This window comes from Salmo salar, chromosome ssa09, assembly GCF_905237065.1.
Source record: "Salmo salar chromosome ssa09, Ssal_v3.1, whole genome shotgun sequence".
NCBI lineage: Eukaryota > Metazoa > Chordata > Actinopteri > Salmoniformes > Salmonidae > Salmo > Salmo salar.
The window spans coordinates 110,663,390-110,778,844 of record NC_059450.1 but is presented as its reverse complement, the minus strand read 5'-3'; the positions used below and the strand labels follow the sequence as shown (position 1 = coordinate 110,778,844).

Genomic DNA, 115,455 nt, shown 5'->3' with positions numbered 1-115,455 from the left:
AAAATACTTGGTCCGCTCACTACAAAGATACAGGCATCATTCCTAACTCTGTTCCCGCTCAGGGATTTCACCATGAGGCCAATGGTGACTTTAAAACAGTTAGTTTAATGGCTGTGACAGGGAAAAAAACTGAGGTAGATCAAAAACATTGTAGTTTCTGTGAAAAGGAGGAAGCCTGTACAAAATACAAATATTTTACAGTTTTGACTTAAATATGCTTGAAAATCTATGGCAAGACATGAAAATGGTTGTCTAGCAATGATCAACAACCAATTTGACAGAGCTTGAAGGTGTTGAAAGCTATTAGAGACTTACCCAGAAAGACTCACAGCTGTAATTGCTGACAAAGGTGATTCTAACATGTTGACTCGGGCTTAAATACTTATCTAATCAAGATATATTAGTGTTTTATTACATTTTTAATATTTTTTTACTAATGTTGCAATGTTTGTTCCACTTGGACAGAGTATTTTGTGTAGATCGTTGACAAAAAAAGGACAAATTTTAATCCCAGTTTAACACAAAATGTGGAAAAAGTAAAGGCATGTGAATACTTTCTGAAGGCACTATATATTAATGTTTACACTTAAGCAATAAGGCACGAGGGGGTTTGTGGTATGTGGCTAATATACCCCGGCTAAGGTCTGTTCTTATGCACGACGCAATGCGGAGTGCCTGGATACAGCCGTTAGCCGTGGTATATTGGCCATATATCACAAACCCACGAGGTGCCTTATTGCTATTATAAACTGGTTACCAATGTAATTAGAGCAGTAAAAATACATGTTTGGTCATACCCGGCTGATATACCATGGCTTTCAGCCAATCAGCATTCAGGGCTCGAACCACCCAGTTTATAATAAACTATATAATAATCCATCAAATGTGTATGAATTGTAATGCTTATATATCATTCATAAATGGGGGAGGACTCATTAGTAGCCTACCCACTACTTATGAACAATTAATGAATGTGCATTCATGAACGTCAATATGTTAGCAAAGGGATTTTTCTGTCTAATTTAAAAGGAAAAAATGTAAATGTTTAAGCGTGGTTGAGTGTTGTGTAGGCTAAGTCTAATAGTGTGTTACTGACTTTAAAGTAAAACTGTGGGTATAAGCAAAGGCTTCAAGTAAAACTATGTGGGGATAAGTTTGAATGGGTTATAAAGTGTTTGTAGGGAGGGGGTTAACTGGAAAAATGTGTGGAAGGTGGCTGTTTAGAAAAGTTAGCTTGTGCAGTGTTGGTGTGGATGGACAGATGAATAAAGAGATGTGTAATTCAATTCTCATCTTTCAGGGTCCCATGAAAGATCTCCTGTCCAGCTTTTCTTTTCAACTACCCCTTTTTCCTCCTTCCTTCCCTATTTTCTCTCTGCTCCTTCCCAGGGTGGGTGACATCGTCGGATCAGGCCGCCCCAAGTTCCGCAGTCACCTGGAGTGCAGCCAGACCCTGGGCACAGAGCCAAGTCCAGTGAGGGGTGAAAGTTATGAGACTGCCATTCAGGTGCCCTTTATTAAAATGTCTGTTTCTAGAAAGCATTTTTTCCCCCTTTTTTTACCTCATGTGAACCAACGTGGACGTCTTAGGCTACACTCTTTAGGTTTAGGTTTATTTGAACATCTTGATACATACAGACATGTACAGAAAATGTGATATCATACAATATATAAACATAAATAAAAATATATACTTTTAATGCGTTAATAGTTTAGATATGTGTTAAAGAGAAGTAGTTTTACAGCATTTAAAAATGTGTGATATTCTCTGACGGTTCTTTCAGTATTCCTCATCTCTCATTTCTGGTTTTGTGTCAGGGCAATTTTAAGTTAACCGTAGGCCTGCAACTAGCTAACTTTCTCAGTCAAAAAGTGATTAATTGATCATAACTCTTTCGAAAAAAGATTGCAGTCAGAGTGCAGTATAACTGCATTTAGAGTGCAGTATAACTGCAGTATACTGCAAAAACTGCCCAAAATAACTTTTTTTACTGCAATAATTTTGCAGTGTAATTGCAGTTAGAGTGCAGTGTAACTGCAGTTAAGCTGCAGTACACTGCAATTATTCTGCAATTACTGCATCCAAATACCACAGTCAATTGCAGTTACTGCACTTTTACTGCAGTTTCAAAACTGCAATATGTTTTGTAAGGGAATTTATTGGAGGAACGACGGGACAACAAAAGCATTTTCGTTGGGCCTGATCCGTAAATATCATGCAACATAACCTCCAAATTCTTTCTATATGTTCTTAAGAGTCACAGGGGCCTCTTCTATTGAAAACCATAGGCTGTCTCGGGGTCTTCCTTAGGTCTGTCACGTCCTGACCAGCAGAGGGAGCAATTGTATTAATTTTGGTCAGGACGTGGCAGAGTCGTGACAAGGTCAGCCCGAGTGATGGGGATAGGGGGAAACTGTGGACCACTTGGCCAGCCAGACCATGGGCAATGCCAAAAAGTTCCATTGAAAAACATTTTACCTCATTCTGCACAATGGATTTTTTTTTAATGAGAGCACACACTTCACATGCAGTTGAGTTTCGATTTGACACCGTGGGCACTTTCTGAAGGTGACTGAAGGGAGCTAGGGTAGAACAAATCCCTGGTGAAGCCTAAAGCCTGTTCCTGAGCCACAGCATTGCAGATGAGACACATTGCTGTAGCCTAACCAGAATGGGGCATACTGTGGGCTAGTCATGATAGCCTTCCTCTTCAATGGATGATCCATCATTTGCTGAGGAGCTATCACACCTAGATGGGGTTCAGGGAGAGTTGAGATAGGCTAGATGTATGCCTAGCTTTCAATAATTATTTGATAATTACCATTCCAGTGTTTAATTGCTATATTGTAATTACTTCGCCACCGTGACCTATTTATTGCCTTAACTCCCTTATCTTACCTCATTTGCAATCACTGTATATAGACTTTTTTTTTATCCTAGGGGAAAAGCGCAGGATTCTGAATGATATGAGTTTGATGGTGAGGGATAATTTGGAGCTCCATGCACAAATCCCCAATTCTCTGCAGAATTTGGTTTCCACGTTGTGATACGCACCGTGTTCTGGTTCAGAGGAAGGATAGCCTACTCATGCTTTCTGCATGAAAACACCTGAATAAGGTGAACCATGTGCTGAACCATTTAGCTGAACCATGTGCTGTCAACATTGATTGTAGGCTACCATTGACTGTCAATTGTAAAACTACTACAGGTTCCAATGGAGCACAGGAAGCAGACGTTCATGAGTTCGCCCAAGGGCTTCGTGGCTGTGTTCGAGATACGCAGAACTCGTCCAATACTTGTTCTACTAGTGCTGATGTTGGTAGGGTTGGATGGGGTCGGCGGACTCCGGACGTGTAGGAGGAAAACGGTAATTATATATATTATATTTTTTATTTAGGGTGTGTTTGCATTAATTTATTGTGTTTGGTATCGTTTTTAACAGAAGAAATAAGTGTTTTAAGTTGACTACACTTATAAAACAATTCTGTTTTGATCCTAATGTATATTTGTGCATGTTTATTTTTTGATGAGTGATATATATAGCCATCTATACTAATGCATTGATCAGTGTTACAATAGCCTAGAACAGGGGGATAAATGGGGGGAATGAAGAAAAGAAAGGAAGGAGTGGTGGTGGTGGTGTTGGTGGGGAGGGGAGGGCTGGAGGAGTATGCTTCTGTTCACATGTGGGTGACAGATATTTTAGCATGGATAGATGGAGAGGGACTGTCAAGGGATGATAGCAGAGGAGGATTCCACATCTGTGTAGGATTAAGTTGTGATTCGGTTCCTTATTGCACTTGTGCCACATGTGTTTTCCTAGAGGCCAGACATGCTCCCTTTGCCAGGAAGCCTGAAAAATGCAATGATTTGACTCCTTTTTAACTCCTAGTGGAAGAACAACTCTAACAAACTATTTTGAGTTGAAATCCTCTCCCAGTTGCAGATTTTGTCATCATTGAAGTGATTTTAGTCCTGTCTTGTTCCACAGGCTATTGCTAATTTGTTTCAGGCGCTGTACCATTCTCTACTGCAACATACAGACTGTGCCACACACACACACTTTCAGGGGAGAGGAGGGGGATGAATGAGCCAATTGTAAGCTGGGGATGATTAGGTGGCCATGATGGTATGAGGGCCAGATTGGGAATTTATCCAGGACACCATGGTTAACACCCCTACTCTTACAATAAGTGCAATGGGATCTTTAATGACCTCAGAGAGTCAGGACACCCGTTTAACATCCCATCCAAAAAACAGGTGCATCCTGATTCCATTGATCATCCTTGAGCTGTTACTACAACTTGATTGGAGTCCACCTGTGGTAAATTCAATTGATTGGACATGATTTGGAAAGGCATAGACCTGTCTATATAGTTGACAGTGCATGTCAGAGCAAAAACCAAGCCATGAGGTTGAAGGAATTGTCCGTAGAGCCCTGAGACAGGATTGTGTAGAGGCACAGATCTGGGAAGGGTACCAAAACATTTCTGCATCATTGGAGATCCCCAAAGACACAGTGGCCACCATCATTCTTAAATGGAAGAAGTTTGTAACCACCAAGACTCTTCCTAGAGCTGGCCGCCCAGCCAATCGGAGGAGAAGGGCCTTTGTCAGAGAGGTGACCAAGAATCTGATGGTCACTCTGACAGAGCTTTAGAATTACTCTGTGGAGATGGGAGAACCTTCCAGAAGGACAACCATCTCTGCAGCACTCCACAAATCAGGCCTTTATGGTAGAGTGGCCAGACGGAAGCCACTCCTCAGTAAAAGGCACATGACAGCCCGCTTGAAGTTTGCCAAAAGGCCCCTAAAGACTCTCAGACCATGAGAAACAATGATGAAACCAATAACTATTTTGTCTGGAGGAAACCTGGCACCATGCTTCACCGTAGGGTGAAGGGGACGTGGGGATGTTTTTCAGCAGCAGGTCCTGGGAGACTAGTCAGGATTGAGGCATAGATGAACGGAGCAAAGTACAGAGAGATCCTTGATGAAAATCTACTCCAGAGCACCCAGGACCTCAGACTGGGGCGAAGGTACACCTTGCAACAGGACAACAACCCAAAAAACATAGCCAAGACAACGCAGGAGTGGCTTCGGGACAAGTCTCTGAATGTCCTTGAGTGGCTCAGCCAGAGCCTGGACTTGAACCCGAGAGAACATCTCTAGAGAGACCTGAAAATAGCTATGCAGCAATGCACCCCATCCAACCTGACAGAGCTTGAGAGGATTTGCAGAGAAGAATGGGTGAAACTCCCCAAATGCAGGTGTGCCAAGCTTGTAGCGTCATACCCAATGAAACTCGAGGCTGTAATCCCTGCCAAAGGTGCTTCAACAAAGTACTGAGTAACGGTCAGAATACTTATGTCAATGTGTTATTTCAGTTTTGTATTTTTTATACTTTCGCGAAAATAACATAACAAATGTGGAAAAAGTCAAGGGGTCTGAATACTTTCTGAATGCATTGTATAGTGTATCTATAACTGAGCATTTACACACGACCACTCATGCTGTAAACACAGTCCAGTTTAAAGAGAATGGCACAGATCCATATATGTCACTGGTCTATCTGCAGCTCTGATTGGTGCTGAATCGTACTCCGATGCGTTCTGCTTACAACAAAATCTCTTGCATAGTTAATTTTGCATACTAAGTCTTGCATAGTTCATTTTGTTTCAGTATGTTGTGTTGAAAGTGACTAATATTGCGTTGATTTGATCACAATTCCCACAGTAAAGGGAAACGTTAACTAAGGGGAAAAACTGTAGAAAGTTAAGTGAAGTTCAATCTCGTCCTTCTCTGCGTAGGCTGATGGTTCTTCTGCTTGGAAGTGCCGGATCAGCTGCACGCCCATGCGCAGTTTAAAGGGAACATTGTTCACTCCCCTTGACATTTTCATATTTTGTGGTTACAGCCTGAAATTAAAATGAATGAAATTGAGATTTTTGGTCTCTGGCGTAACACACAATACCCCATAATTTCAAGGTGGAATTATGTTTTTAGAATTGTGTTATAAATGAATTAAAATTGAAAAGCTGTAATGTCTTGAGTTAATTCAAACCCTTTGTTTATGCCAAGCCTAAATCATTTCAGGAGCAAACATTTGATTAACAAGTCACATAATAAGTTGCATGGACTCACTCTGTGTGCAATAATAGTGTTTAACATGATTTATTTAATGACACATAATTTCTGTACCCCACAATTCTGTACCCCACAATTATCTGTAAGGTCCCTCAGTCAAGCAGCGAATTTCAAACACAGATTCAACCACAAAGACCAGGGAGGTTTTCCATTGCCCCGCAAAGAAGGGCACCTACTGGTAGATTGGTCAAAATAAAAAAAGCAGACATTGAATATCCCTTTCAATATAATGAGGTTGGTGTATAAATACACCTAGTCACTACAAAGATACAGGCGTCCTTCCTAACTCTGTTGCCGGAGAGGAAGGAAACCGTAATGCTAACATATATGACAGAAGGAAGCCTGTACAGAATACAAATATTCCAAAACATGCATCCTGTTTGCAATAAGGCACTAAAGTAAAACTGCAAAAAATGTGCCAAATAAACTAACTACATGTCATGAATACAAAGCATTATGTTTGGGGCAAATACAAAACATCATTGAGTACTACTCTTCATTTTTTCAAGCATGGTGGTGGCTGCATCATGTTACGGATATGCTTGTCATTGGCAAGGACGAGGGAGTTCTTTAGGCTAAAAAGAAACGGAATAGAGCTAAGCACAGTCAAACTCCGAGCAGGGAAACCTGGTTCAGTCTGCTTTCCAACAGACACTGGGAGACAAATTCCCCTTTCAGCAGGACAACAACCTAACACACAAGGCCAAATATACAATGATCAACAACCAACTTGACAGAGCTTGAAGAATTAAAAAAATAATAATGTGCAAATATTGTACAACCCAGGTGTGCAAAGCTCTTAGAGATTTTCCTAGAAAGATTCACACCTATAATGGCTGCCAGAGGTGATTCTAACATATATTGACTCAGGGGTGTGAATGCTTATGTAAATGTGATACATCTGTATTTAATTTTCACTAAATAGGCACAAAAAACATGTTTTTACTTTGTTATTATGTGTAGATGAGTGAGAACAAAAATACAATCCATTTTGAATTCAGGCTGTAACACAACAAAATATGGAATAAGTTAAGGGGTATGAATACTTTCTTAAGGCACTGTAGATAAGAAATATAGCAGCAATTCCACCTAACCTATCAGTGGGCAAGGTTCCACCATATTACTGACACCTATCCAATCCTCTCAGATGTAGTGTCGAGGGGGAAGTGACTAGGGTTGACTTGGGATTCAGGGAGTGAGAGAGGAAGACGCCAATGGGAAAGAGATGGAAGAGACTGGGAGGTCGGCTTCTGAGTACTGCTTTGAGAATTAGAGCTTCAGAGAATGTTGGGGGATGGCCCACTGGCCAGATATACAAATATTATTTCTGTAATCAAAATTGATAATGTACAGTTATTAATACAACTATTGTTCCCTGAAGGGAAATCAACAACCATTCATATTCCCCTGAAAACTGAAATCACGCCCAACTGGCCAATGGATGCCAAGCCTGCCCTCGGAAGCCGCGCCTTCCTGGCTATAATACCAGGGCATTAGTTTCCTCAATTCAGTAATGCTTTTCAGTGAGCCCAAATCCCCTGCGCAAAATATGTTATACCTCATTACCTCCTTAACCTGTTGGGGGTAGGGGGCAGTATTGACACGGCCGGATAAAAAACGTACCCGATTTAATCTGGTTACTACTCCTGCCCAGTAACTAGAATATGCATATAATTATTGGCTTTGGATAGAAAACACCCTAAAGTTTCTAAAACTGTTTGAATGGTGTCTGTGAGTATAACAGAACTCATATGGCAGGCAAAAACCTGAGAAGATTCCTTACAGGAAGTGCCCTCTCTGACAAGATCTTGTTCTTCTTGTCTCTGTTTATTGAAGACTGAGGATCTTTGCTGTAACGTGACACTTCCTACGGCTCCCATAGGCTCTCAGAGCCCGGGAAAAAGCTGAATGATATCGAGGCAGCCCCAGGCTGAAACTCATTAGCGCATTTGGCAAGTGGCCGATCAGAGGACAATGGGCTTAGGCGCGTGCACGAGTCGACCCTGTGCTTTATTTTATTTAGTCTGTTTACCTAAATGCAGATTCCCGGTCGGAATATTATCGCTTTTTTACGAGAAAAATGGCATAAAAATTGATTTTAAACAGCGGTTGACATGCTTCGAAGTACGGTAATGGAATATTTACAATTTTTTTGTCACGAATTGCGCCATGCGCGCGACCTTTCTTTACCATTTCGGATAGTGTCTGGAACGCACGAACAAAACGCCGCTATTCGGATATAACGATGGATTATTTGGGACCAAACCAACATTTGTTATTGAAGTAGAAGTCCTGGGAGTGCATTCTGACGAAGAACACCAAAGGTAATAACATTTTTCTTATAGTAAATCTGACTTTGGTGAGTGCTAAACTTGCTGGGTGTCTAAATAGCTAGCCCTGTGATGCCGGGCTATCTACTGAGAATATTGCAAAATGTGCTTTTAAAAGCTATTTTAAAATCGGACATATCGAGTGAATAGAGGAGTTCTGTATCTATAATTCTTAAAATAATTGTTATGCTTTTTGTGAACGTTTATCGTGAGTAATTTAGTAATTTTTTAGTAAATTCACCGGAAGTTTGCGGGGGGTATGCTAGTTCTGAACGTCACATGCTAATGTAAAAAGCTAGTTTTTGATATAAATATGAACTTGATTGAACAAAACATGCATGTATTGTATAACATAATGTCCTAGGTGTGTCATCTGATGAAGATCATCAAAGGTTAGTGCTGCATTTAGCTGTCTTCTGGGTTTTTGTGACATTATATGCTAGCTTGAAAAATGGGTGTCTGATTATTTCTGGCTGGGTACTCTGCTGACATAATCTAATGTTTTGCTTTCGTTGTAAAGCCTTTTTGAAATCGGACAGTGTGGTTAGATTAACGAGAGTCTTGTCTTTAAAATGGTGTAAAATAGTCATATGTTTGAGAAATTGAAGTAAAAGCATTTCTAAGGTATTTGAATAACGCGCCATGGGATTCCACTGGCTGTTACGTAGGTGGGACGATTTCGTCCCGCTGACCTTAGAGAGGTTAACTGAACAGTAGTTATTTTCATACATTCCCTTTCAGTCGGTCACTTGGTATAACATACTATGGGGACATACAATCAAGTCCCAAGCTGGCTCATTGGGTACCAAACTAGGAGACGCATGGCAGCCCAAGCATACACACGTTCTATCAGTCAAAACAGGGTCTACAGAAGCCACTTTTTCCCCTAATACTTACCCGAGAAGCCTGAACTGTCAGAGCCTCATGAAGCCTGAACTGTCAGAGCCCCATATAGGGAACCAGAATCTGCTGCAACTTGACACGCTGCCACTGCAGCCCAAGTCCATAGACCCCCTGGTTCCAAGAACAATACTTACCTTATGAGCCTGAAATGTCAGAACTTGTACAAGGAACCGTAAGTCCAAAACAACAGAACACCTGTCGTGACATGGTAAAGCGCACACTCGCGCTGCATAGCATCAACCAGAGTCAATGAATCACGGCAAGGTTACTGTGGTAACCTTGATAATGCACACTTTACGCGCTGCCGCACCCCAAGGCAGCCCATGGCTCAAACCACAGGGAATTGTGGTCAACCGGATAAATGTGCAACCTGTACGCTGCCAACACCCACTCCTGGACCCAACCTTAAGAACACTATGAGCCACACTAGGAGAAGTTACATCCAAGTGTTAAAATCTCACAAGGGTATGTCGGGAACCCTAACTCGCTGAAGCACAGATATCACCAATCATCATGCCCCAGAACAATGCCCAAGCAGCCGCCACACCCCTAGTGGAGCGAGCATGCACACCTATAGGCAACCCTTGTCCTTGTCAAAAGTGAGGGACCTGTAAGACATAGGCATAACCTTCGGAGCAAAAGCTGCATTAGGACGTTACATCATTTTGGAATCGGCAGGTGTGGACTCCAAACAGGAGTGTGTGGAGATCTCCAACATGCTAGGCCGATGCCAAGGCCACGAGCAGGGCAGTCTTGTAGGAAAGGAGCTTCAGGTCCACAGACTCTAATGGTTCAAACGGAGACTCACACTGGCCCGGTCCCTGGTCGGCGTCATGAGTCGACACGCCTTTTAGGAACCACACCACCGGAGGATCAGTCCCCGGGGTGGAGCTGTCCATCCCTACATGACACGCAGAGATGGCTGCCATATAAACCTTCAATGTGGAAAAAGAAAGGTCCTGCTCAAAAAGCTCCTTCAAGAACATCAAAATGTCTACCAAAGAGCTCTGAAATGGAGAAACCCTTTTAACCATCCCTAATGTATACAACCCTCTTGTAGAGGACACACGTACTGACTGTATAGTCGTAATCATGTTCGATGGTAAACCCCTAGCCTTCAAATTCAACCTTTCAGAGGCCAAACCCGCAAATCCCATATCTGCAGTTGTGGGTGCCAAACTCCCGTGTACCTGGGACAATAGATCCCAACGACACAGAACCCAACACGGGTCCCCACCCAACAGGCGGATGATCTCCGGGAACCAGGATTGTCTGGGCCAACAGGAAGCAGCCAGAATCATCAACTGACCCTCCTGACGGACCCTCTCCATGGTGGCCTGAATCAGGTCCACCGGAGGAAATGCACAGAGCAGGATCCTAGGACACTGATGCGCCAAAGCATCTGTTCCCAACGGAGTGCCCAGATCCCTCATTGAGAAGAACAGATGACAACATGTGTTTTCTCACGAAGCGTAAAGATCTACGTAGGCCCTGTCGAACCGGTTCCATATCTGGGCAACCATTGAGGGGTGCAATAGGACCCCCCCCCGGAAAGTAGATCCGCACCCAAGTTGATAGATCCAGGAAGATACATCGCCCTGAGTGACAGGAAATGCGCACTGCTCCATACGAGCAAATAACGGGCCAGGTTTAGGAGAGAGCGAGACCGTGTCCCCCCCTGACTGTTGATGTACGCCACCGCCGTCCTGTTTGTCGGACCTTACCATCACATACTGGCCTTCCAACATTGGAAGGAAACGTCTCAGCACCAGCGAAACAGTCAGTAGCTCTAGGTAATTGATATGCAACTCCCTTTATGCTGTTGACCAAATCCCTCTTTGAGTAGCCCACACACAGTACTCCCCATCTCATAAAGGATGCGTCTGTCATGAGCACCCTGCGGGACATTACCCGGCCCATGAGAACCACCTGCAACAGAGAACCCGCAAAACAGACTCATCAACAGCACTGAAACAGACATATCAACAGAAGTCCTAGAGACACAATAGCTATCATAAAAGAACTGTACCAGAAGAGCTGGAATGCGAACCTACTTTGTTGGGACCAAAACGCATGATTCAGAACTGAGTCCAGGAATTGAACATGCTGAGTCAAACCACTTTTCCTGTGATTCACTCTGAACCCCAGAGACTGAATATGGGAAACCAGTGTGGCAATATGGAGCTCCACCTGTACCCTCGACTCCACTACGACCAGCTAATCGTCCAGATAGGCCAATACTCTGATCCCCTGGCACAGCATCATAGAAAAGGTGCGGGGAGATAAAGTCCAAAAGGCAGGACCAGAAATTCATAGGCTACACCCTCGAAATGAAACCTCCGGAACTTTCTGTGTGGAAGATGTATAGCCACATGAAAGTACGTATCCTTCAGATCTATGGACATGAACCAATCACAGGGATGCGCTGACTGCAATAGCCAGCAAAGTGTGAGCATTTTGAACTTGCAAAACCAATTAATGCCAATAGTGTGCAAAGCTGTCATCAAGGCAAAGGGTGGCTACTTTGAAGAATTTCAAATATAAAATATATTTTGATTTGTCTACATGATTCCATATGTGTTATTTCATAGTATTGATGTCTTCACTATTCTTCTACAATGTAGAAAATAGTAAAAATCAAGAAAAACCCTTGAATGAGTAGGTGTGTCCAAACTTTTGACTGGTACTGTGTTTTATAATTTTTCTTTCATACTTGTTTTCATATCCACCACCCTTAACAACCGTGTGTCTGAATGTGGGGAATGAACTTTGTTTATTATGCCCACATCTGGACGATGCCGTACTCTCGATACCCCTGAACGCAGAGAAACCTTGGGTAGAAACACTGTGCTTTCGTGGTACCGCCATTCTGATACCCAGCCAACACCGGGTTTGGGGTCTTTGGCAACCAGTAACTTGCCCCCATTGACCGAGCCACTTGAAAGCACTGTTGCCATTAGTAAATGTGGAGGAGGGCTCCGAGAGCATGCCCCTCCCCCGGCCTCAAGCTAGGGTCGTGAGGTCTGCTCATTCCCCCACGCCGCGGAAGAATCAGCTTTCGCCCCACTCTCCTTCGACCCAGCACAGCATCTGTGCCAAGACTTCCGCTGCTTCCCAGAAACACCAATACGGTCAAAAACCAACCTCAATGCCAGCCTCTGGCCTGGACTCTTTCCTGGAACTGCAAAGCTGCCCCCACAAAGGATCTTTCGTGGGAAAGGGACCTGTAGAGCTGGGTCCTGTTTTTGTTTCTTCTCGAAACAGGCCTATAAGGACTCCATAGCAGAGCCAAACAACCTTGTTGGCGAAACTGGCTCATCCAAATACTGCCGCCTGTCCCTTTCAAGAACCACACCCTCAGCCTGGTATACTTTGTCCAACTGTTCCGCCTAGAACCGGGACTGTTTATTCAGAATCACTGATTAGCCTCTGGAGCTAAGTAACTCGGCAGCTTTCCATCCATCGGTGGTGTCCAAATGAGCCCCGCCTCCTCCATACTGTACATTCATGTACTCACCATAACCTGGTAGCACCAGCCTGGCAGAATAAGGGGAATCGCAGGTCGCCTCTAGCGCATCAGCGACAGAGTTGAATCTCATAGTCTTCGTGTGCTTGAAAAGTTTGTCATTTGCATTACACGGTCTTCCTTCAGGCGGGCTGAAGAGAGAAGAATTGAGGAAATGGATGTGAGCCCCGGTATTATAGTCAGGAAGGCAGGACTTCTGGGGGTTGGCTTGGCATCCATCGCCCATTGGGCGATTTCAGTTTTTTCAGGTGAATATAGTTGGTCATTGACTCCCCATAATGTTATACTGAGTGACTGACTGAAAGGGAACAGCGCTGTGTTTTTGGGAATCCAAGTTAGTCGCATTGTCTGTCACTTTCCTGTCTGTCTTTCTGTTTACATCTGTATGTCTGTCTGTCTATGTTTGTCTGTTTGTCTGCGTGTCCGTTCACATCTGTCAGGATCGTGAAGTTTCCCAACACGCTGAACAAAGATGACACCCGTCAGGCCATCAACATTGCGTTCTCTAAGTGGAGCGACGTGTCCCCTCTCTACTTCGCCAAAATAAAAAACCCCAACAAGAGTGCTGACATTATCATCGGTGAGACCACATAATTCATTAGAACCACATTGTATCACTATGGGTGAGACCTTAAGATAAGGGTGTGTGTGAGTATCTCAATATTTGTTAAGTCTTTAATACCCTGTTGTGTCTCTAGTATGATTAAATGAGATGACATACTATTTTATCAAATCGAGTACCTAACTTCTTACATCTAGACGTTCCGAAATACAAACTCCTCGAAAATCCGAAAACTTCAATTTTTCAAACATATGACAATTTTACACAATTTTAAAGACAAGACTCTCCTTTATCTAACCACACTGTCCGATTTCAAAAAGGCTTTACAACGAAAGCAAAACATTAGATTATATCAGCAGAGTACCCAGCCAGAAATAATCAGACACCCATTTTTCAAGCTAGCATATAATGTCACAAAAACCAAAACCACAGCTAAATGCAGCACTAACCTTTGATGATCTTCATCAGATGACACTCCTAGGACATTATGTTATACAATACATGCATGTTTTGTTCAATCAAGTACATATTTATATCAAAAACCAGCTTTTTACATTAGCATGTGACGTTCAGAACTAGCATTCCCACCGAACACTTCCGGTGAATTTACTAAATTACTCACGATAAACGTTCACAAAAAACATAACAATTATTTTAAGAATTATAGATACAGAACTCCTTTATGCAATCGCGGTGTCCGATTTTAAAATAGCTTTTCGGTGAAAGCACATTTTGCAATATTCTGAGTAGATAGCTCGCCATCACGGGCTAGCTAATTTGACACCCACCAAGTTTGGTACTCACCAAACTCAGATTTACTATAAGAAAAATTGGATTACCTTTGCTGTTCTTCGTCAGAATGCACTCCCAGGACTTCTACTTCAACAACAAATGTCGAAATATTCCATTACCGTACTTCGAAGCATGTCAAACGCTGTTTAAAATAAATTTTTATGCGATTTTTCTCGTAAAAAAGCGATAATATTCTGACCGGGAGACGTCCTTTCCGTTCAAAGACTCAAAATCTAAAATGGACTCTTCACGTGCACGCGCGCACCCGTGTCATTGTTCTCAGATCGACCACTTACCAAATGCGCTACTGTTTTTCAGCCAGTAACTGCAGAGTCATCATTCAACGTTCTGGCGCCTTCTGAGAGCCTATGGGAGCCTTAGAAAGTGTCACGTTACAGCAGAGATCCTTTGTTTTGGATAGAGATGACAAAGAAGGCCAAGAAATGGTCAGACAGGCTACTTCCTGTACAGGATCTTCTCAGGTTTTGGCCTGCCATTTGAGTTCTGTTACACTCACAGACACCATTCAAACAGTTTTAGAAACTTTGGAGTGTTTTCCATCCAAAGCTAATAATTATATGCATATTCTAGTTTCTGGGCAGTAGTAATAATCAGATTCAATCGGGTACGTTTTTTTTTCGGCCGTGAAAATACTGCCCCCTATCCATAACAGGTTAAGGTACCTAAGGTTTGATTATAAACGTTGTTTGACTTGTTTGGAAAAATGTATTAGTAACGTTTGGGATTCAATTTGTATGCGTTTTGATGCAGGGAAACTGGGTGGATTATTGACTGAAGCGCGCCAGCTAAACTGAGTTTTTATGGATATAAAGAAGGACATTATCGAACAAAAGGACCATGTGTGATGTAACTGGGACCTTTTGGAGTGCCAACAGAAGAAGATCATCAAAGGTAAGGTATTTTTTATATCGCAATTTCTGACTTTCGTGTCGCACCTGCCTGGTTATAATATGTTTTTCATGTGTTTGTATGCGGGGCGCTGTCCTCAGATAATTGCATGGTTTGCTTTCGCTGTAAAGCCTTTTTGAAATCTGACACAGCGGCTGGATTAACAAGAGGTTAAGCTTTATTTTGATGTATTACACTTGTGATATTTTGAAAGTTAAATATTTATAGTACAGTCATTTGAATTTCGCGCTCTGCAATTTCACCGGATGTTGGCCAGGTGGGACGCTACCGTCCCACCTGCCCATAAGAAGTTTTAAATGTCAGGAATTGTTAAATACTGAGTTTAAATGTATTTGGCTAAGGTGTGTGTAAACTTCTGACTTCAACTGTGTGTGTGTGTGTATATATATATATACACACACACACACACACACACACACACACACACACACACACACACACACACACACACACACTACTACCGTTCAAAAGTTTGGGGTCACTTAGAAATGTCCATGTTTTTGAAAGAAAAGCAAAATAAATTGTCCATTAAAATAACATGAAATTTATCAAAAATAAAGTGTAGACATTGTTAATGTTGTAAATGACAGAGGCCTATTAACTGCAACCATCACTCCTGTGTTCCAATGGCACGTTGTGTTAGCTAATCCAAGTTGATCATTTTAAAAAGGCTAATTGATCATTAGAAAATCCTTTTGCAATTACGTTAGCACAGCTGAAAACTTTTCTGATTTAAAGAAGCAATAAAACTGGCCTTCTTTAGACTAGTTGAGTATCTGGAGCATCAGCATTTGTGGGTTCGATTACAGGCTCAAAATGGCCAGAAACAAATACCTTTTTTATGAAACTCGTCAGGCTATTCTTGTTCTGAGAAATGAAGGCTATTTCATACGAGAAATTGCATGGAATAGCCTCCCTTCACACAACAGCACAAACTGGCTCCAACCAGAATAAAAAGAGTGGGAGGCTCCGGTGCACAACTGAGCAAGAGGACATTAGAGTGTACATTAGAGTGTCTAGTTTGAGAAACAGATGCCTCAAGTCCTCAACTGGGAGCATCATTAAATAGTACCCGCAAAACATCAGTCTCCACGTCAACAGTGAAGAGGCGACTCCGGGATGCTGGCATTCTAGGCAGAGTTGCAAAAAAAAAGCCATATCTCAGACTGGCCAATAAAAATAAAAGATTAGGATGGGCAAAACACTGGAAGATTGTAAATAAGTGTTATGGACAGACGAATCTAAGTTTGAGGTGTTCGGATCACAAAGAACATTCGTGAGTCGCAGAAAAAAATGTAAAGATGCTAGAGAAGTGCTTGACGCCATCTGTCAAGCATGGTGGAGGCAATGTGATGGTCTGGGGGGTGCTTTGGGGGTGGTACAGTTGGAGATTTGTACAGGGTAAAAGGGATCTTGAAGAAGGAAGGCTATCACTCCATTTTGCAACGCCATGCCATACCCTGTGGATGGCGCTTAATTGGAACCAATTTCCTTCTACAACAGGACAATGACCCAAAGTACAGCTCCAATCTATGCAAGAACTGTTTAGGGAAGAAGCAGTCAGCTGGTATTCTGTCTATAATGGAGTGGCCAGTACTGTCACCGGATCTCAACCCTATTGAGCTGTTGTGGGAGCAGCTTGACCGTATGGTATGTAAGAAGTGCCCATCAAGCCAATCCAACTTGTGGGAGGTGCCTCAGGAAGCATGGGGTGAAATCTCTTCAGATTACCTCAACAAACTGTCCACTAGAATGCCAAAGGTCTGCAAGGCTGTAATTGCTGCAAATGGAGGATTCTTTGACGAAAGCAAATTTTAAAGGACACAATTATTATTTATAACATTGTCAATGTCTTGACTAGATTTCCTATTCATTTCGCAACTAATTTCATGTATGTTTTCATGGAAAACAAGGGAATTTCTAAGTGACACCAAACCTTTGAACGGTAGTGTATATATATATATATTTTTTTTAACAGGACAAATATGAGGGGGCGTGACGCCTCTGGCATAGATTCTACAAGTGTCTGGAACTCTATTGGAGGGATGCAGCAACATTGTTCCACAAGAAATTCCGTAATTTTGTTGATGTTGGCTGTCAGCCGCCGCTACAGAATCTCCCATAAGTTTTCAAATGGGTTGAAATCTGGTGACTGTGAGATGCGCGTGCACACACACACACTTTAAATCCCCTAAGCTCCTTTGAGACCCCTCTTTTAAAGTCACTGAGATATCTTGTTCTAGCCATGGTATCCAAAATAATGGTTAACTGAGCATTTATATGCATAACCTTAAGCATTACTTTCTTAATTAACTCTGAAAACTACACCTGTGTAGAAGCACCTGCTTTCAATATACTTTGATCCCTCATTTACTCAAATGTTTCCTTTATTTTGGCAGTTACCTGTATATACCAACACACCATTCTAGAATCTACATGTTATCTCAAATCACACACCATATACACAAGACTGATCACATGACTATGTATTCTATCCAGGGATCCCAATCCCCCTTGTTCTTTGATATAATTTGTGCACGTGCCTAATTGGGTCTGTTCCCTTCCCCAGGTGTGTGGTTGAATGACCTGGTACAGGTGGCGGCTCATGAGATTGGGCACGCCCTGGGGCTGTGGCACTCCCGTGACCCCCAGGCCCTGATGCACCCCAATGCCACCTACACGGGCCAGAGGAACATTGCTCAGGACGACATCTGGGAATCCAGCGCCTCTATGGTAAAGGAACACACAGATCAAACATGTTTGTTTTGTTTGTTTATGATGATAAATCAAGACTTTCTATTTTTTTTGTATACATTTATTGTAATGATGTAATTTCTAACATTGTTTTAATATTGTCTAAACATTTGTATTAACATTCTCTGTTCAAATTCACGCTCAACTCATTATGCAATTACAACACGATAGCAATACAATTACTACAGTACTATGTAACATGTTAATACAATGTTATTGCTACACGAGTAATTACAGTTTTATTACACAGGTATGAGACATAACACTAAGAAAGCATTAATACCACAAATGTCTATATATGTGTTGTATTCCAGGATGCATGGACAAGAAGCGCGTGTGTGATCCATGGGCTCGCCTTGGATTCTGCGAAAGGAGGAAGAGCTTCATGAAGAAACACTGTGCCCGACGATGTGATCTCTGCTATGGTCAGACAGTCATATTGTCCACTCTTGATTGGACATGACTTTAACTACACCGCAGTTCACCAGTTGGAATTTAAAGTTGCAATCTCCATATACACTATCTACATGAGATCCGATTAATGGAATGCTTTTAGGACTGTCTTAAGCCAGCAAATGGATCAGGACTTGATAGTTAAATGTGGATCTAGCCTGATTTTGGACGTTTTAACACAAACTGGCTGCCTGGTAGGTGTCTTTCCTATGAATTACCATTGATTATGTCTCCAAATCAGATGTGTAATTATGGACCTGCCTGGATTTGTAAGGCACATTGAATGACAGAATTTGTTAAATGGATAACTAAAATGTTTAACCACGTGCTATGTTGCCAACATTCAGGCTTTAGCTTGCCCAACGATGTGTCCTGTGTCATCCCATCTCCTACTGTACTGATAACACCTCTGTGGCATATGTTTTATCCCCAATAAACTATATTTCAAATCTTTACACGATTCCTCGCATCCTCTCTTCTCCTCTTTCTCAACCATATTGGAGAACGCCCAAGGTCTCTTCCCTCATACCTTCTTCTCCTATTTGTTTTGAGAAGGAGGTGAGGAAAGAGGATGTGAGGAATTGAGGAAAGATTCATTGAGAAAAAGCCATAGAGGAATATCTTGTGGGGGAAGTCTTATGACTATCCTGGTATTTCACTCACTTCCTGTAGAGCCTCTTGAGGCCGTTACCACGCTAAGTCCACCGCCTGCCAACGTCAAGATCAAGATAGTTCCTCGTGGAAAGGTTGTGGGCTTCCGCTGTGGGACGAAGAATCCTAGATCGCCTCCCAAAGTCAGGTGAGAGAATAGTCTAAATACAGTAATGTACAAATGGTATTTTTTTGTGTTTATTGGACAGGATAGAGGTAGATAGGAGGAGAGAGGGTGCTAGAGCAGTGTGTTGGATTCAAACCAATACACGCAATGGCAGTACACAATACATGTGCTCCAAAGGCAGGGGCTTAGACCGCTTGACAACCTTGGACCACTATATACCATAATTACTGGTCGGATTCTCCCATCGTTTTATCAGGTCTTTTTATAGGAGCATTTAAACAGCATGCAGGTCGTTTTTTCTTATTTACTATGACTATGTTTCTGGCAAAGGTTGTTAGACATACATGACATTTGAATTGTTGATTCCTCTCTCCCCGTGCTCTTCCCTGGTATGACCTTTGACCTTGCTCTAGTTGGTACAAGGATGGAGAGCAGCTCGTGATCTCTATCCCTGGCTACATCACCATGAAGGACCGTGACCTCCCGTGTCGTCGCCAACGAGTTTAACGAGGGCACTTATATCTGTCACGTCAATCGTGGCGGCAATGTGGTCTCTGCAAACTCCTGGGTCAGCCGCCTGAACAGCCGAGCTGAATGAAGAGAGTGAGGGAAGAATGAGAGCTGGGAAGGAAAGAATGAGGCATGGAGGAAAAGAGGACGAACCCACCGCAACAATTACAATATTATAGGTGAACTCAGCAATACAACATCCTCATACACAGCATGACGACTTCCTGCTTACTAATATTAAATATGCCAAGACTGCCACATATTGGACCTTATTCACGCAGGGATTGTGAGCTTTCAAAATACAGCTTTGTGTGATAAAAAAAAAAAAAAACTTAAGGTTAACCTTGGAATCAACATATAATTGACCAATGGAAACAACCCTCTATTCTAGAGCCAATAGTGTCAGTCTTACCACATCAAAATTCTGTTGTTGATGTCTGTAAACTGGAAGTTGCCCCGGTTTGAAGGATGTCGTCATATGGCTGAGTCTAACTTCAAGCAGGCTGTGTACTCTGACAGTACCCTCTTGAATCCAGGTCATAAATGGAATAGATCCCAGAACTCAACCTTGTCCTTGATGATGAATGAAATGTCAGACTTTAACATCCAGTCAGGAAAGACTAGCTTTGCTCACCCTTTAAACATGATGACTGTTATTTTTATGCAGTTGTTGTATTGATACATCTCACTTTGTTAAAATGTCTAGGGCAGAGTTGATATTTCTATGTCCTGTGTCACTTAACAGTATAGTAATTTGTTTTGAGATAAAGGGTGTAAATATGATGCAGCTATCACTGTGTGTACAGTGCTTATGGAAAGTATTCTCTCCCCTGTTTTCTATTACTTGCCTTGCATTTAGAGGGGGAAAAAAACATTACATTGGGATTTATTCACAACAACCTTTCAAAAAAGGTATTTATTCGTACCCCAGAATCAATACTTGGTGGAAGCACCTTTAACAGCAGTTTTACCCACTTTTTGAAAAAGTCTCCACCAACTCAATCGGAAGTTACCTTTAAATGTAAATAGTACTGTAACATGGATCTTCAGCACTAGATCAGGACAAATGTTAGAACTGTGTAAAAACAGGGTTTCAGAGACATTGAACATCTTGGCAAGTCACTCCAGTGCAGCATTGGTCTTATTTTGGGTTATTGTCTTGGTGAAATGTCAACGGCTTATCCAGTGTCAGGCATTCAACAGACTGAATATGTTTTACGTGGCCTTTGCACCATTTTTCTTTTGACCCTGCTAGTATTGGAGTGACTGCACTGTTGATCTTTCCCCCCCATCCGAACCAAGAAACTATTTTACAATCACCATGGTCTCACCGTGACATTGCATTATCTTCTTCTGAGCCTGGGTGATGTGATAAATCATTCACAGCTTAATTATTAACTTGACCATGCTTAAAAGGACCCTCCCCTATCTGTACCTGCCTACAAATGTATTAATGAGATGTTCTGAAAGCTCCAGGGTAGCTTTGAGGTTAACTCTTTGCTTGAAATCGATTAACTGAAGGACCTTACAAAGATGGGTATTTATTCTGAAATATTGTAAACAAATATTGTTGCAAAGGGGGTGGATACGTATGCATTCAAGCAGAAGTTCATTTTAGAACTTTCTAGATTTTGTCTCACTTAAAATGTGGTGTAGGATGTGCAGATCAGTGAAAAATGCCAATGTTTTTCATTTTTATATTTAAGGCAACATGTAAAAACTGTGCAATTGAAGTGAATACTATTGCCTGTTTTTCTACCATGTTAAATTGTTTGGTATATATTTTCCCTCCTGTGTAACAAGGAATGGTTGCCAGAACTGTATATGCACAAACACCACTTTAGAAATATGCAACAACACATTGCCAAACAGACAGTATATAAGTGATTTTACTTCAAAATTGAATATTCTTCTTTGTACATATTTATTTTAGTCCTGTTATAACTGATAGTAGTCAACAGGTTGACAGTTCATATGACAAGACAGACATTTCCTTTGCCGATTAAAGGGCAGAGAAACAATGAGGACATTTAAAAACAGGACGGTGCTGTGTTGGCCCTCATTCTCATAAGCCTGCCACTGGAATGCATACATTTTGGTCAAGGTGACCAGCAAAAACACAATGGAAGCAGTCACGAGCTGCTTTTTTCACACACACACAGAAAATATTCAGACCCCTTGACTTTTTCCACTTTGTTACAGCCTTATTCTAAAATTGATTAAATTGTTTTTACTCATCAATTTACACATAATATCCCATAATGACGAAGCAAATAATTATCAATTGATTGGACATGATTTGGAACGACACACACCTGTCTATACAAAAGGTCCCACAGTTGTCAGAGCAAAAACCAAACCATGAGGTAAAAAGAACTGTCCGGAGAGCCCCGAGACAGGATTGTGTCAAGGCACAGATCTGGGGAAGGCTACCAAAAAGATATCTGCATCATTAAAAGTCCCCAAGAACACAGTGGCCTCCATCATTCTTAAATGGAAGAAGTTTGAAACCACCAAGACTCTTCCTAGAGCTGGACGCCCGGCCAAACTGAGCAATCGGGGGAGAAGGGCCTTGGTCAAGGAGGTGACCAAGAACCCGATGGTCACTTTGACAGAGCTCCAGAGTTCCTCTGTGGAGATGGGAAAACCTTCAAGAAGGACAACCATCTCTGCAGCCAGACAGAAGCTACTCCTCAGTAAAAGGCACGACAGCCTAAATGACTCTCTGGTCTAATGAAACCAAGATTGAACTATGTTTGAGAACTTTGAATTATGACATTTTGTGGTTTTAAATTCGGCGCTCGGATTTGTCACTGGCTGTTGAATAGTGTGGGACGATTTCGTCCCACCTCCCCTAGAGAGGTTAATAAATCATGTCTGGGAGGAATGTTACAATGCAGCTCTGATTACACATAGCATCAGCACTCTGGGAAATGTAATAAATCACCCCCCAAAAAATCATGTCTGGGAGGAATGCCACAATGCAGCTCTGATTACACATAGCATCAGCACTTTGGGAAATGTTTAATAAATCACGTCTGGGAGGAATGTTACAATGCAGCACTGATTACACATAGCATCAGCACTCTGGATAAATGTTTAATAAATCACCCCCAAAAAATTATTTGGAATCTATTGGCATAAAGTTGTGGAGATGCACAATGCATTTGGAATTACTGATTAGTGGAATTACTATTTTCTACAACAAAAAAAGAAGAAAAATCAGCAGAAGGTTTTTCCAGGAGGTATACAAAAATGACATCTATACAAGATGAAAGTACATACAGTAGATCGCCTTTAACACAAACCAACACACTTAGTACATATTAAATAAAAGTAAATTACAAAATACGAGGATAAAACAACAACTTTTTTTTGGTGACTAATCTTGTGACCAATGTAGTCAAAAGTCCTCGATCAACCTAATTACAGTTACAGAGTAGGGAGGTTATTAAGTGGAATGGAGTATGGTCAAGTTCCCCCTGATCTTGGGTCAGTTTAGCATTTTCTCCACTAATGGGAGGTGTATTGGGGGAGGAAGCTGATCCTAGATCTGTCCCTAGTGGAACTTCACTCCTGAGCAAGTGGAACAGCCTTAGGCACACCTTTAGGTCAACTGGCCTAGTTCACACTCAGGTTGTACAACGCATTTGATACAACAGGTATTTGTTATGCATTTGTCTGCACAAAAATATTTACCCAACCGCTCTGGAGACACCAAACAACAATATTTTAAACGTTTCAGTTAAAAAAAAATATCCATTGCATCACAACTGTTGAGTCCAATGCATTGTACATCAGTTGTACAGCCTCAGTGTATCCTAGGCCTAAAAGGACTGAATAGGTGTATCCAACACGGTGAAAATGCCACCCTGCCAGAACGCAAAAGCTATCTCATCCTTTCAGATCTACAGGAGTGCCTAGGCCCTAAGGGGTGGTAGGGGGCTATTCGGAATTCTGCACAAGGCTTTCTTTCTACCCAAGTTGTATTTTTCTGTGGAGGCAGTTGAAGAGAATGCATCTACGAGGGGAGGGAGGCTCACTATGTCTTTCATTGATAACAAAAGGCTGCTGTGTTGCTCCTGTAGCGCGATCACTAGAGGGAGGAGGGATGGCATTCTACTACTTCATATTGGAGGAACCCCCCCCACCCCCACCCCCCCCACCCACCCATGTTTGAAACCAGCTTTTGTTATGGGATAAAGAGGCAGACAGCTGGTATGAGGTGCCAGCTTGTTTTAGACTGGGAAACAGTCTTTTTTGCTCACTCCGGTACGATGGTTAACCCCTACTAGATTCAATAGATTCTTACCCATTGTCGTGCTATATCCATGTGAACTATGCTTTCACCAGAGAAGTTTAAAAATCCAGACGACTTAAGCGATTACTTCATGTAACTCCCATAAAGAAAATTCAGAATGAAATCAAATGGGAAAGTAGAAAGTTATTATTTACAGAAAGTACCGGTTATCACTTGTTCAATTTTCTCTGGCGCTACTATGGATTTAGCATGGCAAATACAATTCAGTGTGTGTTCGGAAGAACATGCAAGTCATTTATGAGCGAATGAGTGTCCCATCACTCACGCCCGTATTGGCTGACACATTCCCATGTTCATTAATTCATTTTATACATCATCAATGAAACATTTGAAAATCGATTTTGTGAATAACAACAACACTGTGACCCCAAAGAACAGCCGTTTTACAGAGAGTTATGATTAAACTTGCTATGCAATTGTGTCGTGGTTTGCTTCCAACACCTAAACATGACAAAGGCCTGACTGACACTGGAGGCCTGGTAAAGAGAACCAGTAATGTGAGCGGGAGTGGAAAAAACGCAACATGGCATCCTAATTCAAGCGCATGTGAATAATCAATTCCTTGTGAGCACTTGGGCTGGGGTCAATTCCATTTCAATTCAATCAATTGACTGAATTGAAATGGTATTTACCCTAACCCTGACCATCTCAGCCACAGGGAGAGAAAGGAATGGAGGGAGGCTCCTAATCGTCATCCTCGCTTATGCTGTCTGCTCCACTGAGGTGGTAGGGCGAGGAGGGAGGGGAGGTCTTGGTGAAGAAGGGCAGACGGAAGGAGGGCGGCGGAGAGGGCGAGCGCTCTCTGGTCGGGCTGCTGTTGGGGCTCTGCCTGGGGCTTATGGCTTGCAGCATCCGCCCCTTCCCCTCCTTTAGCATGTGCTTCTATAGAGGGAGAAGAGAAGAAATGAAAGAGAGAAAGATATTGAAAGACAGATCCTGTGTCTCAATATGGGCTACACAAGGATGTTTCCATCATATTTCTTATTCTACCAGTTATTTAGTTTCAAATACATTATTGTGTCTCTAGTATGGTTAAATGAGATGACATGCTATTTTCAAATAGATTATCTAACGTTTAATTATTTGATTCAATTAATCAGGCAATAACTGACTCATTAGGAATCCTGGGCACCACGGAAGTATTCGTTTATATAGAGCGGTTATCTCCTGAATCCACTCTTAAAGATCTGAAGATCTTTTATATCAATAGCAGTCAATTATTAATTATTCTTTACCTTCTATCAGTCTCATCTGAACGTCGTAAAATTCTTGGTTATCTGCACGAACCCTAGCATAAATTATGAATCAGCAATACACAAATTGACTTAGTAAATAAATAATTAACTAACTAAATAATCACAGAAATAATAAACAGTAGATATTGGTTACTAACAATGATGGAAAAGTCCCTAGTGGGCTAAGCCGATATGACAACTTGGTAGAGTGAGAAAGAGCGGGAAAGACAAATGGATTCATTACACAGTCTATAATTATATTAATTGAAATGCTAATCCTTTGCACATGAACGGCCACTCATTCGAGAATAATTGCAATGAATATATATTTACGCCCGTATGTCGTTGTTGTCTTCTCTGTTAGAATCCTCGATCGTCCTGTAGGGTTCATCAGTCTCTGGTTAACTTTCATTGAAGTTAAAGTCTTTCGTGGTTGTAGGTGGTTGGAATGGATACTTCAGAGTACCATTCAGAAATGTTCTCATAGATTAGATACATCGGCGGTTGTCTGTTTTCTCGTCCGAGGTTTACGTAATTTCTAGCTACAGAATAGTAATTATACGTCTAAGATTTGCTCTTATTCTGTAGGGATTGATAGTCTCAGAGTTGAACCATTTCCAGTCGTGTAACCAATGCTCCACGTGGTATAGCCTTGTCCTTTGGTAGAGTTGTAGTTTAAACCACTTCACACACCAGCGTCACCAGGCATGTTTTGGGCCTCATAAATTCAACCATTTGCAACCTTAGCTTACACCGGGGTTTGTGTGGTCTGGTGTGAATTTCATCAGGAGTGGGTTTTATACGTTTCAGTAGAAAAGGGCGGTTCCATGACACCTAATGTGATATCTGGGCTCATGGGGGTGTGGCCACTGACTAGTTCATCTTTATATGAAAATACATGCTCTCATTGAGAAGGTTAACATCACATTACATCTTTTCACAAATAGTTTCATGTTTAATCACATATGTTTCACAAGATTTAAATGTAAACTTGACAGCTGGGAAATGTACACTTTAACAGATACCATTGTGTGTTTCCTGTCCTTCATGAGATCACCAAATGAAACACACTCAACATAACTGTCCCTTAAGAGTCCATGGATCATTCCCACATTCTCAAAAGTAGAAAGACTGTTTAATTCTCCCATTTTGGGGATTTAGGAGTTTGGCTAAGTGAAGTCCATTGTTCTCGCTCTGTCCTCTCCCTCTCCCTTTCTGCATGACCAGGGGGATAACAAAACCTGGGTTTAGGAGAGAGAGTGGGGGGGTGGGGGGGGGGGGTGGCACGATCTACACCCAGAAAGGGGCACGTCATGACAACATGAAGAAAAGTGAACCCATGCACACTTCGGGAGAAAGGATAATGTCAAAAAGGATAGTTCAGAAATTCTGAAACAACAACCCATAGCAACTGACAGAGGGGCTTCACTGAGCTAGCTTGATGCAGAACAGTGGCTAGATCTGATTGGTGTTGGACAAAACAAAGCAATTAGCCTAACCTACTTTCCTGGGAAGAATGGGACCCCTAGCTGCTCATGAATGGGGAGCCAGGAAATTTTGCTGACCAGGAAACATGTGGGGCCCTAGTAACAGCCTATAACTGGGGCCTAGTCACAGGGTCAGGAAAAACTCCTGGGTCATGACCCACACCCTGACATTCTCAAAGGTTCTGTTCCAAGTGTCACCATATTCCCTACACAGTGCGCTACTTTGGACCAGAACATTATGGGTCCTGGTTAAAAGTAGTGCACTACATAGGGAATAGGGTACCATTTAGGACGCATGTAGTGACACTCACCAGTGCTCCCTCTGGGCCAAACATTTGCAGGAAGTTGGCGATGAACTCTCGGGACTTCTCTTCCCACTTCTGGATCAGGTCGATGCTCTTTGTCTCCACCTTCTGCACAAACTCCTTGGATCGCTCCTCCACATCCTTCACCCTCTTCTTCACCTTGTCCACACGCTCCTGCAGGTGGTACTTCTTCTCCTGGAAAGATAGGGGGCAATGTTGAGACGCACACCAAGGTCCGTAACCACAAAGCTGATCTAGGATCAGGTCCCCAACTGTCCATATGATCTTATTCATTATGATCTAAAAGGCTAAACTGATCGTGCTTATTCTGAGGCCCTGTTTGAATACTTAATAAATGCCTCCTTCCTTCGTTCCTCCCTTTCTTTGAGGTAACAAATGATATAAGGTGAGTGATGTACACTACAGTTGAATGACAAATCACAAAGAAAGGAATGAAAGGCGGATGCATTTTCAGAGTATTCGAAGAAGGCCATAGGCTAACTAAATTCAAAAGGAATGCCAGAGGTAAAATGAGGCTTTTCTGATGAAATGTTTTTATTGTTATAGTCCTGTAGATACAGTTGAAGTCGGAAGTTTACATACACTTAGGTTGGAGTCATTAAAACTAGTTTTTCAACCACTCCACAAATTTCTTGTTAACAAACTATAGTTTTGGCAAGTTGGTTTGGACATCTACTTTGTGCATGATACAAGTAATATTTCCAACAATTGTTTACAGACAGATTATTTCACTTAATAATTCACTGTATGACAATTCCAGTGGGTCAGCAGTTTACATACACTAAGTTGCCTTTAAACAGCTTGGAAAATTCCAGAAAATGATGTCATGGCTTTAGAAGCTTCTGATAGACTAATTGACATAATTTAAGTCAATTGGAGGTGTACCTGTGGATGTATTTCAAGGCCTACCTACAAACGCAGTGCCTCTTTGCTTGACATCATGGGAAAATCAAAAGAAATTAGCCAATACCTCAGAAAAAAAATTCTATACCTCCACAAGTCTGGTTCATCCTGGGGAGCAATTTCCAAATGCCTGAAGGTACCACGTTCATCTGCACAAACAATAGTACGCAAGTATAAACACCATGGGACCACGCTGCTGTCATACCGCTCAGGAAGGAGACGCGTTTTGTCTCCTAGAGATTAACGCACTTTGGTGTGAAAAGTGCAAATCAATCACAGAACAACAGCAAAGGACCTTGTGAAGATGCTGGAGGAAACAGGTACAAAAGTATATATATCCACAGTAAAACGAGTCCTATATCGACATAACCTGAAAGGCCGCTCAGCAAGGAAGAAGCCACTGCTCCAAAACCGCCATAAAAAAGCCAGACTACAGTTTGCAACTGCACATGGGGACAAAGATTGTACTTTTTGGAGAAATGTCCTCTGGTCTGATGAAACAAAAATAGAACTGTTTGGCCAAAATGACCATTGTTATGTTCAAGGAAAAAGGGGGAGGCTTGCAAGCCGAAGAACACCATCCCAACCATGAAGCATGGGGGTGGCAGCATCATGTTGTGGGGGTGCTTTGCTGCAGGAGGGACTGGTGCACTTCACAAAATAGATGGCATCATGAGGCAGGAAAATTAAGTGGATATATTGAAGCAACATCTCAAGACATCAGTCAGGAAGTTAAAGCTTGGTCGCAAATTGGTCTGCCAAATGGACAATGACCCCAAGCATACTTCCAAAGTTGTGGCAAAATGGCTTAAGGACAACAAAGTCAAGGTATTAGAGTGGCCATCACAAAGCCCTGACCTCAATCCCAATTTGTGGGCAGAACTGAAAAAGCGTGGGAAGCTTGTGGAAGGCTTATTTTGGGAAGCTTGTGGAAGGCTACCCAAAACGTTTGACCCAAGTTAAACAATTTAAAGGCAATGCTACCAAATACTAATTGAGTGTATGTAAACATCTGACCCACTGGGAATGTGATGAAAGATACAAAAGCTGAAATAAATCACTCTACTATTATTCTGACATTTCACATTCTTAAAATAAAGTGGTGATCCTAACTGACCTAAGACAGGGAATTTTTACTAGGATTAAATGTCAGAAATTGTGAAAAACTGAGTTTAAATGTATTTGGCTAAGGTGTATGTAAACTTCTGACTTCAACTGTACATTTCTGGCCCCAAAATGTACTGTTTAGTGAAACTGTTATTTTTGGCCTGAAATATCAAACTTAGAAACTTTGACTGACAAGGAAGAAGGGGTCATGGTGATTACGATGACTTTATTCATCCAATTGTACACAAGGTCCAACGGATTTGACTTCTGCTTAATCCCAACCCCTCCAAAAGACACAAACAAGGTTGGAGCTGGGGGCTGCTATACTATGGCGGCCATGGAGCAGTTGTTGTGGAGAGTTAAGTGCTTTGCTCAAGGGCACAACGCCAGGCAATGGCATCTAATATTTGATTTCAGCAACCCTCCGCTCACTTCCCGCCAGACCAGGGATTTGGAACTGGCAACCCTCTGGTTTCTGGCTCACCTCTCTAACAGCAAGTCCCTCCAATTATGAATACATTTGAAGTAATGCAAGTTTGATGTACTGCAAATGAAAAATAAATAGAACTAAAGTCAAAGTCAGTGTGTTTTTCTACACTTGTTTAGAATGCAAGCTTCAGTGGGACATTTTTTTTCAAAAGAAAAGTTGGAAAGACATTGACACATGAATGAACCATTGGGATATCCATTCCTATGGTCTAAAATGTATACATCCTTATGAAGTTGACTACATTGCTAGAAAAGGTGAAGAACTCACATTGATGAAGCTGACATTGAGCTCTTTGGCAGTGTAGCCTCTCTGCAGGTTTCTGCGTGCGTACACGTCATAGTCGCGGACAATACGGGTGATGATGTCAGAAGTGGAGATGCCTTCTGTCCGCTGTGTGGGTGCGAACATGCCTGAAGGTGAGGGGAGAAGTCAGCTAAACCCAATGCAGCAAAGCCACACTGGCATCAATATTTTATTTTATTTCACCTTTATTTAACCAGGTAAGCTAGTTGAGAACAAGTTCTCATTTACAACTGCGACCTGGCCAAGATAAAGCAAAGCAGTGCGACAGAAACAACAACACAGAGTTACACATGGAATGAACAAGCGCACAGTCAATAACATAATAGAAAAAAAATTAGGTCTATATACAGTGTGTGCAAATGGCATGAAGGCAATAAAAGGCAATAAATAGGCCATAATAGCAAAGTAATTACAATTTAGCAGATTAACACTGGAGTGATAGATGAGCAGATGATGATGAGCGATGATAGTGTGTAAGTAGTGATACTGGTGTGCAAAAGAGCAGCAAAGTAAATAAAAACAATATGGGGATGAGGTAGGTAGATTGGGTGGGCTATTTACAGAAGGACTATGTACAGCTGCAGCGATCGGGTCGCTGCTCAGACAGCTGATGTTTAAAGTTAGTGAGGGAAATGTAAGTCGCCAGCTTCAGCGATTTTTGCAATTCGTTCCAGTCACTGGCAGCAGAGAACTGGAAGGAAAGGCGGCCAAAGGAGGTGTTGGCTTTGGAGATGACCAGTGAGATACACCTGCTGGAGCGTGTGCTACGGGTGGGTGTTGTTATCGTGACCAGTGAGCTGAGATAAGGCGGAGCTTTACCTAGCATAGACTTATAGATGACCTGGAGCCAGTGGGTCTGGCGACAAATATCGAGCGAGGGCCAGCCGACTAAAGCATACAGGTCGCAGTGGTGGGTGGTATAAGGTGCTTTGGTAACAAAACGGATGGCACTGTGATAGACTACATCCCATTTGCTGAGTAGAGTATTGGAAGCTATTTTGTAGATGACATCGCCGAAGTCGAGGATTGGTAGGATAGTCAGTTTTACTAGGGTAAGTTTGGCGGTGTGAGTGAAGGAGGCTTTGTTGCGGAATAGAAAGCTGATTCTAGATTTGATTTTGGATTGGAGATGTTTGATATGAGTCTGGAAGGAGAGTTTACAGTCTAGCCAGACACCTAGGTATTTGTAGCTGTCCACATATTCTAGGTCTGAACTGTCCAGAGTAGTGATGCTAGTTGGGCGGGCGGGTGCGGGCAGCGAACAGTTGAAAAGCATGCATTTGGTTTTGCTAGCGTTTAAGAGCAGTTGGAGGCCACAGAAGGAGTGTTGTATGGCATTGAAGCTCGTTTGGAGGTTAGTTAACACAGTGTCCAAAGAAGGGCCAGATGTATACAGAATGGTGTCGTCTGCATAGAGGTGGATCAGGAAATCACCCACAGCAAGAGCAACATCGTTGATATATACAGAGAAAAGAGTTGGCGCGAGAATTGAACCTGTGGTACCCCCATAGAGACTGCCAAAGGTCCGGACAACAGGCCCTCTGATTTTACACATTGAACTGTGAAGTAGTTGGTGAACCAGGCGAGGTAGTCATTTGAGAAACCAAGGCTATTGAGTCTGCAGATAAGAATATGGTGATTGACAGAGTCGAAAGCCTTGGCCAGTTCGATGAAGATGGCTGCACAGTACTGTCGATGGCGGTTATGATATCGTTTAGTACCTTGTGCGTGGCTGAGGTGCACCCATGACCAGCTCGGAAACCGGATTGCACAGCGGAGAAGGTACGGTGGGATTCGAAATGGTCAGTGATCTGTTTATTAACTTGGCTTTCAAAGACTTTAGAAAGGCAGGGCAGGATGGATATAGGTCTGTAACAGTTTGGGTCTAGAGTGTCACCCCCTTTGAAGAGGGGGATGTCTGCAGCAGCTTTCCAATCTTTAGGGATCTCGGACAAAACGAAAGAGAGGTTGAACAGACTGGTAATAGGGGTTGCAACAATGGTGCCGGATAATTTTAGAAAGAGAGGGTCCAGATTGTCTAGCCCAGCTGATTTGTACAGGTCCAGGTTTTGCAGCTCTTTCAGAACATCTGCGATCTGGATTTGGGTGAAGGAGAAGCTGGGGAGGCTTGGGCAAGTAGCTGCGAGGGGTGCGGAGCTGTTGGCCGGGGTTGGGGTAGCCAGGAGGAAAGCATGGCCAGCCATAGAGAAATGCTTATTGAAATTATCGATTATCATGGATTTATCGGTGGTGACCGTGTCACCTAGCCTCAGTGCAGTGGGCAGCTGGGAGGAGGTGCTCTTGTTCTCCATGGACTTTACAGTGTCCCAAAACTGTCAGGCGCTGCCCAGAAGCAGCCCCTAACCTAGCCCCTGCACACCCTTGGCACTTCCTCTAAACATTAAAAGGAATAAGAAATATGGCAGTTGCTCCACCTAACCTTCTGATAGGCTTAGTAGAACATTCACCATATTGCTTACACCTATCTGATGCTTTCAACTGCAAGTTCCTAGGGGCTAGGGTTTTTTTCTGGACTGGGCCTAAGTCTTGCCGGTGCAGCCTTTACTAAATGTGGCGACTATACCCACCTGCCGCCTTGATGTGCTTGTAAACATCGTCACTTCCTGCCGAAGAATATGGGTAATCATCATGGGCGACAAAGTCAATCTGTCAAATGTAAGACAAACAAAATGTTAGCAGAACTGATGATAGTGACAGATGGCCAACACACCGCCTGGAGAACTACAGTGCCTTCAGAAAGTATTCACACCCTTTGACTTTTTTCACATTTTGTTGTGTTAAAGCCTGAATTGAAAATATATTTCTTACAAATGAATTTAAAATGAAAAGCTGTCTTTCATTTTAAAGTGTCTTGAGTCAACAAGCCTAAATAAGCTTAACAAGTCACATAAGTTACAGGGATTTCACCAAGAGGCCAATGGTGACTTTAAAACAGTTACAGAGTTTAATGGCTGTGATAGGAGAAAACTGAGGATGGATCAACATTGTACTGTAGTTATTACTCCACAATACAAACCTAAATGACAAGAGTGAAAAAAGATGGACACCTGTACAGAATAAAATCTTGTTTGCAATAAGGCACTAAACATTAACTTTATGTCCTGAATAGAAAGCATTATGTTTGGGGCAAATCACTGAGTACCACTCTTCATATTTTCAAGTACGGCAAGGACTAGGGAGTTTTTTTATGCTAAAAATAAACTGAATATAGCTAGGGACAGGCTAGAGGAAAACCTGGTTCACTTCCATCAGCCACTGGGAGACAAATTCTACTTTCAGCAGGACAATAACCAAAAACAGAAATATACACTGGAGTTGCTTAACAATATGACATTGAATGTTCCTGAGTGGCCTAGTGTGGCCTAATTTGAGTGGCCTAATTGGACTTAAAATTGACTTGAAAATATATGGCAAGACTTGAAAATGGCTGTCTAGCAATTATCAACAACCAACTTGACAGAGCTTGAAGAATTTTTAAAGAATAAGGTGCAAATACTGTACAATCCACGTGTGTAAAGCACTTAGAGACTTACAGCTGTAATCGCTGACTTAAGGGAGTGAATACTTATGTAAATGAGATGTGTTTAAATTTCTATATATTAGCAAAAATGTCAAAAAAATATGCGTTTTAACTTTGTCATCATGGGGCACTGCATGAAATGGGTGAGTTTATTTTTCATACATTTTGAATAAGTCAAGGGGTATGAATGGATAAAATTCAAAATGGATAAAAAAAATTATATAATCTCATCCATTTCAACACAATACCCCCTGATGACAAAGTGAAAACAGGATTTTGGGAAATTTTTGCAAATTCTTCCTGAAGGCACTGTACAGGTGTGCAGGCTTTAACTCCAGCCCTTCTCTAAGACAGAATTATACTCATCAGTTGCTCATTTAGGACCTTGTTTAGCTGAATCAGCTGTTTTCAAGTAGGGCTGTATCAAAAGCATTCATACCCAATAGCTCTAGTAGTTTTAGCCATCCCTAATACAGAGTGCAAAAATCTTGTGAAAAGTTATATTCTTCAGTGCAGACTGAGTGCAAGCGAGTCCTGTCCTCTGACATTTCTCACTCACCCTGTGGTCAGCCAGGAATTCCGGCGTGAGCGTCCACGGTGCGTTCCGTACGATCTCATCAACGTAGCGACAATGACTGACGGTGTCGTAGCGTTCGTCCTCGTTCATTACGGTGAAGCCCTTTAAGTTGTGTGTCAGGTCGTCACTGCATACTGAGGAAAGGGAGGTCACAGGGACTATGGTCACTTGATCTGATCGGTCAGTAAGAGAAGGATTATATAATCCATGAGCCAGATCCCCAAATTTGGGCCATTGTGATTTTGTTGAAGGTAGGGCTGCTGCGGTGACCGTATTACCGCCACACAGGAGGTCACAAGTCATGATGGCAGTCAAATTCCACGTGACCGTTTAGTCACAGTAATTAGGCTTCTCCAAAGCTCTGATGCTGCTGATGGTCATTAGTAGCCTACCAAACTTGCTACCTGCCTGGTACTCAGCACTCATGAGTGCCCATGAGCTCATGTTGCCCAACATTTCTATAGGCTATGCAATTGCGTGAGAAAACAGAGTTTTGATGGACTCTATTAAAAAGAGGATCCCATCAGCTTTCTACAGGCCAGGCCTGCAAAATGTTATTTATCAACTTTCCTAATATTAAGAACATTGACAGGAACATAGCCTACCTGGCTGGTATGAAAGTCAACCATGGGAAAAGCATCCTCTATTCGCTATTTAAGTGCATAGATGGCAAGTATTTTTTCCCCCCTGCTGAGACAGGTGCATGATAATGGTCCCATTCAAAATCTAAACTAATTTCACACATATATTGTGCTGGGCGGGGTCTGTTACCTACGGCAACGGCAGACCTTCCGTGGGGACTACTACACCAAGCAGTACCTAGGGCCTTCAGACATGCAGAAGGCTCCTCCACAGCACGAGCTCCACCCCTCCAAGCCTGCCAATAACGTTTTTGTAGACAAGGACCGCGAGGAGTGGGGTGACCGCGAACGCAACCACGAGCGGGACCGCGAGCGACACCACCTGCATCCAACATCAACAACCATCATGAACAGCCACAACCACAGAGAGCCAGAGCGCCAGCCCAATGGCCGCACGAGGGCGATGAGAAATGGAGAACACCATGACCACGACCACCTGCGTAGCTACCCCAGCCCCCACCAGACTAGCCATGCCAGATACGCTGCCCCACCACACCCGCTGAGCAATGGCTCCCCCCTACTTGTCGGATGACTGCTATGACAGTGGGGCCGAGGGGGACTATGTCTCTCATATGGATGGCTCAGTGATCTCACGCAGGGAGTGGTACGTCTGACCCCACCACCACCAGGCACGCTACTCTGCCAACAGACTCTGCCACCAGAGAGAAGAGAGACAACGCTGCAGAAATCACAGGAGGATTTCATACATTATTCAACAAAAGAGAATACTCACACGTTCTGCCTCTCTCTCAAGCTGTCATACATTTTGGCATCATCTCCTTAGTTCCTTCTCTTTTTCAACATGGTTTGTCATTTCGCAGTTATTTTCACTTGATTTTGATGGTCATCATGGAAGGTGTGTGAATTGCCTAGCCACACTGTGGACATGCCTTCATTCTGCACTAGAGGGCAAATCTGTGTTAACTAGCTAATGTGGGGAGGGAGGGCTTTCCCCAAAGAAAGATTAAGTAGGAAGGGAAGAGAGAAATCAAAAAGTGTAGAGTATTTCTGGCACATACGATATTATTTGGTGCAGTACGTGGATAGCATGGCTACAAATCACACAACATTATACTCATTATGTTCTGTCCCACACGTGTGTGTGTGTGTGTGTGTGTGTGTGTGTGTGTGTGTGTGTGTGTGTGTTTATGAGTACCAGTGCCAACTTCGTCAGTAGATGCTGTCATTGCAGCAGGATGTCATAGGCTAGAACTAAGTCTGCAATGTTATGTATCAGTGTGGTGGTCTGTTTCACTGTCTCAGATAGCAGTACCGTAATGATAACTAATGAGTTAGAACTGGGTTTTAGTTAACCTTTTATATCACCTTTTCATACAGCGATTTTCAGCCCTATATAGAATATAAAAAAAGAAACTGACATGAGGGGGCGGCTGTATATTGTAAGAGGAGTTGCATGCGTTCTGTAAGCTCTCCTTGTCTTTATTTATTTATGCTTTAGTATGCGTTAATATATAATCTGAAATGCCCGTAGTAATAGAATACGATTAGTAGACTGCAGGGTCCCGTGTGGCTCAGTTGGTAGAGCATGGTGCTTACAACGCCAGTGTTGTGGGTTCTATTCCCACGGGGGACCAGTACGAAAAGGTATGCACTCACTACTGTATGTCGCTCTGGATAAGAGCGTCTGCTAAATGACAAAAATGTAATGTAATGATATATTAATTAGTATATCTAAAGACAAGATCAAATTAAGAATAGTCTGATGGGTCACCATATTAGCCTATCACTTCTGAAGGATGTATTATCACTTGTGAATGATGCCCAGCTTGTGCATTAAGGCACGAAACGGAGCATACCATTTTCCCTCCGACTTTTTCAAATCATAGCCGCACACCTCATGTATCCTAGCCCATATGCATATATGTTTTGATAAGGTTTGTATCACACAACTAAATAACCAAATTACTTCTTAAAATTAAGCACATGAATCCGCTTTATAACCAGTGTAGAGCCTAACTGGCATACATAGGCTGTGCGTGAGTTTCAAGTTTGGGGAAGATCATTTTCACCATAAAAATTCACCTTTATAATAAAGCATTAGATGCATAATCACATTTGCCATCACTTTAGAGAACAGTGTTTTCCCACTAATTGATTGCATTTTGGAACATTTGCGCTTATAGCCTAATGCAGTGTGCGCATTGCTGCACTTATAATGTGAAGAAAATAGCCTGATCATTTAGCTTTAAAATGTTGATAAACTATCAGCCTCATTGCTTCTAAAAGTTTATTTTTTTTATGTGAGTGGTTGTATTAATTTGGGATCTATCGCATCCCACAACTGTCCAAGAGTATGTTTGGAATATTTGTTTATTGCACAGAAGGACAAATTGACCAATAGAATTGGTCAACTTCTGTGCTATGGGGATGTTAGATTGACATAGGCTAGTGCTTTTGCTGTTCGTTAGTCCTACTCATCCTGTTGGCTGATGAAAAGTAAGCTAATTGTGGACAGTTCTAACATCAATATGCACCTCGGAATTCGTTAAGAGTGTCTGTCTTCATTCACTTGTAGCCTAATTCTTAGCTGAAATGCCTGTTAGCAGGACCCGATCACATGACGGGCATTGGCTACATCTGAAAGAGCCATGTGAGTGAGAGGTGCTTCGTAGCACGGACAATATTATCAAGTTCTTGTCAAATTGTGAATGAGAGACTGATGAAGTATGTGCAGCTTACAACTTTTTTCTAAATCATCATTAGAGTCCCATCATGGAGCCTTAGAATGTATTAAAAATCTAAACATATAGCTGCATGTGTGCACTTCCTTTGAAATCGTTTCAGAAAATATCCTATTTTATTAGTCTAACGTCAAATGTATTCTTTTGACTATAAAATCATAAAGAAATAATGCCACAGAATTCTAAGCAATCTTGTCTGCTAAATGAACTAGTGTAGCCCACAGCTATATGGCATAGCAATTTCAGGGCCTAACATAAGGACAACTCAGAGTATGCTATTCTGTTCTTCTGAAATAGACTACATATTCTTCATATCATGTTTCTTTAGACCCGTCTAAAATAAATACATGTGTAATACCCTTGGTAGAACCAAGTATTGAGTTGATTTGTTATAATTAATTGGTAATGTACAAGTGAATAGGTTGGTTTACTTTTAAGTCTTGACCAATAAGGTCGCTTGCTAAGCTGTGGCCAATGGGAGTTGACCTGGTTAATGGAAGACCTGGGGGTAAAAAAAGAGGGAGAGACATTGAGAAAAGGATGGACATTACGACCATTGGTGAAGAAAAATGATAAAAGATCACGATAAAAATAGAACAAAACCCATACCTACCGAGTTTTGAATGGAAATACCGATTTTATTTTATAAGAGTTATAATTTTGTTAAGAAAGACTTAGTAAAGACTGAAGCTACCGTCTCATAGTGGAGATATTTGAGAGCCTTGAGGTTAGCCTAGCATCGTGAAACACCAAGAGAGAATTGCTTGGGAAAGATTAACGAATTCATGTTTCTATGAGATATTGGTTACTGCTAGAGAGTACTGTCTGCATTGATAGCTGTGCTTTCTGTGGCTCTTGTGAGGAAACCTGCACGGAACTGCCATACTTCGCTGAGGGAATATCTACGAGTAGTGAGTAACCACAACAGTGGACTGCTTCTGGACTTTATGTGTGTCGTCAATTTTTTTTGGAGCTCCAATGCACGCCAACGGGGTTAAGCAAGCTCGAAATAATTTGGACATGGGTTGTGCACGACTCATTGGGATTTATTATTTTTATTTATTTTGATGTGGTGCATTGAAAATGTAATAATACACATCGTGAACCTTATGTATGTTGCCTTGGTGGAGTAATTTCCTGTTTCAATTTCATTTAATGCATGGGATAGCATATCCTTATACAATTACATCTGAAGTTAATACCCTATTTGTCATCACCCTAGATAGTTTACAATAGGGATTCTTATTGGAGATGTCCTTCTCACCTAATATCCCATGCGGTTGAGATATTCTTTGTAAGGTAATATCGTGAGAGTCAAATTCGAGCCTGGTGAGAGGGTTACACATGTATTTATTGTGATGGTGTAGGCTATATTAAATGGATTTATTAGACTTGTAGGTATTCCAAAGGTCTGCATCAGTAGGCTATGCGTGGAAGCCAGGAGATGCTAAACGTGTTTATGCTAATTGCAAAATTGTCCAATAAGACTCCATTGAGTTGTTTGGTGGCCATATTGGCTTCTGTGGGGTTAATGCGTGAATTCTGTGATGCCACATCTACAAATATTTTAAAAACCATGTTCTAGCTTTGTGTGTGCAATTTGGTGCCTCTATAACCAAAGTTACAATTCAAAAACATAGCTGTCCCAATACATGTATTTCTATGGCTAAGCTTCCAACATTCTAACACCAATGGCACAATATGGGTGATATGGTATTTTTAAACAATAGTTGTAGCTTTGCTTTCAAAGTTGGTTATATTATACCCATATAATTTGAAATATAATTTCATGACCTTTTAGAAGCACTTGTCAAACATAGCTTAAAATGTATCAGGGTGTCCTTTATAAAGCCATTTATACATGTCATTCTGATATGTCCCCTAGAGGACAAAGGTCAAATTTCTGTTGAAATGAACATTCCGAGAATTAGTCTGATGGATTGCTGTGAATCGAAGCTTTCCAATTATATATGATTTAAGAGTATAAGTGAGCAATAACTTGTATACTGACATTGTTTGTCAAAGGGTAAAATCCCTGTGGGAAAAATTTATGGGATGGGGGGGATGAATGAAATAGTTATAAGTTAACAAATGCTGCACCGTTATCACAAATTTTCCAACTCTAGGGACATAGACCTTCAAAAAAATCACAATGAGACATCGTTGACCCAAGAGAGCCTGACTGACCCCCCTGACTCATGGATTAATAGGGCAAGGAGTTGCCTTGGCCATGTGACCTGCCCAGGAAAAACTCTGGGTACCGTAGTTTAACTATGGCATTCATCAATTTAGTGTGACTGACCAGAATGTATAGGAGTGAGGATAATTTGGCAAAAGTGACATTCAGAGATGCCTTGCCCCTTCTGGTGATGAAGAGGTCAAGAGAGAAAATATACAGTACTTATCAACCCTGACCTCCAACAATTAGATGGGTGTTTGGGAAGAGCCCCTTGGCTTGCATCAGTGCTCGGGCGTGGCCGGAATGGAACATGTCAAAGATCCCATCTGCATATACCCGCACTGGACGCTCTTCTGAAAGAGCGAAATGGGGAGTGTGAGGGTGTGCGAGTGAAAAAAGGGAGAAAAAACAGAGAGAGATGGAATGTTAACACCAGGGTTGTGTTCACTAGGCACAAGGCAGTAGTAAACGGTCCTTCTATAGGACGGTCCAAAACTTCCATAGGATGTACTTCCAATACAGAACTTTTCATTGCGGAAAGTTTTGAAACATTCTGCTACAGTGTGCACAAATGAACACAACTCAGAAGTGCAAAACTTTAGCTGGGGCCAGGGGGAGCTCTGATATTTCTCTAAATATGAGTCATAATACCCATAAAACCTAGCGGTCAAACAAGGAAATGGTTCCAATCATTTTTCCACCATTCATTTTTCCCCATAGGTAATTTTAGTAACACTTGAAATAAGGGCTGTGTTTCATGTAGGCTTACCCTGGTGTGATGTTTTGATAACCGTGTAAATCTCCCAAGAACAAGGTAACTTTTATCAATATATTCGCCTGTATTTACCCCCCCCCCCCCCCAAAATGAAATGATAATTAGCTGCTAATGTGGCTATCATAAATAACTAAAAATGTCAAGATGATCTGGACTAGACTGATAAATCGGGGCAAAGGTAAGAATCTCTGGATCTAATGTTAGCTACATTTTGTAAAGAATAAATTGGATACATTTCTTTAAATTGACAATTCTGTGAACTGTCTGTGCTAATTTCTTACTGAAACAATACCTGTTAGCAAAGGTGTCAGCTAGAGATGACGTGCAAGAGTTTGCAGGGATTTGTAATCTTGCGTGATGTCTACCTTGATACTAATTACCATTTTCGAATCAGAGTAAATTTGTATTTATTATGGATCCCCATTAGCTGCTACTCTTCCTGGGGTCCAGCAAAATTAAGGCAGTTATATAAAACAATTTTAAACAATACAATACATTCACAACACATTAAGTGTATGCCCTCAGGCCACTACTCTAATACCACATAGCTACAACAAAAAATCCATGATTACGTGTGTGTATAGTGCGTATGTTATCGTATGTGTATGCATGTGTCTATGCCTATTTGTGTTGCTTCACTGTCCCATAAGGTGTATTTTTATCGTTTTTTTAAAATAACATTTTACTGCTTGCATGAGCTACTTGATGTGGAATAAAGTTCCATGTAGTCATGGCTCTATGTAGTACTGTGCGCCTCCCATAGTCTGTTCTGGACTTGGGTACTGTGAAGAGACCTCTGGTGGCACGTCTTGTGGGGTATGTATTTGTGTCCGAGCCAGGGCTGTGGCGGTCACGAAATTTCGTCAGCCGGTGATTGTCAAGCAAATAACTGTTGGTCTCACGGTAATTGACCGTTAATTATTATGAACACATTTAGCAACTCCTGGCTTCCACACACAGCCTTCAAGCCATTTAGAAAAGTCTAATAAATCCATGTAATATAGCCTACACCTTCACAATAAATCCATTATTTTAGACAGGTCTAAAGAAGCATGATATGAAGAAAATGTAGTCTATTTCAGATGAACAGAATAGCATACTCTGAGTTGTCCTTATGTTGGGTCCTGATCTGGCTATGCCAAATGGCTGTGGGCTACACTAGTTCATTTAGCAGAAAATATTTGCTTATTATTCCGTGCCATTATTTTATAGTATGTAGAATACAATTGAACAAAGCTGAATAAAATAGATATTTCTCCAAAACGATGAGGGAATATTCTGTGTTGAGCAGTTAACAAAGAAACAGGTACACCTATATGCTTAATTTAGAGTTATTAATGTAACTTTAATAGTTCTACAAATGTTGGTCTATATGTTTTAATTTTGAATACATTGTAAGGCTGCATGATGAGACTAATGATGATTTGAAAAAAGTTGCTTGAAAGGCATGAGCTCTGCTTTGTTTTTTTGCGCAGGCTGTACACACTCCAATAGTCTCTCACTCACAATATGACAAGCACTTGATAATGCCTCAAATTTTACGGCGACATCCCCTGGTGGCCATAATGCACCCTAAAAAAAAACATGCCTTTTGCGGCCCAGAATGCTGCGTTGTGCCATTCTCCCAGAGTGTGCTGCACAATCCGAAGTGCCTCTCACTCACATGGCTCTCCGTCACGTGATCGGGTCTTTCTCACAGGCTACAAGTGAAGACAGACACATTGGGGACGCAACTGCGCGCATCCTGATCCAATTCCGAGGTGCATATTGAAGATATTGGAAGAGCTGTCCACATTTACTTCGCCAGCCAACAAGATGAGTAGGCCTAACGAACAGCAAAAGCACTAGCCTATGTCAATCTACTATCCCCCATAGTACAAATGTCAACCTATTCTATTCTGTGCAATAAATAAATATTCCAAACATAGTCTGGGACAGTTGTGGGATGCGATAGATCCCAAATTAATTACAACCACTAGCATCAAAAAAACTTTTTTACGCAATGTGTCTGACGCAACCGATCAGAACGTTTAGCTCAAAATGTTGATCAACTATTAGGCTATTTCTTCACATTATAAGCGCAGCAATGCGCACATAGTAGTAGGCTATAAGCGTCAATGTTCCATTAGCGGGAAAACACCATTCTCAAAAGTGACCGCAAATGCAATTATGCATGTAATGCTTTTATTATTCCTGATTGTACCTGGATTATGTTGGCGGCTTCCATTAAAGAACACCCTCTGATCTGATAGACAGGTAACTCTTTATAATAATATAGTAGGGGGTGTAAAGCCATAACACATATGTTATTCCAGCAGCAGACTGATAGATAATGTCAAAAGCAGCACTGAAGTGTAACAGCCACCAATCTTTTTATCATCAATTTCACTCAGCCAATCATCAGTCATTTGTGTAAGTGCTGTGCTTGTTAAATGTCCTTCCCTATAAGTGTGCTGAAAGTCTGTTGTCAATTTGTTTACTGTAAAATGGCATTGCATCTTGTCAAACACCATTTTTTCCAAAAGTTTATTAACCTGTTGGGGCTAGGGGGCAGTATTTTCACGGCCGGATAAAAAAAACGTACCCGATTTAAACTGGTTACTACTCTTACCCAGAAACGAGAATATGCATATAATTAGTAGATTTGGATAGAAAACACTAAAGTTTCTAAAACTGTTTGAATGGTGTCTGTGAGTATAACAGAACTCATATGGCAGGCCAAAACCTGAGAAGATTCCATGCAGGAAGTGCCCTGTCTGACAATTTGTTGTCCTTCTAGGGCATCTCTATCAAAAATACAGCATCTCTGCTGTAACGTGACATTTTCTAAGGCTTCCATTGGCTCTAAGAAGGCGCCAGAAAGTGGAATGAGAGCTCTGCAGTCTCTGGGCGAAAAACAGCAGGAGTGTTTGTGAGTGGTCAGGCAGGGAACACTGACACTGGAGTGCGCGTGCACGAGAGGACTCCATTTTTTTCTTTCTCTCTTTGAACGAATACAACGTCGCCCGGTTGGAATATTATCGCTATTTTACGAGAAAAATCGCATACAAATTTATTTTAAACAGCGTTTGACATGCTTCGAAGTACGGTAATGGAATATTTAGACATTTTTTGTCACGAAATGCGCCCGCGCGTCACCCTTCGGATACTGACCTCAACGCACGAACAAAACGGAGCTATATCAATATAACTATGGATTATTTCGAACCAAAACAACATTTGTTGTTGAAGTAGAAGTCCTGGGAGTGCATTCTCACGAAGAACAGCAAAGGTAATCCAATTTTTCTAATAGTAAATCTGAGTTTGGTGAGGGCCAAACTTGGTGGGTGTCAAATTAGCTAGCCGTGATGGCCGGGCTATCTACTCAGAATATTGCAAAATGTGCTTTCGCCGAAAAGCTATTTTAAAATCTGACACCGAGATTGCATAAAGGAGTTCTGTATCTATAATTCTTAAAATAATTATGTATTTTGTGAACGTTAATCGTGAGTAATTAAGTAAATTCACCGGAAGTTTGCGGTGGGTATGCTAGTTCTGAACATCACATGCTAATGTAAAAAGCTGGTTTTTGATATAAATATGAACTTGATTGAACAAAACATGCATGTATTGTATAACAATGTCCTAGGAGTGTCATCTGATGAAGATCAAAGGTTAGTGCTGCATTTAGCTGTGGTTTTGGTTTTTGTGACATATATGCATGCTTTGAAAATGGCTGTGTGATTATTTTTGGCAGGGTACTCTCCTGACATAATCTAATGTTTTGCTTTCGCTGTAAAGCCTTTTTGAAATCGGACAGTGTGATTAGATCAACAAGAGTCTTGTCTTTAAAATTTACATTTAAGTCATTTAGCAGACGCTCTTATCCAGAGCGACTTACAAATTGGTGCATTCACCTTATGATATCCAGTGGAACAACCACTTTACAATAGTGCATCTAAATCTTTTAAGGGGGGGGGTTAGAAGGATGAATTTATCCTATCCTAGGTATTCCTTAAAGAGGTGGGGTTTCAGGTGTCTCCGGAAGGTGGTGATTGACTCCGCTGTCCTGGCATCGTGAGGGAGCTTGTTCCACCATTGGGGTGCCAGAGCAGCGAACAGTTTTGACTGGGCTGAGCGGGAACTGTGCTTCCTCAGAGGTAGGGGGGCCAGCAGGCCAGAGGTGGATGAACGCAGTGCCCTTGTTTGGGTGTAGGGCCTGATCAGAGCCTGAAGGTATGGAGGTGCCGTTCCCTTCACAGCTCCGTAGGCAATCAAAATGGTGTAAAATAGTCATATGTTTGAGAAATTGAAGTTATAGCATTTATGAGGTATTTGTATTTCGCGCCACACGATTCCACTGGCTGTTGACTAGGGTGGGACCTTGCCCAGGGAGGTTAAGGGATGGTAACAGGCTGACTGGTCGACTATTTGAGCCAGTTAAGGGGGTTTTACTATTCTTAGGTTGCGGAATGACTTGCTTCCCTCCAGGCCTGAGGTCACACACTTTCTAGTATTGCCACTCCTATTTGCCATACATCGTCAAATATGGATAAAAAGTGACTTTGTCCAAGAGAGATTTACATAGTGTTCAAAATGTCACGCCAGGATAAGCCTATACGAAACACAGTCCTTATTTTAAGTGTTTCTAAAATTTCCAATGGGAAAAATGGTGGAAAAAAGATTGGAACCATTTCCCCGTTTGACCGCTAGGTTTTATGGGTATTATGACACCTCCACTCAGGGGCTTTATGAACCTAGTTTAGCTGTGGTGAGCTATAAAAATGGAGGGATGAGTGAGAGAAACTTACGTGGGGTGCCCTGGCATGCCTCCTCCATACTGACACGCACGTATGGAGCGGTATCTGGTTCTAGCTGGTCAGCAAATGGGGCTGGATCTGTCAGGCCCTATAAACACAAACACACACACACACACAGTATGACAATGTGTTTGGGTGAAAGTCTTCAACCCATCACTTCCTTAAGTCCCATTCACATTAACCATAAGCACTCTGTTATGTTATGCTGGATGTCATTCATTTGAACGGGGAATGTCCCCAAAGAAATATGCATTTTCTGTTAAGCCAATTCTACTTTATGACTGTTGCCTCCAGTTTTAGTTTATTGTGATTAGTTTTTTATTATAATTATTAGGTGCAGAGGTCGTTAGCTTCAGTTTATACAACGGGTGGGTCTAATCCTGGATGCTGATTGGTTAAAACTGAATTTCAGACGGTGTCTATTCCACAAGTTAACACTGGCTAAATCGATGACGTTAAAATGTTCTGTTCCATCTGACTGCGCAATCCACTGTCATCAGCCCAACCAGGCAATTTATAAACTTGATCCACTATAAAAAGCATTTAGACATTATCTCCCATTTCATTTAGACTAGCATTTGATTTAACAGTGGAGATTTGTATAAACGTTGGTTGTCTGTCTCTCCGACACCTGCAACATTGTTTCAATTTTGAAATTTGATCTCCAGCTGTCCCATAGTAATGAATGTGTCAGTAGTTAGGACGAGACAGACAGACACCTTTTCTCAGCCAGTCAAAATCATGAATCAGCTGGCATCAATATTTATGGATATATACAGTACCAATCAAAACAGTACCACACCTACTCATTCCAGGTATTTTTTTTTAAACTATTTTATACATTGTAGAATAATAGTGAAGACATCAAAGCTATGAAATAACACATATGGAATCATGTACAAATCCGCCCCCAAAAGTGTTAAATCTATTTTATATTTGAGATTCTTCAAAGTAGCCACCCTTTGCCTTGATGACAGCTCTTGGCATTCTCTAAACCAGCTTCATGAGGTAGTCACCTGGAATGCAAATCAATTAACAGATGTGCCTTGTTAAATTTGTGGAATTTATTTTCTGCTTAATGCGTTTGAGCCAATCAGTTGTGTTGTGACAAAGTAGGGGTGGTATTCAGAATATAGCCCTGTTTGGTAAAAAAAAAAAACATGCCCATATTATGGCAACAACAGCCCAAATAAGCAAAGAGAAATGACAGTCCATCATTACTTCAAGCCATGAAGGTCTGTCAAATTTCAAGAACTTTGAAAGTTTCAAGTGCAGTCACAAAAACCATCAAGCGCTATGATAAAACTGGCTCTCATGAGGACGACCACAGGACAGGAAGACCCAGAGTTACCTCTGCTGAGGACAAGTTCATTAGTTACCAGCTTCAGAAAATCGGCAATTAACTGCACCTCAGATTGCAGCCCAAATAAATGCTTCAGAGTTCAAGTAAAATACACATCTCAACATCAACTTTTCAGAAGAGACTGCATGAATCAGGCCTTCATGGTCGAATTGAGAAGAAACCACTACTAAAGGACACCAATAATAAGAAGAGACTTGCTTGGGCCAAGAAACACGAGCAATGGACATTAGACAGGTGGAAATCTGTCCTTTGGTCTGATGAGTCCAAATTTGAGGTTTTTGGTTCCAACCGTCGTCTTTGAGACGCAGAGTAGGTGAAATGATGATCTCTGCATGTGTGGTTCCCAACGTGAAGCATGAAGGAAGATGGTGTGGGGGTGCTTTGCTGGTGACACTGTCAGAGATTTATTTAGAACTCAAGGCACACAACTAGCATGGCTACCACAGCATTCTGCATTGATACGCCATCCCATCTAGTTTGCGCTAAGTGTGACTATCATTTGTTTTTCAACAGGACAATGACCTAAAACACACCTCCAGGCTGTTTAAGGGCTATTTGACCAAGGAGGAGAGTGATGGAGTGCTGCATCAGATGATCTGGCCTCCACAATCACCCGACCTCAACCCAATTGAGATGGTTTGGGATGAGTTGGACCGCAGAGTGAAGGAAAAGCAGCCAACAAGTGCTCAGTATATGTGGGAACTCCTTCAAGACTGTTGGAAAAGCATTCCAGGTGAAGCTGGTTGAGAGAATGCCTAGAGTGTGCAAAGCTGTCATCAAGCTAAAGGGTGGCTACTTTGAAGAATCTAAAACATATTTTGATTTGTTTAACACTTTTTTGCTTACTACATGATTCCATATGTATTATTTCATAGTGTTGATGTCTTCACTATTATTCTACAATGTAGAAAATAGTAAAAATAAAGAAAAACCCTTTAATAAATAGGTGTGTCCAACATTTTGACTGGTACTGTATATAAATAAATGTCAATAGAACACAGGTAAAATGAAACGAAATGCAGTTAGTTTGCTGTCTTTCCAGCTTCAGTTTGAAGTGATTGTGCTAGCTGTGTGGTTAGCTAGCTCCTCTGAACAACGGTGTCCCGAGAGCACATTCTCTCTGCCAGGCGAAATCTCGCATCATTCGCTCATTGTTGTGGACATATCCAAATACATCTCACTAGAAAACAGCTTAAAGAAACGCAAATGCACCTACTTTGCTGTTTTTCTGGGTGGACTGTTTGACGTGACTGTAAGTTAGCCGCAGCTGTTGGCTAGCTAGCAAGTAAGGGATCAGAATGAACGACTAGGTCACGTCCATAGATACAGAACAAAAATACTTAACGACACGTCTCTGGCAACTGAACGGATAGAACGGCTTGGATAGCAACCTTAGATTTGTGTCGGGACGATATCTCATGGAAGGATGAAATTGTATTAACACATTAATCAAAATAAAGTTATATCAATCATTACTTTAATATGTTGGTAACCCGTTGTATAAAAGTGATTATAAACTTGGTGGTTCGAGCCCTGAATACTGATTGGCTGACAGCCAAGCCAAGGCAGTTAACCCACTGTTCCTAGGCGTCATTGAAAATAAGAATTTGTTCTTAAATGACTTGCCTAGTTAAATAAAAAGGTTAAAAAAATAATAATTAAATGAGACCGTATACCACAGGTATGACAAAACATTTATTTTTCCTGCTCTAATTACGTACGAAGCCAGTTTATAATAGCATTAAGGTACCTCGGGGGTTTGTATATTGCCAATATACCACGGCTGAGGGCTGTGTCCAGGCACTCCGTATTGCGTCGTGCTTATGAACAGTCCTTAGCCATGGTATATTGGCCATATACCACACCTCTCGGGCCTTCCAGGCAAAACTGCTCCAGCTCCTTCAAGTTGGATGGGTTACGCTGGTGTACAGCAATCTAAGTCATACCACAGATTCTCAATTGGATTGAGGACTGGGCTTTGACTAGGCCATTCCAAGAAATGTAAATGTTTCCCCTTAAACCAATCGAGTGTTGCTTTAGCAGTATGCTTAGGGTCATTGTCCTGCTGGAAGGTGAACCTCTGTCCCAGTCTCAAATCTCTGGAAGACTGAAACAGGTTTCCCTCAAGAATTTCCCTGTATTTAGCGCCAGCCATCATTTCTTCCAGTACATTCTTCCATATGCTTGGGGAGCCTCCCACATTCCTTTTGGCAAACACCAAACGTGTTTGCTTATTATTTTCTTTAAGCAATGGCTTTTTTTCTGGCCACTCTTCCGTAAAGCCCAGCTCTGTGGAGTGTACGGCTTAAAGTGGTCCTATGGACAGATACTCCAATCTCCGCTGTGGAGCTTTGCAATCCTCCAGGGTTATCTTTGGTCTCTTTGTTGCCTCTCTGATTAATGCCCTCCTTGCCTGGTCCGTGAGTTTTGGTGGGCGGCCCTCTCCATTTTTTAACAATGGATTTAAATGGTGCTCCGTGGGATGTTCAAAGTTTCTGATATTTTTTTTATAACCCAACCCTGATCTGTACATCTCCACAACTTTGTCCCTGTCCTATTTGGAGAGCTCCTGGGTCTTCATAGTATCGCTTGCTTGGTGGTGTTGCAGACTCTGGGGCCTTTCAGAACAGGTGTGTGTATATTATATATATAATATACACACTCCCAGATCATGTGACAGATCATGTGACACTTAAATAAAGTCCACCTGTGTGCAATCTAACTAATTATGTGACTTCTGAAGTTAATTGGTTGCACCAGATCTCATTTAGAGGTTTCATAGCAAAGGGGGTGAATACATATGCACGGACCACTTTTCCGTTTAATTTGTTTTCTCCAAAAAATAAAGGGAACACTTAAACAACACAATGTAACTCCAAGTCAATCACACTTCTGTGAAATCAAACTGTCCACTTAGGAAGCAACACTGATTGACAATAAATTTCACATGCTGTTGTGCAAATGGAATAGACAACAGGTGGAAATTATAGGCAATTAGCAAGACACCCCCAATAAAGGAGTGGTTCTGCAGGTGGGGACCACAGACCACTTCTCAGTACAAATCTCCACTGTTGAAAACTATGTTAGTCTAAAAGAAATGTGAGCTAACATCTAGATACTTTTTATAGTGGAGATCAAGTTTATAAATTGCTTGGCTGGGCTGATGAGACAGTGGATTGCGCAGTCAGATGGAACAGAGAAAATAGAAATTTTAAAGTAATAGATTTAGATGGTGGTAACTTGCGGAATAGACACCGGCTGGAATGCGGTTTTAACCAATCAGCATTCAGGATTATACTCACCCATTGTATAAAATGAATTATAAACTGGGTGGTTCGAATGCTGATTGGTATATGAGACCGTATACCACGGGTATGACAAAACATTTATTTGTACTGCTCTAATTACGTTGGTAACCAGTTTATAATGGCAATAAGGCACCTCAGGGGTTTGTGGTATATGGCCAATATACCATGGCTAAGGGTTATATCCAGGCACTCCACGTTGTGTCGTGCTTAAGAACAGCCCATAGCCTCAATATATTGGCCATATACCACAACCCCCGAGGTGCCTTATTGCTTAAATAGGTCGTGATGTAAACGGGCGTCACTCACCACTGTGGATCGTCGGACCTTAACGGGCTGCTCTCCCTCCATCTCTCCATTGATTTCATCCCTCCTCCTCTTTCTTGATGTTTTCCCAGGCAGTCGGTGACAACTGTGTGCTTCTGCTTCCATGGTCGCACTTCGATATGGATAGAGAATAAATTATTTTTCTGAAAAAGCTGTGCTCTGGCTTTTAATCTTAACCACTGGATGGGGCTGTTATGCACGTTTACAATATTTTTTCTTTGCAACTTTCACAATTAGCTACAACTTTTTGATGTCAATTGGTGATTTCACCAGATACGCATTTACTGTATACAAAGGATCAAGAAGAGGGTCGAGATTTCTAGGCCACTCAACTACGTGGAAATGTTATTTTATACTAGGCAGTCACAACAATTGCTCATTGTATTTAGTCAGAATATCAATTAAAAACATAACATAAAGAGTCAATGAACGAATCTATCTGGGGGACAACTCCCAAACTGGCAAAAATGCAATCACGCGGGTGAGATTGACACTGGTGCTTCTCTGACGTGTGACAGACAGGAATGATGACAGATATATCAATATCTAGCTAGCTAACGTTAGCTGCCTAAGAGTCAATGATTAGTTTTAGCTCCACACTTTTCTCAAAAGGTTGTGAAATTGGGCCATTTCCTTATTTCGGCAAGGGAAAAATGCCTACTACTGGCTGGCTCAAACAACTGTTAGCTAACCTAGCTAGGTAGCCCAAGCGTTAGCTACTAACCTGTCTGTGTAAACGCAGCTAGTCTCACTTATTAGTCCCTCTTCCGGGTTTGATGTCCAAGCCCGCAAAGTTTGCTTCAAAAGTCGGAAATGTGTGGTTCTGATTAAGTTGCTTTCAAAGACAGAGTACCAGACAACAATCGATTGACAGCTTGTCGGAACTACAACGCTACAGTAGGAAATGACATAACTCAACTCATCAGTTAACCATGCACGTGTTGCCATCTGGTGGATACTATGTGCAACAAAACAATTCTAAAGACGTTGCATTTTCTATCATAATTCATCAAGCTTAGCTAATTAACTAGCTAGTTGCCTAGTTCTAATGCAATACAGTATAACCAGTGCAAAGTGGTTTTCCAATCTCTCTTATAGTTGTGTGTTTATGTTCCTTTCCATACAACATTTGAAGTGCATGAACCACTAAAATGTTATTCGGCATGCAGCCCCTCAAGAAAATAACATGTCAAACAAGGATACACCATTTTAATTTGTTTTAGAGGTTTGTTTAGGCAGAAATAGTGAATGTCATTGTCTTAGCGAAAATCTTCTGATTCAAAAGACCATTTAGTTGCGTTGACTGAAGAAATGACTGGAAATACGAAAAAGGCGTCACATAATATTCATTATAATATGAAGGGTATAAGACACCAGATACTGTCCATGTACAACCAAGAAGAGTTAAGAGTTTAGTTCTAGAATTAAGTCACTCTGGTCTTGTGTTCTGGAATTTATACCACAGGAGAATATCAGACATTCATACCATTTGGTTTTGGGACATCAATCAACACATACAGCAGTCATCACTGTAGAAATACCCATGTAGTTCCCTGAAACAAAATCCTTCGATCATTCTCCAATCTTTTGGCAAAGATGACAAGGGTGTCCTTTCTTAAAAAGGGGAAAAGAGAAATAGGAAAAAGGGAATGGACAGATGGTAGTTGATCATCTTTGATCTTGTGAGGGACCATGAAACCACTTGATGTGTAGAGGAATACTGGAAACAGGTGATGACGGTAGGGCTCCTGATATTACATTCCCATTCGAATGCTTTGAATGATCTGGAAGATTGCTGAAACAAAATATCAGAGGACTCTATTAAGCATTCGATAAGTTTGGGGGGGGGTGTAAATAGGGCCCTCAATCACATTACAGAACTGAGGTTTATGTACTCTTGATTTACTGATTAATTTATCCCACTTGTGGAAGGGAAATAAACATTTGTGATAGTATGACGCTGCAAAAACAAGCCCATCTTATCTTTAGATTGAGCATTTTAATACAGAGGCTATTACTGCTTCTATCAAATAGCACAGGGGGACTGATTAGATTGTGATGAATCTGAAAAATGTATTGTGCTCCCATTCGCAGTAACCTACTAGCTATTGTGTTACTGTACAGCATACAGGCATGCAGAGGCCAAATTGAGCTCTGTACGCATCGCCATGCGCCTCCCAAATTGTGTAACAATGCGGAAGGCTCCGTATAGCTCCACATTGAGATGATTCGTTGACGATAGGTCCTGTTTGAACACAAACTCACTTCCTTGACAAAAGCTCTGCCTGCGATATACCGCGAAGAGCAAGAAGTATGAATGCCCAGACTTCTGCAGAGGCCGTATCACCATAAATGCTGCACGGCCAATGCAGACGTCAGATTGACCATGCAGCGCCTTTTCATATCCAAGGATCTTATTTTATTTTCAGATGTAGACTGGCTCTGGCAGCCAAAACCTCCATCTAAACGTTAATCAATTCTCAATTGCAATACGGTTCTAGAAACATGAAGCCCTTTCATATCACATAAAAATAATTTCACAAATGCAAATTATACACTTAATGTACATTATGTTATCCAGATTTATCGTAGTTACAGCCAACAGTATTTTCAGTGACAACATGTTTCTGGTGGCCTTCTTCCATTACACACAGGTATTTGAAGCATGCTTTATAGCTAATTAGCACAGGTGGTCGCCGTTGTCTTCCGCAAACACGCACTGTAACATGGAGAATGGAGGTGTGGTTGCTAGAAGATACTGACCCTACCGTTACACTCGTTTACAGTGAGCTGCACTGAGGTCGGGAACGCAATTAAAAAATTGTATTTGTCACATGTCCCGAATACAACAGGTATAATAATCCTTACAGTGAAATGCTTACTTACAAGCCCTTAACCAACAATGCAGTTCAGAAAAAATAAAGTGTTAAGAAAGTATTTACTAAATAAACTGAAGTAAACAATAAATACAAATTAAAATGAAAAAAAGAAATAGAAAAATAATTCAATAGCAACAATAAAATGAGAGTAACAAGGCTATATACAGGGGGTACCGGTCTAGAGCCAATTTGTGGGGGCACAGGTTAGTCGAGGTAATATGTACATGTAGGCAGAGGTAAAGTGACTATGCATAGATAATAAACAGAGAGTAGCAGCAGTGTAACAAAAAAAAAAAAAAGGGGGGGTGAATGCAAATAATCTGGGTAGCCATTTGATTAGCTGTTCAGGAGTCTTATGGCTTGGGGGTAGAAGCTGTTAAGAAACCTTTTGGACCAAGACTTGGCGCTCCAGTACCGCTTGCCGTGCGATAGCAGGGAGAACAGTCTTTGACTAGGGTGGCTGGAGTCTTTGACAATTTTTAGGGCCTTCCTCTGACACCGCCTGGTATAGAGGTCCTGGATGGCAGAAAGCTTGGCCTCAGTGATGTACTGGGGCATACGCACTACCCTCTGTAGTGCCTTGTGGTCGGAGGTCGAGCAGTTGCCATACCAACTAGTGGTGCAACCAGTCAGAATGCTCTCGATGGTGCAGCTGTAGAACTTTGAGGATCTGAGGACCCATGCCAAATTTGATCAGTCTCCTGAGGGGAAATAGGCGTCATCGTGCCCTCTTCACAACTGTCTTGGTGTGTTGATAGTTTGTTGGTGACGAGAGCTTCAAGTTCCTTGGTCCACAACATGCTACACTACAGCCCTGTCGATGAGAATGGGGGTGTGCTCAGCCCTCCTTTTCCTGTAGTCCACAATCATCTCCTTTGCCTTGATCATATTGAGGCACCACACGGCCAGGTCTCTGACCTCCTCCCTATAGGCCGTCTCATCGTTGTCGGTGAACAGGACTACCACTTTTGTGTCGTCTGCAAACTTAATGATGGTGTTGGAGTCATGCTTAGCCATGCAGTTATGAGTGAACAGGGAGTACCATGTCCCGTTGGTAGGATAGTCTTGATCGGAGCTCATCCAGTTTATTAACCAATGATTGCAAGTTGGCTAATAGGACTGATGGTAGAGGCGGATTACCCACTCGGTGTCGGATTCTTACAAGGCACCCTGACCTACAACCCATATATCTCTGTCTCTTCTTAATGTGAATGACGGGGATTTGGAACTTTGCCTCCGACTCGTCAAATAAAAAAAATCTTTGTCCAGTACGAGGAGAATGCCTCCCTGTTCTGATATCCAGAAGCTATTTCGGTCATACGAGACAGTGACAGAAATATAATATACAAAATAAGTTACAAATAATGTCAAAAAAACACTAAATAGCACAATTGGTTAGGAGCCTGTAAAACGGCAGCCATCTCCTCCGGCACCGTCAATTATTACTATTAACCATGACTGCAATCTGACCTCAGTTCAGCTCAGTGTAAATAAGCGTAATGGTAGGGTCGGTATCTTCTGGCAAGGCCGTGTGGGAACACTAACCAAAACCCTATAAAAAGATGTGTAGTAAATTATTAGATATATTTTTTTTTTAATTATTTCTTGCTGATATGTTTACAAAACTGTACCACAAGCCATGCATGTTCATGTTTAGACCTAGCCCTTGATCATGACTCTCAGTTCTGGAATGATGAAGGAGTCTTCTGTATGGGGGAGTTTTGTTAAGAGCCAAGACTCTCAGTCTGAACATTAAGACGAAACGCTCGTGTTAAGGTTTTGGAAGCATGAGGACCTTTTCTTTCATATCAGCTATTTTTTCTCTCCAAAAAACAAAACTTGATATACACGTTGTGTAGGGCTAGTATTCTCACAAAGCCATATCTCCATGTTACAGCGGGTGTTTACGGAAGACAAAGGGACCACCTGTGCTAATGAGTTATCTATAGCATGCTCTGAACACCTGTGTGTAAAGGATGAAGGCCGCCAGAAACATGTTGTCACTGAAAAATACTGTCGGCTGCAACTGTGATAAAGGTGGTTTAAAACAGTGTTGTGTAATTTAGCATTTGTGAAATTATTTTGATGTGATATGAAAGTAAAGGCTTTATGTTTCTATAACCATATCGCAATTGAGAATCGATTCAAGTTTAAGAGTACCGTATGTCTTTTTTGACTGCTATAGCCAGTCTACCTCAGAAAAATAGCACAAGGTCCTTGGACCTGAAGGAGTAACGGTAAGCTCATTGAGTGTACATATTGGGCTAGTTCAGACCAATCAGAAGAAGTTGTTCATCAATAGGGGCTAAAGGTAGTTATAGCGTCTATGAATAGGGTACTCTTAACCTGAATCACGTAATATTAGCCGCTCTAACACAAATTGGTTTATTATGAGACTTTGGCCTCGAGAAATGTAAAATGTTCTAAAACATGGGGGAATAAACCAATCATTTATAACATGTGTTTGTATATATCATTGGAAAAGAAACATTCGTGTACACTGTACATATATGCATTTACCTGATCCGCAGACGACAAAGATGAATAACGCCAGAAGCCATGGTCCCACTGCCACCTTGTCATCACCTGGATTTCTCTGCAGAAATAGATCAGAAACCAACATCAAGATGCATCAAAATGTTAAAGTAAACTTTTAGATATTTTGAAACCATTCAAACAAGTAGCTTGGCTATTATTTCAAGCAAAATAGAAATGCATCTAGAAGACTTCACTGACTATTGATTGATTGTATCTCAAAACTTGCCGTGGATTTGGCCACATTGCCTCTCAGCGTGATGTTTTTGCTGTGTTTCTCGTTGGCCGTGCGTATTCTCTGTTTTGCCACCATTGTTTAAGCTTATTGTAGCCTTTTAGCGATCGATTACTTATGAAGTTGTAGCTGTCAAATGTATACAGTAGGCTAATTTCCAGAGCTCGGTCGCCGTTTAGTGATGAGTGAATGCTGGAGTTCGGGCGTAATGGACTTGACTCATTTTAGACCATTCCATTGGTCCTTCAGTGAAATCTGCATCCACCGGGCAGCGTGTCTAGAGTTTGGCTACGTACACACAATGTAGACCACTCCCACACAGGAAGGGCAATTCCTTGGTCTTGTCATTCCACAAATCGTCTTTCGTTTCATAGAAAGAATGGCTAAAAGCGATTCATTTTGTAATTTTTTTTATCGATCAACATGTATTTGTTAGTAAACAACATTCAATGCAGGAGTGAATTTATTATGGCAAAACATGTGATTAGTCACACATTTTCTGATGATGTGGCCAACGTTCCAATGACACGCCCCTTCTTTCTTGAGACTGGCATTTCCTTTTGCAGATTATTCTCTTTCCGGTACATCATGGCTCCCCCCACACCTCTCTTAGCAGGTGGGTTATTTCATTGAAGAGTAAATTCTTTATTTGTTGTTTACGTATTGTTTTAGATGTTAACCTGGGTTGTAGAATATACGCCACGGCCACTCTGAACTGTCAAGTGTTTTGGAATGTTGAATCATTTCCTTACTTTCGATTGTGACCTGCTCTTGTCAGAGTAATGTTACAAGCTTGCCAAATGTTTTCTAAACATTTTGCCAGATGCTGTAGCATGCTGTAGTATTATATCTTGCAAGCCCAGTTCCGTTCAAATCAGATTTACCTCCTGATGATAATGTAGCTAATTCTTTCATCTTACATAGCTATTACATCAGTGATTTTAGACTAACTGCTGCTGTTATTGTGATCACAGTCCGGGGATCTGACGGGACAGTGCTGCTCCGTGGACCACCAAACTGCGAGAAGAATGCAGATTTTCAAAGGTCATTCCCGTTCTATCAGACGTAACATAATGTTACATTGTTAGACAAATCAATCACTGTGCATGTGTTGCAAATGCAATTTTATTTATTAAACCTTTCATTTTCAGGGACCCTCGGCAAAGTAGATATGTTGCTTTCAGCAAGGATGGGACATTGTTTGCATGGTGCAATGGAGAGAAGTAAGAAAAGCTACATCATAACACTAAATCTGCATCCCAAATGGCACACGATTTCCTATATAGTACACCAGTTTTGCCCCGAGCCCAATGTATCAGTACACAGAAGTAGTATAAAACCCTTGCATGCTGTAGTGTGAGTGACATTAGTCATGTAGACTACTTCTTAAGTCATTGGAATCTTTTGCATGCATTGAGACTCTGGTCCGATCACAGTAGTTGTCATGCCCATGTTTTGTTTGTCAGGGTCACTGTTGTGAAGGTTGCAGATGGCTCACAAGTCAGGTCATTTGACCTTCCAAAGACTGCAATGTTGGAGTTCTCTCCGCTGAACACTGTACTGGCTACATGGCAGGTGTATAGCAGTAAGTTTACATAACTACATTGAAATGCAATACAAATTCTAACACGGTTTGATTAGATGATGAAAATGGAAAGCACTGACTATTGATATTGTGCTCCTTAGCCTTTTTCTGGAATCTATTAATGACTAAAGGGCTCGACACACTACGCAAATGGAGCGACGGAGCATCACTTTCTACGTACAGTAGTTCTATGTACTTTCGTTTCACTGAATTTTTGTCCAGCGGAATTTTTTTAACAGACCGTATGTCACTCTGTTTGCGTAGTGTGTAGAACCCTTAAGCGGGCACACAAGTAGGGAGTCTAAATGTATTATGTTTTAAACTAGATATAATTTAAATGTCATGTCCATTTATGGTTTGTGGTTGGTTGTGCTGCACTAGCACTCATCTTTACAATAGGTAATGTAATGGTATTTTCCCTTTCTCTTGTCAGAGACACAAGAAAACCCACAGGGAGATGCCAACTTGCAGCTGTGGGATTTGCAAACTGGGACCTGCCTCAAGGCTCTCTACCATAAGAAGGTACAGGGATGGTGAGTTTGCACGGTTTTCTATTATTGTGTGTTTGTCCATCTGAGGAAATACAGAGGATTAGCAAGCAGCATAACACCCTGCTTGCCTCTGAAGCTAAGTAGGGTCGGTCCTGTTCGGTCCCTGGATGGGAAATCAGATGCTGCTGGAAGTGGTGTTGAAGGTCCAGTAGGGGGCACTCTTCCCTCTGGTCTAAGGAGATTCCAATGCCCCGGGACAGTGAAGGGAACATTGCCCTGCGTAAGGTGCCGTCTTTCAGATGGGCCATTCGAACGGATGTCCTGACTCTCTGTGGTCACTAAAGATCCCATGGCACCTATCATAAAAGTAGGGGTGTTAACCGTGGTGTCTTGGTTAAAATCCCAATCTGGCCCCTTTCAATCATCCTCAGCTTCCAATTGGCTCATTCATCCCCTTTCCTTCCCCCTGTAACTCTTCCCCAGGTCATTGCTGTAAAAGAGAATATGTTCTCAGTCAACTTACCTGGTAAAATAAGGGTAAATAACTAAATGAGTATGTGTTGCCCATCACAATATGACTGAATTAGAACCTGGGTCTCCTGTGTGGCCGCTAAGCTAAATCCTAGGCCCAAGTCTTGGACAAGGTTATCAAATCAAATTTTATTGGTCACATACACAGCAGATGTTAATGCAAGTGTAGCGAAATGCTTGTGCTTCTAGTTCCAACAATGCAGTAATATCTAACAAAATCCCCAGAACTGCCTTATACACACAAATGTAAAGGTATGAATAAGAATATGTACATATGGATGAGCGATGGCCGTGCGGCATAGACAAGATTCAGTAGATGGTATAGAATACAGTATATACATATGAGATGAGTATTGTAGGATATGTAGACATTATTAAAGTGTCGTTATTTAAAGTGACTAGTGATACCTTTTATTAAATCCATTTATTAAAGTGGCCAGAGATTTGAGTCTATATGTTGGCAGCAGCCACTCTGTTAGTGATGGCCTTGAGATAGACTGAAAAACAGGTTCTCTCTGTCCCGGCTTTGATGCACCTGTACTGACCTCGCCTTCTGGACGATAGCAGGGTGAACAGGCAGTGGCTCGGGTGGTTGTTGTCCTTGATGATCTTTCTGGCCTTCCTGTGACATTGGGTGCTGTAGGTGTTCTGGGGGGGCAGGTAGTTTGCCCCTGGTGATGCGTTGTGCAGACCGCACTACCCTCTGGAGAGCCTTACGGTTGTGGGCGGAGCAGTTGCCGTACCAAGCGGTGATACATTCTGAAAGGATGCTCTCGATTGTGCATCTGTAAAAGGATGCCAAATTTCTTCAGCCTCCTGACGTTGAAGAGGTGCTGTTGCGCCTTCTTCACCACGCTGTCTGTGTGGCTGGACCATTTCAGTTTGTCCATGATGTGTACGCCGAGGAACTTAGAACTTTCCACCTTCTCCACTACTGTCCCATTGATGTGGATAGGGGGATGCTTCCACTGCTGTTTCCTGAAGTCCACAACCTCATCCTTTGTTTTGTTGACATTGAGTGAGAGGTTATTTTCCTGACACCACATTCCGAGGGCCCTAACCTCTTCCCTGTAGGCCGTCTCGTCGTTGTTGGTAATCAAGCCTACCACTGTAGTGTCGTCTGCAAACTTTATGATTGAGTTGGAGGTCACGCAGTCATGGGTGAACAGGGAGTACAGGAGAGGGTTGAGAATGCACCCTTGTGTGGCCCCAGTGTTGAGGTTCAACGGGGTGGAGATGTTGTTTCCTACCCTCACCACCTGGGGGCGGCCCGTCAGAAAGTCCAGGACCCAATTGTACAGGGCGTGGTCGAGGCCCAGGGTTTCAAGCTTAATGACAAGTTTTGAGGGTACTATGGTGTTAAATGCTGAGGTTTAGTCAATAAACAGCATTCTTACGTTGGTATTCCTCTTGTCCAGATAGGGCAGGGCAGTGTGATTGCGACGTCTGTGGACCTATTGGGGCGGTAAGCAAATTGGAGTGGGTCTAGGGTATCAGGTAGGGTGGAGGTGATATGATTCTTGACTAGTCTCTCAAAGCACTTCATGATGACAGAAGTGAGTGCTACGGGGCAATAGTAATTTAGTTCAGTTACCTTAGCTTTCTTGGGAACAGGAACAAAGGTGGCCATCTTGAAGCATGTGGGCACAGCAGACTTGGATAGGGATTGATTGAATATGTACGTAAACACACCAGCCAGCTGGTCTGCGCATGCTCTGAAGACGCGGCTAGGGATGCTGTCTGGGCCGGCAGCCTTGCGAGGGTTAACGCGTTCAAATGTTTCACTCACGTTGGCCACGGTGAAGGAGAGCCCACAGGCTTTGGTAGCGGCCCGTGTCAGTGACACTGTATTGTCCTCAAAGCGAGCAAAGAAGTTGTTTAATTTGTCTGGGAGCAAGATATTGATGTCCGTGATGGGGCTGGTTTTCTTTTTGTAATCCGTGATTGACTGTAGACCCTGCCACATACGTCTCGTGTTTGAGCTGTTGAATTGCAACTCTACTTTGTCTCTATACTGACGCTTCGCTTGTTTGATTGTCTTGCGGAGGGAATAGCTACACTGTTTGTATTCGGTCATGTTTCCAGTCGCCTTGCCATGATTAACCTCTTACATCTAGACGTTCCGCTAGCGGAACACCTGCTCTAATATCCAATGATAGGCGTGGCGCGAATTACAAATTCCTCAAAAATACAAAAACTTCAATTTTTCAAACATATGACTATTTCACAGCATTTTAAAGATAAGACTCTCCTTTATCTAACCACACTGTCCGATTTCAAAAAGGCTTTACAACGAAAGCAAAACATTAGATTATGTCAGCAGAGTACCAAGCCAGAAATAATCAGACACCCATTTTTCAAGCTAGCATATAATGTCACAAAAACCCAGAAGACAGCTAAATGCAGCACTAACCTTTGATGATCTTAATCAGATGACAACCCTAGGACATTATGTTATACAATACATGCATGTTTTGTTCAATCAAGTTCATATTTATATCAAAAACCAGCTTTTTACATTAGCATGTGACGTTCAGAACTAGCATACCCCCCGCAAACTTCCGGCGAATTCACTAAGAATTTACTAAAATACTCACGATAAACGTTCACAAAAAGCATAACAATTATTTTAAGAATTATAGATACAGACCTCTATGCACTCGATATGTCCGATTTTAAAATAGCTTTTTGGTGAAAGCACATTTTGCAATATTCTAAGTACATAGCCCAGCCATCACGGGCTAGCTATTTAGACACCCGGCAAGTTTAGCACTCACCAATATCAGGTTTACTATTATAAAAGTTTGATTACCTTTTGTTGTCTTCGTCAGAATGCACTCCCAGGACTGCTACTTCAATAACAAATGTTGGTTTGGTCCAAAATAATCCATCGTTATATCCGAATAGCGGCGTTTTGTTCGTGCGTCCCAGACACTATCTGAAATGGTAAATCAGGGTCGTGCGCATGGCGCAATTCGTGACAAAAAAAATCTAAATGTTCCATTACCGTACTTCGAAGCATGTCAACCGCTGTTTAAAATCCATTTTTATGCCATTTTTCTCGTAAAAAAGCGATAATATTCCGACCGGGAATCTCCTTTTAGCTAAACAGAGGAAAGTAAACAAAGCTTTCGGTCGACGCGGGCACGAGCCTGAGTCTCACAGTACTGTAACCAGCCACTACCCAAACGCGCTACTTTTTTTCAGCCAGAGCCTGCAAAGCCACGATTCAGCTTTTTACCGCCTTCTGAGACCCTTTGGCAGCCGTAGGAAGTGTCACGGGACAGCTAAGATCCTCACTCTTCAATAAACAGAGACAAGAAGAACGACACCTTGTCAGACAGGCCACTTCCTGCCTGAAACCTTGTCAGGTTTTTGCCTGCCAAATGAGTTCTGTTATACTCACAGACACCATTCAAACAGTTTTAGAAACTTTAGGGTGTTTTCTATCCATATGTAATGGATAGAAAAGTATATGCATATTCTAGTTACTGGGTAGGAGTGGTAACCAGATTAAATCGGGTACGTTTTTTATCCAGCCGTGAAAATACTGCCCCCTAGCCATAACAGGTTGAAAGCGGTGGTTCGCGCTTTCAGTTCTACGCGAATGCTGGAATCAATCAACGGTTTCTGGTTAGGGAAGGTTTCAATAGTCACAGTGGGTACAACATCACCAATGCACTTGCTATTAAACTCGCTCACAGAGTCAGCATGTTGTTGTCTGAGGCTACCCGGAACATATCCCAGTCCACGTGATCGAAGCAATCTTGAAGCGTGGAATCCGATTGGTCAGATCAGCACTGGATAGAACTGAGCATGGGCGTTTCCTGTTTTATTTTCTGTCTATAGGCTGGGAGCAACAAAATGGAGTCATGGTCTGGTTTGCCAAAGGGAGGGCGGGGGAGGGCTTTGAATGTATCGCGGAAGTTAGAGTAGCAATGATCCAGAATGTTACCAGCTCGTGTCGTGCATTCCATATGCTGACAGAATTTAGAAAGCCTTGTTCTCAGATTAGCTTTGTTAAAATCCCCAGATATAATAAATGCAACCTCAGGATATATGGTTTCCAGTTTACATAGAGTCCAGTGAAGTCCTTTCAGGGCCGTCGAGGTATCTGCTTGGGGGGGATATACGGCTGTGACTATAATCGAAGAGAATTCTCTTGGTAGATAATACAATCGGCATTTGATTGTAAGGAATTCTAGGTCAGGTGAACAAAAGGACTTGAGTTCCTGTTCTTATGATTACACCACGAGCCGTTAATCATAAGGCATACACCCCTGCCCTTCTTCTTACCAAAGAGATGTTTGTTTGCCGGCGCGATAAGTGAAGAAACCAGGTGGCTGTACCGACTGACAACATCCCAAGTGAGCCATGTTTCCATGAAACAGAGAATGTTACAATCTCTGTCTCTCTGGAAGGCAACTCGTGCCCTAATTTCGTCCACCTTGTTATCTAGAGATTGGACATTGGCAAGTAATATGCTCGGAAGCAGTGGATGGTGTGCTCGCCTTCTAAGTCTGACCAGTAGGACGCTCCGTCTGCCTCTCCTGCGGCGACCGCGTTGTTATGGGTTGGCCTCTGGGATAAGATCCCATGTCCAGGGTGGAGGTCCAAACAAAGGATCTGCTTCGGGAAAGTCGTGTTCCTGGTCGTAATGTTGGTAAGTTGACGTCGCTTTTATATCCAGTAGTTCTTCACGGCTGTATGTAATACAGTGAGGGGAAAAAGTATTTGATCCCCTGCTGATTTTGTACATTTGCCCACTGACAAAGAAATGATCAGTCTAATTTTAATGGTAGGTTTATTTGAACAGTGAGAGACAGAATAACAACAACAAAATCCAGAAAAACGCATGTCAAAAATGTTATAAAATGATTTGAATTTTAATGAGGGAAATAAGTATTTGACCCCCTCTGCAAAACATGACTTAGTACTTGGTGGCAAAACCCTTAATGGCAATCACAGAGGTCAGATGTTTCTTGTAGTTAGCCACCAGGTTTGCACACGTCTCAGGAGGGATTTTGTCCCACTCCTCTTTGCAGATTTTCTCCAAGTCATTAAGGTTTCGAGGCAGACGTTTGGCAACTCGAACCTTCAGCTCCCTCCACAGATTTTCTATGGGATTAAGGTCTGGAGACTGGCTAGGCCACTCCAGGACCTTAATGTGCTTCTTCTTGAGCCACTCCTTTGTTGCCTTGGCTGTGTGTTTTGGGTCATTGTCATGCTGGAATAACCATCCATGACCCATTTTCAATGCCCTGGCTGAGGGAAGGAGGTTCTCACCCAAGATTTGACGGTACATGGCCCCGTCCATAGTCCCTTTGATGCTGTGAAGTTGTCCTGTCCCCTTAGCAGAAAAACACCCCCAAAGCATAATGTTTCCACCTCCATGTTTGACGGTGGGGATGGTGTACTTGGGGTCATAGGCAGCATTCCTCCTCCTCCAAACACGGCAAGTTGAGTTGATGCCAAAGAGCTCCATTGTGGTCTCATCTGACCACAACACTTTCACCCAGTTGTCCTCTGAATCATTCAGATGTTCATTGGCAAACTTCAGACGGGCATGTACAGTGGGGCAAAAAAGTATTTAGTCAGCCACCAATTGTGCAAGTTCTCCCACTTAAAAAGATGAGAGAGGCCTGTAATTTTCATCATAGGCACACCTCAACTATGACGTACGAAATGAGAAAGAATCCAGAAAATCACATTGTAGGATTTTTAAGTAATTTATTTGCAAATTATGGTGGAAAATAAGTATTTGGTCACCTACAAACAAGCAAGATTTCTGGCTCTCACAGACCTGTAACTTCTTCTTTAAGAGGCTCCTCTGTCCTCCACTCGTTACCTGTATTAATGGCACCTGTTTGAACTTATCAGTATAAAAGACACCTGTCCACAACCTCACAGTCACACTCCAAACTCCACTATGGCCAAGACCAAAGAGCTGTCAAAGGACACCAGAAACAAAATTGTAGACCTGCACCAGGCTGGGAAGACTGAATCTGCAATAGGTAAGCAGCTTGGTTTGAAGAAATCAACTGTGGGAGCAATTATTAGGAAATGGAAGACATACAAGACCACTGATAATCTCCCTCGATCTGGGGCTCCACGCAAGATCTCACCCCGTGGGGTCAAAATGATCACAAGAACGGTGAGCAAAAATCCCAGAACCACACGGGGGGACCTAGTGAATGACCTGCAGAGAGCTGGGACCAAAGTAACAAAGCCTACCATCAGTAACACACTACGCCGCCAGGGACTCAAATCCTGCAGTGCCAGACGTGTCCCCCTGCTTAAGCCAGTACATGTCCAGGCCCGTCTGAAGTTTGCTAGAGAGCATTTGGATGATCCAGAAGAGGATTGGGAGAATGTCATATGGTCAGATGAAACCAAAATAGAACTTTTTGGTAAAAACTCAACTCGTCGTGTTTGGAGGACAAAGAATGCTGAGTTGCATCCAAAGAACACCATACCTACTGTGAAGCATGGGGGTGGAAACATCATGCTTTGGGGCTGTTTTTCTGCAAAGGGACCAGGACGACTGATCCGTGTAAAGGAAAGAATGAATGGGGCCATGTATCGTGAGATTTTGAGTGAAAACCTCCTTCCATCAGCAAGGGCATTGAAGATGAAACGTGGCTGGGTCTTTCAGCATGACAATGATCCCAAACACACCGCCCGGGCAACAAAGGAGTGGCTTCGTAAGAAGCATTTCAAGGTCCTGGAGTGGCCTAGCCAGTCTCCAGATCTCAACCCCATAGAAAATCTTTGGAGGGAGTTGAAAGTCCGTGTTGCCCAGCGACAGCCCCAAAACATCACTGCTCTAGAGGAGATCTGCATGGAGGATTGGGCCAAAATACCAGCAACAGTGTGTGAAAACCTTGTGAAGACTTACAGAAAACGTTTGACCTGTGTCATTGCCAACAAAGGGTATATAACAAAGTATTGAGATAAACTTTTGTTATTGACCAAAATACTTATTTTCCACCATAATTTGCAAATAAATTAATAAAAAATCCTACAATGTGGTTTTCTGGATTTTTTTTTTCTTCTCATTTTGTCTGTCATAGTTGAAGTGTACCTATGATGAAAATTACAGGCCTCATCTTTTTAAGTGGGAGAACTTGCACAACTGGTGGCTGACTAAATACTTTTTTGCCCCACTGTATATGTGCTTTCTTGAGCAGGGGGACCTTGCGGGCGCTGCAGGATTTCAGTCCTTCATGGCGTAGTGTGTTAGCCACCAAGAAAACAAGTGGTATGTTCCCAGCTGCCTTGAGATCATTGGCAAGATCCTCCAGTGTAGTTCTGGGCTGATTCCTCACCGTTCTCATGATCATTGCAACTCCACGAGGTGAGATCTTGCATGGAGCCCCAGGCCGGAGGAGATTAACAGTTCTTTTGTGTTTCTTCCATTTGCGATTAATCGCACCAACTGTTGTCACCTTCTCACCAAGCTGCTTGGCAATGGTCTTGTAGCCCATTCCAGCCTTGTGTAGGTCTACAATCTTGTCCCTGACATCCTTGGAGAGCTCTTTGGTCTTGGCCATGGTGGAGAGTTTGGAATCTGATTGATTTATTGCTTCTGTGGACAGGTGTCTTTTATACAGGTAACAAATTGAGATTAGGAGCACTCCCTTTAAGAGTGTGCTCCTAATCTCAGCTCGTTACCTGTATAAAAGACACCTGGGAGCCAGAAATCTTTCTGATTGAGAGGGGGTCAAATACTTATTTCCCACATTAAAATGCAAATCAATTCATAACATTTTTGACATGTGTTTTTCTGGATTTTCTTGTTGTTATTCTGTCTCTCACTGTTCAAATAAACCGACCATTAAAATTATAGACTGATCATTTCTGTCAGTGGGCAAACGTACAAAATCAGCAGGGGATCAAATACTTTTTTCCCCTCACTGTAACACTTGAGATTTTCTGGGCTATCAATGTAAGAAATAATACATTTAAAAAAATATACACTGCTCAAAAAAATAAAAGGAACACTTAAACAACACAATGTAACTCCAAGTCAATCACACTTCTGTGAAATCAAACTGTTCACTTAGGAAGCAACACTGATTGACAATAAATTTCACATGCTATTGTGCAAATGGAATAGACAACAGGTGGAAATTATAGGCAATTAGCAAGACACCCCCAATAAAGGAGTGGTTCTGCAGGTGGGGACCACAGACCATTTCTCACGTCCTATGCTTCCTGGCTGATGTTTTGGTCACTTTTGAATGCTGGCGGCGCTTTCACTCTAGTGGTAGCATGAGACGGAGTCTACAACCCACACAAGTGGCTCAGGTAGTGCAGCTCATCCAGGATGGCACATCAACGCGAGCTGTGACAAGAAGGTTTGCTGTGTCTGTCAGCGTAGTGTCCAGAGCATGGAGGCGCTACCAGGAGACAGGCCAGTACATCAGGAGACGTGGAGGAGGCCGTCGGAGGGCAACAACCCAGCAGCAGGACCGCTACCTCCGCCTTAGTGCAAGGAGGAGCAGGAGGAGCACTGCCAGAGCCCTGCAAAATGACCTCCAGCAGGCCACAAATGTGCATGTGTCTGCTCAAACTGTCAGAAACAGACTCCATGAGGGTGGTATGAGGGCCCGACGTCCACAGGTGGGGGTTGTGCTTACAGCCCAACACCGTGCAGGACGTTTGGCATTTGCCAGAAAACACCAAGATTGGCAAATTTGCCACTGGCGCCCTGTGCTCTTCACAGATGAAAGCAGGTTCACACTGAGCACGTGACAAACGTGACAGAGTCTGGAGACGCTGTGGAGAACGTTCTGCTGCCTGCAACATCCTCCAGCATGACCAGTTTGGCGGTGGGTCAGTCATGGTGTGGGGTGGCATTTCTTTGGGGGGCCGCACAGCCCTCCATGTGCTCGCCAGAGGTAGCCTGACTGCCATTAGGTACCGAGATGAGATCCTCAGACCCCTTGTGAGACCATATGCTGGTGTGGTTGGCCCTGGGTTACTCCTAATGCAAGACAATGCTAGACCTCATGTGGCTGGAGTGTGTCAGCAGTTCCTGCAAGAGGAAGGCATTGATGCAATGGACTGGCCCGCCCGTTCCCCAGACCTGAATCCAATTGAGCACATCTGGGACATCATGTCTCGCTCCATCCACCAATGCCATGTTGCACCACAGACTGTCCAGGAGTTGGTGGATGCTTTAGTCCAGGTCTGGGAGGAGATCACTCAGGAGACCATCCGCCACCTCATCAGGAGCATGCCCAGGCATTGTAGGGAGGTTATAAAGGCACGTGGAGGCCTCACACACTACTGAGCCTCATTTTGACTTGTTTTAAGGACATTACATCAAAGTTGGATCAGCCTGTAGTGTGGTTTTCCACTTTAATTTTGAGTGTGACTCCAAATCCAGACCTCCATGGGTTGATAAATTGGATTTCCATTGATTATTTTTGTGTGATTTTGTTGTCAGCACATTCAACTATGTAAAGAAAAAAGTATTTAATAAGATTATTTCATTCATTCAGATCTAGGATGTTATTTTAGTGTTCCCTTTATTTTTTTGAGCAGTATATATTACTGCGTAGTTTCCTAAAGACCTGAAGTGAGGCGACCATCTCTGTCGGCGCCATGATGACACAATTGTTCCCTGTGTGTGTGTCCAGGAGTTGTTCCCTATGTGTGTCCAAGAGTTGTTCCCTAGATTACTGATCATGTGAGTGTGATTCAATGAACCATCTCTGTTACACAGATGATGCACTTGGGAAGGCTAGATAATGTCTGCCACCACTTTATCATTATCACCCCTCACTGCTTTGAATAGAAACTGAAAATTATGATAGTTTTTAGTTATATGTTTGCATCATGACCTTTATTTTCTGAACAGATTGTTTTTGTCTTGTCAATGTGTACAGGTGTCCAAGCTGGTCAGATGATGAGAAGATTGCAGTCAGGAGTGTTAACAATGAACTTCATTTTTTTGAGAACAACGATTTTAGTAAGTATCTTTCTTGTCCACATAGATTTTATTTATTGAAAGTTTATTCAACCAGGAATTCCCATTGAGGTCAAGAGATCTCCTTAACAATGGATAAATAGCCATGATGTCAGCTCCATACTGATGTGACACACAGAACCAAGCATTTATTGAGAGCACTAGGTAGCGCTTGTGCACTTTCTATAATAAAAGTAACAATATTTGTATTAGTTAATTGTCTCTTTTTCCAGACACCATTGCCAATAAGCTTCACTTGCAGAAGGTGTCCGAGTTTGTGCTGTCCCCGGGAAGTCAGCCTAGTAAGGTATACCTCGGTTTTATCTTGTTTCCTGCCGATAAACTTAACAATTCATATATCTATTTGGTTAGCTGACTGTAGAAGAGGGTATTGACATTTGCCACTGTGTTTCTGCTGAAGGTGGCTGTTTATGTCCCTGGGAGCAAAGGTGCCCCCTCGTTTGTCCGGCTATACCGGTACCCCAACTTTGGTGGCCCGACCTGTGCTCTGGCCAACAAGAGTTTCTTTAAGGCTGACAGGGTGACCATGCTGTGGAACAAAAAAGGTTGGTCAATGTTTATAATAGAATTATGTTAAGTAAATGTTATGGAGAATGTGTGGTTTGCGTTATCCTAATAGTTTGTTGTTGTAGAAGATGAATGCCATGACGGCTTTATTATATATTTTTTCAATCAGCCACTGCGGTTCTGGTGCAGGCCAACATAGAGGTGGATAAAACGGGGGCCTCATACTATGGAGAACAGACTTTACACTACTTGGCCACCAATGGGGAGACTTCTGCCGTGCAGCTACGCGAGTCTGCATAATTTTTATATAGTGTGTTTTTACTCCACTTTACTTATTTGTACGTCTGAAGGCAAAGATATGTAAAATACCAGTGGAGCTACACTGGCGCGATGGTCATTCAGTATGTTTTTTATCTGTAACACGGAACCCAAACCGGCTGCGCGCGTGCGCCATCATGCATAAATGTATTTTGTCCCCCCACACTAAACGCGATCACGACACGCAGGTTAAAATATCATAACAAACTCTGAACCAATTACATTAATTTGGGGGCAGGTCAAAAAGCATTAAACCTTTTATGGCAATTTAGCTAGCTAGCTTGCACTTGCTAGCTAATTTGTCCTGTTTAGCTAGCTTGCTGTTGCTAGCTAATTTGTCCTGCGATATAAACATTGAGTTGTTATTTTACCTGACATGCACAAGGTCCTCTACTTCGCCAATTAATCCACACACAAAACGGTCAACCGAATTGTTTCTAGTCATCTCTCCTCCTTCCAGGCTTTTTCTTCTCTTGACTTTATATTGCGATTGGCAACTTTCATAAATTAGGTGCATTACCGCCACTGACCTCGTTCGTCTTTCAGTCACCCACGTGGGTATACCTACGTGCCATCTCATTGGTTATCTGCTTCTATAAACCAATGAGGAGATGGGAGAGGCAGGACTTGCAGCGTGATCTGCGTCACAAATAAAACTGACTTCTATTATAGCCCTTGGCAACGCAGATGCTCGTTGGCGCGCGTGAGCAGTGTGGGTGCAATAATTTAATAATATAGATTTCTACATTTATTTTGCAATGCACGCGTCGCGAGCGGTGTAGTCAGCCTGTTACACTGGACTTATAGCTTTTGCCGGCGTGTGCGCGAGCCACATTATCAAGTGTTCTCGAGCGTGAGAAGCGCGTCATTCTTAAAAAAATATAACCAGAGCACAATTGTACACTGAGCAGCTCGAGCATCTCCTGGAGCCTCGCTGCTTACACCCAGGATTAATTTTAGATGATGCTCTGTGGTTCATAAACATATAGTATCTATCTGTGTTGTGAACAGAGAAGAACGGGCCCATCTACGATGTGGCATGGAGCCCAAGCTCCGCAGAGTTCTGCGTGGTCTATGGCTTCATGCCCGCCAAGGCTACTGTCTACAACCTGAAGTGCGACCCTGTCTTCGACTTCGGCACAGGCCCCCGCAATGCCGTCTACTACAGCCCCCAGGGCCACATCCTGGTCTTGGCCGGCTTCGGGAACCTGCGGGGCCAGATGGAGGTGTGGGATGTCAAGAAGTGGAAGCAGGTGTCCAAGCCCCAGGCGTCCGACTCCACCCACTTCGCCTGGTGCCCGGATGGTGAACACGTCGACCTGTGCCCCCCGGCTACGTGTCAGCAACGGCTACAAGATCTGGCACTACACCGGCACAGTTCTGTACAAGCAGGACACGCCGACGGGCACAGAGCTCTGGGAGACTGTGTGGCAGCCCTTCCCAGACGGGATGTTCCCTGAGAGGCCGGTGAAGTACCAGGCAGCACCCAGCGAGCTGGGCAGCACAGAAGCCAAGCCAGCTCAGGCCTACCGCCCTCCTGCCCTACGGAATAAACCGGTCACAGCCAGCTCCAAACTAGTGAGTAGAGGAGGGCCAGGGGTCAGGTTTTGGTTGTTTTCAGTAGGCATTCAATTGTAAAACAAAAATGAGCATTTTAAAGGGATAGTTCCTCAAATTCCAATTAGCATATTTCTTGTTTCATGTCCAAATCATATTTTAAGTAACTTTATTGAAGTCCACAATCGATTTTAGACACTTTGGGAGGATTTGGACATAAAATGCTAATATTAGTGATACCAAGCATTGGTTTTGTGCTGTAAATGCTGAAAAGTTAGCATTTGGAGACAGTGACCAGGCAAACCAAAGCATGGATTGCTGTCTTACCTTATCCATAGACTGATTACAGAGTAAGCAAACCAATATAGAATTTGGGTGAACTATCCTTTTAAAGGGCCAAATAAAGTTGTATTGTATTAAATCCACCCCTGATGAGGAAGACCTAATAGTGATGAAAAAGGTCCGTAAATATCCACTCTTTTTTCTGTCAGCATGAAGAGGAGCCTCCACAGAACATGAGGCCTGGCGCCACCGGGGACAAGCAGCTGTCCAAGACGGCTCTGAAGAACCAGAAAAAACGAGAGGCAAAGAAAGCAGCCAAACAGGTAAAGATGCTTTGCATGATCTTCTCCTAATGTGCTGGAATGTATGACTGAAGTGGAGAATTGCTCTTGTCTAAGTTATCAGATGGGGGGAGTGGAAGGTGGTTAGGTAAGCGATCAAGTTGTGTGTGATTTTTGTGACGTTTTAAAGCCTTCTAGGGTTGAACAAGTTGTGTTTTCTGCTTGTGTAGGAGATAAACCCAGATGCCCTTGAGCCCCAGTCAGATCCCTCTCCAGCCAGCAGCGCTCAGCCTGAACTCTCCTGTGGCGACCCAGAGACTGACAAGAAGATCAAGAACGTAAAGAAGGTGAAAAAATATGGTCACTGTTTAATAGTCAGTAGTAACTGTATCAGTTGGTGACTGAAGTACCTGTTAGTAAGCTGTTTGTGTTTCTTCCAAATTTACCTTACAGTATTTTTACAGATTCAATATGCGTCTTTGGGGAAGCAGGTTTTACTTCATAATGTAATTGACCTTTTAATTTTCACTGCAATGAAAAGGATTTATCACAAGCATACTGTCGACAAATGAGTCTTGAGTAAGTTTCACGTCAAGTGTTGCCCTTGGTGTTGAGAATGGCTTAGCTGTACATTAATTCTGTTCAATGCAAACTGACCCCTAGAAACTGAAAGCAATCGACGAGCTGAAAGCGCTGCAAGCAACTGGGAAAAGCATTCAAAAGAACCAGGTATTATTCTGGCAAACTACTGTCACGCACACGTTCAATAAATATCCAGTTTATACATTTGTATATTCAACTTGAAAATAGAGAATTGTTGCTAAAATGTGTTATTTTTGTCCCTTGTCGTTTCTCTTTTAGCTTGAAAAGATGGAAAAGGAGGCTCAACTCATGAAAGAGCTTGAGGATCTTCAACTAGTAGTATAAAAGAAAATATTTAATTTGTTCATGAAAACACAACATCCTTGCCATATGATCAAGAGCACACCCAAAGCTATCTATAATGGACACCCCCTCAATCTACACACAATACCCCATAATGACAAAGCAAAAACAGGTTTGACATTTTTGTAAATGTATAAAAAAAATAAAACCACATTTACATAAGTACTCAGACCCTTTACTCAGTTCTTTGTTGAAGCACTTTTGGCAGCGACTACAGCCTCGAGTCTTCTTGGGTATGACGCTACAAGCTTGGCACACCTGTATTTTGGGAGTTTCTTCCGTTCTTCTCTGCAAATACTCTCAAGCTCTGTCAGGTTAGATGGGGAGCGTCTGCACTGCTATTTTCAGGTCTCTCCAGAGATGTTCGATTGGGTTCAAGTCTGGGCTCTGGCTGGGCCACTCAACTCCTACATTGTCTTGCTTAGGGTTGTTGTCCTGTTGGAAGGTGAACCTTCGCCCCCAGTCTGATGTCCTGAGCGCTCTGGAGCAGGTTTTTATCAGGGATCTCTTTGCTCAGTTCATCTTTCCCTCGATCCTGACTAATCTCCCAATCCCTGACGCTGAAAAACATCCCCACAGCATGATGCTGCCACCACCATGCTTCACCGTAGGGATGGTATTGGCCAGGTGATGAGCAGTGCCTGGTTTCCTCCAGATGTGATGCTTGGCATTCAGGCCAAAGAGTCTTGGTTTCATCAGATCAGAGAATCTAGTTTCTCATGGTCTGAGAGTCCTTTAGGTGCCTTTTGGCAAACTGTCATGTTCCTTTTACTGTGGCCACTCTACAATAAAGGCCTGATTGGTAGAGTGCTGCAGAGATGGTTGTCCTTCTGGAAGATTCTCGCATCCCCACAGAGGAACTCTGGATCTCTATCAAAGTGAACATCGGGTTCTTGGTCACCTCCCTGACCAAGGCCCTTCTCCCCCGATTGCTCAGTTTGGCCGGGCGGCCAGCTCTAGGAAGAGTCTTGGTGGTTCCAAACTTCTTCCATTTAAGAATGATAGAGGCCACAGTGTTCTTGGACATTCAATGCTGCAGACATTTTTTGGTACACTTCCCCAGATCTGTGCTTTGACACAATCCTGTCTTGGAGTGCTACAGACAATTCCTTCGACCTCATTGACTTTACCACAGGTGGACTCCAATCAAGTTCTAGAAACATCAAGGATGATTCATGGAAACAGAATGCACCTGAGCTCAAATTCGAGTCATAGCAACGGGTCTGAATACTCATGCAAATAAGCTATTTGTTTTATTTTGATAAATTTGCTAAAATTAAAAAAATCTGTTTTCTCTTTGTCATTATGGGGTATTGTATGTAGATTGAGGGGGGAATTTTAGAATGAGGCTGTAACATAACAATGTGTAAACTGAAGGGGTCTGATTACTTTCCGAATGCACTGTATGTACAGGTTATTAAATCCATTGATGATACCTAATAAACACTTAAAGGTGTCAACAGCTAGAAATTGTTGGTTTTTACTTTAAGTTGAATGAACTCGTTTCAGTTCATTGAGATGTAAAAATACATTTTATTAAATGTATTCCCGCCAAAACAGTTATTCTTCATGGTTCCAATAAAAGGTTGCAAATTTCATTAATCGTCACCAAAAAAATTGGAGAATAGTTTGTGCGATATCACTTGATTGGCAATGCTTTTGACCCAATTCAATCACGGTTCTTCCTTGCCATTGGCTACCACACAACACACCGGTGATATTGTTCCCACCCACAAGGAAATGCCAGAGCTCTCCCACACTTTCACTGCACATCACGCATGCTCAATATTTTAAGGATGTTTGTGTGTTTGACTGTCGTGTCATTTCTCTTGATTCTACTGTTCCAAATAGCTGCTTCAACCCAAGGAGTCATTCGATTATTGTGCTTTTCAGCATGTGCCAATACGCATCCAGATCAGAACTCATGTGGACACCACCCGGTGTATGCGACAGTTCAGTGCATGAACATTTAATTCAAAATCGACCTCAAAAGTATCCCATGGGCGGGTATGTCACAGTCCGATGGATTCGCCAAAGACAAGGAAAACTGTCCAAAGATGATACGAGTGAAGAAAGCATGGCGAACAGCCGCCAGGTCATCGGAATAAACTTCTGTGGGTCCACGCCTCTGATGTTGCGTGTGGACGACTTGAATGCAGCCCGTGAACTAGGCATCATAGGGACCCTGGTGGGCGTCTCTGGCCCGACAACCTAGGCAGAACACCCAGTTTCTTCCCCCTCAAGCCCTACACGCTCAGTTTGGTTTAATTGATCCTTACAGAATCCCGAGGTGAATCCAGAGCAAGTGGAGCAGTACCATGTGGGACTCGAGAATAGCTTTGAGTGCCTTGGAGGACAGGAAGACGACATTGCTGAGAGTTATAACTGAGAAACATAATGGTGTTGGGGCCCATTACTCACATCAGATGACTAGTAGTAGCCCGAATACAGGCATTTGTACGGGACATGGCCATTCACAAGTGTCCTGGCACTGACGGCCAGGACACTTATATATAATAATAATTGATCAAATTTGATTGAGCTCAGCTCAGTGCATGATTCTAGTATTTTGCCAGTGGCTTTTTTTTGTCCGATCTTGCCAACTTGGGAAGCCCATCATTCTCTACAAAACAGAACCTATGGTCACGTGTCAGTCTTTCTATGAATCTCTTCTCTATCCCCTTTCTCTCAGGTGACCCCCTCTGTTTCCACGACCATTTCATGGCTGTATGCGTCTCCATGGACGACTCGATGCCCCTGTGTGATGTTCTGACCATTGCCAGTCGAGGGTCCAACGTGAAGAGACAGCCCTGCTGTGTTCATCAGGGGAAAGCCAGGATGATGACAGGGAGGAGGGGGTGTACACATCACAACAGTGGAGTGGAATGGTGTAGCACCACAGTGGCTAGACTATAGGTGGAAGCAATATGGCAACATCTCATCTAGCCAGAGGCTACATGTCACAACAGTGAAGTGGAATGTTGTAGGCAGCACCACAGTAGGACACCATATATGGTGATATCTTTCACTGAGCCAGAAGTTATAATAATGCTTATATCTTTCAAATTCATTCTTCAGCACAACAGGATTGCCAAGGGTTTAAATGGAAACGTTAGACCTCTCTGTAACTACCCCCCTCTAAGTAAATGAACTAACCAGTCACTGGAGTTCTGCAGCTGCAGAACATAATGAAATATTGTTAAACATTAATAAACATGATCTATAGGAGTACCCCTGTATGATGAGTCATTGTTATCAAAGCACTTGTGAATGCAACAAGGAAAATATGTGCCTCATCCCTTCCAGCACATGGATCATTTTATAACCCAATAAAACAATTGTGCTAAATTATACAATTAAACAGATGTTTTGAAAACAGTCCATGTGAAATCTTTGAAAGCTGACCAGGACCTGTACAGTGTTATATTTCCACTTGAAACATTAGAGTTTTTTGTTTTATACTGAACAAAAGTATAAACGCAACATGTAACAATTTCTAAGATTTTACTGAGTTACAGTTCATATGAGGATATCAGTCAATTGAAATGAAATCATTAGGCCCTAATCTATGGACTAAACATGACTGGGAATAGAGATATGCATCTGTTGGTCAAAGGAACCTTTAAAAAAAAAATGGATCTCAGGATCTCACAGTATTTCTGTGCATTCAAATTGCCATCGTTGTCCATAGCTTATGCTTGCCCATACCAAAACCCGACCGCCGCCATGGGGTACTCTGTTCACAACGTTGACATCAGCCAACCGCTCGCCCACAGGACGCCTTACACGTGGTCTGCGGTTGTGAGGCTGGTTGGACGTACTGCCAAATTCCTTAAAAACGGCTTATGGTAAAGAAATGAGCATTCAATTCTCCGGCAACAGCTCTGGTGGACATTCCTGCAGTCAGTATGTCAATTGCACGCTCCCTCAAAACTTGAGACATCTGTGGCATTGTGTTGTGTGACAAAGCTGCGCATTTTTGAGTGGGCTTTGACTGTCCCCAGCACAAGGTGCACTTGTGTAATGATCATGCTGTTTAATCTGCTTCCTGATATGCCACACCTGTCAGGTGGATGGATTATCTTGGCAAAGGAGAAATGCTCACTAACAGGAATGTGTGCACAAAATTTGAGAGAAAGAAGCCTTTTTGTGTATGGATCTTTTATTTCAGATCATGAAACATGGGACCAACACTTTACATGTTGCGTTTATATTTCTTGTTCAGTGTAGTTCAACAATTTTCTTGAGGAGATGTAATCAGTTTTATTAGTCATACCTAGTTGAATTACCATGGTTAAAAGGACATTAGGTCATAGTCCAAAATCTAAGTTTGTCTGTTTTCAGAGTTCAAAAGTGTTCTTCTGTTGAGATAAGTCCACGTCACAGGCCATCTGTTTTGTAGCTGCAGCCACGTCCCACAATCCAAAATTAATGGATTAGAATAGCACCACATTCTTTTTTATGCTTATATTTTCATTCATTTTGGGTTGAGCGGCAATGGGCATACAGCTACAGTGCATTCAGAAAGTATTCAGACCCCTTGACTTTTTCCACATTTTGTTATGTTATAGCCTTATTCTAAAATGGATTAAATTGTATTTTTCCCCTCACAAATCTACACAAAATACCCATAATGACAAAGCAAAAACTGTTTTTTTCAGTACTTTGTTGAAGCACCTTTGGCAGAAATTACAGCCGAGTCTTCTTGGGTATGATGCTAGAAGCTTAGGAGACCTGTATTTGGGGAGTTTCTCCTATTCTTCTCTGCAGATCATCTCAAGTTCTGTCAGGTTGGATGGGGAGCATCGCTGCACAGCTATTGTCAGGTCTCTCTAAAGATGTGCGATCGGGTTCAAGTCTGGGCTCTGGCTGGGCCACTCAAGGACATTGAGGCTTGTTCCAAAGCCACTCCTGCGTTGTCTTGGCTGTGTGCTTAGGGTTGTTGTCCTGTTGGAAGGTGATCTTTCGCCCCAGGTTGAGGTCCTGAGCAGGTTTTCATCAAGGATCTCTCTGTACTTTGCTCCGTTCATCTTTCCCTCGATCCTGTCTTCCAGTCCTTGCTGCTGAAAAACATCTCCACAACATGATGCTACAACCACCATGCTTCACCGTAGGAATTCCCATTCAGGCTAAAGAGTCTGATATTGGTTTCATCAGACTTGAGACATCAGACTTTGGCAAACTCCAAGTGGGCTGTCATGTGCCTTTTACTGAGGAGTGGTTCCGTCTGGCCAATCTACAAAAAAGGCCTGATTGGTGGAGTGCTGCAGAGGCTGTTGACCTTCTGGAAGGTTCTCCCATCTCCACAGAGGAACACTGCAGCTCTATCACAGTGACCATCGGGTTCTTGGTCACCTCCCTGACCAAGGCCCTTCTCCCCCGATTGCTCAGTTTGGCCGGGCGGCCAGCTCTAGGAAGAGTCTTGGTGGTTCAAAACGTTTTCCATTTAAGAATGATAGAGGCCACTGTGTTCTTGGGGACATTCAATGATGCAGAAATGTTTTGGTACAATTCCCCAGATCTGTGCCTTGACACAATCCGGTCTCCGAGCTCGGTTTTTGGTTTTTGCTCAGACATGCACTGTCAACTGTGGGACGTAGCCTTCCCTGTAGCTCAGTTGGTAGAGCATGGTGTTTGCAACGCGTTTGCAACGCCAGGGTTGTGGGTTCGATTCCCACGGGGGGCCAGCACAGGAAAAAAAATGTATGAAATGTATGCATTCACTACTGTAAGTCGCTCTGGATAAGAGCGTCTGCTAAATGACTAAAATGTAAAATGTAAATGTAATATAGACAGGTGTGTGCCTTTTAAAATCATGTCTAATCAAATTAATTTACCACAGGTGGACTCCAATCAAGTTCTAGAAACATCTTAAGGATGATTAATGGAAATAGGATGCACCTGAGCTCAATTTCAAGTCTCATAGCAAAGGGTCTGAATACATGTAATTAAGGTATTATTATTATTTATTATTTATTTAATCCATTTTAGAATAAGGTTGTAATGTAACACAATGTGGAAAAAGTCAAGCGGTCTGAATACTTTCCGAATGCACTGTAGATCTACACAGGTTTGAGGGGCATATAAACCCAGAAAAAAAAGAAACGTCACTTTTTCAGGACCCTATCTTTCAAAGACCATTTGTAGAAATCCAAATAACTTTACAGATCTTCATTGTAAAGGGTTTAAACACTGTTTCCCATGCTTGTTCAATGAACCATAAACAATTAATGAACATGCAACTGTGGAACGGTCATTAAGACACTAACAGTTTACAGACGGTAGGCAATTAAGGTCACAGTTATGAAAACTTAGGACACTAAATAGGCCTTTCTACTGACTCTGAAAAACACTAAAAGAAAGATGCCCAGGGTCCCTGCTCATCTGCGTGAACGTGCCTTAGGCATGCTGCAAGGAGGCATGAGGACTGCAGATGTGGCCAGGGCAATAAATTGCAATGTCCGTACTGTGAGACGCCTAAGACAGCGCTACAGGGAGACAGGACGGACAGCTGATCGTCCTCGCAGTGGCAGACCACGTTTAACAACACCTGCACAGGATCAGTACATTCGAACATCACACCTGCGGGACAGGTACAGGATGGCAACAACAACTGCCCGAGTTACACCAGGAACGAACAATCCCTCCATCAGTGATCAGACTCCACAATAGGCTGAGAGAGGCTGGACTGAGGGCTTGTAGGCCTGTTGTAAGGCAGGTCCTCACCAGACATCACTGGCAACAACGTCACCTATGGGCACAAACCCACCGTCGCTGGACCAGACAGGACTGGCAAAAAGTGCTCTTTTGTCTCGGTTTTGTCTCACCAGGGGTGATGGTCAGATTTGCATTTATCGTCGAAGGAATAAGCGTTACACCGAGGCCTGTACTCTGGAGCGGGAACGATTTGGAGGTGGAGGGTCCGTCATGGTCTGTGGCGGTGTGTCACAGCATCATCGGACTGAGCTTGTTGTCATTGCAGGAAATCTCAATGCTGTGCGTTACAGGGAACCAATCCTCCTCCCTCATGTGGTACCCTTCTGGCAGGCACATCCTGACATGACCCTGCAGCATGACAATGCCACCAGTCATACTGCTCGTTCTGTGTTTGATTTCCGGCAAGACAGGAATGTCAGTGTTCTACCATGGCCAGCGAAGAGCCCTAATCTCAATCCCATTGAGCACATCTGAGACCTGTTGGATCTGGGGGTGAGGGCTAGGGCCATTCCCCCCAGAAATGTCCGGGAACTTGCAGGTGCCTTGGTGGAAGAGTGGGGTAAACATCTCACAGCAAGAACTGGCATATCTGGTATAGTCCATGAGGAGGAGATGCACTGCACTACTTAATGGAGCTGGTGGCCACACCAGATACAGACTGTTACTTTTGATTTTAACCCCCCATTTGCTCAGGGACACATTATTCCATTTCTGTTAGTCACATGTCTGTGGAACTTGTTCAGTTTGTCTCAGTTGTTAAATCTTTTTATGTTCATACAAATATTTTCACATGTTAAGTTTGCTGAAAATAAACGCAGTTTATGAGAGAACGTTTATTTTTCTGCTGACTTTTCAATAACTGGATCAACGCAACCAATGTTGAGGGATGTGGATTCATCTTGACATCAGACTACTTTTTTAGACTACTTTTGAGGTTTGAAAAACTGTCTTTAACTTTAATTCTTTAATCTGTTGTCTAATGCAGAATCTCAATTTCATGCTTCCTCATTCATTTAATCAACCATGAAAATCTGACACCCACCTTTCATTAGCATACTAAGTCAAAGATAACATTCACTTCATGCAGCTCAATTTTAAAGTGCAATGAAGTCAGTGCAATGATTAGGCTCTATCAACGTGCAATTTAGCTCTATATGCAATCATGAATTAATCATAGGACAAACTTGTAACCAAATGAATATAGAATAAGAATAAGAAAAACTTACCTTGCGTCTCAGTGCTACTATGTAGACTTAAAATAGCTAGGTGAGGAAGGCTGTCAATTTGGGCCGCTGTTGTAGAAGCTTGTTGCTGGAGAAGAGTTAAGTTGAATGAAGCCTTTGAAGGTTGGCAGAAGACCAACGTAACCTGACACTTTTTATAGGCATCTGTTGCATATTCATGACCCGGTAACCACAGCCCCCTCATAGAAGACAACTTTGAATGTTGTTTGAATACTATTGCACTGTTATGCACTAATGGGGGTGGCTTCCGCACCTCTCTGATTCAGAGGGGTTAAATGCGACAGACACATTTCAGTTGAATGCATTCAGTTGTACAACTGACTAGGTATCCCCCTTTCCCTTTGAATGTGCTCATGTATGTCGATGTTTGATGCGCTTCCATGGCGACGTTGTTGTGCTGTATTGTATTATGCACAGAAAACAACTCTGCTTTCACTGTAAATGTTCGCGTACATACTGACTGTCCTACTTGTTCAAGTCCATTAAGCTGTGACGTGATTTTACCTTAGAGTTCTGTTGCTTGGATTTGGTCTGAACTGATGCACTGTACCGTGTATGTACATACTGCCACCTTGTGAAATTAAGGTAAGGAATAAGACGTTTTCAAATGTCTCGAATTCAACCAATTTACTAAACAGTGAGACCTCAGTGTCGATAAAATGTATTTACGAATTAGATTCGTTTTTTAATATTCAGTGCCTTATAAGAAGATGCAAGATAGATCAATTCATTGTATTAAACTATCAATCATAGCTATAATTCATAGTTGTAATTCAAGCTATAATTCAAAGAACATTACCACACCCACTTTTCAAGTTGGCGGCAAGCATGTCTTTTTCTCTGATCAGTGTTTGTAGCTGAAAAGCTTTTCATGGTTTTTGTCTCCATTTAGCTTTGTTTCATCTGGCTGTGAACACATTGGACAATTAGGCAATATTGCATTGAGTTTTTAAGGAGAATAAAATAAAACAGGTCTGCTGAAACTTTTGAGGCCTACTGTGATATACCTGGGCACCCGACTCTGCACTGGGGCCTGCACTGGGGTATTATCTGAGTAGACACCTGCCTACTGTGATATACCTGGGCATCCTACTCTGCACTGGGGCATGCATTGGGGCATTATCTGAGCAGAAACCTGGCTACTGCTGCTTTCATCCTACCACTTGACATTGTGCCTTGGATGTTTTTGGACTACTGCCAAACACTTGGTTTAGCCTACTTGGATATACTTTATTTTACACTCCTGCGACCTGGTGTAGAGCTTGCCTCCCTCCCAACTTCCACCGTCCTGTACTAGAAACTATTCTAAACAAAAATGTAAATGCAACATGTGAAGTGTTGGCCCCATGTTTCATGAGCAGAAGTAAAAGATCAAAAAGCACAAAAAGCTTATTTATCTCAAACATTGTGGACAAATTTGTTTGCATCCCTGTTAGTGAGCATTTCCCCTTTGCCAAGATAATCCATCCACCTGACAGGTGTGGCATATCAAGAAGCTGATTAAACAGCATGAACATTACACAAGTGCACCTTGTGCTGGGGAAAATCAAAGGCCACTCTAAAATGTGCAGTTTTGTCAAACAACACAATGCCACAGATGTCTCAAGTTTTGAGGAAGTGTGCAATTGGCATGCTGACTGCAGGAATGTCCACCAGAGCTGTTGTCAGAGAATTTAATGTTAATTTCTCTATAAACCGCCTCCAACGTTGTTTTAGAGAATTTGGCAGTACGTCCAACCAGCCTCACAACCGCAGACCACGTGTAAGGTGTCCTGTGGGCAAGCGGTTTGCTGATGTCAACGTTGTGAACAGAGTGCCCCATGGCGGCGGTCGGGTTTTGGTATGGGCAGGCATAAGCTATGGACAACGATAGAAATTTGAATGCACAAAAATACTGTGAGATCCTGAGATCAATTATTTTTTTAAATGGTTCCTGTGACCAACAGATGCATATCTGTATTCCCAGCCACCCGGACAGCTGATGTATGAGACCAGCCACCTGGACAGCTGATGAAACGGAGGAGTATTTCTGTCTGTAATAAAGCCCTTTTGTGTGGAAGAAAACTCATTCTGATTGGCTGGGCCTGGCTCCCCAGTGGGTGGGCCTGGCTCCCAAGTGGATGGGCCTATGCCCTCCCAGGCCCACCCATGGCTGCGCCCCTGCCCAGTTATATGAAATACACCAATTAGCGCCTATCGACTGATTTCCTTATATGAACTCTAACTCAGTAAAATCGTTGCATGTTACGTTTATATTTTTGTTCAGTATAAATCCCCTCCAATGTGCTTCTCTCCTGGCTATCGTACTGGTAACACGGCCTCCGTTGTGCTATTGTTTTGACGGGCCCCAGCATTTAATCGCATTGAGTAAGTCACCGCTCTCTCGTTGCTGTTATTAGGCTGGTGAGTTTTGTGCCTTGGTTGTGTTTATTGTGGGTCCTAGTGCTGGCTGGTTTATAGTCTGTGGTTGGGTTCTGGTTTGCTACCTATAACTGTGGTGATCATACAAAATGTGTGATTCAATGTAACTATCACATTGTGTGGATTTATTGAGTTTTAGCTGATTCCTCGCCAACCTATTTTATTTGTGTGGATTTTAACTGACTTTTTCCAGATTGGCGGCTACCACTTTCAGAGACTACAGTGATCGTTTCATCCCATGTAGGAGCTTCATCTATTTTGCACAGTTCTGGGCAAATTTTGAATTTAGAAACTGTCAACTTATTGAGGAATATACACTACCGTTCAAAAGTTTGGGGTCACTTAGAAATGTCCTTGTTTTCCATGAAAACATACATGCAATGAGTTGCAAAAGGAATAGGAAATATAGTCAAGATATTGATAAGGTTATAAATAATAATTGTCCTTTAAAATTTGCTTTTGTCAAAGAATCCTCAATTTCCAGCAATTACAGCCTTGCAGACCTTTGGCATTCTAGTGGTCAGTTTTTTGAAGTAATCTGAAGAGATTTCACCCCATGCTTCCTGAAGCACCTCCCACAAGTTGGATTGGCTTGATGGGCACTTCTTACATACCATACGGTCAAGCTGCTCCCACAACAACTCAATAGGGTTGAGATCCGGTGACTGTACTGGCCACTCCATTATAGACAGAATACCAGCTGACTGCTTCTTCACTAAATAGTTCTTGCATAGATTGGATCTGTACTTTGGGTCATTGTCCTGTTGTAGGAGACAATTGGCTCCAATTAAGCACCGTCCACAGGGTATGGTATGGCGTTGCAAAATGGAGTGATAGCCTTCCTACTTCAAGATCCATTTTACCCTGTACAAATCTCCCACTTTTACCACCCCCAAAGCACCCCCAGACCCTCACTTTGCCTCCACCATTCTTGACAGATGGCGTCAAGCACTCCTCCAGCATCTTTTCATTTTTTCTGCGTCTCACGAATGTTCTTCTTTGTGATCAGAACATCTCAAACTTAGATTCATCTGTCCATAACACTTTTTTCCCATCTTCCTCTGTCCAGTGTCTGTGTTTTGCCCATCCTAATCTTTTATTTTATTGGCCAGTCTGAGATATGGCTTTTTCTTTGCAACTCTGCCTAGAAGGCCAGCATCTCAGAGTCACCTCTTCACTGTTGACGTTGAGGCTGGTGTTTTGCGGGTACTATTTAATGAAGCTGCCAGTTGAGGTCTTGTGAGGCATCTTCCACAGTTGTTCACCGGAGCCTCCCACTCCTCTTTCTATTCTGGTTAGAGCCAGTTTGCACAGATCTGTGAAGGGAGTAGTACACAGCGCTGTACGAGATCTTCAGTTTCTTGGCAATTTCTCGCATGGAATAGCCTTCATTTCTCAGAACAAGAATAGACTGACGAGTTTCAGAAGAAAGTTATTTGTTTTTGGCCATCTTGAGCCTGTAATCGAACCTACAAATGATGATGCTCCAGATACTCAACTGGTCTAAATGTAACAGGTGTAAAATATACTTTATGTATTTCACAGAAAATCCTTCATATTTATTTTAATTTGTTATTTTGAGATGTATTACACTACATTCAAGAGGGAATTATTTTAATGTATTTATTTTCTAAATTGTGTTAATGCTGTGATGTCATCAACGGGAGCCATGCTTTTTAGTTTACTCAGAAAGTGATGAGGAGAGTTATGTATGCTCCGGTCTTTTGAATGCACAAGTTTAGACAAGCAAAAGTTATATCGTCACTGACTTAGTGTTGCATTACTGTTTATAGGAATATATATTAAGGTGAATGGGAATAATAACTGCAAGGCTAGCCCAGCTACCGTTAGCTTTGTTGCGGGAGAGGGTCTCTTTCAGGTGCAGACAGCATGAGTTTTCAGATGATTTTCTTACGGGCATTCAGCACTGTCTTTTATCAGGCAAATATACTTGTATGGGAGTCCAGACGGCAGCATTAACTTTTGCCTTGTATTTGTACCCATTCCATGTAGGTATGTTGTGAAATTTTACGATTTTGTATTTCATGTTTAATGTGCCTAGTTAGCTGTCGTTCATTTTGTTAGCTGTCCGGTCATTTAAAAAATGGCGTTGTTGTTTCATTACTATGCCTCATGTGTAATGGTACATACACTCTTTAAGAAATATTTAGCACTTATTAGCAAATTATTGGTGTACAACATTTATAAAACGAAATGTGAGTCTTTTGAAAATATGAACATGTACATTTTGTTTGCTCTGCGCGTGATGAGGAGAGGCAAATATACTTGTATGGGAGTCCAGACGGCAGCTTTAACTTTTGCCTTGTATTTGTACCCATTCCATGCAGTCAATAAAATAGAGACAACCTGCAGAATTGTGTCCAGAGCATTCTCTTCCATCTACACCTTACCAAAGCACAATGCAGGTTGTCGGTTAAATAAAGGCCAGTTGTATTACTTCTTTAATCAGGACAACCGTTTTCAGCTGTGTTAACATAATTGCCAAAGGGTTTTCTAATGATCAGTTAGCCTTTTAAAATGATCAACTTGGATTAGCTAACACACCGTGCAAATTGGAACACAGGAGTGATGGTTGCTGACAATGGGCCTCTGTACACCTATGTAGATATGCCATTAAAAATCAGTTTCCAGCTACAATAGTGATTTACAACATTAACAATGTCTACACTGTATTTGATAAATTTGATGTTATTTTAATGAACCAAAAAAAAAGTTTCTTTCAAAAACAAGCTTTTCCTTTTCTACTCCTGGCCCAGGCTGCCCTACAGAGACCCCTCCCAAATGAAGTCACCTCTCCCATCACCCGCCCTTCCCATCCTATCCCCCCCCCCCCCCCGGAGAATAAAAGATCAAGGGCACTTTATGAGGAGCTGATGGATGCTGCGGTTACTGAATCTGCATCCCAGTGGAGGCACATCACACACCGTAAACACAACGCAAGATAGCGGTCTTTGGTGAATGGGGCTGAAATGGCTTTGGGGGATCCCATCCTGCTTCCAGAGATTCCTGCACTACCCTGTCTCCTGAGGGTCCAGCTCAGGGGGTTTCTACCACTGGCCCATACCCTCTGGCTCCCTCTCACATCAGGCCTCGAGGGTGTCTGAGGCTCAAGGGCTTCTATTGATGACGTGGGTCCTCCACTCCCCATGTCCCGTTGGTCCTCAAGGAGGCTCAGAAAAGGCCTGTCGTCAAAAAGGGTAAATCAGAGCTAATGAATATTATATTATTGAGCTGATCAACAACCCTGAAAGGTTCAGCATGCTCTTCATATCTGGCTTAAAGACTACTGCCACTGTTTGCATAACTTTTATTGACAATTTTGGAAACAAAAGATGCTATATAGAGATGATGTACTCCATCCAAAACCATCTAGGAGCCTTTACATTTCAAGGCCGGGTTAAAATAATTATTCAGAGACAGACCAAGCCCCACTCAGAAAGGACGGGAGGTATTACCTAAGCGCTATCGTCATACTGTTGTCTACACTGCCAGGGGTGTTGTCAGTTGTAATCTTCTGGGCTAATCAGACAAATCCGGACATTCTGGTATTGACTGAAACTTGGATCTCTGGGGACATTTTGGGCTCTGATATTAAGAGGGTTATAATGTGTTCAGCACTGACAAACAAGGTAGTATGGTGGTAGAGTGGTCATTCATATAAAAAATAATTTCTCTGTCTCTACTGAAATCCATTACTTGCATTTTATTTTTTGCTACCATCTTTAAGCCTTTGTCTGGGGAAAAATGTATCCGTAACTGTTATAGGGGTCTACCGTCCTCCCTCGTCTAACCTTTGTGCACTCGAGGAGTTAACTAGTCCGTCTTCTTTTATTAAATCATAAGTTATTATTCTGGGTGACCTACAGTTTAAGTCGGAAGTTTACATACACTTTAGCCAAATACATTTAAACTCCGTTTTTCACAATTCCTGACATTTAAACCTAGTAAACATACCCTGTCTTAGGTCAGTTAGGATCAGCACTTTATTTTAAGAATGTGAAATGTCAGAATAATAGAAGGATTTATTTCAGCTTTTATTTCTTTCATCACATTCCCAGTGGGTCAGAAGTTTACATACACTTAATTAGTATTTGGTAGCATTGCCTTTAAATTGTTTAACAAACATTTCGGGTAGCCTTCCACAAGCTCCCTACAATAAGTTGGGTGAATTTTGGCCCATTCCCCCTGACAGAGCTGCCGTAACTGAGTCAGGTTTTTAGGCCTCCTTGCGCACACATCCTTTTTCAGTTCTGCCCACAAATTTTCTCTAGGATTGAGGTCAGGGCTTTGTGATGGCCACTCCAATACCTTGACTTTGTTGTCCTTAAGCCATTTTGCCACAACTTTGGAAGTATGCTTGGGGTCATTGTTCATTTGGAAGACCCAAGCTTCAACTGACTGATGTCTTGAGATGTTGCTTCAATATATCCACATAATTGTCCTGCCTCATGATGCCATCTATTTTGTGAAGTGCACCAGTCCCTCCTGCAGCAAAGCACCCCCACAACATGATGCTGCCACCCCCGTGCTTCACGGTTGGGATGGTGTTCTTCGGCTTGCAAGCTTCCCCCTTTTTCCTCCAAACATAACGATGGTCATTATGGGCAAACAGTTCTATTTTTGTCAGACCAGAGGGCATTTCTCCAAAAAGTACGATCTTTGTCCCCATGTGCAGTTGCAAACAGTAGTCTAGCTTTTTTATGGCAGTTTCGGAGCAGTGGCTTCTTCCTTGCTGAGCGGCCTTTCAGGTTATGTCGATATAGGACTCATTTTACTGTGGATATAGATACTTTTGTACCCGTTTCCTCCAGCATCTTCACAAGGTCCTTTGCTGTTGTTCTGGGATTGATTTGCACTTTTCGCACCAAAGTACGTTCATCTCTAGGAGACAGCAGTTGCAAACAGTCTGGCTTTTTTATGGCAGTTTCGGAGCAGTGGCTTCTTCCTTGCTGAGCGGCCTTTCAGGTTATGTCGATATAGGACACATTTTACTGTGGATATAGATACTTTTGTACCTGTTTCCTCCAGCATCTTCACAAGGTCCTTTGCTGTTGTTCTGGGATTGATGTGCACTTTTCGCACCAAAGTACGTTCATCTCTAGGAGACAGAACGCGTCTCCTTCCTGAGGGGTATGACGGATGCGTGGTCCCATGGTGTTTATACTTGCGTACTATTGTTTGTATAGATGAACGTGGTACCTTCAGGCGTTTGGAATTTGCTCCCAAGGATGAACCAGACTTGTGGAGGTCTACCATTTTTTTTCCTGACGTCTTGGCTGATTTATTTGGATTTTCCCATGATGTCAAGCAAAGAGGCACTGAGTTTGAAGGTTGGCCTTGAAATGCATCCACAGGTACACCTCCAATTGACTCAAATTATGTCAATTAGCCTAACAGAAGCTTCTAAAGCCATGACATCATTTTCTGGAATTTTCCACGCTGTTTAAAGGCACAGTCAATTTAGTGTATGTAAACTTCTGACCCACTGGAATTGTGATACAGTGAATTATAAGTGAAATAATCTGTATGTAAACAATTGTTGAAAAAATTACTTGTGTCGTGCGCAAAGTAGATGTCCTAACCAACTTGCCAAAACTATAGTTTGTTAACAAGAAATTTGTGGAGTGTTTGAAAAACGAGATTTAATGACTCCAACCTAAGTGTATGTAAACATCCGACTTCAACTGTACATTGTGATTGATTAGGAAATGCATGCTTCAGACAATCTAAAAGACGTGTAATGATCTAAACCAGCTGGTGACTAAACCTACACGGCCCAACCCTTAAGATCCTTCAAAGTACTCTGATCTTATTTGAACAAATACACCAGATAAATATGTTTCTACAGGTGTATTCGCCCAACACATTAGTGACCATTGCCCAGCTGTTTGAGTAAGAGATGTGAGAATACAAAAATCTAAGCTTCATGTCATCACGAAGAGGAACTTTTAAGTACTTCAGTGAACAGGCGTGATTTACATTTACATTTTAGTCATTTAGCAGACGCTCTTATCCAGAGCGACTTACAGTAGTGAATGCATACATTTCATTTTCATTTCATGCATTTTTTGTTAATTGTATTTCAGCTATCCCTGAGCCAGGTTTAGCTTTCAACCTTTTTGTAGATGTCTTCAATACAATTGTGGATAGTCATGCTCCCTTCAAAAAATGTAGAGTTAAAGGTAGATCAATTGCCTAGTACACTCCGGAATTATCAGAAGTCATTCATAAAAGGGAAGACTCGTGTCAAGTCCAGGAACACAGGCTTAGGCCCGGACTGGCAAGCTTTTAAGCAACTGAGGAATCATTGTTGAAGACAAGTCAGAAAAGCCAAATCTGATTTATGTAACCAATCTTTCGGATTGTATTGGGAACCTGGCAAAATTCTGGAAAACTGTCATCTCAGCTCTTTGACAGAACTTCTAAGCCTATTCAATGATTTTGGTCTGGATGCTGATAGGGGAAACTTGCTGAATGATCAGAGAAATTATAGTCAAAGCTTTTCTTTTGGGCTATTTACAGAAAACTAAGTCCTGGATGCTTTGCTAGCAATAGACAACAAAAAATACACCCCGGCCGACCAATTAGATCCTAGTCTGCTTAAGTGTGCAGCGCCATTGTTCATTGTTGGCTCAATAACCCACATTTTCTGTTTAACAGTTATCAGGAAATATTCCAAAATTATGGAAATCAGCTCGTGCTGCCACTGCATAAGGGCGGGATACTAGTGATCGTAATAATTATCACCCCATTTCAAGGCTTCCTTGTCTAGCTAAGATTCTCGAATTCTTGGTAAATGTACAACTTAGCTTTTTTTTTTATCAGATAAATGTATTTAGAATGTAAACCAATCAGGGTTTAGGACCTAAGCATAGCACTATTACAGCAACCACTTTAGGTCTTAATGATCTTGTCAATGCTGTAGACACTAAAATGAAATGTGCTGCTTTGTTTGTAGACCTGCCAAAAGCTTTTGATACTGTTGATCATGCTATTGTTAGGGTTTAACCAACTATTTGTTTGCGTAACCTATATAATATAACAAAGAAGTTATGCTATAATATTAAGTTAATACTCTATATAATAAGAGCATACTGCTGTGTGAGAGGAAGTGGCTCATGGGATGGTGGGTCATGTGGAAAGAATGCAGATGCTGTAAAATCTGGGTTTTGGAAGAGCTTGTTAAAAGATAACGGCAAATAACAAGATATGGGTGAAATGTATATGCGGGGGGGTGTCGGGGTTTTAGAGAACTGTGCATTGTGCAGTCACAAGATAAGTCAACTGCCAAAGATAATAGGATGCGTCTCGAGGTTGGGACCAACCTGCACGCCAACGACAGGATGAGTAAGTTTAAACCACGCTCATCCTCCCTCTGACAGGCCAGCATTGAGTGGGAACTATCTCTGTCTGAGTATTTAATGAAAAGCAAAGGATGTGTCACTCAGTTCTCTGTCTGCCCTGCGTGGTGTTACAGCGAGCCCGTATATACGAACATCATATTTACCATAAATGTGTTTGCATTAATTAAAGTACAAAGAAATCAGAAGTTACTCTGTGTTAACTGTTTTATTCCAATACCAGATTGAATTGACGCAACTCGACACACTTTTACTTTCTTCTCCAACACTGTGTTTTTGCATTATTTAAACCAAATTGAACATAATACATAAATAAATAATGAAACAAGTTAAAATAAAAGGGTTCATTCAGTATTGTTGTAATTGTCATTATTACAAAAAAACCAAAAACAAACACACAAAAAAAATAAAAATCGCCCGATTAATCGGTATCGGCTTTTTTTGGTCCACCAATAAATCGGTATTGGTGTTGAAAAATCATAAAAATCGGTCGACCTCTAATTCAGAGCCCCTGACTTTTTCTACGTTTTGTTATGTTACAGCCTTAGTCTAAAATGGATTGTGTTTTTTCCTTCATCAATCTACACACAATACCCCATAATGACAAAGAAAATACAGGTTTAGAAATTTTAGCAAATTTATATAAATAAAAAGGAAATATCACATTTATACTCAGTACTTTGTTGAAGCACCTTTGGCAGCGATTACAGCCTCGAGCCTTCTTTGGTCTGATGCTACAAGCCTGGCACAACTGTATTTGGGGAGTTTCTTCCGTTCTTCTCTGCAAATACTCTCAAGCTTTATCAGGTTGGATGGGGAGCGTCACTTCACAACTATTTTCAGGTCTCTCCAGAGATGTTTGCTCAGGTTCAAGTCCAGGCTCTGGCTGGGCCGCTCAAGGACAGAGACTTGTCCCGAAGCCACTCCTGCGTTCTCTTGGCTGTGTGCTTAGGATCATTGTCCTGTTGAAAGAGGAACCTTTGCCCCAGTCTGAGGTCCTGAGCGCTCTGGAGCAGGTTTTCATTAAGGATCTCTCAGTACTTTGCTCTGTTCACGTTTCCTCTCGATCCTGACTAGTCAACCAATCCCACCCGCTGAAAAACATCCCCACAGCATGATGCTGCCACCACGCGTCACCGTAGGGATGGTGCCAGGTTTCCTCCAGACGTGGCGCTTGGCATTCAGGCCAAATAGTTCAATCTTGGGTTCATCAGACCTTTGGCAAACTCCAAGTGTGCTGTCATTTGCCTTTTACCTAGGAGTTGCTTCCGTCTGGCCCCTCTACCAAAAATACCTGATTGTTGGAGTGCTGCAGAGATGGTTGTCCTTCTGGAAGGTTCTCCCATCTCCACAGAGGAGCTCTGTCAGAGTGACCATCAGGATCTTGGTCACCTCCCTGACCAAGGTCCTTCTCCCCTGATTGCTCAGTTAGGCCCGGCAGCCAGCTGTAGGAAGAGTCTTGGTGGTTCCAAACTTCTTCCATTTAAGATTGATGGAGGCCACTGTGTTCTTATGGACTTCATCCAATTTTTTGGTACCCTTCCCCAGATCTGCGCCTCGACACAATCCTGTCTCGGAGCGGTACGGACAATTCCTTCGACCTCATGGCTTGTTTTTTGCTCTGACATGCATTGTTAACTGTGGGACCTTATATGGACAGGTGTGTGCCTTTCCAAATCATGTCCACTCAATTTAATTTACAGTGAAATGCTTACCTACAGGCCCTTAACCAACAATGCAGTTAAGAAAAAGTGTTAAGTAAAAAATAGTCAATGTGCGGGGGCACAGGTTAGTCGAGGTAATTGAGGTAATACGTACACTACCGTTCAAAAGTTTGGGGTCACTTTGAAATGTCCTTGTTTTTGAAAGATATTTTTTTTCTTCCATTAAAATAACATCAAATTTATCAGAAATACAGTGCAGACATTGTTAATGTTGTAAATGACTATTGTAGCTGGAAACGGCTGATTTAATGGAATATCTACATAGGCGTACAGAGGCCCATTATCAGCAACCATCACTCCTGTGTCCCAATGGCACGTTGTGTTAGCTAATCCAAGTTTATCATTTTAAAAGGCTAACTGATCATTAGAAAACCCTTTTGCAAGTATGTTAGCACAGATGAAAACTGTTGTCCTGATTAAAGAAGCAATAAAACTGGCCTTCTTTAGACTAGTTGAGTATCTGGAGCATCAGCATTTGTGAGTTCGATTACAGGCTCAAAATAACCAGAAACAACAACCTTTCTTCTGAAATGCAGTCTATTCTTGTTCTGAGAAATGAAGGCGAGAAATGCGAGAAATTGCCAAGAAACTGAAGATCTCGTACAACGCTGTGTACTACTCCCTTCACAGAACAGCACAAACTGGCTCTAACCAGAATAGAAAGAGCGGGAGGCCTCGGTGGACAACTGTGCAAGAGGACAAGTACATTAGAGTGTCTAGTTTGAGAAACAGACGCCTCGAAAGTCCTCAACTGGCAGCTTCATTAAATTGTACCCGCCATAACACCAGTCTCAACGTCAACAGTGAAGAGGCGACTCTGGGATGCTGGCTTTCTAGGCAGAGTTGCAAAGGAAAAGCCATTATCTCAGACTGGCCAATAAAAAGAAAAGATTAAGATGGGAAAAATAACACAAGACACTGGACAGAGGAACTCTGCAGGTTAAAATATCAAAACAAACTCTGAACCAATTATATTACATTTGGGGACAGGTCGAAAAGCATTAAACATTTATGGCAATTTAGCTTGCAAATTCGTCCTATTTAGCTAGCTTGCTGTTGTTAGCTAATTTGTCCTGGGATGTAAACGTTGAGTTGTTATTTTACCTGAAATGCACAAGGTCCTCTACTCCGACAATTAATCCACACATAAAACGGTCAACCGAATCGTTTCTAGTCATCTCTCTTCCTTCCAGGCTTTTTCTTCTTTGGACTTTATATGGCGATTGGCATCTCATAGTTACCACGACGACCGACCGAACTCAGCTCATCTTTCAATCACCCACGTGGGTATAACCAATGAGGAGATGGCACGTGGGTACCTGCTTCTATAAACCAATGAGGAGATGGGAGAGGCAGGACTTGCACTGCGATCGGTGTCACAAATAGAACTGACTACTATTTTATCCCTTGGCAATGCAGGCGTGCGTGAGCAGTGGGTGCAATAATTGAATAACGTATGTTGAAATTTATTTTGGAACGCTCGCACATGCGAGCGGTGGTCAGCATGTCAGACTTACATCAACAGAATATAAATCTACAACAAATCTAAATAGCTCTACACATTTCATAAAATAAATGTTGTATTAGGAATGATCATTAAAACCATTCAAATTGGCAAGTCACATGATTCTGAATACATAATCTGACTAAACAATGAAGCGACATGACCTCTAGGACTTCTAAATATGTAAGTAAAAACCAATATGAAGCACAAGGCATAGAGAAACTGCTCTGTTTAAGTTGTACAGTTGTGGTCTTTCAATACATTTCGGGGGCACTAATGAAACACACACGGTATCTATTCTGGTCAATCAATCGTCACATACTGTTTAACAGTCCCCCTTCATTGATAGAACTTCGGACTGCCAAGGGAGGGACTGCCAATTCTTGGACAAACCTGATAAAAGGAGTGGAACCAAACAAAGTCTCTGCTTTTCTACAGCCGAGTGAAATCCTGGCCTTTAATTGGCCCACCGCCTAACGAGATATCACCAATTAATATGACACAATGGAAAGAAAAACAAGACCCCTCCCCCCGCTTGTCATTGGAAGGGGAATAGAAGTGGCTTAGGACGGTCACATTTGCTTGGACCTTTCAACAGCGCATGGGCACCAAGGAGCTATGGCCCCAAGTCTCCCATTGAGACATGCCAATAGCCGAGGCTCAGTGTCACTAGAATGGGGGGGCCCAGCCAGCGGCCACACAAACAAACAAAAGCCCTGGTCAGTACATGAGATCTGATGCCCCAGTGTTGGCGTTCGACTCTTTGGCCTCCTGGAAGGGGAACTGGATCCCGGCCACACGGATCAGCAGGATGTTAAGACCATGGACGAGGAAGGTGAGGAAGATGAGCCAGAAGGAGTGGTCAAATTGCTCTGTGTGCGTCTTGTACATAAACGTGCCCTCGTTGAAGTTGGCGATGTGGTCGGACAGCCGGTGAAGTTTCACCTCGGAAGCAAACAGAACCATCACCAGGCAGCTGCAGAGGCCTGTTCAGAAGGTCAGACAGACAGACAGGCACACAATATTATACTATTACAGTTGACAACACTGGGAGTTAAAATAAGAAGTCAAAGGAATCCAAATGATCAGTTACTGTAAACACGTTCCTATAAGGCAGAATACCTTTTCCCTCCCTCACCACATTAAAAGGAAATATGTTAATGCTACAGTAGTTGCAATCACTAAAAGGTTACCAAAACAATTAAGCATAGGTCATTCACTGCAGCGAGAGATTTTAATTATCATGGTGACATGTTTCACATAATCGTAAAAATCGGTTCATTGATCAGATGAATCCAAACTTGCATTCTAGTGTAAACCTGGCAAGCAGTTTTGATTGAATAGGCCCCCTAAGGTAGGGCCTCGGTTCCAGATAACTGAAAAATATCTCCTTTAACTCTGGTGCTGTTTTTCTTCATTTGTGCCATTATTTGGATGGGAGGTCAAGTAGCCCACTGTCTCCTGATGAGATGGTAGGCTACTGGATACTGGTTTTAAAGCTGAAAAAGGCAATAGGGAAGTGGATCCTTTTCGCAATAACGTACAGCCGACCACTCATGGCTTGGCTGTTGTGTTTGAATGACTGATATGCACTTATAACTAATATTGAAGTCTTAAAGGAAACCTTTGTTGGACCCCAATCATGTTCTCTATAGCAGTGGTTCTCAACCTTTTTTGGTTACTGTACCAGCATGAGTCTTCTCAAGTACCCAGTGTATAGGCCAAGTACCCCTGGTTGAGAACCACTGCTCTATCGCCCCGTTTATACATGGAGCTAACATTTGTTCTGATCTTGTCCACATTTTGATTGGGCCCACATTTTCAGAATTATTGGTCCCTTGCTGTATGCAAATTATTTGAGATTTATTTTAAGACACAATGGTGCCACCTGTCAATGATTTTAGAGTGCGGGATAATGATCATTTAAATAGTTTCGCTAGGTCTACTATTGTAATATATCCAGACACAATGTGTGCCTGACTACCTTCAGAGGTGGTCAGGAAGAGCTGATACAATCAGATCACCAGGAGTCTTTTAATTGTGTATACATGTCTAAAAATGTGGAAAACATCACGAAAAATGACACGTTGAACGTGGCTCCTGTTTAGCCTACTGCGAGCTATTTATATCTGAAGATGGAATGCATGTGTGTAATAGAGCCGTTTACCTGTGATGTGAGCGGTGTGTTAGATTTTGTGTTTATGTTGCAGAGTATGGGGGGCTTGTGCTTAGCCAATGTTCATATGGTAGGCTGCTTGTTCACAACTTAGAAGGTGATTCGGCTACCATGTGAAGGATAGCACCCTAGAAAGAAAAAGGTTAAGATGTTATTTTTTTTGTGTGCTTACAGCAGACGAAGTTCCAGAGGTAGAGTCCCAGGGGTCCGTGCAGAGTCTCGTAGGGACTACCAAAGGCGTTGTACATAAAGAAGCCTGTGGCCACAGAGGAGAAGAGGATGAGCACTCCGCAGAAGAAGATCACAGTGACGTGAAGACTGGCTGGGATGACGTCCACCAAGTTCGGAAAAACTACAAGGAGAGGGACAATATGGAGAGGTGTGGGAATGTTCATGAACATATTCTACAATTATTAAACAGTAAATAGTATTTTTTCCCCCACAACTTTCACATGATGAAACACATGCATGAGTCTCTGTGTTCTACTTGTTTAATGTGCAAGGCAAATGGAGCAAACCATCAGAGAACAAATTGTTTTTTGTTCATCTAAAAAGTCATCATAATGGTTAGTAAGCCTGCCGGTCAAGCGAAAAGATAATGTGTGTGTGTGCCAAATCTCATTAGTGAACAGTTGCTGATGATGCATGTGTCACGGTCCAATAAAGATTCAGTCCATTGTGCTTGTGTAGGATTCTTGTTACTGCAACCTCAAAACATGTACTGCTGAGTTATAAGAGATGCCCTCTTATGAATGGCCAATTAACCTAGTTGAAGGCAGTTGGGTTTCCCCTGTAAGGCTAGCCTACATGATTTTGATAACGGGTTCTCTTTACTCCATTTACATTTCTCCTCTCGCTTTGTTTGATTTGAGTTTGTTGTTAGCACTAAATAATAATGTTCTGCTGACATTTCAAAACATGTCAACTTCAAATTAATCATCTCCAGCATGTGAAAACGGTGGATTTCTATGTTTTATAGTCAAAAAGATGAACACCAGATAAAAATAAAACATTCCTGATTTTAACCAACTATGAGTTGGCAAAGTAAAGTAATGTCAAATACATTTCCACTATCTTTTTAACTAAAAAACATAGAAATATGCAGTTTTCACATACATTAATGGTGGGGTAGTGCTGTAGATGATAAATATGAATTTTAAGGTATTTCTACCACTGAGGGTAGCCTATGTGCGCATTTACACGTGGTCATCAGGGCTCCATGACCCACATGTGTGTACAGGCTTACTGTATGTGTAGCCTAGTCTAGTCTCATTAGAGATGTGACTGTTCAATCAATTTTCCAATACCTTGAACAACAGAGGTCAATTTTACAGCAGCGTTATACTTCTCCGCAGCCTGTAAATCTATTATCATAAAACAGGTTGCTTGGATCTAGGATTCTGATTGGTTGATAGTAGTGAGTTATAGCACAACAATGCCACATCCTCCAGGTAATGCCTGTTAACAGTTCCATTAGATTATCCCACAGCCCAGCCAGTCAATGTATAAACGTAATCTCCCCTGGAAAAAAGTGTTTAGACAATATTTCCTCATGCCACTAGGCTAGCATTTGTGACCAGATTCAGGATAGTAGGCATTCGATGCCATTTCCTACACAGTAGGACCATTTGATTTTGTATTTATTGAATTTTTTCCAGAAATGCCTTCTTGAACATGTACATTTTCACATGCCTTAATTACAAACTTGTATGAGATCCGTAAATATGAATAAAACATTTAAATTACTAGCCTAGTTTAGCCAAGAAGAGAGCACTGAGCTTTTTAGAGAAAAAGAAAGGCAGGATCCATGATCGGCAGAGATAATGGAGGGGGATAATAGGGTTCCCACTAGACAGCACAGTGACAAAGTCAAAATTGTCTATAATCGTAAAAATGGGGAAAATAATTGCTTTTTGGTATTCATTTAAGTTTAGGCATAAGGTTAGCAGTGTGGTTAGGTTTAAAATCGTATTTAAAGAACATAAAACCATGCCTATTTCTACAATTTATGACTTAACTAGTGACAATCGGATAATAGAGAGACAACTTTCTGGAGGGCAATGCCATGCTGACTCATGCAATAACACGGGAATTCTTAAAGAGATAGGTGGGGCTAAGGCTTAAGCGGATGTGGACAATGCTGAACGGGCATAAACAAAGATGAGCTCTCCCGTGTGGAAATTATTGTAACGACCCGGTATTGTGTTCTGTGTTTGTGGGTGTGTTATGGTTCTCATGGCTACTAGCAGGGGTTAAATATGTCAGGACAGAGGGAAAGGCTGGGGGGGTATGATGGGTAATCCCGCGGGACTTGGAAATGATAAATAGGGATTACTGTCTCATCTTCTCTCTCTTTCTGTTCGGGGCCTTGATCTGTTCCTATGGGAGTAAACATTAATTAGACTTGGTATAGTTGTGTACATTCGGCATTTAGCGGCGTGGGCTGTGGCCTGAACAATAGCCCAGTTTAGGAATAAACCTGTGTTCTGACCTGCACACCTAGAGTCCGTCTCTTTTTCCTTTATGACCCGGCCGGGTCATTACATTGGCGTCAGAAGTGCTTTCGAACTACGGGACCAAGACTAGGCGAGTTAGCTGTTTAGTATAGGCTGGGTTAGCTTTAGCGTGACTCGCATCTACGGTCATGATGCTTGGGGCGAGGCGGAAAATTAAGGAAGAGTCGGACAATGTGTCCGTTGTGGGCTCGGGGGTACCCGGTCGGGAGGGTCGGGCGGCGACTGCCGTGGAAGAACTGGAGGGCCACATGGCGGGAGTTAAATTGTCAGTCAGCAAGATGGCAGAACTGGCGGGTTTTCCTTCACGCCGCTCGAGAGCAGACGTCACGGCGACGGGGATATCGACGTCACCAGGTGCGGAAATGGCGGGGCCTGCTTATGTAAACAGAGATGGCAGCGGCCTATTGCCATTAGCCACGGTAGCGGCTAAACTGCCAAAGTTCAATGGACAAGGTAAATGGGAAGTTTTTTTCACTCAATTCGAGTTGTTGGCTAGAGCCGGGAGGTGGTCTGACGAGACGAAAGCGTTACAGCTTGCCCTAAGCCTGACAGAGGAGGCGTCGGAATGCCTGTTAACGCTAGCCCCGGACGAGAGGGGCGACTACGGTGCGCTAGTGGAGGCATTGGGGGGTCGTTTCGGCAGCGACGCACAGCCCAACATGCTGCGGATTGAACTGAGTAACAAAAAGAGACTTCAGGGGGAATCATTAAAGGCGTTGGCAAGTGGTATTCTGAGCCTGACCAGGCGGGCTTATGCAACTATGCCGATTGGGGTGCAAGACGAGCTGGCACGGGACAGTTTTATTAGAGCGCTCTCTTCCACCGAACTGGGTAAGCATGTTCAGATGGCGGACCCACCATCTCTGCGGGCTGCAGTGGAGATAGCTAGGAAGAGGGAGCTGATCTGGGGTGAGGGAGTGGGAGTGGAAGTCGCCAGTCAACCAGAGGTGAGAGCAGTGGTGGCTGGGGTGCCAGGGGTCACGAAACCAGAGTGGGTCGACGAGTTGGGCGGGCTAGTCAAGACTGCTTCGCTTGTCATGGAGAGGGGCTCCAGGCAGCGTCGCAGTGTCAGCTCAACTCCTATTGTCTGCTGGGGTTGTGGCCAGCCTGGCCACATTCAGCGGGAGTGTGGCAGATTCCTCCGTCACCAGGGAAACGACGGCGGGTTCTCGCGCAGGGTGCAGCGCGGACCCACCCCCCCGCCCCCAAACCCACTGTAAGCAAAAGAGGTACCCAGCAGCGCAGACAAGAGGGTGGGGACCTGCTCCCCCAGGGTGTAGCTGCCGCCGTGTTTCCTAGTCCGGTAGTTGTGGTGGGACGTACCACCGTTGGGGACTTCTGCAATGTCATCGTCAAGGTAGAGGGGGTGGAATGTTTGGCCCTGGTCGACACGGGCTCTACAGTAACCCTGGTGAGACCAGACATACTACCTGTTGGGGTGCGGGTGGAGCCGACCCTTGTCCAGCTACGGACTGTCACGGGGAGCTAGCCCCCATGTTAGGGAAGTGTCAGCTATCTGTGACTGTGGGGGGAGAACTGTGGGGTGTCTGGCGTGGGTAGCAGCGGTGCAGGACCCCTGTATACTGGGAATGGACTTTTTGAAAAACTGTGGGGCTCAGTTGGACTTAGCGTCGGGCACTTTGAGGCTGTCGGGGGGCCCACAGTGGGAATGTCGCCTTCGGGAGAGCCAGCTGGGGGCAGGGCTGTCCCTCCGTCTTCCTCCAAGCTTGCAGAAACTCCACCGGTCATCCCGGCTGCTCCCTTGGTCGTTGTGCCATTCCAGCAGCTGTCTCCGGCGGCGACGGCCTTCACTCCCCATCATGGTGCAAGCACAGGCAGCTCAGTAGCCCAAAACACACTGGCTCCTTCACCCCATCAGCCCGACGGGGGGAAGGAGGAAGCTATCGACGCCGTCGAGGCTGTGTGGCTGAAGAACTGTCAGGGTCTGGATGACAGACAACAGAGACAGTTAAAGCAGCTGCTGTTGGACTTTAAAGATAGCTTCGCTTGGGGGGAAGATGAGGTAGGACAAACGCACCTAGTTCAGCACGAAATAGACACTGGTGACGCCCGACCCATTAAAATTCGGCCCCGTCATATTCCCCTTGCCAGGAGGGAAGCAGCAGACACAGCTATTGTTGACATGTTGCGGGCTGATTTCATTGAGCCATCAGATAGCCCATGGTCCGCGCCGGTCGTCATGGTGCCTAAGAAAGGGGGTAAACTTAGGTTTTGTGTTGACTACAGGGGCCTAAATTCTGTCACCACTAAAGACTCTTATCCCCTACCGAGGATTGATGAGTCGCTAGAACACGTGAGAGGGTCCTCGTGGTTCTCCTCCCTTGATCTGCGCAGTGGCTACTGGCAGGTGCCCCTCTCGCCAGGGGCACGTGAAAAAACGGCCTTCTCCACAGATAGGGGCCATTGGCAGTTCAAGGTGCTGTGCTTCGGGCTCTGTAATGCTCCTGCCACCTTTGAGAGGCTCATGGACAGAGTGCTGGCGGGGGTTCCGAGAGACGAGTGTGTTGTGTACCTAGACGACATATTGGTGCACGGCACATCGTTTGAGGGGGCACTGGGGGCACTTAGGCGAGTGTTAGAGAGGATCTCGGGGGCGGGGCTAAAATTACATCCGGGAAAGTGCCATTTCATGCAAAGGGAGGTGGCGTTCCTGGGGCATCAGCTGGGTGGTGAGGGCATCAGCACGATGCCAGACAAAGTAGAGGCTGTGAGGGGGTGGCCAGTTCCAGGGGGAAAAAAAGAGGTTAAGAGCTTCCTGGGGCTGGCATCCTACTATCGTAGGTTTGTGAAGGGGTTTGCGGGGGTAGCGGCTCCGTTGAACCACCTTCTCAAGGAGGACACTGTTTTTCAGTGGACCGAAGAGCACCAGCGGGCGTTTGAGGCTCTCAAACGTGCCCTGATGGAGGCCCCTGTCCTGGCCTCACCAGACCCGAACCGTCCGTTCATCCTGGACACCGACGCAAGCAATGAGGGTTTGGGGGCTGTGCTGGCTCAGCGTGGTCCTGATGGGGAACACGTAGTAGCTTATTACAGCAGGACTTTTGATAAGGCTGAAAAACACTACTGCGTGACAAGGAGAGAGCTTTTGGCTGTCGTGGCAGCAGTACGCCATTTCAAGTACTACCTGGGGGCCTGCCGTTTGTGGTCCGGACGGATCACTCCGCCCTGCAGTGGCTTCTCTCCTTCAAGGAGCCAGAGGGTCAGATTGCCCGCTGGCTGGAGGAGCTGCAACCCTACGACTTCCAGGTGGAGCACAGAGCCGGCCTTCGCCACAGCAATGCAGACGCCTTGTCCCGCCGCCCGTGTGCTGAGGATGGCTGTGGGTACTGCGCCAAACGGGTGGAGCGAGAGAGAGAACTGTGCAGGGAGGAGGGAGTCACCGCCACGGTGAGTCAGCTGAGTGTGACAGAGTGCCGGGAGCTTGAGGCTGTGGACGTTGGGGAGTGGAGGCGTCGCCAGGAGGAGGACGCAGAGCTGCGTCCTGTGCTGCGGTGGGTGGAAGAGAGAAGACGACCGCCGTGGGGGAAGTAGCCCCTCTATCACCAGTCACCAAGGGACTGTGGGCTAAATTCACAGTCCTTAGAGTGGCTGAGGGAGTGCTCCAGAGGGGGTGGAAAAAGCCAGCGACTGGAGAAATTACGTGGCAGGTAGTGGTGCCCAAAAGGCTGCAGGGGAGCGTGTTACAGCAGCTTCATGGGGGAGTTGGCGCAGGGCATTTTGGGGTCTCCAAAACGTTAAAGCGCATGCGTAAAGGCTTCTATTGGGCCAGGCACAGGAGGGATGTTGAGGACTTTTGTAGGCAGTGCGACGAGTGTGCTGCTAAAAAGGACCTCCAGGTCAGTCACACGCCCTCCTACAACAATTCCCAGTAGGGGAGCCCATGGAGAGACTGGGGGTAGACATAGTGGGGCCGTTTCCAACCACAGACAGAGGTAACAGGTGGATTCTAACCGCTATGGACTACTTCACCAAGTGGCCGGAGGCTTACGCTCTCCCAGACCAGGAGGCAGAGACAGTAGCTGATGCGTTGGTGGGGGGAATAATCAGTCGGTTTGGGGTGCCACAGTCTATTCACAGCGACCAGGGGAGAAACTTCGAGTCACGGGTGTTCTCAGAGTTGTGTAGACGGTTAGGCGCGGAGAAGACGCGCACTACTCCGCTTCACCCCCAGAGTGATGGGCTGGTGGAAAGATTTAACAGAACGTAAGCACAGCAGCTGGCCATCGTTACCTCAAAACACCAGAGAGATTGGGACACCCACTTACCGTTTATTCTTATGGCATGTAGGTCGGCTGTTCAAGAATCGACTGCGTGCTCCCCAGCGCTACTAATGTTAGGTCGTGAGTTGCGCACCCCAGCCGAACTGACGTTTGGCCACCCTCCTGATAATGACGACGGGGTTTTGCCTGGCCCGAACTATGTGTGTCGTCTGCAGAACCGGTTAGAAGCGGCTCACACCTTCGCAAGAGAGCAACTCGAGAACGCAGGGGTGCGCCAAAAGCGCCACTACGACTCGCGCGCTAGGGGGAGGCACTTTGGAGCGGGAGAATGTGTGTGGCTTCACAACCCCACGCGCAAGAAGGGGCGGTGCCCAAAGCTGGACAGTGCATGGGTGGGGCCGTGTCTGGTGATAGAGAGAGTGGGGAGGTGACGTACCGGGTGGAGGTCCCCCACGGAGCAGGAAGGTGGTGGTCCACCGGGACCGATTGGCACCCTACAGAGGGAGGAAAACGGTAGGAAATGGGAGTGAGGTCTCTGATGTGAGCCCACGGGAACAGTCTAACGAGGAGACTCTAGCGCAACCTGAGCCTGGGATGGGGCTGCTTCTTCGGAGGGCGCTGGAAATGACATTGGGGCAGATGAGTGTTCTGGGGGTTCACTGGTGAGAGCCACGGGGAGGCCCAAGAGACTGATGCGACCTCCGGGTCGTTTTAAGGATTTTGTTGTGTAACCCTAGGGGCTAGGGTTTAGAAAGGGGGGGGGCTATGTAACGACCCGGTATTGTGTTCTGTGTTTGTGGGTGTGTTATGGTTCTCATGGCTACTAGCAGGGGTTAAATATGTCAGGACAGAGGGAAAGGCTGGGGGGGTATGATGGGTAATCCCGCGGGACTTGGAAATGATAAATAGGGATTACTGTCTCATCTTCTCTCTCTTTCTGTTCGGGGCCTTGATCTGTTCCTATGGGAGTAAACATTAATTAGACTTGCTATAGTTGTGTACATTCGGCATTTAGCGGCGTGGGCTGTGGCCTGAACAATAGCCCAGTTTAGGAATAAACCTGTGTTCTGACCTGCACACCTAGAGTCCGTCTCTTTTTCCTTTATGACCCGGCCGGGTCATTACATTATTAAAGTGCATTTTCTCCTACATGTCTCTAAAGTGGGTTAACAAGTTGATCGCATTTCAAAGCAGCATATCTTTCCAATGTTTCCCCCAACTACCATTTTGAATTCTGTACTTTTATAAAATGTTTGGTTTGAGGGGGCCTCCCGAGAGGCACAGCAGTCTTAGGAATTGCATCGCAGTGCTAGAGGCATTACTACAGACCCGGGTTCATTCCCGGGCTATGCAACAACCGGCTGTGAAGGCACAGTTGGCCCAGCGTCGTCCGGGTTTGGCCGGAGGTGCTTTACTTGGCTCATCGCGCCCGAGTGACTTCTTGTGTTGAACAGTGTTTCCTTCGACACATTGGTGCTTCTGGGTTAAGCTGGAGGGTGTTAAGGAGCGCGGTTAGGTGGGTCATGTTTCGGAGGACGCATGACTCCACCTTCGCCCCTCGGGGAGTAAAAAAATAAATAAGTGTTTGGGTTTGTTTAAACTTTGCTGTCTGCATCTCCGACCTGTGGAGCAAAGTTTCTTTTGCGATTTCCACCGTGCCATGCATATAAAACGTGACGAGACGAACAGCTTCTCTGAGCCAGGTAAATTAATTTATCAGGATCATTATAATGGATATAGCCAAAGACACTATATATGCCAAAGACACTATATATACAAAAGTATGTGGACACCCCTTCAAATTAGTGGATTCGGCTATTTCCGCCTCACCCATTGCTGACAGGTGTATAAAGTCAAACATACAACCATGCAATCTCTATAGATAAACATTGGCAGTAGAATAGTCTTACTGAAGAGCCCTGTGACTTTCAACATGGCACCATCATCGGATGCCACCTTTCCAACACGTCAGTTCGTCTAGTCACCTTACCCCTAAACATATCTACCTCAATCGCACCAGTATCCCTGCACATTGTTAATATGGTATTGAAACTGACCCTGTATATAGCTTCTTACTTTGTGTTCTTATTTCTTATCTTTATTTCTAGTGTTTTTGTTCTACCTTGTGTTATTGTTAGTGCTACATTGATATTGATTACAGCATTGCTGGGTTTGGAGCTGGCAAGAAAGGCATTTCACTGTACTTGTGCATGTGACATTAAGATTTGAAAAACTTGAAACATTGTACTGTTGGCTAAACATATTGGTAAATAGACCTAGACTTTTCTCCAACCAACGTAGCCCTACCCAGCGAATTTAAGCTAACATTATCCCCTTTTCAACATTGTTTTTTTTAAGAGTTTTTAATCACAATTGCTGCTGACATACTTTATAGGCTACATTGATTGATGGACCTCAAATTGTCTAGCTAGCAAATAAAAGATCCCGTCATGACTAGTTAACAAGCTAACTTTAAGGGGATAAACCAGATGGCTATATCCAAATATTGTTTGATTTGCTTGCCATCTATAGTGGCAATGACAGTAGTCTGACTGACAACTTTACCAGGATGAGGACTTGCAATGTCAAGCTCTTTCTAAAACCCTAACCTCTGATGAAGAAACCTAAATGACAAGTTTTTTGTTTAGCTAGTTAGCTACATGCCAAATGGATAGGCTACCCTCACGTATCTGAAAATATATGATTAATTTATGTTTACAGATCACGAAAAGCATGCAGTTAATAAACTCAGCAAAAAATAAACGTCCTCTCACTGTCAACTGCATTTATTTTCAGCAAACGTAACATGTGTAAATATTTGTATGAACACAAGATTCAACAACTGAGACAAACTGAACAAGTTCCACAGACATGTGACTAACAGAAATTGAATAATGTGTCCCTGAACAAAGGGGGTGGGGGGGGTCAAAATCAAAAGTAACAGTCAGTATCTGGTGTGGCCACCAGCTGCATTAAGTACTGCAGTGCATCTCCTCCTCATGGACAGCACCAGATTTGCCAGTTCTTGCCGTTACATGTTACCCCACTTTTCCACCAAGGCACCTGCAAGTTCCCGGACATTTCTGGGGGGAATGGCCCTAGCCCTCACCCCCCGATCCAACAGGTCCCAGATGTGCTCAATGGGATTGAGATCTGGGCTCTTCGCTGACCATGGCAGAACACTGACATTCCTGTCTTACAGGAAATCATGCACAGAACGAGCAGTATGGCTGGTGGCATTGTCATGCTGGAGGGTCATGTCAAGATGAGCCTGCAGGAAGGGTACCACATGAGGGAGGAGGATGTCTTCCCTGTAACGCACAGCAGTGAGATTTCCTGCAATGACAACAAGCTCAGTCCGATGATGCTGTGACACACCGCCCCAGACCATGACGGACACTCCACCTCCAAATCGATCCACGCTCCAGAGTACAGGCCAGGGTGTAACGCTCATTACTTCGACGATAAACATGAATCCGACCATCACCCCTAGTGAGACAAAACCACGACTCGTCAGTGAAGAGCACTTTTTGCCAGTCCTGTCTGGTCCAGCGACGGTGGGTTTGTGCCCATAGGCAATATCGGTGCCAGTGATGTCTGGTGAGGACGTGCCTTACAACAGGCCTACAAGCCCTCAGTCCAGCCTCTCTCAGCCTATTGCGGACAGTCTGAGCACTGATGGAGGGAATGTGCGTTCCTGGTGTAAGTCGGGCAGTTGTTGTTGCCATCCTGTACCTGTCCCGCAGGTGTGACGTTCGAATGTACCGATCCTGTGCAGGTGTTGTTACACGTGGTCTGCCACTGCGAGGACGATCAGCTGTCCATCATGTCTCCCTGTAGCACTGTCTTAGGCGTCTCACAGTACAGACATTGCAATGTATTGCCCTGGCCACATCTGCAGTCCTCATGCCTCCTTGCAGCATGCCTAAGGCGTTTTCACGCAGATGAGCAGGATCCCTGAGCATCTTTCCTTTGGTCTTTTTCAGAGTCAGTGGAAAGGCCTCTTTAGTGTCCTAAGTTTTCATAACTGTGACCTTAATTACCTACCGTCTGTAAACTGTTAGTGTCTTAACGATTGTTCCACAGGTGCATGTTCATTAACTCTTTATGGTTCATTGAACAAGCATGAGAAAGAGTGTTTAAACCCTTTACAATGAAGATCTGTGAAGTTATTTGTATTTTTATGAATTATTTTGGAAAGAGGGCCCTGAAAAAGAGACATTTCTTTTTTTGCTGAATTTAGCTGTATAACTCTGATGATCGAGCTAAATCTGGAATAATCTGAAAAGTGTAGTTCGGACTATGCACTTCTAGTCCGAACTACACACGCTCTTCAAGAGGTGATGATATTAAAGCCAAATAGCTAACGATTATTTAACAATCCCTTGAAAACGGCATGTAGTTGTCAATGGTTTTAGCAGAGCTGGGGGTCTCTTTGCCCCCCAGCAGCCAAAATCGAACGCTCTGCACCTTATGACATTTTATTGATAATGAACTATGAATATTGAATAGCAACCATTACAAATAGAATGGATAGACTGAAGAAAAAGACAGACTTAATTTCTCAGAACAAGAATAGACTGACGAGTTTCAGAAAAAAAGGTATTTGTTTCTGGCCATTTTGAGCTTGTAATCGAACCCACAAATGCTGATGCTCCAGATACCTAACTAGTCTAAAGGCCAGTTTTATTGCTTCTTTAAATCAGAACAACAGTTTTAAGCTGTGCTAACATAATTGCAAAAGGGTTTTCTAATGATCAATTAGCCTTTTAAAATGATAAACTTGGATTAGCTAACACAACGTGCCATTGGAACACAGGAGTGATGGTTGCTGATAATGGGCCTCTGAACGCCTGTGTAGATATTCCATTAAAAATCTGCCGTTTCCAGCTACAATAGTCATTTACAACAATTCTACACTGAATTTCTGATCAATTTGATGTTATTTTAATGGACCCCAAAAAATTATTTCATAAAACAAGGACATTTCTAAGTGACCCCAAACTTTTGAACAGTAGTGTATATACAGTGGGCTCCAAAATTACTGCCACCCGACTGCCAATGCACAATACTTTAAAAAATATAAACAATATAATTAGAGATAAACTGAAATACCAACATGTGAGAAATACTGTACTTTATTAATGTTTCAATGGAAGACACCAAAATTATTTATTGATTTAATTAAAAATCAATGTCCTCCAAATCAAGGTTTCACAATTAATGGCACCCTTAAAGATTATTGTAAATAAAATCTACCAAAATTAAACCAGGAATTAAATCTACTTATTTAAGTTTATCTAAGTCTTAAGGAACTACATTGAGCCATTACATCACTTGCTGTTTCACTAGGGTATAAAAATGAGGTAACACGCATGCAATATCCCTTTGTTATCCAACCCCATGAAGAAAACAAAAGAACTGGCAGTTCAAAAGAGACAGATTGTCACTGACCTTCATAAATCTGGTAATGGCTACAAGAAGATCCACAAACGATTGAGCCCTGTCAGGTCAATTATTAAAAAATTCTAAATATATGGAACAGTTGAAAACCTCACGGCTAGAGGACGCAAATGCATTTTGCCCCCCCCAGGATAGGGAGGATGGTGAGAGAAGCAACAAAATCCCCAAGAATCACTGTGAAAGAATTGCAGGCCTTGGTGGCGTCATGGGGTCACCAGGTTTCAAAAAGCACCATCATGCAAACAAAGGTTTCTGTACCAAATATAAAGTTCTGCTTTTCTGATGTATCAAATACTTACATTTAACATTTAAGTCATTTAGCAGATGCTCTTATCCAGAGCGACTTACAAATTGGTGCATTCACCTTATGATATCCAGTGGAACAACCACTTTACAATAGTGCATCTAAATCTTTAAGGGAGGGGGGGGGGGTTAGAAGGATTACTTTATCCTATCCTAGGTATTCCTTAAAAGAGGTGGGGTTTCAGGTGTCTCCGGAAGGTGGTGATTGACTCCGCTGTCCTGGCGTCGTGAGGGAGCTTGTTCCACAATAGGGGTGCCAGAGCAGCGAACAGTTTTGACTGGGCTGAGCGGGAACTGTGCTTCCTCAGAGGTAGGGGGGCCAGCAGGCCAGAGGTGGATGAGCGCAGTGCCCTCGTTTGGGTGTAGGGACTGATCAGAGCCTGAAGGTACGGAGGTGCCGTTCCCCTCACGGCGCCGTAGGCAAGCACCATGGTCTTGTAGCGGATGTGAGCTTCAACTGGAAGCCAGTGGAGAGAGCAGAGGATCGGGGTGACGTGAAAGAACTTGGGAAGGTTGAACACCAGACGGGCTGCGGCGTTCTGGATGAGTTGTAGGGGTTTAATGGCACAGGCAGGGAGCCCAGCCAACAGCGAGTTGCAGTAATCCAGACGGGAGATGACAAGTGCCTAGATTAGGACCTGCGCCGCTTCCTGTGTGAGGCAGGGTCGTACTCTGCGAATGTTGTAGAGCATGAACCTACAGGATCGGGTCACCGCCTTGATGTTAGTGGAGAACGACAGGGTGTTGTCCAGGGTCACGCCAAGGTTCTTAGCACTCTGGGAGGAGGACACAATGGAGTTGTCAACCGTGATGGCGAGATCATGGAACGGGCAGTCCTTCCCCGGGAGGAAAAGCAGCTCCGTCTTGCCGAGGTTCAGCTTGAGGTGGTGATCCGTCATCCACACTGATATGTCTGCCAGACATGCAGAGATGCGATTCGCCACCTGGTTATCAGAAGGGGGAAAGGAGAAGATTAATTGTGTGTCGTCTGCATAGCAATGATAGGAGAGACCATGTGAGGATATGACAGAGCCAAGTGACTTGGTGTATAGCGAGAATAGGAGAGGGCCTAGAACAGAGCCCTGGGGGACACCAGTGGTGAGAGCACGTGGTGCGGAGACAGATTCTCGCCACGCCCCCTGGTAGGAGCGACCTGTCAGGTAGGACGCAATCCAAGCGTGGGCCGCGCCGGAGATGCCCAACTCGGAGAGGAGGATCTGGTGGTTCACAGTATAAAAGGCAGCAGATAGGTCTAAAAGGATGAGAGCAGAGGAGAGAGTTAGCTTTAGCAGTGCGGAGAGCCTCCGTGACACAGAGAAGAGCAGTCTCAGTTGAATGACCAGTCTTGAAACCTGACTGATTTGGATCAAGAAGGTAATTCTGAGAGAGATAGCAAGAGAGCTGGCAAGGACGGCACGCTCAAGCGTTTTGGAGAGAAAAGAAAGAAGGGAAACTGGTCTGTAGTTGTTGACATCGGAGGGATCGAGTGTAGGTTTTTTGAGAAGGGGTGCAACTCTCGCTCTCTTGAGGACGGAAGGGACGTATCCAGTGGTCAAGGATGAGTTGATGAACGAGGTGAGATAAGGGAGAAGGTCTCCGGAAATGGTCTGGAGGAGAGAGGAGGGGATAGGGTCAAGCGGGCAGGTTGTTGGGCGGCCGGCCGTTACAAGTCGCAAGATTTCATCTGGAGAGAGAGGGGAGAAAGAGGTCAAAGCATAGGGTAGGGCAATGTGAGCAGGACCAGTGGTAGAAAGTGGACCAGCGGTGTCGTTTGACTTAACAAACGAGGAGCGGATGTCGTCAACCTTCTTTTCAAAATGGTTGACGAAGTCATCCGCAGAGAGGGAGGGGGGGGGGGAGGATTCAGGAGGGAGGAGAAAGTGGCAAAGAGCTTCCTAGGGTTCGAGGCAGATCCTAGGTATTTAGAGTACTTATGTCATGCAATAAAATGCAAATTAATTACTTAAAAATCATACAATGTGATTTTCTGGATTTTTGTTTTAGATTCCGTCTCTCACAGTTGAAGTGTACCTATGATAAAAATTACAGACCTCTACATGCTTTGTAAGTAGGAAAACCTGCAAAATCAGCAGTGTATCAAATACTTGTTCTCCCCACTGTATATCCATCCAGCAGTGCCTTTCTAAAGTCTTCGAAAGCCAAGTTAATAAACAGATCACTGACCATTTCGAATCCCACAGTACCTTCTCCGCTGTGCAATCCGGTTTCCGAGCTGGTCATGGGTGCACCTCAGCCACGTTCATGGTACTAAACGATATAACCGCCATCGATAAAAGACAGTACTGTGCAGCGGTCTTCATCGACCTGGCCAAGGCTTTCGACTCTGTCAATCACCGTATTCTAAATCGGCAGACTCAATAGCTTTGGTTTCTCAAATGACTGCCTCGCCTGGTTCACCAACTACTTCGCAGACAGAGGTCAGTGTGTCAAATCGGAGGGCCTGTTGTCTGGACCTCTGGCAGTCTATGGGGGTACCACAGGGTTCAATTCTCGGGCTGACTCTTTTCTCTGTATATATCAACGATGTCGCTCTTGCTGCGGGTGATTCTCTGATCCACCTCTACGCAGACGACACCATTCTGTATACATCTGGGCCTTCTTTGGACACTGTTAACCTCTTACATCTAGACGTTCCGCTAGCGGAACACCTGCTCCAATATCCAATGATAGGCGTGGCGCGAATTACAAATTCCTCCAAAAAAAAAAACTTCAATTTTTCAAACATATGACTATTTTACAGCATTTTAAAGACAAGACTCTCCTTTATCTAACCACACTGTCCGATTTCAAAAAGGCTTTACAGCGAAAGCAAAACATTAGATTATGTCAGCAGAGTACCCAGCCAGAAATAATCAGACACCCATTTTTCAAGCTAGCATAGAATGTCACATAAACCCAAATCACAGCTAAATGCAGCACTAACCTTTGATGATCTTCATCAGATGACAATCTTAGGACATTATGTTATACAATACATGCATGTTTTGTTCAATCAAGTTCATATTTATATCAAAAACCAGCTTTTTACATTAGCATGTGACGTTCAGAACTAGCATACCCCCCGCAAACTTCCGGTGAATTTACTAAATTACTCATGATAAACGTTGACAAAAAGCACAACAATTATTTTAAGAATTATAGATACAGAACACCTTTGTGCAATCGAGGTGTCCGATTTTAAAATAGCGCAAGCGTCCCACCTAGCCCATAGAGGTTAAAATAAATTTTTATGCCATTTTTCTCTTAAAAAAGCGATAATATTCCGACCGGGAGTGGTGGTTTTCGTTCAAAGGGAGAGAAAGTAAACATGGAGTCGACTCGTGCACGAGCCTCAGTCTCATAGTACTCTGACCGGCCACTATCCAAACGCGCTAATGTTTTTCAGCCAGGGCCTGCAAAGCCACGATTCAGCTTTTTGCCGCCTTCTGAGAGCCCATGGGAGCCGTAGGAAGTGTCACGTAACAGCAGAGATCCCCTGTATTGGATAGAGATAATCAAGAAGGCCAAGAAATGGTCAGACAGGGTACTTCCTGTACAGAATCTTCTCAGGTTTTGGCCTGCCAAATTAGTTCTGTTATACTCACAGACACCATTCAAACAGTTTTAGAAACTTTGGAGTGTTTTCTATCCAAAGCTAATAATTATATTCTAGTTTCTGGGCAGGAGTAATAATCAGATTAAATCGGGTACGTTTTTTATCCGGCCGTGAAAATACTGCCCCCTATCCATAACAGGTTAACTAACCTCCAAACGAACTTCAATGCCATACAACACTCCTTCCGTGGCCTCCAACTGCACTTAAACGCTAGTAAAACCAAATACATGCTTTTCAACCGTTCGCTGCCCGCACCCGCCCGCCCAACTAGCATCACTACTCCGGACGGTTCTGACTTAGAATATGTGGACAGCTACAAATACCTAGGTGTCTGGCTAGACTGTAAACTCTCCTTCCAGACTCATATTAAACATCTCAAATCCAAAATTAAATCTAGAATCGGCTTCCTATTTTGCAACAAAGCCTCCTTCACGCCACCAAACATACCCTCATAAAACTAACTATCCTATTGATCCTCGACTTCGGCAATTACAAAACAGCTTCCAATATTCTACTCAGCAAACTGGATGCAGTCTATCACAGTGCCATCCGTTTTGTCACCAAAACCCCTTATACCACCCACCACTGCGACCTGTATGCTCTAGTCGGCTGGCCCTCGCTACATATTCGTCGCCAGACCCACTGGCTCCAGGTCATCTATAAGTCGATGCTAGGTAAAGCTTCACCTTATCTCAGCGCACTGGTCACGAAAACAACACCCACCCGTAGCACGCGCTCCAGCAGGTATATCTCACTGGTCATCCCCAAAGCCAACACCTCCTTTGGCCGCCTTTTCTTCCAGTTCTCTGCTGCCAATGACTGGAACGAATTGCAAAAATCGCTGAAGCTGGAGACTTATATTTCCCTCACTAACTTTAAACATCAGCTATCTGAGCAGCTAACCGATCGCTGCAGCTGTACATAGCCCATCTGTAAATAGCCCACCCAATCTACCTACCTCATCCCCATATTGTTTTTATTTAGTTTTCTGCTCTTTTGCACATCAGTATTTATACTTGCACATCATCATCTGCTCATCTATCACTCCAGTGTTAATCTGCTAGATTGTAATTACTCCGCTACTATGGCCTATTTATTGCCTTACCTCCTCACGCCATTTGCACACACTGTATATAGACTTTATTTTTTTATATTGTGTTATTGACTGTACGCTTGTTTATTCCATGTGTAATTCTGTGTTGTTGTTTGTGTCGCACTGCTTTGCTTTATCTTGGCCAGGTTGCAGTTGTAAATGAGAACTTGTTCTCAACTAGCCTACCAGGTTAAATAAAGGTGAAATAAAAAAATAAAAAGGCCTACAGAAATAAATGACTATAAAAACATATCTAACTGATGGGATGGATACAGAAGCTACATTCCTTGTCAAATTCAATATAGACTGGTTGATTGGAGTAGGGAAGGCCTGCTGATTTTGTACGTTTGTCCACTGATAAAGAAAGGATCAGTCTATAATTTTAATGGTAGGTTTATTTGAACACTGAAAGACAGAATAACAAAGAAAATATCCAGAAAAAAGCATGTCAAAAATGTTATAAATTGATTTGCATTTTAATGAGGGAAATAAGTATTTGACCCCCTCTCAAATCAGAAAGATTTCTGGCTCCCAGGTGTCTTTTATACAGGTAACGAGCTGAGATTAGGAGCACACTCTTAAAGGGAGTGCTCCTAACCACAGCTTGTTACCTGTAAAAAAGACACCTGTCCACAGAAGCAATCAATCAATCAGATTCCAAACTCTCCACCATGGCCAAGATTGTAGACCTACACAAGGCTGGAATGGGCTACAAGACCATCGCCAAGCAGCTTGGTGAGAAGGCGACAACATTTGTGTGCGATTATTCGCAAAAATGGAAGAAACACAAAAGAACTGTCAATATCACTCGGCCTGGGCCTCCATGCAAGATCTCACCTCGTGGGGTTGCAATGATCATTAGAACAGTGAGGAATCAGCCCAGAACTACACGGGAGGATCTTGTCAATGATCTCAAGGCAGCTGGGACCATAGTCACCAAGAAAACAATTGATAACACACTACGCCGTGAAGGACTGAAATCCTGCAGTGCCCGCAAGGTCCCCCTGCTCAAGAATACATATACATGCCCGTCTGAAGTTTGCCAATGAACATCTGAATGATTCAGAGGACAACTGGTGAAAGTGTTGTGGTCAGATGAGACCAAAATGGAGCTCTTTGGCATCAACTCAACTCGCCGTGTTTGGAGGAGGAGGAATGCTGCCTATGACCCCAAGAACACCATCCCCACCGTCAAACATGGAGGTGGAAACATTATGCTTTTGGGGTGTTTTTCTGCTAAGGTGACAGGACAACTTCACCGCATCAAAGGGACGATGGACGGGGCCATGTACCGTCAAATCTTGGGTGAGAACATCCTTCCCTCAGCCAGGACATTGAAAATGGGTTGTGGATGGGTATTCCAGCATGACAATGACCCAAAACACACGGCCAAGGCAACAAAGGAGTGGCTCAAGAAGAAGCACATTAACCTCTTAGGGCTAGGGGGCAGTATTTACACCGCCGGATAAAAAACGTACCCGATTTAATCTGGTTACTACTCCTACCCAGTAACTAGAATATGCATATACTTATTAGATATGGATAGAAAACACCCTAAAGTTTCTAAAACTGTTTGAATGGTGTCTGTGAGTATAACAGAACTCATATGGCAGGCAAAAACCTGAGAGATTCCTTTACAGGAAGTGGCCTGTCTGACCATTTATTGGCTTTCTTTGACATCTCTTTCCAAAACAAAGGATCTCTGCGGTAACGTGACACTTCCCACGGCTCCCATAGGCTCTCAGAGCCCGAGAAAAAGCTGAATGTCGTCATTCCAGCCCCAGGCTGAAACACATTATGGCCTTTCTCAAGTGGCCGATCAGGGGACAGTGGGCTTAGGCGCGTGCACTGGTCGCCCCCGTCTTTCTTTTTTTTCCTCTATTTACCGAAACGCAGATTCCCGGTCGGAATATTATCGCTTTTTTACGAGATAAATTGCATAAAAATAGATTTTAAACAGCGGTTGACATGCTTCGAAGTACGGTAATGGAATATTTAGAATTTTTTGGTCACGAAATGCGCCATGCTCGTAACCCTGATTTACCATTTTGGATAGTGTCTAGAACGCACGACCAAAACGCCGCTGTTTGGATATAACGATGGATTATTTGGGACCAAACCAACATTTGTTATTGAAGTAGAAGTCCTGGGAGTGCATTCTGATGAAGAACAGCAAAGGTAATAACATTTTTGTTATAGTAAATCTGATTTTGGTGAAGGCTAAACTTGCTGGGTGTCTAAATAGCTAGCCCGTGATGGCTGGGCTATGTACTTAGAATATTGCAAAATGTGCTTTCACCGAAAAGCTATTTTAAAATCGGACATATCGAGTGCATAGAGGAGTTCTGTATCTATAATTCTTAAAATAATTGTTATGCTTTTTGTGAACGTTTATCGTGAGTAATTTAGTAAATTCCCCGGAAGTTTGCGGGGGGTATGCTAGTTCTGAAAGTCACATGCTAATGTAAAAAGCTGTTTTTTTATATAAATATGAACTTGATTGAACAAAACATGCATGTATTGTATAACATAATGTTCTAGGGTTGTCATCTGATGAAGATCATCAAAGGGTAGTGCTGCATTTAGCTGTGGTTTGGGTTTATGTGACATTATATGCTAGCTTGAAAAATGGACAGTGTGGTTAGATAAAGGAGAGTCTTGTCTTTAAAATGGTGTAAAATAGTTATATGTTTGAGAAATTGAAGTAATAGCATTTTTAAGGTATTTGAATATCGCGCCACGGGATTAGACTGGCTGTTGCGTAGGTGGGATGATTTGGTGCCACCTACCCTAGAGAGGTTAAGGTCCTGGAGTGGCCTAGCCAGTCTCCAGACCTTAATCCCAT

General features: G+C 43.1%; 3 protein-coding genes, 1 non-coding gene and 2 pseudogenes across 4 annotated transcripts in view; 3 read left to right on the top strand and 3 right to left on the bottom strand.

Moving 5' to 3' along the window:
- Positions 1-12,176: 12,176 nt before the first annotated feature.
- On the top strand, positions 12,177-19,774 carry LOC106612404 (matrix metalloproteinase-23-like; annotated as a pseudogene).
- Positions 19,775-22,695: 2,921 nt separating this feature from the next.
- On the bottom strand, positions 22,696-51,012 carry LOC106612410 (choline-phosphate cytidylyltransferase A). Its single transcript, XM_014213512.2, has 9 exons — positions 50,792-51,012; positions 50,050-50,179; positions 45,064-45,160; positions 39,735-39,851; positions 33,959-34,110; positions 32,447-32,525; positions 29,823-29,965; positions 27,041-27,229; positions 22,696-24,889 (listed from the first exon to the last, which is right to left on the bottom strand). The coding sequence occupies exons 2-9, from the start codon at positions 50,170-50,172 to the stop codon at positions 24,692-24,694; spliced, it is 1,098 nt and encodes a 365-aa protein (XP_014068987.1). The 5' UTR covers positions 50,173-50,179; positions 50,792-51,012; the 3' UTR covers positions 22,696-24,691.
- Positions 36,137-36,212, top strand: trnav-uac (transfer RNA valine (anticodon UAC)). The gene has a single exon. It is a non-coding gene; the product is annotated as a tRNA-Val (tRNA).
- A 247-nt stretch (positions 51,013-51,259) lies between the features above and the next one.
- On the bottom strand, positions 51,260-56,108 carry LOC106612411 (stress-associated endoplasmic reticulum protein 1). Its single transcript, XM_014213515.2, has 3 exons — positions 55,711-56,108; positions 55,467-55,542; positions 51,260-51,862 (listed from the first exon to the last, which is right to left on the bottom strand). Exons 1-3 carry the CDS (start codon positions 55,792-55,794, stop codon positions 51,822-51,824), a joined length of 201 nt encoding a protein of 66 aa, XP_014068990.1. The 5' UTR covers positions 55,795-56,108; the 3' UTR covers positions 51,260-51,821.
- LOC106612409 (eukaryotic translation initiation factor 2A-like) lies at positions 56,088-75,588 on the top strand (annotated as a pseudogene).
- A 17,555-nt stretch (positions 75,589-93,143) lies between these two features.
- The window catches only part of LOC106612412 (clarin-1), a 25,395-nt gene continuing 3,083 nt past the window's right edge, over positions 93,144-115,455 (bottom strand). The window contains exons 2-3 of the mRNA XM_045724313.1: positions 95,551-95,730; positions 93,144-94,188 (exon numbers count right to left, since the gene is read on the bottom strand). Coding sequence (XP_045580269.1) covers positions 93,923-94,188; positions 95,551-95,730 — 446 coding nt within the window. The 3' untranslated portion in view covers positions 93,144-93,922. The remainder of the gene's footprint in view (positions 94,189-95,550; positions 95,731-115,455) is intronic.

Bases quoted from the DNA above. Each gene is read 5' to 3' on its own strand.
- LOC106612410 (XM_014213512.2), bottom strand. From the start codon at position 50,172: ATGGAAGCAGAAGCACACAGTTGTCACCGACTGCCTGGGAAAACATCA. The intron at 45,161-50,049 runs GTGAGTGACGCC...TTGTGTTTATAG, and splicing joins AGGTCCGACGATCCACAGTG to GGCCTGACAGATCCAGCCCC. The intron at 29,966-32,446 runs GTGGGTATAGTC...CCTCACCTTCAG, and splicing joins CAAGCACATCAAGGCGGCAG to GCATGTTCGCACCCACACAG.
- LOC106612411 (XM_014213515.2), bottom strand. From the start codon at position 55,794: ATGGTGGCAAAACAGAGAATACGCACGGCCAACGAGAAACACAGCAAA. The intron at 55,543-55,710 runs GCAAGTTTTGAG...CTATTTCTGCAG, and splicing joins GCAATGTGGCCAAATCCACG to AGAAATCCAGGTGATGACAA. The intron at 51,863-55,466 runs GTAAATGCATAT...ATTTTGTTTCAG, and splicing joins CTTTGTCGTCTGCGGATCAG to CAATCTTCCAGATCATTCAA.